At 49.4% G+C, this 140,907-nt stretch overlaps 4 protein-coding genes and 1 long non-coding RNA gene across 12 annotated transcripts in view; 2 read left to right on the top strand and 3 right to left on the bottom strand.

Moving 5' to 3' along the window:
• Window positions 1-4,916, bottom strand: part of C18H7orf49 (chromosome 18 C7orf49 homolog) — a 5,763-nt gene extending 847 nt beyond the window's left edge. The window contains exons 1-4 of one of the 3 annotated variants that reach the window (XM_013985607.2): window positions 3,994-4,916; window positions 1,967-2,202; window positions 960-1,035; window positions 1-163 (exon numbers count right to left, since the gene is read on the bottom strand). The exon at window positions 1-163 is cut by the window's left edge and continues 847 nt beyond it. In XM_013985607.2, the coding sequence (XP_013841061.2) occupies window positions 1-163; window positions 960-1,035; window positions 1,967-2,088 (361 nt within the window). In that variant the 5' untranslated portion in view covers window positions 2,089-2,202; window positions 3,994-4,916. The remainder of the gene's footprint in view (window positions 164-959; window positions 1,036-1,966; window positions 2,203-3,993) is intronic. The other 2 variants (XM_005673142.3, XM_003134651.4) reach the window with 2 other exon arrangements.
• On the bottom strand, window positions 8,513-40,375 carry WDR91 (WD repeat domain 91). 2 transcript variants are annotated; one of them, XM_003134652.6, is made up of 15 exons: window positions 40,173-40,375; window positions 38,672-38,851; window positions 37,417-37,624; window positions 35,075-35,157; window positions 33,987-34,117; window positions 32,757-32,922; window positions 23,057-23,212; window positions 21,163-21,356; window positions 20,434-20,584; window positions 18,816-18,910; window positions 18,503-18,671; window positions 14,726-14,834; window positions 13,850-13,962; window positions 11,881-12,078; window positions 8,513-9,050 (listed from the first exon to the last, which is right to left on the bottom strand). In XM_003134652.6, the coding sequence occupies exons 1-15, from the start codon at window positions 40,293-40,295 to the stop codon at window positions 8,886-8,888; spliced, it is 2,241 nt and encodes a 746-aa protein (XP_003134700.4). In that variant the 5' UTR covers window positions 40,296-40,375; the 3' UTR covers window positions 8,513-8,885. The 2 variants fall into 2 exon arrangements, with proteins under 2 accessions (XP_003134700.4, XP_013841059.2); XM_013985605.2 differs by lacking the exon at window positions 40,173-40,375 and adding an exon at window positions 39,889-40,036.
• STRA8 (stimulated by retinoic acid 8) lies at window positions 52,241-77,382 on the top strand. 2 transcript variants are annotated; one of them, NM_001285970.1, is given in 11 exon segments: window positions 52,241-52,353; window positions 59,096-59,320; window positions 61,959-62,034; window positions 63,070-63,154; window positions 65,845-66,045; window positions 66,785-67,035; window positions 67,038-67,060; window positions 67,063-67,068; window positions 71,363-71,436; window positions 73,314-73,425; window positions 77,133-77,382. In NM_001285970.1, coding segments are annotated over 10 exon segments (1,095 nt in total). In that variant the 5' UTR covers window positions 52,241-52,353; window positions 59,096-59,128; the 3' UTR covers window positions 77,208-77,382.
• On the bottom strand, window positions 75,273-130,146 carry LOC100525318 (solute carrier family 23 member 1-like). 4 transcript variants are annotated; one of them, XM_021078775.1, is made up of 13 exons: window positions 129,599-130,140; window positions 125,804-125,934; window positions 117,793-117,939; window positions 114,987-115,144; window positions 106,861-107,020; window positions 95,964-96,145; window positions 94,669-94,789; window positions 93,191-93,347; window positions 92,163-92,416; window positions 83,018-83,182; window positions 82,235-82,343; window positions 80,498-80,593; window positions 75,273-79,186 (listed from the first exon to the last, which is right to left on the bottom strand). In XM_021078775.1, exons 2-13 carry the CDS (start codon window positions 125,843-125,845, stop codon window positions 78,927-78,929), a joined length of 1,851 nt encoding a protein of 616 aa, XP_020934434.1. In that variant the 5' UTR covers window positions 125,846-125,934; window positions 129,599-130,140; the 3' UTR covers window positions 75,273-78,926. The 4 variants fall into 4 exon arrangements, with proteins under 4 accessions (XP_020934434.1, XP_020934433.1, XP_013841063.2 ...); XM_021078774.1 differs by lacking the exon at window positions 129,599-130,140 and adding an exon at window positions 126,053-126,181; XM_021078776.1 differs by lacking the exon at window positions 114,987-115,144 and adding an exon at window positions 118,490-118,624 and having other exon boundaries at window positions 77,844-79,186; window positions 129,599-130,146.
• On the top strand, window positions 131,713-134,142 carry LOC100622227. The gene is made up of 2 exons (XR_135462.4): window positions 131,713-132,199; window positions 133,913-134,142. It is a non-coding gene; the product is annotated as an uncharacterized LOC100622227 (long non-coding RNA).

The raw sequence follows: 140,907 nt of genomic DNA, 5'->3' as shown, positions 1-140,907 counted from the left end.
GTCCCGGGGGGACGCGGTGCCGGCGGCGCCGAGCTGGCCGGGGAGCGCGCTGGCTTATCAGCGCCGGCCAGGGGCGGCTGCTCCCACGGCTCTTCCTGTTTTCGGCCCTGCTGAGTAGGAGAAACGGCAGGCAAAGCAGATGGGCTTGCGCTTCCTTAACGCGCTGGTTTGGGTCAGCGACGCAGACCGTATCCAGAAGCAACAGTGAAGCCAGCGTGTGTGCGTGTGCACGTGTGTGTGGGGGGGGGGGGAGACAGGTCAGGCCCGGCGCCGCATCACAGGCGGCCCCGCCCCTGTTCACACGAGCCCCCCCCCCATCCTGCCGGACGCCTGGCCGCCTGAGCAGCGAGGGAGAGCAGCAGGCGGGGCGGGGGCCAGCAGCACGGAAAGAGAAGGCCTAGGCGTCCTTGGAGAGGCAGGGGCCCCGAATGGAAGGAGCCCGGGCTAGGACACGAGCCCTGAGGCGGCAAGTCACTCACTATGATTAAGGAAAAGGCCCTGAGTCTCAGTTTCTTCATCCGTGGACGAGGGATAATAATACCTGCAGTCGCTCTATCAGCAGGTTATTGCAAGGATTAAAGGAGATAGGAATATGTAAACGTCTCTGGGCAATTATCAAGTACTACACAACCCTACGGCGGGACGATTCTCATTCGCTTCTGCAAGCCAGGGGACTCAGCGGCGCTGCGCAGGACGTCACCTCGCCCGACGGAGCGCCTCCAGAGAACACCAGCAGTTACGACTTCTGTCCCCTCCACATGCCACCAGCACAGAGTCACCCAAAGAGAAAGGGCCACGCTCCCTCTCCCAGCCGCACCCTCCCAGGTCTCCAGCCCCAAGGGCCCGCAGCCCCGGGCCCAGAAGGAAGGGAGCCTCTTTTATTAGCATGGACCAGGGCCTGGTCTAGTTTCTGCCTGTCAAGAGTTTCTGACCCTAAGAAAAGACACAGCTGACTGTACCTCAATCAGGATCCCCAGAGCGACGTCTACCATCTCAGCTTCATTCATGCAGTACACCGTCCTCGTGGCAGGAAGTCTGCAAGAAAGGCACAAAGCTGCAGAGGCACAGAATCGCCAGGAGGAGGCGACGAGAGCAAGAGACCTGCCCCCCAGGGGCGAGAGAAGCAGCTTCCCAGGGCCCAGGCCAGGGACTGGCACCGGGGGTTCACGGGCAGCGTCGGGTCTGGAAATAGGGCGCGCTGGCCGTCTCCTGAGAGTCACACTAACACACACACACAGTGGGTGGGAGCAGATCCAACAGGCCGAGACGTCCCTGAACCCCCGCAGTCCTCTGCAATGTCCCCCACAACCAAGCATGAACACAGCAAAGAAGGGACGCTAAGATCAGAGAGGGAGGCTGGTCAATGAAGAAAACAGAAAAGGAGGAACAGAGAGAGTCAGTGAGCGTCTGGGGCCTTGGCCAGGAGGGGGCAGGCGCATCCCCTCCCTGGCAGCCTGGGGACCCCCACCATGACCACCCTTCAACCAACACGCCCCACAGATTCTGATCTGCCGGCCCAGCAACCTGCGGCTTGTGTCTGCCCCTGAAGATCTGCCAGCAGAGAGACTGGACCGCCTGGTCCACTTCCTGCCCAATGGATGCTCACAATTTTTGTGGCAAATGAAGACCGGGCCATTTGGACAACGGGTGTCTGAGAGCTTGGCTGATGTGCGTAACCCAAGAGGGGGAGGATTAATCCAGTCTGAGAGGAGTGGCCAAAGGGCCTGATGTGCCCATAGAGGCTGAGGCCACACCCGCCTGGGAGGGGTGAGAGGGGACAGCTCACTCTGCCACCGCAGCCTGTGCACCTCCTGAGAGCTGAGACAGGTCTGCAGACTGAAATGCCCCTCACCTCACTGTTCTGCCAACACCAGAAGACCCAGCCCCCCGCAACCGTGATGCCCCAAATCCCTCCCTCTCACCCCCACTGATTCCCCAGGAGGACCCTGACCAGAAGCTGCCCTACCTTGCTGCCGCCGTGGGCACCAGGTCCGCTCTCCTCCTCTTGGTGGTCTTCTTTTCAGCCCCCTGGGCTGTCATCCATGTGGGAAGGACTCTCTTTTTATTTTCAGATTTTAAGGCTTCCATCTCCTTAGTCTGTCACAAGAGGAGCCAGGGCCCAAGCTCTGTGACTTCAGGACAGCACATCACACCAGGAATGACAGGTCTGTTTGCACTGAATGGGAGTCTCAGCTTTAATTCCTACAAAGAAGAATAAAACCCCATGAATTCCAATAAGCTGGAATTCTTCCAGGCACTGGCAAGATGACTGGTCAGGGCAGGACAGAGGTGAGTGGGGCCCAGGAGACTCAAATGAGCACAAAGGGGAGGTGTGGCGATGGGCTCAGGGAGAAGCAGCCTTCTGACCTGCCTCGGGGCCAGGGCCCCACATGGGCAGCCAGCCCTGAGCGGAAATGCCCCCAGCAGCCTCTGCACTGAGCCATTTGACATGTTGCTCATTGTCCCCGGCCTGCCCAGACTATCCTACTTTTCAGCATCTCTCCCATTGGCTCCCCCAACTCAGGCCTCTCATTCCCTCTATCTTCTGTGGTTGTAAGAGACCTCAAGGCCATTTCGATTTACAATGAGGGTTTCACTGGCCAACATCCCCTCCCTTAATCCAAAATTATTTCTGGGAGTTCCCATTGTGACTCAGTGGTAATGATCCTGACTAGTATCCATGAGGATGCAGGTTCAATCCCTGGTCTCGCTCAGTGGTAAGAGATCCAGCGTTACCGTGAGCTGTGGTGTAGGATGCATATTCAGCTCAAATCCTGAATTGAGTTCCTGTGGCTGTGGTGTAGGTCAGCAGCTCTAGCTCCGATTCGACTCCTACCTAGCCTGGGAACTTCCATATGCCTCAAGTGCAGCCCTAAAAAGACAAAACAACAACAACAAACAAACAAAAAAAACCCCCAAACTTCTGATGTCATATTTTAGCTGGGCGTTGGGGTCAGGGACAACTGTGCCTGGCTCCTCCCATGTGTGAAATGGATCGGGGGAGGGTGGGCCAGTCTCCCATGTAATGCGGCTTCTTCCCACCAGGCCCACTCCCAGGGGATTCCACCTCAGCCCCTCCTCCTTAAGGCTCAGCCCCACCCCAGGACTCAAGGGATGCAGGTTTCCACCCTCGCTTAGTTAACCCCAAATGCAGCTCAGGGTCCCTGTGTACAAAGGTTCTTAGTGGAGCAGAGGTGTGACTAGAAAAAGGCCAACTAAGAATAAGAGGTTCCTCTTTGAATCTTAACTCGATCTTTTATTGCTCCTCTAGAATGGCTGCTTACAACTTAAAAGAAAAAAATTGGGAGTTCCCCTTGTGGCTCAGTGGGTTAAGGACCTGATGCTCTGTGAGCGGGTTGGATCCCCGGCCCAGCTCAGTGAGTTAAGGATCCAGCGTTGCCACTAAACTGCAGCTTAGGTTGCAGATGTGGCTCAGATCCAGCGTTACGTAGCTACAGCATAGGCCGGCAGCTGCAGCTCTGATTGGGCCCCTGGCCCAGGAACTTCCATATGCCACAGGTGAGGCCGTAAAAAGGGGGAAAAAAAAAAAAAGAATTACCAGGACATCATCCAAACCTTTCTGGCCACAGAGAGCAGACTCACTTCTGTCAAAATTCAAGAGGTGGTAACAGTCATTTCCACATCTGAAGAGCAGCTGCTAACCGCCTGGCACAGGCACTGCACAGAGGTCAATGCATATATTGGTTTGACCCTTAGGCAGATACTATGAGACCCATTTTACAGATGAGTATCTGAGACCTGGCAAATTGCACGAAATCACAAAAAAAGTTCGAAACGGCCGGGTCAGGACTGGCACCCTGCTCCTCCAGACTCCGGGCCCTGTGCTCCCTGGCCCGGTGGCTGGGGGTGGTGAGGGCCTGGGACTCCCCGGCGCCGCCCCGCGGGCGCCGGCCCTGCCCAGCGCTCCCATTCTCAGCCGCCGCTTCCCTCCGGGACCCCGTCCCGCCCTGGAGCGATGAGACCGATGCCAACCTGCAGGAGGAGGGGAGACGCCGAACATCCACGCGGGGCCTCGCAGGCTACCGGACCCCCGCGTTCCCGGCGCTCCTCCGGCCCGGGCTTCCTGCCTCCGGGCCCCCACCCCCTTCTTGGCTGCCGGGGAGCGTCCGGGAGATGGATTCTGGGCGGTTTAGGGAGCTCAGATCCCCGCGGGCCGGAAGCCTGCCCCGCGCGCACGGTAACCCGCCCCCCGGCTCCGCCGCGTCCCTGCGCTTCCGGCTCCCGACCACCGGCCTGCGCAGAGGCGCGGGCGCGCCCCCTGCCGGCAGCTCGCGTGATCTGCGCCCCGGGCCAAGGAGCCAGGACACCCCAGCTGATCAGAGGCCGGCCCCGCTGTCCCGGGTCCTGACAAACCCACTCCTTGACCAAACTCAGGTCAGGCTCCTCTGAACTCTCAACTAGGCCCTGTCGCTTGGACTCCACATTGTCCGTTTTTAGCAAGAATACTGCCAAGTTGGTTTAGCCAGCGTCCACCCACCCTCCATATCTGATTTTCAGCTGCCACCAGCTCCCAGGTGATGCCTGATTCCCCCACCCCCGCCGCCTGCCCTCCGCAAGAATCCTGTTAGGTCAGTTTGGCCAGAATCCCCCTTACCCCTGATGTTTCCTCTTAATCATGCATCCACTGACGCCAGCCCTGCCACTTTTCCTTGCAGTGGTTGAGCCCAATCTTTTCCCCTGCTGCAAAATCCTATTGAATAAAATTTGCCTTATTGTTCTTTAAGAAGCATCATGAATGATTTTAACAGTATCTTGTACCCAAATGTATCTCTATTTGAGGCTTGCTGATTGGATTTTGTTAAAGTGTCAATTCCCAGGCCCCCTGAACCAGAAATTAGGGGCAGAGGAGCAGGTGGATCTGCATTTTTGAAACTCTGCCGGAGGGAGCAGGAGAGAATTCCCAAAGCCTGAGTTCCGCACTCTTTGGAGGCATACATCCCCCTGGGAGCAGGGGTGGTGCAAGGTGAACCCCTCAGAGGCAGGAAGGGAAATTAAAGACTGTTAACATTTGTTATCTTGAAAGTAGGTCTTACTAATAATATTCAAATTGGCCTTCGAGGTGTTCCCTGCACTAGCGGGGTGCTCTGGCAGGCTGCCCAGGTGTCCTCGCTGCTTTCCTTGCAGCCTGATGCTGAGCACTGCAGTTCACACGTGGGGTTAGCATCTAGTTTTATTTAAAATCACACCACTCATAGTAACCTAAAAGAGGCAGGCGAAGAAACCCCAGGTGTCAGACACAAGTAAAAAGGCTAGCACAAGCCGTTACAGGTGTAACTCCTACCATATTTTGAGGCAAAAGGATGATCAGAACCGACAGTCCGATCCCCAAACACAAAACTATCGAGACGGCCATTTGAAGTGTGATTTATAACCAATAGCTAGTAATAGAAAATTACTCTCCATGTGCTGGAAGTGCAGGGTGGTGGAGAGTGATCCAGAGTTTGAGAACCCTGAATCCAGAGCCAGGCGTTCTCGCTTCCAGCTGTGTGGCATCTCAGCTTCTCCAAAGCACTTTAACCCCATACTAATCTTCAACCCAAGCGAAGGAGGCTGAGCCAGGGAAGTTTAAATCCTTTAGCTGTGGGATGAGCCAGGGCTCTGCCTGCAGCCTCTTCAGGAGGCCAACACAGATGGGCAGGACCTGCTTCTACTCTGGTTCTCTAACTGAACCCAGGTTCGGCTGCTCATCGCCTCTATGCCAGTAATTTGAGAGGCAAGTGTCACTAGAAGGGAAATATGCCTTCATCAGGAAAGTTGGCAATCCCCCAAGATTCTGCTCAACCATGACAGTTTTTACAGGGAAAATTGGCGGGGGGCAGGGGGGTAGAATCTCAGTGACTCATGGAGGCAGGAGGTTGGGTTCTGCATCCTTCTCCATTGAGTGCTGACCCCTTTAGATGTTATCTCGCCTGGGTCATCTGCCTGCAGGATTGCTCACGGGGACTGTTGAGGGTAGAAAGCTACTCACTGTTTATGTTAAGGCCACACCCACAGCATATGGAAGTTCCCAGGCCGGGGACTGACTCTGAGTCCCAGCTGCGACCTACACCACAGCTGCAGCAATGCCAGATCCTTTCACCCACTGTGCAGGCCTGGGGATCAAACCCGTACCTCGCAGTGACTGGAGCCACAGCAATCAGATGCTCCATTTTTAATTGTTAAAATTTTTATTCTTTAGATTTTCTTACTAACTTAATTCATCATCCTTTTTGTCTAGGAAAAGACCAGGTTAGACAAGACATGGTGTGCATTCAGGAGGGCCTAAGTCAGGAGTCCGTTTCAATTGCGCAGTAATGTCATTCCTATAACCAGGTTCTTTTAAGGTTAGAGGGGAACAGAAGTGGGCACACAGGAAAGGGCAAAGGCTGCATTTGGTTCCAGGGCAGGCTCACTGACCTCTAGGGTCCTCCGCTCCCACAACTGTGAGCCAGGACAAACCCAAGTCTATTGGTGGAGATGCATCATTTTGTTTTGTGAATGAAGGAACAGAGAGCACTTGCTATTATTAGAACTACTCCCTCCACCTTTTTCTCCTTAAAAACCTCTTCCCATAACCTGCTGAAAAACGGGGCCTGAGGAGCAGGAAACCAGCCTCTGCATAAAAAGTTTCCCGTGTGAAAGTCCGAGTGAGGATGAGAAACCCAAGCTGTAGCATTCGAATGGGTCAGAGTCAGCTCCCGCAGCGCTGTGATGGCTGAGCTGCGGGGGTCTGTCTTGGAGCAGAAGCAGGGGAGCAGGGCCAGGCCCTGAAGAGAGCCAGAGAAATGTGCCTCATTCTCCCGCAGAGCCCAGCCCAGAGCCGGGGCCCACATCTGCGCCCGAGGCATGAGCTCGGGGGCCTGAGGCTGGATTGGGTGGTTTTCTTCCAGCTGCCCTTGCCCAAGCTAGTGGAGGGGACTTGCTGGGGTTCTCAGCTAGATGCCAAGCAGGTATGGAGGAGAGGTAAACTGAAGTTCTGACAGCCTTTACTGGAGGGTGGGAGCTCATCTTGGGGGTGGGGGGCGGGAGGAACCCAGGAGGAGTGCCTGCTGACAGGCCCTGGGAGGGGCTGGAGGCCGGAGACAAAGCCAGGTGGGGGCAGGGGGGCCCGCAGCATATGCTGCACGTGGTAATTTCAAAAGGTCAGAGGTTAATGGTATTGTGGTTTCGTTTCTAGGCGGCCTCAACGTGATGTGGAACCTTCTTCCACCTCTACCCATGCTGATGGAGCCTCGGTCACATCAGCTACGGGCCAAGCTCACAAGAGGGAGGGAGGGAGGGATCCAGCCCAGATCCCAAAGGAAATGACAGAAGAGACAGTGTTGTTCTTCTCCAAACCTTAAAAGACATTTTTAGCAAGCTGCGGGGACGTATTGAGAGAATGGGCCCAAGACAAACTTCAAGATGAAGAAAGTTAAAACCGTGAATTCTCTCTCAACTGAAACACATGAACACTTTTTAAACACCCTACAGAATCACTGCAGGAGCTAAATAATGCTGCTGTTTCAATGCAGAAGATGGCAAAAATTATAAATGGGAAAGTCTTGGGTTTGCTCATCTGAAGGAGGATTACCAGGTGGGAATGGGTGAAAATATGGAAGCGCCCATGACCAGGTCTCTGGGGTCTCGGCATAACTGAGCCACACACATACCCTACGTCCCTTCCGACGCCCAGCAAACTGGAGCCGAAGCTTCAGTACCAATCTCATGATGTTCCAAAAGTAGGTAACTGGGAGCACCCCAACACCAGACCTGCACCCCGGATCTGGACTGAGCCCAAAGAGCCTCTGTACCAACGTGCTAAGCAGTCTGTCAAGTGTCCAGTATCCTAGCCTGAGGTCCAGGCCTGAAATCCCACCATGAGGTTTGCGGGCAGAGGATGTGCCTCCCCGCCCCGGATGGAAAGGCAGGCCAGAGAAGGGGGTTGTCCTTCATCCCCAACCCCCACCCTGTGAGGGCATCTGCCTCCAGGTCCCACCACAGCCAGGGAGCAGAGGGCCAGGGGGTGGACACATGGATATGGCCTGAACCCCAGGTTCAGGCCCAGCCCTCGGCCCGCTTGCTCCTGCCCTCTGGCCACTCACCAGCAGAGGCGCTGGCGGTGACTCTGTCAAACTCAAGGAGCTGAAATTGAAAGGAGAGGCGCCACCATAACAGGTCCTGGGAAACCGGAGCTACCAGGATGCAGAGGAGCAGCAGGCTCAGACCATGCCTTTGTTCCCAGGAGCTTCTGTAACAAAAGTTGCCAACTCTCAGGGGAAAAAGAGACACAATGGCCGCCCTGACTTAAGCCCAGAGAAATAGGAACGGCAGAAACCTTGGTTAGCCAATGGAACAGTAGAGAGGTGTCCTACTTCTACGGCAAAGCAACAGGCCAGTCTCAGAGAAGGTCAGCACCACGCCAGTGAGGTAAAGGCTGCGGCGTGGGGCCCAGGCTCAAACTGACCATCGCCAGGGCAAAGGGGAAAAGGAGACGCTTTGCCGCACACACATTCCAGAAAGAGACACCAGGTGGCCGCAAGAGCATCCTTTTTTTAAAAAAGAAAAGTGAGCGAATATATACAAAATACTTTCAATCTCTTCTGGGCCAACAGAGCAGCCGTGACAGTGCTTCTCCTGCTTCCTGAGTGTTCCTCCCGCGTCTGGAGCCTGCTCCTGGCAGAGCCAAGCGTCCTGGTATCTGGGGAACACGGGCAACCACTCCATGTGGCTCACATTCTGGCCCCGGCAGCTGGACATGGCCGAGCCCCCTGGACGGTCTCTCCCTGAAGACTCCCCGCCCTGGCAGGGGGCTGGGAGTGGAGCGTCCTGTCTTTCCATGTTGTCTGCCGGCCCCCTGCCCAGGGTAATATTGCTTCTGTGGGTGTCCCTCAGGACCGGTCCCCTCAGACTTTATGGGCCAGGAGGGTGGTCAGCTTGATCTTGCCGTCCATGGAGGCTGTGAGGCAGGTCCCGCAGTCCATGGCCGTGCTCCAGTCCACGGTGACCACAGGGGCTCGGTGGCCACCCAGGCTCAAACAGCTCTCCAGAACCTTCTCATCCCCGCTCAGCTGCGAGAGGACAGGGGAGAGAAGAGGCATCATCAGGCACGGCTCACAGCACATCCACCTGACCTACCTTCAGGTGGCCAAACTGCCTCGAGCCCAGGGGCTGCCACCCCAAGGTGCGGGCATGGCCAGGCACACAGGCCACCTGTCCAGAAAGTCTCAGGGCCACTGCGTGGCCTGGGAAATACTGCATCTTCCCAAATGAAGTGGAAAACAAGTCCCTAATCTGACTGAAAGACAATTTTCTCTGCTGCCTCTAACTTGCTGTGGGCCATGCCTCCTGCTCTCTCGAGGGTGCTCCTTCCAGTACATCCACCGCTCCCGGCTTCCCCCAGGGAACGCCAGCGGCGGCGGGAGGCCGGCACACACCCAGGGCGGTGCCGGCAGGCCCTCGATCAGGGCACAAACAGGGCCCTCCTCTGTGCCACCAGCACCCGTCGTCCAGGACTCCAGGTATGAGGGGTTGGCAGGTAATAAGGAAGGAGAACCAGGAGCAAACTATCAAGTCAGGGACGTGCGATGTCTCTGAGCAAGAGATAGGAAGTGCTCAGCCTTCACAGAAAAAATGCCATTCAAATCATAAGTTGTTTACAGATTTTTAAAGTGGAATCTGAAAGTTATTATATCCCTTAAGTATGGAGTTCCCGTCGTGACTCAGAGGAAATACATCTGACTAGCATCCATGAGGATGCAGGTTTGATCCCTGGCCTCTCCCAGTGGGTTAAGAATCCAGTGCTGCCGTGAGCTGTGGTGTAGATTGCAGACGTGGCTCGGATCCCACGTTGCTGTGACTGTGGTGTAGGCCAGCAGCTACAGCTCCGATTTGACCTCTAGCCTGGGAACTTCCATATGCTGCAGGTGCTGCCCTAAAAAGACTAAGATAAAAAAATAAATAAAATAAATCCCTTAAGTAATTAGATCCCTTTACTGACATTTTAAAAAGGATACAGGAGTTCCCGTCGTGGCGCAGTGGTTAACGAATCCGACTAGGAACCATGACATTGCGGGTTCGGTCCCTGCCCTTGCTCAGTGGGTTAACGATCCGGCGTTGCCGTGAGCTGTGGTGTAGGTTGCAGACGCGGCTCGGATCCTGCGTTGCTGTGGCTCTGGCGTAGGCCGGTGGCTACAGCTCCAATTCAACCCCTAGCCTGGGAACCTCCATATGTTGCGGGAGCGGCCCAAGAAATAGCAAAAAGACAAAAATAAATAAATAAATAAAATAAAATAAAATAGATACAGAAGAAAATCTTGCAACCCATTAATTGGTTATAGAGCAAGTCCGAATGCAAACTATGTGAACTGATTGGGACAAATGACAAAGACGCCATGATTTAAAATAAAATAATAACATATGCACACAACACACATAATCATACAGACAGCAAAGTTCAGCCCACCTGAAACTCAACTAAATCTGTACATAATAAAATTAGGCTTGTAAACAGAAAGTTTTGTACAGTATCGCCCAGTAGCAATTGCCAGAAATCACGGAGCTTTATATGAAACCATCACATTGCACTCCTTAAATATGTACAATTTTTGTCAACTGTACCTCAACAAAGCTTATGAAAGATTTTAAAAGGTATGTTTCAATAAATAAAAATAAATTTTGCAACTAATTTTTAAGGCAAGAGCAAGAGCCACCCAAATCGTCATCATGTGTAGAAAAGAGGGGCCTCAGTGACAGCAAACCAGGCTTCCTGGGGCCACGCTCAAAGTCAAGTGAGTCCAGGAGGCCCCTCACCTCCCACCTCAGCAACTCCTCCTCCTCACCCACCGGGGGCCCTGCCGGCCCCCTTGTCCTCCCACTCCTCCTCGTCCTTCAAAGGCCTCGAATCCAGAGGCAGCCCCCGCTCCCCAGCTGTCCCAGAGGCCCTGGTCCCCCCTCCCAGCTTCCTTGCTCAGGACCCTCAGCTCTGCAGCGTCTTCACTGTTGGAGCTCGTGTCTCACTCTAGTCTGAGTGCGAGCCCCAGGAGAGAGGTGGGTCACACGTCCTGTCTCCTGTGTACACTGCTCTGTGCTGAGGCCACACCCGTCCCCAGCTGCTGTCCAGAGCGCGGGCTGCCTGCTGACTGGTGAGCCAGGTGAGCGGCGCACGGAGAGCCTCCCCCCTGAAAAAACATCTCACTCCATGCCTCTCTCCACCTGCAGAACAAACGCTGCCACCAGGCCGGGAATTAACAGTGAGGCTAAGAGCTGTACTCCCGTGGAACCACAGCTATGTGCTTGGGCCATGATACAAATCCTCCTCACTCGACTGTTTGATGACACCGGTAAAACGGGAGAGGTAGATCATTTCACTCATTTAAAAAAAAAAAAAAAAAAAGGTACGTGAACCAGAGAGGCTGTGATTTGAGAATTAAAATAAGCAGATACATGGAGGGACAAGGCAGAGTGGCCCATTGACATCCCAGGAGACTAATCACGCCCCCAGATTTCTGCCCCAGCCGTGGACTGAAACGTCCCCCGCCCACAGGACTTCCCATGAAGCAGTAAGTCTATACCAGGTTAGGGTAACGGGGACACTCACCTGTCTGGCGGCGTCCCCCTCAACCCAACCCACAGCCCTTCCCCCAGCGGATGTGTTTTATAATTGGTATCGTTCCTGAGGAAGGGAGGCAGCAACGGGGCAGAGTCTGGTTGAAGGACAGCGATGGAGGAGCAGAGAGCCCCAGCAGGTCGCACTCGTCCCCACTCCCACCTGCCGCCAGGAGGCCGCAGCACTGTCGCCCTCGGGTCAGAGGCTTCTCCATGGCCACTGGGCTGGGACAGGAGGCCCGAGCTCAGCCCTCCAGGGAGGACCCTCCCTGCCGCCCCCACACCCCCAGGCACCTTGTAGATGATGCCTCCCGTGGCAGAACACGTCAGCATGTAATTTCCCTCCGAGTCAAAAGCGAAGAGTCGCCCCCGGGGGACCTGAACCTGCTTGTAGCCGCTGTACCCGGACAGCACAAAGGGGCCCGTGGCGTCGGCGGGGAGGCTGTACTCGGACACCTTCAGGCCGCTCTTGTGGATGTTCCACTGGATGAACTGCAAGCACAAAGCACAGGCGCGTGGCGCTCTCAACGGGGCCGCCAGGGCCCAAGTCCAGGCTGGGCGGTGCGGGGAGCCAGGGTGGCCCCGGGGAAGAGGGGTGGCCCACAGGCCTCAGAGGAGGGAGTGGGATGAGCGCTCCAGTCCCAACTCTTCCCAGCACAGTTTAAACATTCAAGGGACGAAAACCTAGACACAGAGCCCCGTCACATCAAAACCTGACCTTGCTCTCTGGCCCGACTCCAGGAGAGGAAAGTGGGGGCCGCAGCCTTTGCTGGGATTCCCATCTCGCCTGCAGGGGCCATGCTCCAGTGATTGTTATTATTACTGCTGTTTTTGTTATTGTTGATATGATCATTAGGGTTGGAAACCCGTTAGATTTTTCTTAAAAACAGAACAAATTCCAAACATACTTCCGGTTTCTCAGCAGTGCCATCAATTGAACACGAGCAATAGAGTGCGAGCTGAGCTTCATGTACAGCAGTGTATGTAGCCATTCCTCAGATAAATAGCAAGTTAAAGCTTTGATTTAAAAATCTGTCCTCAGGAGTTCCCATCGTGGCACAGTAGAAACGAATCTGACTAGAAACCATGAGGTTGCAGGTTCGATCCCTGGCCTTGTTCAGTGGGCTAAAGATCCGGCGTTGCTGTGAGCTGTGGTGTAGGTCACAGACGCGTTGTCGTAGCTCTGGCGTAGGCCAGCAGCTACAGCTCCGATTCGACCTCTAGCCTGAGAACCTCCCTATGCCCCAGGTATGGCCCTAAAAACACAAAAAGACAAAAAAATTAAAATCCCTCCTCGTAGTTTTCAAATGATGAATTCATTTTGTCATGACTGTCTTGAGTGGATAATACGGGTGGAGAGCCTCAATCCCAAAGCAAAGGAGGCTGTCCAGGAAGAGCAAGTCTGCCTCTGCCTCTGCCTGCCCTAACCCCCTTTCCAAGGAGCCTAATGAATCCTTCCAGAGAGAAGCTAAAAGGAGCACTCATTTTTACTTTTCCCCCAGCTTCCCTCTTACCTGCCTGTCTGTCTTTCCTTCCTCCCTCCTTCCTTCTTTCTCCCTCTCTCTTTCTTTCCTTTTTAGGGCTGTACTGGCAGCATACAAAGGTTCCCAGGCTAGGGGTTGAATCAGAACTATAGCCACTGGCCTACACCACAGCCACAGCAACACCACATCCAAGCCACGTCTGCGACCTACTCCATAGCTCACGGCAACGCTGGATCCTTAACCCACTGAGCAAGGCCAGGAAATGAACCTGTGTCCTCAGGAGTGCTAGTCAGATTCCTATCTGCTGAGCAATAATGGGAACTCCCCCCTTTTACATTTCTTGGCTGCTCAGGCCTATGTGCCCTGCCTCTGCAAGGCTGTCCCCTGCCCCCCGACCCCAGCCAACTCTACACATCTAAGCTGTAACCACCCAATGACCAAGCTCACTGAAGTCCAACTTGGCCCCATCAAGGGTCCCACTGAGTGGGTGGGTCAGTGAGATGAGTGATTTTGGCTCCAACCAGGAGGAAGGATGTGGGTCCTCCCCTTCCATAAGAACAGCCAACTCCCACTGGCTTATTTAAACCTCAGGAGAGCCTATGAGCCCAGTTACTATTCTCATCCCTGAGGTACAGGTGACAAAGCTGAGGTCACAGGGCTACAGTAAAAGGTGCCGTGGGCATCGGGTCCCAGCCCACCGTGCGAGTCCAGTGCTCCCTAGGATCCGAGGTCCCTGAGCCAGGGGAAGGAGCTTCCAGCCCTAAATCGCTCCCGCCTACCTTCCCGTCCTCGCCGATGCTGTAGACGGTGTTCTCGTCGTAGCTGAACTCCACGGAGTACACCTCCCCGCAGTGGGCCTTCCAGCTCATAGCGCACTCGTGCTGCTGCATATCTGCGGGGACGAGACGCCGCTGGGATTCCCGCCCGGGCCCGGGGGAGGCATCTGCCCACGGCCGGAGGCGCCTCTCACCCTCTACCTGGTAGGTAGGAGCGGCTCTGGAGGCCTCCTGGACCCGAGCGGAGTCGCAGAGCTGACCCCTGCTGCAGAGCGGTCGCTGCGCGTCCCCTCCTCTGCGCCTAGTATTCCATGAACCTGCCCTAAATGGCAGCTTCTTTCTCTGGGTCAGAAGGGGGGGTTGGGAATCCCCAGGCGGAGCCGGAGCTCATCTGGGGACCCTAGGAGGACACATGCATCCTTCCTGGGGGGCGGGGGGCTCCGTAACAGGGTGCCCTGGACAGATGTTCAGGATACAGTCCCCAGTGCCTTCCGGGCTCCAGGGCCAGGCCTGGTGCCGGGACAGCTCGCACGCACGCTGTGCCTACGCTCTCACAGGGACAGTGAAGCAGCCGCACCGAGAGGACAGGGGCGGCGTTACACTCACACGTCCTCCTGGATCTCACTCGGGCCATGAGGACTGAGCTCAGGCAGCTCAAGACGGAAGGGCTGCTCAGCTCCACCCCTCCCGCGTCCACTGACCCCGACCACAGGCCAGGCGACTATGGGGGTCCAGGACAGAAGGCTCCGACCAAAGTTACTTCCACCAAGCATCCTGAACTAGGGTCTTGCCACAGTCTCTACTGCAGGTGGCAAAAGCCCACCCCTCCTCCCGGGACCCCTGAGCAGGGGACCGGGACCGGCGAGCCCACTTGCTCACCGAACAGCCGGATGACGCCGTCGGCCGCCCCCGTGACCAGCAGGTTTCCATTGTGATTGAAGGCTGTGCAGTTGATGGCAATGGGCTCCGGATCCAGGGAGAACTGGAGCTAGAGAAAGACCGACGAAACGTAAAAATGTAAGCCAACGATAAACCAAGTTTCAAGGCAGGTTCTGCCTGGAAGGCGGAAGGAGACCAAGCCCGGGGAGCGCACAGCAGCGCAGAAGTAGCAGCAGTAATTTCCCACTGTTCAACTGTGAAGGCATGTAGGGGCTCATTTTCTGGCTCTTCTCATTATACCACACCTTCTTTTCTAGGTACTCGATATTTAATTAAAAACTGGAAAATCATAAGTAAACCTAAAATTACAAATCATGCTGAGTCCCTTAAGCAGAAAATAACCAGATTAAAAAGGACCCAACCAGACCGGCTTGTGGAGCTGCTGGAGGACGGATGTCTGCCGGATGGAGTGGGCTAAGAACCCTCTCGAGCGGGGTAGAGCGTGCAGGAAGGGAGTGTGGCTGCCGGATGAGGCGGCAGGGGGCACCAGGAGACTGGAGCAGAGAGGGGCAGACCGGGCAGGGCTTGGGCATGTGGATGGGAATCGGGGAGGAGCACGACGCGCTATGGTGTCTGCGCATCACCCCTGACACCCGCCCCGCATCAGTGGGGGGGAGGGGTGGGTGGCGCCACGGTGGGACGTCCAGCAGCTGCACACCCGAGGGCTGCTAGAGGGTGTGTCCCCGGAAATGCAGAGAAGTGGTCAGACTGGAAACAGGTTTTGGAGGAACACGGACAACGTCTGCTCAGGGCTGACTGTGCAGGGTGAGAAGGGCAGCTCCAGAAAGCCTCCAGGTTTCCAAGTGGGATGCAACTGCCAAGATGAGGAAGCTAGAGAGGAAGCACCACCTGGCAGGGTGGCCAGGATCCACGGTGGTCCCGACCAGCTGGAGGGACCTGCGAGCCAGTGATTGGGAACAGACACCCTTTCTACAGGCAGGCGTGGAAGGGTACAAGGGGACACCCGGGACAGAGCCACCTACAACCTAGAGACTCTTCAAGTGCCCGGTACCAGCAGGAAACAAGCTGCTCCACGTGAGGGCCACACCGCTTCTGAACATCCGCTGAGTTTACCAGGAACACCATTGCCTTTTAAGCAGCTGAGTGTAAAGGGCATTTAAGTGCTCAGGATCCAGGGCCAGAGCTGTGAGCATCAGTTACTGCTCTGGGTGGGAACTCAGCCTCCGCTCCTGGGGAAAGGTGAGCCACTGGCCCGTGAGCAAGCATTCCCATGGCAGTTACTTCTTATGAATATGCCTGAGGGAGTTCCCACTGCAACATCTCTAGAGCACCAAGGACGCAGGTTTGATCCCCAGCACAGTGGGTTAAAGGATCTGGCATTCAGGGTTCCCATCGTAGCACAGCAGAAAGGAATCTGACTAGGAGGACGAAGGTTCGATCCCTGGCCTTGCTCAGTGGGTTAAGGATCTGGCATTGCCATGAGCTATGGTTGCAAAACGCGACTGAGATCCTGCATTGCTGTGGCTGTGGTGTAGGCCAGCAGCTATAGCTCTGATTCAGTTCCTAGGCTGGGAACCTCCATAGGCCATGGGTGTGGCCCTGAAAAAGACAGACAGACAGACAGAAGAAAGAAAAGACAAGGATCTGGCGCTGCCACAGCTATGGCGGAGTTCGCACCTGCAGCTCAAGGTCTGATCCCTAGCCTGGGAACTATGCCTATGCCATGGGGCAGTCGTAAAAGAAAAAAAGAACACGTGTGTATCCTCAACTGCTTCTAGCTGCTGCATAATGTTTTGTTTTTGTTTTTTATAGTAGGTCTTGGTTATTATATATATATTAGTGTGTATCTGTTAATCCTTTTTTTTTAATTGCTATTTCTCCAATTTTTTTTTTCTACTGTATAGCATGGTGACCCAGTTACACATACATGTATACATTCTTTTTTCTTCCATTATTATGCTCCATAATAAGTGACTAGACATAGTTTTCAGTGCTACACAGAAGGATCTCATTGCTAATCCATCCTGAAAGCAAGAGTTTGCCTTAACCCCAAGCTCCCAGTCCATCCCACTCCCTCCCGCTGCTGCTGTAATTTGTATGCAGTTCTAAGCTAAGAGGGAGTCAGGAGACTCTAGCCATTTCCTGAGAAATAGCCTCCCTGAATGCTTAATACTAAGTGAAAGAAGCCAATCCAAAAGGCTGTCTGATTCCAACCACATGAAATTCTGGAAAAAGCAAAATTATGGAGATAGCATAGAGACTCACAGTTGTCAAGAAAATAAACTTGAAATGGCTTAAGACTTAAACATAAGACAAGACATCATCAAACTCCTAGGAGAGAACACAGGCAAAACATTCTCTGACATCAATCATACAAATGTTTTCTTAGGTCAGTCTCCCAAGGCAACAGAAATAAAAACAAAAATAAACCAATGGGACCTAATCAAACTGACAAGCTTTTGTACAGCAAAGGAAACTGTAAAAAAAATTAAAATAAAATAAAAAGGCAACCTATGGAATGAGAGAAATTAGTTTTCTCTCAGAATGGCTGTTAACAATAAGTCAACAAATCACAAATGCTGGAGAGGGTGTGGAGAAAAGTGTACCCTCCTTCACTGTTGGTGGGAATGTAAATTGATACAACCACTATGAAGATACCTCAGAAAACTAAATATAGAGCTACCATATGACCCGGCAATCCCACTTCTGGGCATATATCCAGACAAAACTTTCACTGAAAAAGATACATGCACCCCTATGTTCACTGCAGTGCTATTCACAATAGCCAAGACATGGAAACAAGCTAAATGTCCATCGACAGATGAATGGATTAAGAAGACGTGGTATATACATGCAATGGAATACTACTCACCCAGAAAAAAAGAACAAAATAGGAGTTCCCGTCGTGGCACAGTGGTTAACGAATCTGACTAGGAACCACGAGGTTGCGGGTTCGGTCCCTGCCCCTGCTCAGTGGGTTAACAATCCGGCGTTGCCGTGAGCTGTGGTGTAGGTTGCAGACGCGGCTCGGATCCCGCGTAGCTGTGGCTCTGGCGTAGGCTGGTGGCTACAGCTCCGATTCGACCCCTAGCCTGGGAACCTCCATATGCCGCGGGAGCGGCCCAAAGAAATAGCAAAAAGACAAAAAAAAAAGAACAAAATAATGCCACTTGCAGCAACATGGATGGAACTATAATGGTGGGTACATGTCATTACACATTTGTCTGAACCCAGAGAATGTAGAATACTAAGACTGGACCCTAAGTAAGCTATGGACTTGGGTGATTACGACGTGTCACTGCAGGTACATCAGTCATAACCAATGTCCCACTCTGAGTGGATACAGATGGTGGGGGAGGCTGTGCGTGTGTGGGAATATGGGGAAATCTCTGTACCTTCTTCTCAATTTTACTGTGAGCCTAAAGCTCCTGAAAAAATTATCTAAATATTAAAAAACAAATTAAAATTTTAAAATATTTAAATAGGCCAAAAGGCCAGGCCCACTAGGAGGTTCCGTGAATTTTAAGTTTGTGGCATGATTCTGAACAACTTTAATCACTGAGCAATCTGCCCAAATGGAGTATTACTACTTTCTAACACACTTAAGCTTTGAAATTTCCTCACACATCAAGCTGGAAGGAGCCCAAAGCAAAGAGCTCTCAGAAACAGAGGGCAGTGTGAGCTGCATGCCCCCTACCCCCCCACACCACCCCAAGAGTGTGACCAGCCCCAGGAGACCACGGGGCAGGCTCGTACCTGCTGCTTCATGGTTTTCGTGTCCCACAGCAGCAGCTTCCCAGGAACCTGGTTAGTGCCCTTGCTGCCGATGTCTGGGGCTGACAAGTCCATCTGGGCGGCGAGGCTCGGAGCTGCAGCTGAACAGACGAAAGAGGCCCCGCTGGGGCTACATGCGAGAGACAGGATCCTGCAACGCATGTGGCGCTGGGTCAGCACTCCGGCCACCCACAGCGGAGGGAGAAGCTGGGCTCCGAGGCTCTGCCAAGGCCAAGGCCGAGACGGACCCTGCCCCCACCCCAGCACAGCGGTCGGGGAGCGGCCTCCAGCTCACCGGGGCATGTCGTCATTGATGTTGATCACACAGAGGTTCTTCTTGGCTTCCGTGTCATAGAGGCGCACCGTGCCCATCCCGCTGCCCAGCAGGAGCTGGAATGACAAGGGGCAGGAGCAAAGGACAGCATGGGGTCAGGCCTGCTCAGGGAGGCCCAACCGGGGGCGAGGCCCACCCCTGTGAGGTCCAGGCAGGCTGCAAGGGTGAGGCCTGCCTCCACTTTTCCAGCTAGTTCAGGGGAAATCCAGCTAAAATAGACCTCGATTAAAAATTAAAAGACATCAAAGCTGACCTTGAACAGAAGCAAAACCACAAGAGGAATCTGTGGCATAGGGGAGGTATCGCCTCAGGCAGAGCTGGAAATAAGACCCCATGCCCTCCCCTCCCCAGCCGCCAGTTTAAAGCCCAGCTGTACAGTCCCGCCCTCTGGCTCCTGATCTGCCACTACCACCTCTCTGGACCCTGGCCCTGCCTTGTCACCAGGCTGGGTGACAGCTCCATTTGCCTGTTCTGGGGGCAGCTCTGACTCTCAGACATTAAAGGACTCCAGATAAAAATAGAGGAGGCAGAGTTCCCACTGTGGCACAGCAGAAGCAATCCAACTAGGAACCATGAGGTCAAGGGTTCAATCCCTGGCCTCGCTCAGTGGGCTGGTGAGCCAGTGTTGCTATGAGCTGTGGTGTAGGTCACAGATGTGGCTCGGTTGATGTGGCTGTGGTATAGGACAGCAGCTATAGCTCCCATTCGACTCCTAGCCTGGGAACCTCCTATGCTGCTAGTGCAGCCCTAAAAAAAAAAAAAAAAAAAAAAGCCAAAAAAATAATAATAAAAAAAAATAGAGGAGGCTATCCCACCTTCAGGAACTTGTGAGTCATTTGGTGAAAACTTCAAAGACAGTAACAAGATCCACCAGAAAAAAGCACCAGAAACAGGCCTGAGGGTGTCCCCCAGGAACCTTACCTAGAATTCGGTCTCAACATTCACTCGGCAAATTGACACTGATAAGCCTCGAGATCCTAGTACATGAGGATAATTCCTGCGGTTGCCAACAATTTAAAAAAAAAGGTTTGCTCCTTGGGCTGCCAGGGTGACCCCCTCCAAAATGGAAAGAAGTTGGGGGGGGGGATAAATCAACTTTATGTCCGTAATTCCAAATTCTATCTCCAATACTGAAGTCCAAAGGAAAAAGCACACAGTGCTAAGCCCACTGTGTGAGGCCTGTGGGAACCACAGAATAGGACACACTGCCTCCAGCCTGGTGAGGAGGGGTCTGAGCAGGAGGAGGGAGCAGCTGAAAACTGGGAGGAAGCCAGCCTCGCCCTGGGAGACCAAAGGGAGCCAGACGGGCACACGCAGGAGGAAGGCCTCCACCACCTGACAGGATGCAACCTAGTTGCACTGCGATCTAATTCCAGTGCTTGTTACTGTGGCAACCTCCAGACAGGAGCAGGCACGGACAGTCCTGGACACGTGTGCTCCCTGAATTCCCAGTAAGAGCGAGAAGGGAGGGTCTGGCTTGGTCACCTCGTCCAAGCCCGTGGTGTTGGTGCCACCGGGGAGAGCCCCGGGGAGTTCTTCACGGAGACAGCAGGGCCAGCCATGAGGCAAGGGCACTCACCAGCCTGTCCCGCTTGGTGGCCCACTCTAAAGAAAGCAGCGGCGACTTGGAAATGGAAGATGCCTTGGTCTGCATGATGGGGTTGAAAGACCACACTTTAATGACCCCGTCGACATCCAAGCTGGCGACCCTCCTCCCGGAGCAGTCCACTCTAAGATGAGGAGAAGAGGGACGCTGTTAGCATCCTTGCTTCAGTCCACCATCCTCTTCAGCTGATGCCACAAGACTGCTTTTCTGACTTGCCTACTGTTTTATAAAATAATCCCCAAATACCTATACTACAAGGATGGGCATCGGCTATTTCTACAAATATTCATTCATTCATCTGCCTGAGAACTAGAAGCACCGGTTGTTGGGTGCAGAGCCCTTGTGGGCAAGATGCACATGGCCCCGCCCTGGGCATGCGCAGTCTCTGGAGACTGAGCGCCTCCTCCATCACGGCTCCGGAGCCCATCATGGCCATCAGAGCAAGGGGTCACCTCGCCTCGGGCTTTACACTCCGTGAGGATCGAAGGAGCGGAGAGGGTGACTGGGCGAACCACGGCTCTCAGCAGGACCCCCGATGGCAGCTGCCCGGCCCTTCTCTGACAGTTCAGGGGCAACTCAGTCTCACCCCACCGGACCTTCCCACCCCCCGCATCCGTTCTCCCCCACTGTCCAGCCTGCCACACCTCCCTGGGGGGCCAGCCCCCATCAGCATCTCCCTGAGGGCCCTGGTCCTGAGCCCACCTGCAGTGCATGATGGAGGAGTGGTGCTCCCCGTACTCCTCCTGCCCCAGCACGATGAAGGGCTGCTCGGGGCGGACACCCCCACCCTCGGGGCCTGCCGCGGGGACCCGAGTCAGCGACTCCAGCGCCTCCATGTGGGGCTCCGGGCAGGGCTCTACTTCTGGGCCACCAGCTTCAGGCTTCTTCTCCGCACACTGTGCCAAGCAAAGCGGGGACCAGTCAGCTGGGAGGGGTCTGCGGGATGTGGAGGACGCCACGGCCCTGGGGGAGGATCTCGGCAGTCACGGGGTCTCACAGAAGAGCTCTGAACTGCGAAAGCAGCACCCCGCTGGCCCTGGCAGAGGCAGTGCCTGCTCCTGCAAGGCCCATCAATGCCCCTTCCTACAGACCCTGCTCCTCTGGCAGGCCCAGCTGAGGGCGGGTGGGTGCAGGCTCCTGGTCACAGCTGATGGAAAGCAGGACACCCACCACCTTGACAGACCAGGCCAATGATGACAAGAATCTGTTAGTGGTGCCCACGGCCTGCCAGGCACTGTGTGAGCACAACGGACTGTCTCATTTAATCTCCCCTAAATCTCCTGTGACCCTATTATTAACTCTGTTTTACAGCTGTGCAAGCTAAGACTGAAAGTTGAAGTTAAATAACTTGCCTAAGGTCCAGGGCTGGCCCCAGGGTAGGACGTGGACTCAGGGGCAGGTCAGTCGGAGGTAAGCTGGCCCTTCACCAGTACGCTGCCATGCTACCCCCACCCCCGGGGAAGGGGTACCGAGAGATGGGGCCACTGGCCAGGCACAAAGATAGACGCATGGACGGCGGCAGAGCCAGAGCACCACGGGCACCAGATGCAGCCCACACCCTGCTGCCCAAAAGGTGGGCTGCAGCTGCCGTCTCAGCCACCAAGGTCACAACCTACTCACCCAGACATAACCCAGGCCTGGGGGCATCAGTCAGGGTGCCCTCTACCACCCCCTGGCTCCTGAGACTCCTCTAAATGCTCATCCCAGAAAGAGTAGCTCTACAGCAAAAAATAAATAAATAAATAAATAAAAATAATAATAAAAAAAAAAAAAACAGGAACAGAGACTTCTGAGCTCAGAAAGGTGCTTAATGGGAGTGGCTGAGCTCAGGTGTTCCTTTCATCCTACAGCAAAGAATAGAAAAGATTTGAGATTGAAACTTTAATACTCTGAATCATTTTTGGCTGCTAACACCAAAAATGCCTTTAGGCAAATAGTCCCAACTGAGATAAATGGTCACTATGGTGACTTGTGCAGTAAATCCCTTGGGCTTTTGCCTTCAATCCTGAATATTTGACTAGAAGTAGAAGCAGCTCACACTGCCAGCAAGAGCAGACCCCAGCCCATATTCACTAGTGAGGGGAGTCCCTGAACTCGGCGTGTGGGCACCTGGCCCTCGGGACAGCGACTCCAGCAGGAAGAAGGCAGGAGAAAGGGATGTTGTGATTGAGCAAGTTGGTGATGCTGGGTTAAACCAAGGCAAACAGGTCTCTCTCCCCCCGACTGTGAGGGCCTGTGACATGCTGACATGCCCCATACACCCCATACGCCAAGGACAGAGCATGCAAGAGGTCCCTAGCCAGTCATTCAGAGCCCACCTCTGGGAACATTTTCAGAGGCCAGCATCTTATGGCCCTTGTTTAGGTGAACACTACATCAGGAAGAGGGGCCGCTGGAGAGCCAGGTTGTTTTGGAACAAAACAACCAAAGTGCAAGTAATTAAACCTAGTTAGGCAAAACTACACTCTACACAGCGGAAGAAATCAAGAGAGCTAAGAGCCGGCCCCGCACCCACCCCCCTTTTTTCATGGCCCCCCACCATGTAGTTCGTGCTTGTCCCCATGGGTGTTCCTGAGAGGCCGAGGCCAAGCCGTACCTGCAACGTCATGGAGAGGAGCTCCTTCCGCTCCTTGCCGTGGTCCTGCAGGCGCCGCTGCCGGTGCTGAGACCAGCCGGACTCCCCAGCGGCCAGCCCGCTGAAGGGGCTCTTCCCATCCTTGGGTGCGCTCGCTGGCTCCCTGCCCTTGGTGGCCTGGAGGGTGAGACATCAGGCTGTGAAAAGCCTCTTCCCACCTGTGCCCAGGCTGGGATGCCGGAGCCAGGAAGTGGCCTCTACCCTTACTCAAGGGAAGGTCCCTCCCTGGCCATGCTGAGCGGGTAGTTAAAATGTTCCCATCTCAGCCCATGAGCAAAGTCAAGGGTGAAATATAAGCAGCTGGACCTCCTCCTTCCTGATCCTGGAGGCTAAGTCCCCAGCTCTCCTCCACCTGCCACATCGCCACCTGCAGGCGGATATACACAGACCTTCCTTGATCTCATCAGAACAACCAACTTGCATTTATTCAGTTTAGTTAGCACTTATTAGGCGATGATTATGAGGCAGATCAGGCCTTACGCTGGGTGTTACAAACATTTACAAGCAACTACATGTTTGGGTGATACAGAAAAAAATTTATACAAAATACAGTCCCCCCTTCGGAGAGAAAAAGGAAGACAATACCCTCTCCTGTTCTGGGCCAAGTGCACGACTAAGCCAGCCAATATTAACAAGTATGGAGGTATTTGGAAATGATTACTAGGCAACCAGGGAGGATTAACAGAAACTGTTGGGAACTCAAGGACTTCTGAGCAAGATAAACTGGACAGGAGAGAAACTGGCATCTCTGGCTCCTTTTCATAGGCAGAGAGAGTCAGCCAAGGTTACAGGAATTGAGTAAGCCCCACCCCACCCTGAGGCTGAAGGTTCCTAATCAAGAGTTTTTTAAAAAGGAGCAGCCACGGACTTCCTGATATGGTGCAACAAGATTGGAGGCATCTTGGGAGCACTAGGACACAGGTTGCATTCCCAGCCTGCGACAGTGAGTTAGGGATCCAGCATTGGTGTGGCTTAGGTTCCAACTGTGGCTCGGACCTGATCCCTGGCCTGAGAACTACATATGTGGCGGGGTGGCCAAAAAAGGGGGGGGAGCTGCCACCTCACTGCCTTTCCAGATGATCTGGCTGGGATCTCTTTTTCTGACCTTATTCCCACAAATTGTATTCCCACAATTATACCCCCACCTTCTTTCCCGCCCCGCCCCCAACTCTGAGCAAAGAGATACAGATGCAGACAACCACTCAGGTTTGAGACCAGTCTCACAAGTCATCTGTTCAAAGACCTAAGTAGAGAGAATAAACTCACCTAAAGTCTATGTGTGGCTTTCTAGTTCTTCAACCTGTTATTTTTTTTTTATGTTAACACGAAGCAACTTAAAATGATTACCAGAGATTCCGTGGGACCCCGGAGTCATGTGACCAGTTAAGAAAAGGAAGTTTTAAAGGCTATTAGTTTACCTGGCACCTCACTGTGGCTGACTTACACAGTATTGGTCATTTTTGTTCCTCTGACTGAGGCGACCTCCAAGGGTATCTACTTGTGCTTGTGAGAGACGTTTCTTTTGGAGAGAGTATTTGATTCTCTGAATTCTGACTTATTTGGGGGAAAAGTCAAGATAAAAAAAGATAACCTAAGACGGAAAACCAATAACAATAACAATATCAATTACTCCTTGAGTGTTTACCATACACAAACCGCAAGGCACTATGCTAAGAACCTTGCAAACATTCCCTTAAAGAAGAGGCATTATTTTAACATGGGGAGTAGAGGCATAGTGAGGTTAAGTTACTCGCTCTACACAGGGAGAACTCGACAGATTTAGAATTCACACCCAGATCTGACAGTGGTTTAACTTTCTGAGACGCCTGAGAAAGCAAAACCATGATGGGAGCACATGGAAGAAAGTGACACTGAATAGAAAATATAAGAAAAAAATGTCACAATGCTGGAGCTAAATAACAACCAATGTAAGGCCCTTCTCTCCATGCTTCTGGCCATTCTTTCTTTTTTTTTTTTTTTTTTTTTAGTGCCCCACCCGCAGCATATGGAAGTTCCCAGGCTAGGGGTCAAATCAGAGCTACAGCCACAGCCACGCCAGATCCAAGCCACATCTGTGACCTACACCACGGCTCATGGCAATACGAGATCCTTAACCTACTGAACAAAGCCAGGGATCAAACCTGAGTCCTCATGGATGCTAGTCAGATTCGTTTCCACCGAGCCACAACGGGAACTCCCTGGCCATTCTTGAGAAGTATCCCATGGTCCATGGAATAATGGACAGGTTCCACAGTTTTAAAAGTGCAAGATGACTTCTCTTACTTTCCCAAAGGTCAGAGGTGGTCTTGAAGTAACCATGGTCCCTCACATAGACCCAAGAAGCAGGGGAGGAAGGTGGTTCACTCCCTAGGATGTGATCCAATTGTGCCAACCTTCATTATACACACTAACTCCTCCCCGTATCTACTGATCCAGAGGGCAAACTGCTCAGACTGAAGAATTTCACAGAGGAGGCTATTCTTATATCAGACGAAAGAGACTTTAAGTCAAGACTCTAATAAGAGACAAGGCACTATATAATGATAACGGGGTCACTCCAACAAGAGGATAGAACATTTGTAAATATTTGTGCACCTGACATCAGACCACTTCATTATATAAAACAAATATTAACCAACCTGAAGGGAGAAATAGGCAGCAATGCCAATAATAGTAAAGGACTTCAATAACCGAATTTCACCAATGGATAGATCACCCAGACACAAAATCACTAGGCAAACATTGAGCTTAAAATGCACATTAGGCCACACGGGCTTTTAGAGAACATTCCATCCAAAAGCAGTAGCATACCTTTCTTCTCAAGCACACATGGAACATTCTCCAGGATAGATCATATGTTACGCCACAAAACAAGTCAATACATTGAAGGAGACTGAAATCATATCAAGCATCACAATGGATAAAACAATTACAAGAAGAAAATTTAAAAATTCATAAATATGTGGCGATTAAACATCATGCTCCTGAACAACCAATGGGTCAAAGAAAAGAGAAATAAAAATCTTGAGACAAATAAAAGTTGAAACACAATATACTAAAACTGGGAGTTCCCATCATGGCTCAGCGGCTAACAAACCCGACTAGGATCCATGAGGATGCGGGTTCTATCCCTGGCCTTGATCAGTGGGTTAAGGATCCAGTGTTGCTGTGGCTGTGGTGTAGGCCGGCAGCTATAGCTCCAATTTGACCCCTATCCTGGGAACCTCCATATGCTGCCAGTGTGGCCCTAAAAAGCAAAAACGGACAAACGAAAACAAAAAAAAAAACCAATATACTAAAACTTACGGGATTGCAGCAAAAGCAATTCTAAGAGGGAAGTCTATAATAATAAACACCTATATTAAGAAGAAAGAAAGGTGTAAACCAAACTTTACACCTCAAGGAACTAAAAAAATAAGAAATGAAGCCCAATGTTAGTAGAAGGAAGGAAATAATAATGATCACAGTGGGAAATAATGAAATAGACACTAAAAAGACAGTATAAATGATCAATGAAACTACTGATCAATGAAGCCAGTTTTTTGAAAGTTAAACAAAATAGGCCTTCAGCTAGATTTACCAAGAGAAAAAGAAAGAGGATTCAAATAAATAAAACTAGAAACAAAGACTTCTAAAACATATCTCCAAAAGCTCTAACATTTTGATATAAAAGACAAAAGAACTGGCAGCACAGACCATGTTTTCTGGACCTCAAAGGTGACTCTGGGAACTCCACAGCTAGCTATGAAAATAGTGCTGAGAGTAAGAGGAAGATCAGTTTCCTGGGTTGATGGCTGTTTTCCAAAATAATGGGATCCTGGAGTTCCCCTATGGCACAGCAGGTTAAGGATCCAGTGTTGTCACTGCTGTGGTGGGGGTTGAATCCCCGGTCTAAGAACTTCCACATGCCAAAAAAAAAAAAAAAAAAAAAAAAAAAAAAAGATAAACCTGAAAACATTCTTAAAAAAAAAAAAAAGTAGGGAGTTCCTATGTGGCTCAGAAGTAACAAACCAGACTAGTACTCATAAGGACTCAGGTTCGATCCCTGGCCCCACTCAGTGGGTTAAGGATCCAGCATTGCTGTGAACTGTGGTGTACGACACAGACGTGGCTTGGATTTGGCGTTGCTGTGGCGTAGGCTGGCGGCTACGGCTCCAATTCCACCCCTAGCCTGGGAGCCTCCATATGCCGTGGGTGTGGCCCTAAAAAGACCAAAAAAAAAAAAAAAAAAAAAGTGGGATCCTGGCACGTAAGGAAGTCTCAAACTGCCTGGCACAACTGTGATTCAGGTTTGACAGTTTTATCAGCCTGACCAACAGATCTTTAAACTGTCTATCTGAGAAGGAAAGGGGAAAGAGCCTATTAAATACTTCATTCCCAGGGAGAGTAAACAGAACACAGGGGTATGCCACTTTAGGGCCAAAGGTGGGGAAGGCTGCAGAGTGGGGACAGGCACTTGGTGGCACTCCTGTCTTTCCTTACTCACCTGCCACACTTGGTGAGTGGCATCTTTTCTTTTTCCAACACACGGTGCTATGAATGCTCAATTTAACTGGTCCATACCGATGGAATACAGAGGCTTAGGATAGACTGCAAATTCCTGACACAAAAGCCACTGTAACACTTCCCCAGCAAGTACATTACAAAGAGGTACAAAAGCAGTGCTTCCCTCTCAAGTCAAGATGGCAAGGAAGTTGGCCAGTGTGTCATCAGGTTGGAGGCTGGACAGCAGTCCAAAATGAAAATTCAAATAGGCGTTTACATAAGGCACCGCAATAGCAACTATCTTTATAATAACAGGGTAGTTTACGCCAAGAGAGGAATGGACCTAAACATGACCAGTCAGATCCTATTTAGAGCTTTTCCTTAAACTGCATCTAAGTTATTTACTAAAGAAGGGTAAACAACAAAAAATAGTGTGCTAAAAGCTGATGAATTCAGCTCTTCACCAAACACCTAATTAAGCAGGTAAAGGTTAACCTGTGTCTAGCTACCAATGTTTATAACTTAAGCAAATGTCCACTGTGACACAACCAGTAATTGAAAGTTTTATTTTAAGAGCAAACCTCATAAAAATCTTTTAACTATTGGGGAGTTCCCATTGTGGCTCAGAGGTAATAAACCCAATTAGCATCCATGAGGAGGCAGGTTTGATCCCTGGGCTCGCTCAGTGGGTTAAGGATCCCGAGTTGCCATGAGCTGTGGTCTAGGTCACAGACGTGGCTTGGATCCTGCATTGCTGTGGCTGTGGTGCAGGCCGGCAGCTACAGCTCTGATTCGACCTCTAGCCTGGAAACTTCCATATGCTGCACGAGAGGCCCTAAAAAGCAAAAAAAAAAAAACCCACAAAACTTAACCATTGGATTTATATAACATTCCAAAGGCCCTGATTATACTGTCATATTCTATCTTAATCTACCTGTCTCCTACAGTTCGGACGAGACATCTTAGCCTGTGCTTTATCATTTGACCTTCTTGCTTCTCACTCCGGATAAGGATCTGAATTCATTTTCAAAGAAATGAATAGAGCTTGCCAGGCAGTCTTCCAAATGGGACAGAGAACAAGTTCCAGTAATTTGGCCTCACCTGAAGCAAAATAAAGTCATCCAGGGAGTTCCCATTGCGCTCAGTGGTAACGAACCTGACTAGTATCCATGAGGATGCAGGTTTGATTCCTGGCCTCACTCAGTGGGTTAAGGATCCAGCTTTGCCATGACCTGTGGTGTAGGTCACAGATGTGGTTCGGATCCAGCATTGCTGCAGCTGAGGTATAGGCTGGCAGCTGAAGCTCCAATTCAACCCCTAACCTGGGAACCTCCATATGCCACCGGTGTGGTCCTAAAAAGACAAAAAAATAAAGTCACACAGAAGACAGGCCCTGGTCACAGAAATTACAGGGGGGAGAAATGAGGAGAAGGAGCTCCCTTTTCCCCATCCTGCTGAGATCCATGGAAACAGCCCCCAGGGCAGCATTCTTCCGCTGCTGTCTCCGGAGCTATGAGGTAATTGGATACTAATAAGAGTTACAAATACAGATGTCGGTAGATGCCTTGCTTTCTTTACATTACTGCCAATTAGAGGTTATCTCTGTAATAACCATAATTCCCACTCGAAGTCCAAAGCTGACCGTGTGGGTGTGGAAGGAGGTGTGTTTTAACTGGAGGGGAGGCTACAGTCAAAATGCAGTGGACAGAACCCGCTGAGAAGGTGCCCCCAGGGGCCTATCAGAATGGAGAGCCCCAAAGGGCTTGGGAATTGTGGCTTTCCGGTTACTTCCACACGTTTTTAAAATTTCGCCTTCAGATTTGTATTGAAAGCAGGGACAGCGTGCATAGTAACCTGTGCACTTTTCCGGGATAATGAGAACAGTTACAGCAATTGACCACACGCGGGCAAAATGCTGATGCGATTGAAACTGACAATGCTTTATATAAATAACATTTTGAATAGGAAAGACTAATCACCTTATGTACTGCTTATTTAATAATGCAGCTTATGCTGTTTTGTTTGCTTATTAGGAGTGAAAAAGAAAGAGGGCACTCTGGAATGGGAGCAGTGAGGAAAACACTACCAGCTTAGTATATATTAACAAAGCCACGTGGCTTATTAAAAAAACGATGTCATTTTCTTTTGAGTTAAAAGCAATATATCATTAAAACAATAGGAAGTGATCACACAACTAACTGGATTTGTCCTGGCAAGAGAAGATCTTGAACTGTACATTCAAATGTGGCCATCAATTACAAGAGGAAGTGAAAAATTGGCATGTCCCCCCAGAGGAAGAGAACCAGGATGGTGAGGGGTCTAGAAATCATTCCCCGTGGGTTAACAGTTGAGAAGAGAGGGGGGGAATGAGCAGAGAGTGCTTAGCATGGAAAGGATAGGAAGGGCTGTCCAAACCAGAAGCCTTATTCTACACAGCTCCGAGGCAAAACTATAATCGATGAGTAAAAGTCACAGAAGTTTCAACTAAGTTTCAAAACAGGCAAACACCCACATACGCAAGAGAATGTGTCCTCTACTCAATAGGGGTGGGGGGGGGTGGATGACCCTTAAGCTTCCTCCAACTCTAAAATTCTGTGATTTTCTTGAACCACAAATATACTAGTTATTTTTAGACCTGAAACATCATTGCTGAATCCAATAAATAAATCAAAAAAAAAAAAAAGTGAGCTAACCACTGGATTTTTCAGATTGTAGACATCTATTGTCTTCATTCAGGAAATGGAAACAGGGCTCCCATGGCTCTGTTAACACACTAGCTGGTGATGCAAGCCTTGTTTGGATATATTTTAGAGGCAAGGCAAAGAATGTGTATTGCAAATTACACATTCCTAACCTTATCTCTTGAACATGAAGTGCACAAAAGTTTCCAATCCCATTTCACCCTCACCATAAGACACAGAGTGCCTGAGCACATAAAGATAAGGCCAGGTGCTCCCATTGTGGCTCAGCCGGTTAAGAACCTGACATACTCTCTGTGAGGATGCAGGCTCAATCCCTGGCCTCGCTCAGTGGGTTAAGGATCCAGCACTGTTACTAGCTGAGGCATAGATCACAGATGCAGCTCAGATCTGGTGTTGCTGTGGCTGTGGTATAAGCTGGCAGCTGCAACTCCGATTTGACTCCTAGCCCAGGAACTGCAACTTCGGCCATAAAAAGGAAAAAAAAAAGAAAAAGAAAAAGCTGTAGGCTTAAGCCCAAAGACCTTGTTCTCCATGTTTTAAATTAATGCAACTGAATTCCAACATTTCATGCACATTTCAAGGGGCCTAGCACTCCAATCATCTACTATACTTAGAAAGTCTTGCACAGTGAAAGATTTGCAATGTAAACAGTAAAACTTAGCCATATTCTATAAAACTGGAATTCCAATTTTCAGGTTTGAACTTCAAAAAAGAAAAAAAGAAAAACAGTTGTAGAATAACGGATTGTTTTTGACTGCCTCAAACCCCCTGGATGCTAAAACTGTAGTCATCTGCACTGCTGCCACTTGAGGTCTCAAAACAGACTCGGGAACCCAGTAGGGCCGGTTCCTTCCCAACTACGACAACTGCTACTAAAATGGATTGTCTGCTTACGATCCGCCAGGCACTGCCTACACCAAGGGCTCTCCTATCAGTTCAAATAATTCTCCCATTAGGGAGTGAATGCTATTATCATCATCCCAAGCAAAGGAGGATGAGCTTAAGCATTCTGAGCAAGGATGATAAGCAAGGGACTGTTGCCTGACCCCAAAGTCCATGCTCTTTCTCCCCTCAGTGTCCTTGCTCAGCACCTACACTTGAACAACAGTACAACACCCAAGTCCTGTGCTAAAAGCTCTGATACCCAGAGGCAGCCCTGGGCAGGCCCCCGTCCCCTCGAGCAGCCCCATGCTTGTAACTGTTCTCAAGCCAAGGGTGGCGAGAGGAAGGCAGAGATGACGACAACTTACTGTATCTGCAACTAATAAAAAATATATCAAAAGGGAAACAGCCCCTACCCACATTAACGTGTAACTATGGGTCTGTTAAACTTTCACTCTGGAAAGTTTCATTTCTTTCTTTTTCTTTTTTCTTCTTTTTTTTTTTTGTGCTTTTTAGGGCCGCACCCGCAGCATACAGAGGTTCCCAGGCTAGGGGTCTCATCAGAGGTATGGCTGCCAGCCTTCACCACAGCCACAGCAACACAGGATCCAGGCCCTGTCTGCGACCTACACCACAACTCATGGCAATGCCAGATCCTTAACCCACTGAGCAAGGCAAGGGATCAAACCCACATCCTCATGGTTCCTAGTCGGATTCATTTCCACTGCACCATAACAGGAACTCCTGGAAAGTTTCATTTCTGAAAGCAATGAATTCTGATTATCTCTGCTCAGAAAACAACTCAGTTTGGGACATACACTGGTATAAAAGCGTATGCCTTTTGCAAGCTTCCTCTTGCAAGCTTCTATAAAAGTGAAAAACAGCAAAAATCCTCTGCAGAATCAGGAAATAACAACTTATAAAAGAAATACTACAACAACAACAAAAAAAGAAATACTACCCTGACTTAGATATAACTCTTATTCACTCTTTATCTACATGCCACTTCTTAGCACCCAAAATTTTAAAGTCCAGAATGGCCTGAATTCACGCTTGAGTCACCAAATCATAGTCATGAGCACTCATGAGTTCAGAGGACATTTATAAGAAAAGGGAAGGGACCCTTCAAAGCATACTTCCTCTTGCCACCAGCCACTCCCCCCTCCACCTGCAGCTGTCACAGGCTTTTGAGAGGGAGCCGGCACCAGAGTGCAGCAGGCGGCCAAGGTGGCAAGGCACAGGGTGAAGGAAGGCCCTTTGTGTGAGGCGCAGGTCTGAGAGCTGGCACTATCCTGATCAGCACGCCCGCATCTGCCTCCCGTCTCACTGTGCCCGCAACACCTGAAATTCCTGCTAAGGATGGGGGGAGGCGGGCAGAGAGCATGTGGAGTGGATTTTCCTCCACTCTACCCCTCTCTGTGGTCTCATCCTGCAGAGCCATCACTCGTCTGTGTGGCAGGAGGCAGGCAAGGAGGCAGAAAGGGGATGCAACGTGAATTCAGGATATCCACCAAAGACACCGGCCCTAAGGGAGCACAGCCGGATGTCAAAGGCCTTCTGGCGAGAGTTAGAAAGGCAGGACGTGTGCTTACCTGGCCACCAAAGGGCTCTTTCTTGGCCAAGCTTTGAGCTTGAGGGGGGCCCTGGGCAGGTGACAACCTTGACGGGCTCTTCTTACTCTGAGGCAGCAGGGAGGACAGGAAGCCCACACGTGGTGACTGAGAGAGGGATGCGTTCCTCTGGCTGCATACCATGGCTCTGGGCAAGCAGACACAGCACGAGGTCACAGCACTGGAGGGGATCTGGGAGAACCCGGGGCACAGACCTCCCGGGCTATGGATGCCACCTTGGGCCAGGGCCTTGGCCAAGTTCGCAGGCCTGGGCTTTAAGGTGACCTGATGCTTGGTCCTATTCTTGCACAAAGGGAGTTTGCAGCCTAACTGGCTCAACCAGGAAAGTGGCGGCTCTTCTTCGAAGCGTGTGACAAAGCTCAGGGCAGCGCTGAGAGCCGCTGGCCACACATGGCGCTCAGCCCCTGAAACATGGTTAGTCCAAATGGACATGTGCTGGAGGCATAAAATCCACACTGGGATGCAAGACTGAGCAAGAAAAAGAGTGTTAAATATCTCAGGAACACTTTGTTTATATTCATTACATGTTGAAATGTTGGGCTAGAAAAAATGTATTGTTAAAATTAACTTTTCTTAAACACAGCTACTTAAAAATTTCAAGTTCAGTTTTCAGCTGGCATTTTATTTCCATCAGAGAGTGCTAGCTCGGAATCCAGAGCACTTTCATCTGCTATGGCACCTGCCTCCCTGCAGGTCTGGAATCTGCCTGCCTGGGTTTGCATCCCAACTCACCAACCACCAGCTATGGGACCCGTGGTGGCCGATATCCCTTCAACTGCAGTTATCGTCATCACTCGGGTCTTCAGCTTTTAGCGGCTGCTTTTCAAGGTTACTCAAATACCTCTCTCCCCGTCCGCCTACCTCTCCCAACCCTGAGACTGGAGCGTGCCTTTCTGGGGGTATGCGTCCAACCCGTGGTTGACAACCTTGTCCCTGGTGAGGCAACCCTTTCAATGCACAGAAACTTCCTAGGGCCGTATGACAGTGGCTGTGTTTATTAGCCCAGGCTGCACACATCTGGATATGCAGGCCCCTGGCAGAGCTGCGTGTTTCCCTGAGGTGGGGACCAACCAGAGGCCCGGGGGACCTGACTCAGAGCACTCAGACAGAAGCAGTGGGTTCCCTGGAGGCTCCGGGCAATTTGGCGGAGGCACCAGGAGGGGAGCGCAAGGGGGCGGGGCGCACACTCACAGTTCCGAGTCCCCCAGGCGGTCCATGTTGGAGACGTAAGGAGGCAATTTGTGTTGGACCAGGGCCTCCTCCTCTTCTGGCTGTGGCTCCTCTTTCTTCAGTCGGTGGATTTCGGCTTGCAGTGCGAACAGCTATGTAGAGGTGGGGGGCGAGTAAGACGGTGACCGCACCGACGAGCCCTCCCTCCCCCGGGGAAGATTAGACGTCGCATCCGAAACCCAGCCGCACTGGCTCAAAAGGCCGCTCGGCCTCGGCCTCGCAGTGCCTGACTCTCCCTCCAAAGACTAGAAGTATGAGTGAGGCTGCTGTTACTCGACGACGGGGAGGTGAGAAAACTAAAAATCGTTAGGTATACAAAACCTACTATTTTTTTTTTTTTTATCATTTGACTTGCTTCTTCCTGAATTCACTGAAGAAAAAAAAAAAAAAACTCTACCAATCCTGCTTTGCTCTTTCAAATCAACAGACTCTTGAACTCAGATGGAAAAAAATGTAATGAAGGTCAGCGTCTTTGACCTTTTGCCCCAAATCCAAAAATCTTAAACCTCCAAACCTAGGCAGCTTATAATCTTCCTTTTTCTGAAAAATCCTCCCTTTTCTGAAGATGTGTTCATTTCAAGGTGAGAGAAATGCTTGTACATTTCCATTTACGTAATGTGGGCAAATGTAATGGCAAATGTGAGCCCCGCGGAGCTATCATTTCTACCTGGAGAAACTTAAATGAGCTGAGAACAAGGGTACCCGGGCAATAAACAATACAGTGGGCACAGGTGGAAAAGGAGTCGGGTAGGAAGCAGACATACGGAAGCAGGTTAGCTGTAAGGTGACATCAATGCATAGAGTCCTTTTTCTCTTAAAAGTTCACTTTTCTTACTGTGTGGTTCGTGCTACAGGACTGAAAACATGAATCTCGCCTCTGGTTTTCCAGGACTTGTCACAGCTCCCAAATCCCCAATACTGATTTTCTGGCTACTTTCATTCAAGATCAGTGCTTTCCTATACTGAATCAGCCCTCCACGGCCACGACCTGATTTCACATACACAAAGCGCAAGTATTTCCCAAGGAGCAAGCATCGTTCAGAGCAAACCTTCTGGCGCAGAACTTCATTTTCTTCTTGAACCTGGTTGGTCCTTTGGCACTCCGCATCAAAGTTCAGGATCACGGGAACTGGTGCACCAAGTTAAAGAATAAGCCTGCCTTTGACTTGACTGTGGTGATTACGTCACAACATGTAAATACAACGCATCATCAAGTTTTATACCTTAAGCATATACAATTTTTAATTGTCAATTATACTCCAATGAAACTGAGAAAAATAGTCAATTAAAATACATATACTACCACAAACTGCAATAAAAGAACTCAGTAAATCTATTAAAAAAAGAAAAAGAAAAAAGAAGTTCCCATCATGGAGCAGCAGAAACAAATCAACTAGGAACCATGAGGTTGTGTGTTCAATCCCTGGCCTCCCTCAGTGGGTTAAGGATCCAGCATTGCCGTGAGCTGTGGTGTAGGTCACAGACATGGCTTGGATCCGGTGTTGCTGTGGCTGTGGTGTAGGCTGGCAGCTGTAGCTCCGATTTGACCCCAGCCTAGGAACCTCCATTTGCCGTGGGTGCCACCCTAAAAGAGAAAAAAAAAAGAACAGGCCTGCCTGTGAAACAATTAAAAGCCGTTCTCAAACTCTTGACACCACAGCAACACCCTTGAACATGACACAAAATAAAAGCTTCGTGCTGTGGAAGCTTCACAGCTTTATGAATACTCTCTCCCTTGAGGCCAGGCCTGACCTGACTTTGTTCAGACAGACCCAGAGACACGCGATGACCTGCCTAGCCAGGACATAAGTCCAAACCTGATATTTTCCCCCAAATACCAGCAGTTAAAGAGCTAGTATCCTGTGGGCTTCACAGTCAGTCAATCTAAGCTTTAGTGACATTCAGCTAAAAGCCTGCCCAGTTGCCAGTGGCTCTGCGGGCACACTGCCAGCTGCTCTACCAGGTGGGCGGAAGGACTGGCCATTCGGCTTTCCCCTCCCCAGACTGAGCCTCCTCTGGCAAAGGTCCCGCCTCAGAAGCAAGCGTTCTGCAGACTACACCGTAGGAGCGTCCACATTCTAGGTCACCAGGTCAATCTTTCCTAACTACCGTAGACAGCTTCAGCCTGGAGGAGCACAAAGCAGGCAGGGCTCAGTACTGGGGAAGCAAACCTCCCTGGAAGGCCCGCAGGGTCAGGCCATAACCATCTCTGGGCGGGGCCCCCTGCTCGTTTTGTTTGAAGGCCGTCAGGATGAAGAGCAGCAACAGCAGGGAGAAAAGGCCAGCCTGGCCGGGGTGTAATTCACACTCAACACAGCACAAAAGGAAGCGGCTCCCTTCCGACCTTCACCAGAAGATGTTCCTCCCGGAGACCAAAAAGGCCATGGTGGGTGGGCCTCCAGAACACCCCGTTTATCAGGAACTCACCAGGCAGCCCCATGCAAACCCAGCTCCCTTCACCTCCCATGGAATTCCTGCATAAGCAGCCAGGAGGATGTCCCAGGCTTGCCAGGACAAAACAGTAAACAATGTAGGCTGTAAATTATTTACATCCTTGCTCTCTCTCAAATATCCACACATATATTCTTTTTTTTGGGGGGGAGGCGGTCTTTTTGTCTTTTCAGGGCCTCACAGGTGGCACATGGAGGTTCCCAAGCTAGGAGTCCAATCAGAGCTACAACTGCCGGCCTACACCACAGCCACAGCAACACCAGATCTGAACCATGTCTGTGACCTACACCACAGCTCACAGCAACGCCGGATCCCTAACCTACTGAGCGAGGCCAGGGATCGAATGCGCAACCTCATGGTTCCTAGTCCAGTTCGTTTCCACTGTGTCATGATAGGAACTCCCCACATATACATCTTAAAGTTGCTCTATTCTCTGACAGGTTGAGGGACACTGAGGTCACCGTAAAGAGAGGGACCCAGACACTAACACGGAGAGGAATTTCCAGCCCAAGAAGTGTTCTCACCTGCTACCTAATCCCAACAAAGGCCAGAGAAATCCTGGGGAGGCACAGAGCATGCGCGGAGACGGTACTCTCCAGGTTGGCCAGTTTCGCTGCAGAGCAGCTCTGTACCGCCCCCGGGTCTGCTGAGCGAGGCCCTCAGTCCTATTTGAAAGCTCCTCTGGAGGCACTAGCCCCCTGCTGGTCCAGTCCCTGCCCACCCAAGGTCAACTATTCAGCAGCAGAGCAGCAGAACTAGAATTACGATTCCTGCCTTACTGATGAAAATAACCACAATCTGTCTGGCCCCCTCACATGACACATGACAATGATCCTTGGGCATTTTGCAAAAGAACTGATTGCATTACGAGCAACAGCCACTGAATGCATGTTGGGATGCCTCAGACTGGGCCCACAGCCCTGGGCAGTTGGGAGGATATGCATGCACTGGAACAGGACGCTCAGGAAGTTGTGCAGGGAGAGGATGAAGGTGTCGGCCCACTGGCGAGAAAAGTAGGTAGCGAAGGTGGGGTTGGTGTCTGGGGATGGCAGGAAGGGCAGGGCAAACCAATCCTTCCACTCGGCCTGGTTCTGGAGCTCCGGGGCCTGCTTTGCAAAGAATTCCTGAGCCTTGTCATTTCTGTTTGTCTGCCAAGACACAGAGGAGGTTGCAAGGAAGGGGAAGAGACAGAAGTCCAGAGGTAAGATTCTTCTCCACTGCCCAGCAAAGAGCCTTTGAACCTCGGCCTGCTGGGTAAGTGGCCAAATGTGATCTATAAGCTCTATAAAATAAAGGAAATTGGAGTTCCCCTCATGGCTCAGTGGTTAACGAATCCGACTAGGAACCATGAGGTTGAGGGTTCGATCCCTGCCCTTGCTCAGTGGGTTAAGGATCCGGCGTTGCTGTGAGCTGTGGTGTAGGTCACAGATGTGGCTCGGATGCCACGTTGCTGTGGCTCTGGCATAGGCTGGCGGCTACAGCTCCAATTAGACCCCTAGCCTAGGACCCTCCATATGCCACGGGAAGCAGCCCTAGAAAAGGAAAAAAAAAAAAAAATTAAAGGAAATCATCATTCTTTTCTCAAGTCCTTCATAAACTTCGAAGAAGCTGGTTTAGGAGTTTCTGCTGTGACATAGCAGGTTAAGAATCCAACTGCTGCAGAGGCACCGGTTCAATCCCAGGCCCAGCACAGTGGGTTAAAAAGATCTGGTGCTGGTGCAGCTGCAGTGTAGGTCATAGCTGTGGCTTAGATCCAATCCCTGGCCAGAAAACTTCCATATGCCACACGTTTGGTCATAAAATTAAAAAAAAAAAAAAAAAAAGCTGGTTTAAACTAAAGTCCTGATGATAAATGGCATCCTCAAAATTAATTCCAAGCTGATTTTTCCATTATCCAAGTGATTTACTCCCCAGGTCAGCCATAATCTTTATACCTCAAACTTTAAGCCAGCTCCTTATATCCCTTAAAATACCACTCAGGCTTACGTGCTTAAAACAAGAGGGGAAATAGGAATGAGGAAGACAAGTCAGATGATCTACAGATCAGAAGGAAAAAAAAAGTCAAAAATAATTTGCACTGTGGCTGTTCCACCCCTTCCCAGAGTAACGGAGAGAGCCGTCCCTAGGCATTAAAAGAAAATCTACTTCTGGATCAAAGAACTCTCTCCACCAAGAAATTCCAGAACCAAAAGCACCTGGATTGTGTAGACGAGATAAAAGCGGAAAAGACTGGTTTTCAACTTGTTGATGGTGGGTCTATACATATCTTCCAAGCGGCTGAAGAGCCTACGCTCCAGGTAGTTCCAATAATCTCGAAGGGCAGCCAGGTCATACACCTGCATTAACTGCTGCAGCTGGTCCACAATCTTGTCCACCTGGTAAGAGAAAAACCCGATGGAGAAGGTGGTGTAAAACAGAAGGGATTTCTCCCTCATTTCAGAGTTAATACAGTTTTTCCTTTTGCTGTGGCTTCTGGATATTAAAAAAAAATTTTTTTTAGGTTAGCAATCTACAAAACTTTCAAAACACAATAATGTAATAGCTTTGAAGTTATTTCCTGATGTTAGATATGTGTTTTGACCCTGAAAGCAGGCATGGAAATTTCAAGTGTAAAAGCACTCTGGCCCGGAAACCAGAAGATCTGGGTCCAGGGCCTGGATCTGCCTCTGACTTACTCAACCATTCTAGCTACATCACTGCAACTCCCCGGTGACCTGAGATTTCAAAAAGCAAAAAAGAGTGAGACAACCTCCATGCTCCTCCTCCCAATGCCTCCATTCCAGGATTCCGTGTCCTCAAAGCACACCAAAACGCTGCCAGCTGCTCAGTGTTAGCCAAAGGAGTCTCCTCCTTGTGAGAAGTGATCACACCAGAGTACATGAGACGGAAAAGCTTTTGGATATTGAAACCATTCCAACACCCCTACTTTACAGATCAGGACACTGAGGCCTGGAGAGCTGAAATGATTTGCCTTTGCCACCAAGCAGCCACTAACTTCGGCAAGACAAGAACCCAGGTCTCAGAACTCCCCTCCAGTGTTCTTGCTGCTGGCTCACTGCCTCCCTCATTTCACCCGCCTACACCACCTGAAGTCAGCAAACATATACACAAATCACACACATGTAAATTCCAAGAATTTCTCAACAGAAAAATCACGTCGGAGCTAAGGAAGTATGTTTTCAAATGTACAGGTCTTCCTCAACGGTGAAGCAAAGCTGCCAATGAGTTACTGAAGAAGCCATTTCAAACACACAGACACCTGAACCCAGCCAAAGCATTGGGCCGCAGATCACTTTGCTCTCGATGCCAGTGGAAGCCAACTTTTAGATATTTCTGTTGCCAAAGCCCAAGCATCTACCCAACCTTAGCTCCTAAAACCTCATCACCATCCCGGCCAATGATTGGCCAGCACCTGCTGGGAGACGGGTGGAGAACGGAGCCCTGGACCGGGAGTCAGGGCACCAGGGCTGCAGCCTCAGTGATGCTCTGATTCGCTGGGCAACTTCAGGCAAGTCCCGTCCCCTCTCAGGGCCACAGTTCCTCATCTGTCAAGCGAGTGCCGGACGCGCTGATGTCGACGGTCCCCCTGGCGCGGTGACAGCGCCACTCCCGCCCGGGAGGGCAGTGCTGGGGTACAGCCAGCTCTAGGCTCCCTTGGGGCCGCCCCTGTCCGCGCCGCGCCTGCCGGCCTCTCACCCGAAACCCCTTCTCCTTGTCCGCCTTGATCTCGGCGTCCAGCTGCCGCAGTGTGTGCGTGAAGCCGCGAAAGAGCAAGTACTCGCGGACGAGCTCGTCAGTGCGCTCCACCGCCTCCGCCATCTCTGCGCCAGCGCCTTGAGGGGCAGAGGAGCGCGAGCGACGGAGGGGCGGGGCCTGAGCGGCGAGGGGCGGGGCCGGGCGCGGGCGCCGAGCGCGTCACCCAGCGGCTGGCCTACCAGCCCGCACGCACCGCGCGCCGCGCGCCTGTGGCCCCGCCCCGGCCTCGCCCCCGCCCCGCCCAGCTGCTCCCGTCACCATCACACCCCACACCACCCCCCCTCCAGGAGCAAATGAAAGAAGCGCGGCTCGTCAGAGTTTACTGGCTGCGGTTTTGTCATCTGAGTTATTGAAAGTGGCGGCTGCCGTCCAAGTCAAGGAGGGCCGGAGCTTGGTGATCATCCCAGATGGTCACGAGGCAGGCAGGGGGCTGAGGTGCCCTGCTTGTTGGTATTACATCGCGGAATCCTCTGTGCCCTGCACTCGTTTTACAAAGGGGGAAAACTGTAGTCCTGAGAGGCAGAGTGACTTGTGTGAAGCCACACAACCAAGTGTGTTATCAGAGAGCTCTGACTCCCCCAAAAGCCTGCTGTCATTAATAAGATATATTAACACCACAGGTACCCTGTTAAGTGAAAAAAGGCAAGTTTCAGAACAGTATTATAATATGGTTCCGGTTTCTTGAGCGGGGGAGGGAAAGGTATTCGTGTATGTGTTTGTGTGTACATTTTTAAAATTCAGGAATATTACATGCTAAGAGCTTGTAGTTATTTCCTCTAAGAGGTGAGACTATATAGGGGACTTTCACTTCCTATTTTTTAGTTTTTTGCTTGAAATTTTTATAAAGTGCCCATATATTTGTTAGCAGGGAACCTGTATCTTTGAGCCACACTTTCCTTGTCTTAAAATACTGACAACACCTACCTTGCAGAGTAATAATAAAAGTGTAATAAAATAATGTATGTAAAATGCTTAGCCCAATGAATAAGCCCATGGCTGAACTGCAAATTCTGTCCCCTTCTTCCCTCTAATGGTATGGCTGTCTATATTTGTCAAAGTACTACTCAGAATCACTACTGCCACTCAACTCAGATCCTCCAGTCCTACCACACGGAAATTTAGCCCCAAAGCTGTTCCGATCTGCCCCAGAGAACCCTGAAAAGATAACAAAGAGCAAAACCCATGGCAAGACAAGGCAGAGTCAGTCTTGTTCCACCCTCTGTGCCTGCTTTACCTGTCTCCATAGGTGTAAGTTTCCCCCAGGCAAACAGCCTTGCTGCACAGGCCAGGAAAGAAGAGTCACCTGTGTGATTACTAGGAGGCCCAGAGCAAATCCTTCTTTGACTGCAACCTTAGATCTTCAAAGGGGGGTGAACTTGGGAAATCCACACAAGTAGCCAACACCAAAACAAAACCTTCCCCTCCAGGGACACTGTGAATTAGGTTTCCCTAAAGACACCTTGAAGCTGCAGCCACAGCTTCTACCTCCCCCACCTCCAACTGCCCTGGCAACTTCAGACCAAGGCCTATAAAACCAACTAACATTGGTTTTCTAATCAACAAAAAGCAGCCCTCCTGGGTCTTAACAGGAACGCTTTCCTCTACCAGGAATGCCTTCTCCCAGATTCTCATATGAATAGCTCATTGGAGCAAACACACCAAGGGGGCTGCACATGTTTGCACTAATGTCACCTTCTCAGAAAGGTCTGACCATCCTGCAGAAAAGAGCAGTGCTCTCACCTCCAGAATTCCTGTCCTTCTTGACCCGTTAGATCCTTCTCCATAGCACTTATCACCATGTCACGGACTAGATATTTTACTTGTTTTATTTGTCCCCCACCCCCACCCCAAGTTATATGCTGCATAAAAAGAGATTTTTTTTTTTTCTGGATTGTTTGTTACTATATCCCCGTTGCCTAAAACAGTGGCTGGCTTATAGCAGATGCTCAATAAATATTTATGAGTGAGGACCATTTCTGAGGACCCAGCCACCCTCCAGCAGGACAGCCCTGTTAGAGGGAATAGAAACTCCTGGGTCACTCCAGTGTGTAGGCTTCTGACTGGTTCCTTGTCCAAAGTATCCCTCTTCCCCCGTTCCCCCTTTATACCATTTCACTCTTTAAAGATTTTAGAGGCATTTAACTGAGTTGTCTTTATGTAACTAGAGACGCCTAGATTTTCTAGCTCACTGATTAGCTCCAGCTGATCTGATTAAGCCTTTACTGCTTCTGCTCTGGCATCTGCTATCAAAGGAACAGGTAACCTGAGGTTCCTTTAAGCAAGTGCTATTGGGGGTCCACAGCAGTTCCTTATACAAAGAAAAGTATGTGGGTGCCCACGAGATGAACCACAAGTTATTTTGTCTTCCAATCTAATAATCTCTCTTTGCCTTTAAGCCTTAGATTTGGGCGAGGAGGAAGGACAAAAAGCCTGGGGACAGATGGGGGTAAACATTTAATGAACACCTACTAGATGGCAGGCACCGTACTAGATGCTGGGGACACAACACTAAGCAACCAGAGTCTCTTCCCTCAGTCTTAGCTCTGGCTGGTTGGAGGAGCCCGTGACTGAAGCACACACACCCTGGCTGTAGAGCGGAGGCTGGACTGGATGCAAGCAGGCCTGGGAGGAAGATGGAGGTCAGTTGGAGGCTGTAGCACACCAAGCAAGAGATGAGACTAGAGAGGGGGCAGCGGGGATGAAGATTAGGGGGAGGGCTTGAGAATTTCAGAGGAGTGGAATCAACTCGGCTTGATAATTAGCTCAGATAGATGAGGAGTAGAGACAGTGATTGGCAGGTTGCTGGCTTGGGCATCCAGGTGGGATGATAGGACCTCTCGAGGCAGGGGCAGCTCCAGAAGAGGAGACCATGGGACATCCAGACATACTCTTTGGTAGAAGCTAAAGTGAACAGGGACCCATAAGCAGTAAACAATAGCAGAAGCGGAAGCCTGGCCAGCCTACCTCACCCTCCTGGAGGCTTCAGCTAGTACCTCCTCGTTGATGACTCCCAAACCTTACCTCCAGTCCAGACCTTTCTTCCGAGCTCCTGCCCAGACACCTGGGGACACTTTCACTTGGATGTCCTACAGACATGTCCAACTTAATTGTACCTGTTCAGTTCAGGAGCATTTTTGGAAACTCTGAGTTCAAAATGGTGGATGAGGCTTTAGTCCTGCCACACTCAACTGTAGAATTCACCTCCTGTTTCTCCAGAATGTATTATGTTACCCTCTGTGTAGAATTACTTCCAGGACTTGTTAAATTACAAATGCTTGGTACAAACCCATACCTATTCAATCAGAATCACTTGGGGAGTTCCCGTCGTGGCGCAGTGGTTAACGAATCCGACTAGGAACCCTGAGGTTGCGGGTTCGATCCCTGCCCTTGCTCAGTGGGTTAACGATCCGGCGTTGCCGTGAGCTGTGGTGTAGATTGCAGACGCGGCTCGGATCCCGCGTTGCTGTGGCTCTGGTGCTCAAATAGTACTGGAGCTCAAACTAACCACATGGAATATGGCCGGTGGCTATAGCTCCGATTGGACCCCTAGCCTGGGAATCTCCATATGCCTCGGGAGCGGCCCAAGACCAAGAAATAGCAAAAAGACCCAAAAAAAAAAAAAAAAAAAAAGAAGAAGAATCACTTGGGATGGTGCCAGAGAATCTGCATTTGGGCCAAGTTCTAGGGTATTCTTAGGAACACATATGTCTGAGAGTCACTTATTTCATGGAAATGGAGGTAGAAGGGTTAAGCTGCCAATCATCAGAGCTTCCACACAAAGTGGCTATTTTAAGCTTAATAAGAATAGCAATAACCATAATGTTTGCAGCTGCAAAACCCTTATTTCATTTGAACCTCATTCAGCCCTATGAAGAAGCCTCTTCCCCCTCATCTTAAAAATAAAACCAAGGAGTTCCCATCACGGCTCAGTAGGACTAGTATCCGTGAGGACACAGGTTCAATCCCTGGCTTTGCTCAGAGGTTAGGGATCTGGCATTGCTGTAAGCTGTGGTGTAGGTAGCAGACATGACTCGGATCTGGTGTCGCTGTGATATAGGCCAGCAGCTACAGTCCGGATTTGACCACTAGCCTGGGAACTTCCATATGCCGTGGGTGAGGCCCTAAAAAGACACACACACACCCAAAAATTTAAAAAATAAAACCAAAAAAAACTGAGGTTTACAGTGACTAAATGAGCTATTCAATGTCTCAAATGGACATTTCTGAATCCACCAGTGCTCACAGCAATATCACTGAATCAGTCAACTTGTGAGACAAACCACGTGGCTGAACGAGGACAAATTACGCCCTCCCCGAATAGTACTGGAGCTCAAACTAACCACATGGAATAAATATTATGTCCATCAGAAGAGGTTTCGCACACAGACAGGCAGAAATCAAGAGAGTGACCAAGGGCAGAGTCCACTGAAGCCCTTATGTGTATCTCAACTCATAGATGTCTCTTTAATGGCTGGAGCATCCTGCTGGGGCAGGAATCAATCAAGTTACCCCTGGGTACCACAGATGACCAGTCAGAGGGATAAGAGAAGCTGGAGCTCTCTAAGCTTCTGGGGTTACCTTAGAATTTCACCTCTTGCCCTTTCTTCTAATACTGATGCTCTGAACTGCCCTTGGTTGGATCTACAATTTCTGAGATTGCTTTTCACCCACTCCTTTGCCTGACTGCCTGTGGTTGTTCCCTTGAACTGCGACTATCCTTTAAGACTCAGCCTAGTCATCCCTGGCCCTCACCCCCTCTGGCAGCCCTTGGGGTTTCCCTCCCTTCCCGTGGCTTAGCACCCTGTGTGTGCCTATCACATTGCTCTGTAACCGTCTGTCTCTCTTGATTGTAAACTCCTAAGAGCAGAGAGTGTGTCTGGCTGACCCTACTGTCTCCAACGCCTAGCCTAGCACAGTCCCTTGAAAGGAGGTGCTCAACAGCTGTTTGTTGAATGAATGAGTGGATTAAGTCCATGTGAATATAATGCCTGGGACTCCAAGTTACATGCTCGGCATGAAGCCTGCATCACCGTTGCCTTCAGCAGAGAAATGTTTTCTTACTGTGGTCAGTGCCATAGAAAGTTCTGAGCACTCCTGACCACCATGACCCATCTAGCAATTCACAGGTTCCCTGCTAATCACCTTCAGCCTTGCCTTGGGAGGCAGCCTGTTTGCACGTTAGTGTTCAGCCCACTGAAAATCAATGCCATTATGTTGACCGTCTTGTAGTAATCTATGATGGAAAAGAATCTAAAGAAGAATAACTCCAATTCTTTTTAATTGCACAATTACTTCAATATTGCTGAACTTGTATTATATTAATACAAGGCATAGAAACAATAACAAATTGGTAGGCATAAAAATCTCTAGCACAATTTTAATGTGGGCATATCCTTCTGTGGTTCACTGTATAATATGATCACCATTTCTCAAGAAAATGAATAAAAGCCTACCCCTGGGTCTTCAGAATAGAGTCTGTCTTCTCAAGGCCACTGCCAATTCATTTTTGATGATATACATTTGAGAAAAAGAAGACTGATACTTGTGCTCCAGGATATACCCCTGAAGAAGTTGGAAGGAGCACTGAAGTGAAGTAATGGGAAGAAAGGAGACACAAAAGCAATTAAAGTTTTTCTAAGACTAAAAAAAAATAAATAAATAAAAAAAGAAGAATAACTAAATATACATATAACTTTGAATATGAATCACTTTGCTGTATACGTGAAATATAACATTGTAAATCAACTATATTTCAATTAAAAATTTTTTTTAAAGAAAAAGACCTAAAAAGTAAAATAGATGCCTTTGTCACCTACCAAATTTGCATTAAAAAACATCAATTGCCCAGTGTTGATAAACCTAAACTGGAGGGGGCATTCCCACAAGGCTCCAGAATGAGCTGCTTTTCTAGGGATGACATTAGAAATGGCCACCCACCAAAAAAAAAAAAAAAAAAAGTTCTTCATATTCTTGAACCCAATGACTGCTTCTAAAATTTCCTTTAAAGAAATAATAAAAAAACAAGACTCATGTAGAATGGGTTCTTGATAAGAATACAAGTTCCTTGAAGAATGAACGTTATCTACAATTGTGAAAGTTGTAACTACTTAGAGGCGATAGTGAGGTAGCCTCTGAGAACTTGGGAGGAAGCTGCATTTCTCCCTGAGGGTTGGGTTGAGCTGCAGAACCAACCCAAGATGGATAAAAAACCAAAGAAACAAAGTCAGTGGAAAGAGAGAGAAAAGCTACTGGCTCATAGGACTTGATTGAGGGCGCCAATTCACAAAATAAATATCGTGTCCATCAGAAGAGGTTTCACACACAGACAGGCAGAAATCAAGCGAGTGACCAAGGGCAGAGTCCAATGAAACTCTCATGTGTACCTCAACTCGTAGATGTCCTGTTCTGTCCTATGACAAGACTATTCCCAAGATGAGAAGGAGGCACTAGACCACGAAAATTGGGCCATTAAGGCAGCCCACCCTTGGAGTTCCCATCATGGCTCAGTGGTTAATGAACCCGACTAGCATCCATGAAAACTCGGGTTCAATCCCTGGCCTTGCTCAGTGGGTTGGGGATCCAGCGTTGCCATGAGCTGTGGTGTAATAGCAGACGAGGCTCAGATCCTGCGTTGCTGTGGCTGTGGTGTAGGCCAGCGGCTACAGCTCTGATTGGACCCCTACCTAGCCTGGGAACCTCCATATGCCACAGGTGTGGTCCAAAAAAAAAAGGTAGCCCATCCTTTACCTGGTTCCAAGCTCACCTGGGGGCCATCTGAATAGCCTGGCATTGATCACAGGAAGAACTGTCTTTCTCTTTTTTAGGAGTTTCCAATCATGATAGCCTTCCAATGGAGGCTGAAGGGGATGTCCTTCATTCCGGCTGCCTCTGTGAGCACATCCTGTGTGTACAATACTTGTATTTCTTACTATACACTGAAAAGCATGGCATTCAGAAGTTCCCATCATGGCGCAGTAGAAATGAATCCGACTAGGAACCACGAGGTTGCGGGTTCTATCCCTGGCCTCGCTCAGTGGCTGAAGGATCCAGTGTTGCCATGAGCTATGGTGTAGGTTGCAGATGCACCTCGGATCTGGAGTTGTGGCTGTGGTGTAGGCCATTGGCTTTAGCTCTGATCAGACCCCTAGCCTGGGAACTTCCATGTGTCACACATGTGGCCCTAAAAAGCAAAAAGGAAGGAAGAAAAAAAAAAAAGATGTGGCATTCAGCAGATGTCTCCTCCAGGGCCCTGTGCAGTGCAGTGAACACGATCTATCTTTCAGAACCTGCTCATCCCTGGGCACTGCAAGAACCAGTCCCAGCTGGCCTGTTCTTCACACCAACTGCACATGCAGGTGTCTACTCATGATTTCTACAGGGAAAAAAAGAAATCTGAAACAGCCAAAATATTCAATATTGGGGAAAAGTTTAAATAAATTATGCTATATCCATCCCATGCAATATTATGTCATCATTTAAAATCTCTTTTTCAATGCCCATTTAATTATTTACAGAAATATTCATACTACATGTTAAAAATATACAATTCACACTCCAAAAAAAAAATTTCAAGCATTTTCTTATAAATTGAACACACGACTACTACATGATCCAGTAATAATGCTCTTGGTCATTTGTCCCAGAAAAATGAAAACATATCTTCACATAAAAACTTGCATGTGATGCTCATAGCAACTTTATTTAATTGCGCAAAACTGGAAACAACCCATATGTCCTTCAACTCTTTTTGTTAGAAATTAAACAGGGCCAACAGGCAACATGCCTTACCCCCTCTAGTTAAACAAACTGGCACATCCATATCCTGGAAGAGTATTCAGCAATAAAGAGGAGTTAGTGATACAACTGGATAGATCTCAAGGAAACTATGCCGAGTGGAAAAAAACAATCCTGAAAGTTATATATAGGAGTTGCCTGGTGGCTCAGCAGGTAGAGAAGCTGGCATTGTCACTGCTGTGGCTCAGGTTGTTGCTGTGGCGCAGGCTCAATCCCTGGCCCAGGAACTTCTGCATGCCACGGGTGCAGTCAAAAAATAAAAGGGTATTTATATACCAAAGTGTAGGTGCAGCCAAAAAAAAAAAAAAAAGGTTATACATATACATCCAAAAATGTTTTAAATATATACACCAAAATTAGTCCATTTATATAAAAGTTTTGAAAAGATGAAATTTAGACATGGAGAACCGATTAGTGGTCGCCAGGGTTCAGGAATGAGCGAGAGGGTATGAGAGGAAGAGAATGGGATTATAAAAGGGCAAAATGAGAGCCCCTTGTAGTAATGGAATTCTTCCGGTCTTCACTGTGGTTGTGGATGCATGAACCTATACATGTGATAAAACTGTAGAGAGGGAGTTCCCATCATGGCACAGCAGAAACAAATCCGACTAGGAGCCATGAGGTTTCGGGTTCGATCCCTGGCCTCGCTCAGTGGGTTAAGGATCTGGTGTTGCTGTGAGCTGTGGTGTAGGCCGGCAGCTGTAGCTCTGATTCAGCCCCTAGCCTGGGAACCTCCATGAGACACAAGTGTGGCCCTAAAAAGCAAAAAAAAAAGAAGGCGGCGATATATAATTGTACATGCAATATGATTGCTTTATATAATATTTTTGATATATGTACACACAAAATATTTCCAATTATTGGCTTTAGGTAGTAGAGATGTTGCTTTTATGAGTGATTTCTGACTTTGTCTTTATGCTCTTTAATATTTTTCAATTCCTTCCATGTGCATATATTAATTTTATTTCATAAATATCATAAATATCTTAAATACAGCATGCTTATTTTTTTATAATCATATCGTAGAGCTGACTTACACAAAGCCTTTTTTTTTTTTTTTGTCTTTTTGCCTTTTTCTAGGGCCGCTCCCATGGCATATGGAGGTTCCCAGGCTAGAGGTCTAATGAGAGCTGTAGCCGCTGGTCTACACCACAGCCATAGCAACTCGGGATCTGAGCCACGTCTGCTACCTACACCACAGCTCACGGCAACGCCAGATCCTTAACCCACTGAGTGAGGCCTGGGATCAAACCTGTGTCCTCATGGATACTAGTCAGATTTGTTTCCGCTGAGCCACGATGGGAACTCCTCACACAAAGCTTTTATCAACTATCTCCCCAGAACTTTTAAGTACAAATTGATGCTAAACTAGGAATTCCCAGTCCTATGCTTCTACAATTCAGTTTTCAGAACCAAATACTGGACCTCATACTTGAACCCTGATTATCAAGTTGTCTAATTTCTCTTGTTCCCAGCTTCCTCATCTGCAGCATAAAGACCTTAGGTCAGAAGAACACTGAGGTCGTTTCAGCCTTTACAGGCCACAGCCTCCCGATGATGTAAGGCACCTGCTGGGAACCTTGGTCTGGCTGTTCAGAGACAGACCTTCTCCCAGACCACTGTGATCATATCCCTCAAGAAGTAGCTCACTTTTTTTTTTTTTTTTTTTGGACTGAACCTGCAGCATATGATATGAATCCAGGCCAGGGATTAAATTCAAGCCGCAGCTGGGACCTATGCTACAGCTGCATCAATACTGGATCCCAACCCACTGCACCAGGCTGAGGATCAAACCCACACTGCCACAGAGACAACGCTGGATCCTTAACCTGCTGTGCCACAGCGGGAACTCCTGAGGAGTAGTTCAAATTAGAGTGAGAACCTGCCTGCCTCCAGCCCTCTGCATTCCACCTCCTAAGGCAGCAAAGTCTCCACTTGCACAGGGCAGCAAACCACCAATAATGGCATTAGACTGCCAGCAGCAGGAATCCATGAGTTTATGGGTCTATAAAATCATTCACTTTCACTCTGGAACAATCTGACTGTCCTAGGTTAATAAGTAATATGCCTTTGCACACATCAAGTGGATGACAGCGTGGGGGAATCCTGTCTCTGCTGCCATATTAAAAAAAAAAAAATCAGCTCCTTGCTCTCTGCAATCCTGTTTCTACCTTCTGCAATAATTGGGGCAGCTTCTGCTGCTGCCCCCACCGCCTCCCCTCACTCTCTCTCATTCTCTCCCTCTCATTCTTTCTTTCTCTGAAGAATTCTGACTAATACACCTTGCAAAAATTTTCTGCACTTTCAAATGAATTCACTACTCTTTTATAGTTGTCTAACACATGGGATATTACACAACCTTAAAAACAGGTGAGGTAGATCTCTATGTACAAATATAAGCATATCTCCAACTCATATTATTGAATGAAATGGTCAGATACAGTCCCATTTGTCTATTATTGCTTTTGTTGCCTGTGCCTTCAGTGTCATAATCATGAAATCACTGCCACAACCAATGCTATGAAGATCTTCCCATATGCCTTCTTCCAGGAGAGTTACAAGCCTCGACTTTATCAGTATTTGTATAATTCTTTCTACATGTCAAAGCACTTTCACATCCATTAAACCCTTAAAGCAGAAACCTCAGAAGGAGGTCCTTGGTGCTGAGTCATTGATGGGAGGTCCCAAGCCTTCAGGAGTTTTACTGGAGGTCAGGGGACAATGGGCACTGTCACCTGGGGACATGTCTTGGGAGTCACATATCTGTCCTTCTACAGTAGAAAGGCTCAGCCATGCTGACCCAGAAATACTGTTCCCATAAAGGAGCTTACTGTATTACCAGGCCCTCCTGGAGGCCAGAATCTGGCCCTGTGCAAAGGTGATGGCAGGCAAACACCTGCCTGAGATTGCATCCAAGGCTCCTCTTGACCACAGTGCTGGGAGCTCCTAACTGGAGTCAGAAATGTACCCCTCCATGGACCTCTGCCTTCCTCACCCCTCCCTCCAAGCCACTGTCCACACACCTCAGTTCAAAGCTGAGGGTCTTTTGTTCTGAAACTTACAAAATCATGCAAATTTCTCTCTAGCCCAAGACAGTCAACATTCCTTTTGCTAAATGCCACCCAAGGGCGTGTGATGAGCAAAAAACCAGAGAGAACCTCAGATGTTTAGATATTAGGCAGGTCACTGCCCTTCTCTGGCTTCCCCATCTATAAAAGGGGGAGAAAGTTCTTCACAAGGTCATCCACGAGGATTAGGAACACAGTGGAGGCGCAATACACAACCCATCACTCTCGTTATGTTTAGAGGATAAAAAGATGATCGCATATGAGACCCCTGCCCATTATCACATAAAATGGATGGGACCCGATGTTGATGCAAATAATCAGGAAACAATCTAAAATAAGGGAGAAAAGAGTTGCATTTGAGCCAAAGTGAGGACTATAACCCAGGGGATACAGATGCAAGAAGTACTTGCATTGTGTTTCATTGGACCACAAAATGGAAGAAGCTTATATAGGCAAACCCCACAAAATTGCATAAGTTTTTTGTCAAGAATTAGGCTCGGAGCTGGCAACAAGTAAGGGTGCTTTGCTAGGGCCTGGAATGGTTGTACAGTTACAAGGGAAGACCTTGAGCCCATTAGGCTGCAGCTGGCAGCTGCTACCAGATACTCTTGAAATCAGCTAGTGATGCCCTTGAGGTTGACATAGGTCAGAAAATTTGGGACTCAATGCAGGAATGTGTCTGAAACCACATCCACAATAGCCACCTGGCTCCGTTTTAGATGCCTGAACTGCAGTTCCTCCATTTTGATTTTTAAATGATCTTGAATATGTCATCCCCAACACTTGAGAAAAAGTGAAAAAGGCTGTTTGTCCAACCAGAAAGTTAGGGTCAAGGACACATAACATGGGTGGCCATCCTGGGTTGACATTAATGCAGGAATCTTAGAAGGCTTCCTGGTGGGACAGGTGTGGAGCTGGATCTGGGGGGAGGGGATGCCCTCAGACTGGTGGATTTCAGGGCAGGATCTATGCTTCTTGTCGTGGGGGGGGGGCTGTATTGGGGGCAGGATCTATGTTACTACGAGGGGAGTTTCTCTGGGCAGGATCTCTGGTACTAGGAAGGAGGGGTCAGGGTCAGAAGGTGATGGGGGCGGGGGGACTGTTGCCAGGGAGAACTTTGATTGTATCCAAAGCTGGTGAGAAGCCACCAGGCGGTCCCAGGGTTCATGAGCAGAGCCTTCTGCCTCACAGCTGTGGGGAAGGCTGACTGAAGTGGACCAGAGATCCTCATTTTCTTCAAGGAAATCAGGCTGAGGCAGGTAAGGAAGCCTTGTAACATCCCACCCCCCAGGACTGCATTTTTTCTGGGTGCAGATCTGCTTCCCAGTGGGCCGCATCCGGGGAGGCAGATGTGTTTGGTGGTGGTTGATGCGGGTGAAGGGTGATGAGATGAAAGGCCGGGCAGGTAAGTGTCTGGACCTCTGGGTGTCCTCCCTGTGCAAAGGTAAGGCCTCCAAGACAGAGGTGCACAGACACCTGAATGCCCTCTGCTCCCACAGGGTCTCAGCACTGCTGAGCTAGTGATGGGAGGCAAGGATCAGGGCCAGTGAAGAGAAACCAGGGAGAGAGGAAGAGGGGAAAAAAGCAGCTTCTCAGGGACTCTCTGTGACCCTGAGAAAAAGCTGCCTGACAGCCAGAAGGGACAGAGCCTCAACCCAGGCAGAATTTTGTCTTAAAAGGAGTAAGTCACATTTACCTTGAAAAGAAGGAGAATTTGCTCCTACTGGGTGCTTTCCATGTAGCAGTTTCTTTCTACATAGCACACTGTTTAATTTAATGTTCTACCAAAGTCAGAAGTTGAACCTATTTGTCTGCTTTGGGTAGAACTCACAGTCACTGTGAAGCACATCCTGGATCAGAATCCAATCCCAGTGCCACCAGGCACAGGCTGCCGCGTCCAGGTGGTGTGACCTCTGGTTCACCCCTGCCCCAGAGTGCAGTAGCTTTTGCCCCAGGTCAGGGAACAACAAGGGACATCTGGCAAGGCTGCTGCTTCCTAGCCAAACTGAAGGTGTGGGATCGCGACTGTCATGTAACATTCAGGGGTGCAGGAATTCAAGCAAAAAATACCTAAGGACATGAGTCTATATTTGGGGGAAAATGAATTTTTTCCCTAAGGTGGAAGAATACTTGCTCTTGTCTCAAAGTGAGACTGTTTCCCTTTTCTTCTTGCTATTTTGATCCCACCTTTTATTTATTTATATTTTTGGCCCGTGCCATGGGGAAATTCCCCCGCCAGGGATCCAACCTGAGCCACGGCAGTGACAACACCAGATCCTTAACCCACTGAGCCACCAGAAAACTCCTGATTCCACCTTTTAAAGGCCTCTTCCGCGCAACCCTTCTTAGCCCCCCCCCCCCCCGCATTTCTTCTTCCCCAGTTTAAAACATCATTCCCCGGCCCCTCCTTTTATGCGCTTCTCTATTTCCTCACATCTTTCCCCCTGAGACAGGGAGCCTGTGCCCTGGACCCTTTATTGAACGTGTCTTCTCTGAGCCTCAGGATAACCCTGTAAGGCAGGTGTCAGAGCCCCGTGTGAGGGGTGAGGACCCTGGGGCTCCACATCGGATCACTGGACCCAGTCGGAGGCCGTCCATTTAGTGTTCGTGGGCACATACAGGCTGTGCGGGGCATCTGAGGTGACAGAGTCCCTGCCCCACTCAGCCTCCACTTGGAAAGGAGCCCCTGGGCAAGGTGAGAAGGTCAGCGCTGCCCCTCCTCCCCTCCTTTCTGTGTTGCCTTCAGACAACAAGTTACACTGTTTCTTCCACTGCCCAGTCCTCATTGGTCCGTCACCGCGCGCTCCCATTGGCTGTGGGCCCCGGGGACATGCCGCGATTGGTCCCCAGGGCCCACTGGGAAGCTGCTGGGTCTGTCTGGCCCCGGCAGAGCCCCGGTCCCCCCTCTGCTGGCGTGAGAGAGGCCGGTGACTGCTGTCAGGACGTCTGGTGTCCCTCACGTCCAGGGAGTGGGACGTCGAGTGGCCAGTGCCCGTCTCCCTCAGAGGGTGAGAGCCGACTGGACGCTGAGGAGACTGTGCCCGCTCACTTCGAGAAAGCTGTCCTTGGCCTTGTGGGTGTTTATGTACAGGCGAATTGAGTCAGGCCTGTGGATCCAAACAGGTGGCCATTTAGGTCTGGGTCTAAACTTGAACATGAGCGTGTGTACATGTCATTGTGATGCCCTACATATTTTCAAGAATAAATTTCGGAATTTTTTTTTAAATCATGATCTGATAAGCATAGGGAAGGAACTAAAAGGAAGCAGCTGGTGGACTGCAAGACATTATCCAGTGTCTTATATGCGTTTGCTTAGGGTCTGCTAATGAGACTGGATCACACTCTAATGTTTTATGGACTGATGCTTGAAAATGATTGCAGGTTACTCTGAACCTCAGAGATGGTGAGGTCATATTTTTTAAAGTCTAGCCTATGAAGTTTTTTTGTTTTTGTTTTTGCTTTTTAAAAAAACTTCACCTCTAAGCGAGCATTAAGTTGTGTTTTAATAGGAAGTCTTTGGTAATGAAAATATGTTTTGCTTTATATATGAGAAGTTATTTTAAAAATATGGCATGACAGGAGTTCCCATCATGGTGCAGTGGTTAACGAATCCGACTAGGAACCATGAGGTTGCGGGTTCGGTCCCTGCCCTTGCTCAGTGGGTTAACGATGCGGCATTGCCGTGAGCTGTGGTGTAGGTTGCAGATGCAGCTTGGATCTTGCGTTGCTGTGGCTCTGGTATAGGCCGGCGGCTACAACTCCAATTAGACCCCTAGCCTGGGAACCTCCATATGCCGCTGGAGCAGCCCAAGAAATGGCAAAAAGACCAAAAAAAAAAAAAAATATATATATATATATATATATATATATGGCATGACAGCACGAACCTTCACAAAATGTCTTTGCAGAAGAATGCATCAATGAAGCTGTCTTCTAAGTTTGTGAGATCGAAGGTTAAATAATGAACAGTATTGAACACAGTAAAAAGTTTTGTAAAAAGAAATCAGAGCTATGGACATTCTGAAATGTCTAATATTATTTTTGGCCTCAGTTTCCTGCAGAATGAATAGGCTCTAAGCAAAGAGCCCAGTAAACATTTGTTTATTGAGCGGCAGTCCCCACACTGTTGTGTGCACCTCCCTCTATTTCTGTTGGAAAGCGAGCAGCTTATGCCACTTGCCCATGTTCCAGATAGTCCCAGAATCATGACAATAACCTCACAGAGGTGGCAAGTTTAAACTATAAAGACATTTCCACCTCTTTATACAGATGAAGAAATTAAGATTTCAGGCTTCTTGGCTCATAAAAACTCACATCACTGGTTAACACAGAGCTAGAGTTACAACCCAGATCTTGAGCCCATCTGTAATCCATTCTGCCTTTCCCCCACACCAGTTCATCTCATTGGCCGGGTATCATCTCTGCCTACATTTCAGCATCATCCCACCCACTGTGGATTCACAGGACTAGATTCTTTCCAGCATACTGAGCACCCCCGCCCCCCAGTTCTCACACATTTCAGATGCCCAGACATTCACACTCACCCTCCAAACATGCATGGTTTCCTGAGCCAGAATAGGATACCTGGGTTCTTGCCCCTGTAAAACCCCTCCCAACCAGTCTTACATAGCAATTGGCCAGCAACACCTTCAAAGGTGCTTTTTTTTTCCCCTGCCCCCACAGCCTGAGGAAGTTCCCAGGCCAGGGATTGAACCTGAGCCACAGCAGCAACCCAAGCCACTGCAGTGACAATGCTGGATCCTTAACCTGCTGCACCACAGGGGAACTCCTCAAAGGCTTTTAAAGCTTCTCAGATATGTGCTTCTCACGGTGAATCTTGTAAATAACTAAATTCATGAGATTGTAAATGCTTATGATCCAGAGAGGTCTTTTGGGTCAGGGTTGAACTTGCTATTATTCCCTGCCTGCAAGGTGTTCTCTGAATGCTATTCCATCTTACGCCTTACTGATGCACCCAGAAAGAAGGGACATTCTGGTGCTGGATGCATGGATCCTGATGAAGGATCTTACTGATCTGTTGACAAAACAAGTTTGAAATGAGAAATCAGTGTGGACTGGGGCTAAGAAACTTCTCAGAGAAACTGGGACTTAAACTGGCACTTGAAGGAAGAGCTGAATCTAGGTGGGTAGAAACTGAGGGCAGGGGGATATTGTAAGTGGGAGGAAAGAAAAATGGGCCATAGAATAGAAGTTGGCAGGCAGGCTAGAAAAGGTTCTCTTGTTGGTAGTCAGAAAAGGGAGAAATGGGAGATTTTGAGTGGTCAATCCTATTAAAATGCAGATTTCCAGGCCTTGGGGATGGAGTCTCAGACCATACTCTCTATACTGCTCTAATACCTTAATACTGCTGGGAACACTTTCCTTCACACACTTTGTATCTGTGTAGCACCTTTACGAGAAAAAGTTTGTTTTTGTTCTGTTTTTAAATCAAAGATCATGTTTTGATCCTATTTTTACAGTTAGTTGCCCCATTGCTAGCAAAAGAGCCAAGCTTGTAATAAGGTGGAGGAGGGGCCTGCCTTCCCCTCCCCAACCCGAAAACAAGCCTTCTGTGGTCCTGGTCCCGGGCGAGCCACCCCTTCATACAGATCACAGGTGTAGATGGGACAAATCCAACCATATTATTAGAACAAATGGCTCTGTCTGAAAAATACCCACCTAAGCTCCTGCTGGGTCCACAGCGCAAGTCAATAAAGATAAATTGGAAAGAATGGTGTTTGGGGATCAGAGCAAACCATCCCTAGTGGAGAGCAGGAGGCAGCATTTAGGACTGAGATATTTAAAATTGTGTACAGTCTAATCAAGGCCTAATCTTCATCAGAAACTTGGCTGGATTCTCCCCTTTGAGCAGAGTGGAAGGATCATCCCCTATCTCTCCCCCTTCAGTTCCTGACCTGGGGCGCCTGCGGCAGGTGGGGTCAGATGGAGGCCACCGCTCCCCAGGACAGCTGGGCAGATGCTCTGGCACCATCCCCACCCCTAGAGGCAGGCAGAGAAGGCTGCTCCCCGAGGCAGCAAGTGCTGGGAGGGTCTGCCCTCTACAGGAGAGGCCGAGGGCTGCCCTCTTAGCCAATGCCTACAGCACACCCATCCAGGTATTTCCAGAGGAGTGTGTTTGGACAGAGGCTCAGGAGGAAACCCAAATTATTCAGCATTGGCACTGGGAGAGCTCCAGACTCTCCACAAGTCCAAAGGCCTTCAGTGTTAGCATTCCTAGACCACTAGAGAATTCGAGATCCTGCGAGGATCCTGGTATCTCTACCTCCATTTGTCGACCTAAATTCCCTGGTGTCCAGGCACATGCATTTCTCTTTAATTTTCACAGATAAAGAAGACCTTGTTCTTAGGTTCAAAAAGTTCCCATTTCCCCCTAGGCAGTTCAAAACCGCCACTGTTTCACTTTGCTTCCTATTAAAGATGTGCTGGTGTCTGGAAACTGGAGACTATCAAAGTGTGGCCTCCAGTGTAACCTAGCTCTCAGGCTGGAGGGGCCTCTGTCCTGCCCATGGGGATGGCCTAAACTCAGGAATGAATATTCAGGAGCTCAGAGGGACCAGCCAGGCGACTGCAATGGCCCCAACTCCCCATCATCCCGCCACTGCTCTGAGAGGGAAACCCAGGGAAAGCCGACGCCCTGGGGAGACCACACTGGTGACAGGAGATTTGCCGTCTGACCTAAAAGATGTTTTAAAATCCCATGTTGCCTGACCGGGTTCACAGTCTCCGGGGCCAGTGCCCCCTGGAACTTAGTGGGAAAGCTTTCTTCCATCCGCACCCCCGACAGCCCCTCACAGAGGAGACTCTTCTCCCAGCTGAGTGCTTTGAGAGGGCGGCTGAGTGCCCCAGCGGTGGCTCAACCAGAAAGCATCAGAATCACCTGGGAAGCGTGTCACACACGCAGGCACCTGGGCCACCCCCAGGAGATGTAGAGCCCGTGTTTTCAAGGCGGGGCCTGGGCATGTGTATTTTCATCAGCACCCCCCTCCCCGCCCCGGGTGGGGAAGGGCAGGGGCTGACACTCATCAAAACCGGCCCAGGTCATGCCTTGTCACTGTGCAGCAGGACTGAGCTCAGGCGAGAGTAGACCCTGCAGAGAGCTCCCACCCTATTTCACTCAAACCCAGCGCTGAGCAGAGGGGACACAGAGGTGATGAGAGTGCAGCTCCTGCCCCATTCAAAGAGCTGGCAGAGCCATCCATGGCTCAGCTTCTTATTAAAGCCATTATGTCATCAGCCCTAGAACCGTCTCTCCTAGAGAAGGGCTCCTGGTTTGTAAAATCAAAGGTGATCCGAGAACGACACGACCATCTTCAGAACCCCCTGGAAGTCAGAGCAGGCAAACCAGCTTCTACTGCTCTGCCGTCACGGGACTTTTTTGCTTTCACACAGAGAAAAGTGCTTTCTCTTCTTTTTGAAACATAATATATATGCAGAAAACTGTAATTGCAATGTATACATGTAAGGATAACCTGACCCCCTTGCTGTACAGTGGGAAAATAAAAAAAAAAAAAAAAAGAAAAGTTCACCAGTCTGAAGAATACATCTTGATGGATTTTTTCATATGTTATATACACCTGCGTAACCACTGCCCAGCTCAAAGAGGGGGGTGTTCTCAGGCTAGGACAGACCGCAAAGGGTGGGACACACAGCTGTTTAGCCTCTAACAGACTATGAACAATGAGATACCAGGGTATGGCTTGCTCTGCTTGGCCGCCACTGTCAATTAACAAGTACCTGGTGAGTACCCGCAAGCTTCTGGAAACTTCCTGGTGTAAAGCCAAAGTGCTCTTCAATAATAAGTCAACACCTTGTGTTTTTAGAAGTCAAGCTTCAATGAAAGGTTTTGTATCATCTGTTATTTGTTGTGTATTTACTATTGATTATACTCATTGGTTTGAGACCCTTTACCTGGGAGCCACGCCTCCTTTCTTTCTGCTTCAATCTGCCTTCCTTTCTCTCTAATGTGTCTTTATTACCTAGGGCCAAACAAAGCCCCGTGCATTGCAGCTGATCATGGCAACCTCTGGAGAAGGCGGCAACCCCAGCGGCAGAGCGATGCCCCGGCCCCTGGCACAGCTGAAGGTGCTTGAGCCTCGGGTGGCCCGCAGACGCCTGTCCCAGGCCCGCCACCGAGCCACCCTGGCAGGGCTCTTCAGCAACCTCAGGAAAGCCGTTTACTTTCACTCTGACCTCACAGCCTCAAAGGTATGGGGACCTGAGGGCAGGGAGGAAAAGCTCCCACACACGGAGGGACTGAGGAGCCAAGGTGGGGACACCTCAGGCACTCTGTGGGTACAGCGAGAGAGCTGGGCCATACCTGCCTGCTGCAGACAAGCCTGGCGTCAGAAGGGAAATGACGGGCCCCAGAGGCCTGGTCAGCCAGCAACCCCGATGCCCATCCCTCTCAGGGCAGTGGTGAGTCTCCAGCAACTGCCCAAACACTGCAACCCCACCCCAAGCACACACACACACACGTGCACACATACAATGCCTGTATGCAACCGTCAGGTTTCATGCACCACCCAGGTCCCTCTCTAAGCAACAGGGCTCTCGAGGTAAGCCCTCCTCTGCCGGGGAAGCATCTAGGAGGCACCCAACAGGGGGAGGGCCCTGATAGCCTCCAATCCCTTTACCCTCTTTTAACAGAGGAGGAACCAGAGTGGAGACAGAACCCGTCAGCCCTTGGTGGCAGGACCAGGAGAGGCCCTGTTCTGGGCTCCACACCTGGCTCTCTTTCCACTGTCCACCTCTCTGGACAAGCTCATCGCCCTTTGACTGTTTCCAGACAACGGGTTTCCCTCTGGACTGGTGCTTGCAGCAGAGCTGCACTAACACAGAGGGACTAAGTGACCGGCTGGAGCATCCTGCTTCCTGCTTCCGGAGCTGGCACAGACCCTGGCGGAGGGCAGGCACACAGAAGAGCCCCTCAGTGGGCACGGGGCCTCTGTGGAAATTAGAGGAAGGCACCCCGAGCACCCTTGTGCACCCTGGTGGAGCACAGGAAGGCTTCAGGTGGGACTGAAAGAATCTCAGCAGAGGTCTTACTGGCTCCTCGAAAAGCATATGGGGGTCAGAGGCGGGGGGGGGGGCGGCTCCTCGTCTCTGTGGAGCCAGGCTTGGGGGCCCGGGACGCGGGGTGGGGGTGGGAAGGGACAGCCCACATCTGGGCCACCTGGCAAAGCGCTGCTCTGTGTCCCCTGGGTGACAAGCTTGCAGGGGTGCATGAAAACCCCAAAGCCTCTGTCATTGGCCAGTGAAGAAGGGCGCACAGGCTGGCAGCATGCCTACTCAGGGCTGTCAGGAATGGAAGTAAATCTAGAAGAATACCCCTTGTACCCCCTAAAACTGGCACCTCATGACGGGGTGGTTGAGAGCCCGGCTGTTCACGGGCCCGGATCCACGTGGGACAGGGTAGCTGTTAAGTTTCCGTTAACACATCTGTTAAACAGCGACCACAGCCACGGCTTCCTCAGAGGCCGGCTGTGGCGTCCCACGAGAGAACAGCATGAAAAAGGTAGCGTGGTCTTGTGTGGTTGAGAATGTGGTATCATTTTCCTACATGTCGCCTCGCTGACGCCTCACAGTTCTATTCCCACCTTCCTCAATTGACAGAGGAGGCAACCGAGGCCCCACGAAGTGAGGCCATTTGCCTGGGATGGCACATTTGCCTGGGATGCCTGTGTCTGCAGAGCGCTGTGCTTTTAGTTCCCTTAAGCCTCGTTCTTATGCACCAGCCAGGGCGGTGCGAGTCTAGAACAGCAGCACCTGGGCTGGGGGCCCCTAGCCATTCTGGTGTCCTCTCCCACCGCCACCCCTTCGCCTTTCCACAGCTCCTGAGCGAGGCCCACGTCCTCCAGCCTTTTATATCTCAGCTCAGGAGGTCGGCTCTGCCTTCAATGTCTGTGCACACCCCTGGGCTCAGCGTGACTCATGCTACTCTGCTTGGCGCCCTACTCCATCAAGCCCCTCCCCCGCCTGCGTTCCCACAGCCCTTTGTGGCGCTTCCTGAACCCTAGCCTGGGCTAGGAGTAGTCTTTCCATGCTCATCCTCCCTCTAGAGTGTCAGCGGCCTGAAAGCAGGGCTGTCTTGTTTACTCTGTGTCCCCAGGGCTAAGCACATGCTTTGCCCTTATACATCCATGCCTGATGAAGGGGTGTGACTCCTGGCAGGCATGGGGGTGGGGGCTGCAAAATAAGCAATATTTAATGTTTCTCATTTTTGAATAATCTTACAACTCCCCTTTTGACCTTAGTAATACTGCACACAGTAGGGAAGGAAAAAAGAAAGGAAGGGAGGGAGGGAGGGAGAAAGGGTGGAAATGCTTGAGATTCTAGTCTTGCAGAACAGGAAATTCAGAGTTCAAGTTGACAGAGCATTTGATAGGTTTTTAGATCAACTAGAGTGTATGCATTTGGCAAAGAAAAAATATTAGAATTGAACATTTAATATTAACCAGCCAGTTGCACATTATAACAACTGAGAATTTAACTTGAAGCCTTTGTGCCTGGCCGGAGCTCCTATTCATCAGCCTGCCTCTGCCATCACGGTCTGTCCCAACCTCAAGGAGTGTGAATTGTAGTCTGTAGCCCTAGCTGTTTGCTGAGCACAACTTGTTTCCAAATACTTCGGTGTTTCTGTGAGAGCCATTTCCAGAATACGAGGAAACTTCATAGCGTCTGTGCCTCAGGACAAACTGCCTACCTTTCCTATCGACAATGTCAAGGACTGTGACTTTGCACCTGAGGGAGGGTGGCCTCGGACCCAGAAAGGGGCTCCTATGTCCACAAAACCACCTCTGCAGTGGGAGGCCAGCCTTTCAGCCTTGTCTGTTTCTGTCCTCAGTGGCAGGTCTTGAATAGGGCGAAGGCTCACATTCAGGAACTAGAACAAACCCTGGATAATCTGCTGAAGCTGAAAGGTAAGGGGGAGGGCTGGTTGGTTGGTTTTTCTACTGAAAACAGAGAGATCGGGTTAAGCCAACTGAAAATATATGTATTAAGAGCCTACTGTGTACCTGCGCCTGGGCCAGGGGAACAGTGAGATCCATGCCTCTGTCCTCAGGGAGCTTAGGGTCTGGCAGGACAGACAGACATCTGTCTGGGTGCTTTTGAAGGGTACCTGACCTCCTCTTGAGAAGCCAGCGAAGTGGACTGAGGCTTGTCTAATCGAAGCAAAGGGCAGGGGTTTTCTTGTGGCCCAGAGGGTTAAGGATCTGGCAGGGCCACTTCAGTGGCTTGGGTCACTGCTGCAGCCCGGGTTTGACCTTTGGTCTGAGAACTTCCACATGCCATAGGCGTGGCAAAAAAAAAAAAAAAAAAAAAACGGCAAAAGGCAGAAGCTGTCTCCCTTCTTTGACACTCAGTCTGGGAGCCATAGCTTGCTTGCAATTTGGGGGGGCGGGGAGGGGGGTGCTGTCTTTTTAGGGCTGCACCTGTGGCATATGGAGGCTCCCAGGCTAGGGGTCAAATTGGAGCTGTAGCTGCTGGCCTGCGCCACAGCCACAGCAATGCCGGCCTATGCCAGAGCCACAGCAACACCAGATCCGAGCCGCATCTGCAACCTACATCACAGCTCACGGCAACGCTGGATCCTTAACCCACTGAGCGAGGCCAGGGATAAAACCTGCATCCTCATAGACACTAGTTAGATTCATTTCTGCTGAGCCATGACAGGAACTCCGGAATTTGGGTTTAGTAAGCTAGTGGAAGCTGAATTCTGAAAGGGGTACTTTCCATGTCTTGACAGAAAAGGGCCAGTTCAAGAAGCTCATCCCCTGCTCTAGTGCTTTCTCCCCACATCTAAAAGGAGAGGTGAAATTCGGCTCTTGACTCTCTAACATGGAACCTGGGCAGTCTCAGCGACCACCCATGGTCCACTCAGGCCACGAAAGGCAGCAGACTTGACAAAGTCCTGACTTTATCTTATGTGACCTGTACCTTCAACTCCCCAATAGAATCCTTCAACCTGGAGGATGGGAATGCAAACAGCTTAGAGGAGGCCAAGAGAGAATATGCCAGCATGTACTCCAGAAACCCCAGGTGAGACACCCAAGTTCCAGGAGACCCAGCCTGCTGCTCTCCTACTGTTCTGCCCTAGCTCAGCAGCCCCTTTCCTCTCCAGGAGGCAGGACACAGGAAGAGGGGCTGCTTAGCTATTGAGAAGTCTTGCGCTGGTGAGGTTTCTCTTTTATTCTAATAACATGTACTGTATTTTTCCCAATTATAAAAATAATCCTGCTTATTAATAGACAATGTCAAAAAGACAAAAAGCCCAAGAAAGAAAATAAAAGTACACATTATCTCACCAAAGAAAATCAATAATTTTAAAGACTATCCTAGGTTTTAAAATTTGTGTATTATTTTATAGAAAAATGAGATAATAGTTTTCATATTGTAGTAAGCTTTTCTTTTTTTCTTTTTCTTCTTATTTTTTTTTCCTTTGGTCTTTTTAGGGCTGCACCAATGGCATATGGAGTTTCCCAGGCTAGGAGTCAAATCAGAGCTGCAGCTGCTGGCCTACACCACAGCCACAGCCACACCAGATCTGAGCCACATCTTCGACCTACACCACAGCTCACGGCAACGCCAGAGCCTCAACCCACTGAGCGAGGCCAGGGATCAAACCCGCACATTCATGGATATTAATCGGGTTCATTAACCACTGAGCCATGGCAGGAACTCCCTGTAGTATAGCTTTTGAAAAAACTCAACTAATGGCATTTTTGAAGGATATATATGAAAACAAGGAAAATTCAGATAGCCATCTTCTGTCCTAGCTTCATAGGAACCTAAGAAAAGCCAAATCGGGCTTGAGAGAGGACAGGGAAAAACAGGCCACTGGGTGTCACAGGTGCTGAAGGGGCACTTTGTTTAGAATGTCACACTCAGACTTTGAAAGAGAGACTGATGTGAGTGATGTCCTTCTCCTCCTCTGGGGATCCTCACGTGGGACACTTCACTCTCACACTTGCTGGTGTGTACTCTGTAACTGCAGTATTTGCCATGTCCTCAAAGGATGGCCCAGGCCCTGCGCCTTCTCATCTTGCACAACTGCTTCGAGAGCGGCTTGGGCTTTGGGGACAACGGCTGGGCCCTCCTCACCTCTGGTGGCCCCAGGGCACGTCCAGCACAGTGGATGCGCAGGCTGACCTTCTGAGGAGGCAAGGGAGTACATGTATGAACAGTTTCACTCCTTCTGAAAAGGGGACTGGAAACCGCTTGCTCTTAGAACTTCCCAAGAGCCCACCAAGGTGAACTGAGGTTGTTTCCTATCGTTTTGGGTGGAGTTACTGATGACTTTTCTTCTAGAGAGGATTTTTTTCACTAGAATTATTATAAACCTACAATAATTAAAACTGTGGTACCAGCAGAGGAAAAGATGAATTACATTTTATAATTAATATATTCTAATTAATTTAATTATGAGTGAGCTCAAATGCCTTTGTTCAGGATCATCTGTATTTCCCTTCCCAGGAGTTGTTTTTTTTTTTTTTTTAACCTATTCTTTGCTCATTTTCCTGTTGGGTTGGTGGTTTTTCCTTTTTAGAGGTAGGAACGCTTTATGTATCATGAGAAATTAGCTCTCCTTTTAGTATCTGGATCCCAAAAGATTGTTCCTTGGTTGGTTGTTTTGCTATTTTGTTTTCGATGTTTCTATTTTTCGTTTCAACCATGCAAACAGGAAAGACTTCCTCCATTCAGATTAGAAGAATGAGAGAGAGAGAAGGAGAGAGAGCGAGACAGAGAGCGAGACAGAGAGCGAGAGAGGCTGAGAGTCCTCCTGTTTTCTTTTGTGCACTTGCTTTTTAACCTCAGTGTGATAGCTTTTGGATTTCTCCTATCCGTATGAAGAGATTCTGGGTACGAGTCTTGGTTTTCAAATTGTTTCATGTTGTATTATTCTCTTAACACTGTCTTCTAAAGAGCAGAATTTAAACTTTTGATTAAGTCCAACGTACTCACTTTTTTATATATACTGAGTTTTTCATTTAAACCTTAGTATTTAACCTAAGTTTTTCATGGTTTTTGGTGCTACTGTAAATGATACTTTTTAAAATTTCAATTTTCAATTGCTCATTGCTAGCATATGAAAATACTATTGTTTCTGCATATTGACCTTGTATTCTGCAACCTTGCTCCCTCCTTTGTTCTTTGGGATTTTTGACATAATCACCTTGTCTTCAAGTAAAGACAGTTTTATTTCTTCCTTTCCAATCTGTATACCTTTTATTTCTTTTATTCACCTTACTAGACTGGCTAGAATCTCCAGCATGATTTTGAATAGAAGTGGTAAGACAGCCTTGTCTAGCTCCTGATCTTAGCAGAGAAACAGCCTTTTACTGTTAAGTATGAGGTTAGTGGTGGGGTTTTTTAAGATGCCCTTTATCAGACTGAGGAAATTCCCTTCTATTCCTAGTTCGCTGAGAGTTTTTATCATGAATGGATGTTGAATTTTGCCAAGTGCTTTTCTGCACATATGCAGATGATCATATTTTTTTTTCTTTAATCTGCTGATATGGTGAGTTACACTGATTGATTTTCAAAGTTTGAACCGGCCATCTTACATTCCCAGGCTAAGCCCCACTTGGTCATAGTGTGTGTGTGTGTGTGTGCGTGTATTATATATATATACATATATATACATACATACATAGAGTGTTAAGACTTTCAATGCTGATGTTCATGAGGCACATGAGTCTATACTTTTCTTGTTTCTATTTCCTCCCCAGTCTGGTATCAAATAAAATTTATAGGAAAGGCTCTGACACCTGGTGCCCAATTGAGGCAGTTGGGAAGGACCCTGACGAGGAAGAAGAGGACGAGGAAGAAGAAGAGGAGGACGAGGAGGAGGAAGAGGAGGAAGAGGAGAAAAAAGTGGAGCTCCTACACTCCCCGGTCACCTTGTTGCCAGACCTCATGGAATTTGAACGGTGGGAAGAGCAGGGCTCCTGTGGAGGGAGGCGCTCGGCTGGGGCCTGCTGCCCATCTGTGCACCCTCGGACCAGGCCCCAGTTATGGAAGCTCTAGGATTTCCGCATAGAAGGGGCCTGGGGATGGGGTTGGCAGAGGGGCCAGGAAACAGTCTTGAAGCCACGTTTGCATAGCGTGTACACTGTGTTCACTAAGACTTGATTTGGGGAGACTCTGGGGGGCTGATGGTGGGGATTATACAACTAAAGTTCATTCCCCCGCCCCCTCCACACACACACACACACACAGGACAGATCAGCTTTCAGCAGCATCACTGATCTTGGAGTAAGAAAGGCTGTGGATGGCTGGCTCAGGAGCCCCCTGCCACTCACTCACCCGCTTTCATAGACCTGAGACCCTCGGCATCTATGTGGGCTCCTCGTCGTGTCCGCCTGAGAGGAGGAGGCTCTCTTAACAGCTTCCAAGTTAAAGCGAGGTCACGTCACGTCTGCACATCCATGGGCTCTGAGTTTGAAGCAGTTTTCCCCCAGGGAGAGAGCTGAGCCTGCCCCATCTCATCCTCTCTTCTGTGGGGCAGAGAGCTTCCCAGGGCGCGCTGGGAGGACTCAGGCAGGGATCCCGAAGCACAAAGCTCCTTCGTCCACGGCCTCTGCTCCCCAAGGGGCAGGGAGGGCGGACACTAGGGAGGACCTCGGGCGGCAGGCTTCAGGTCTGGGCGTCGTGCCCTTTCTGTTGCAGGTACCTCAACTTCTACAAGCAGACGATGGACCTTCTGATCGGGAACGGGATCGTCTCCTCGCAGGAGGTGACGCTCCCCATCGTGTCTGCAGCCATCTCCCACCTGTGGCAGACCCTCTCTGAGGAGAGGAAGGCCAGCCTCTTGCAGGCTTGGGTGCAGAAGCACAGTGGCCTCCCAGGCCTCGCGGAGGCCTGTCCGGAGCCGGCCGGTGCCGAGGGCAGCGTCAAGGACAGCGGAGTCGACAGCCAGGGGCCAGCTGCTCACTGGTATCCACCCCGAGGAGGTGAGCGCACCAGGGTCGGGTGGAGGGTGGGCAGGAAAGACGCCCTCACCTTTGCCCGGAGACGCCAGGGTGCTCCTGGGGTCACTTAGCAACTTGGAGGTGCTGCTGGGACTCTGAAGCACGCGGTAAGTTATATCCACGACGTCACATCCGCAACCACAGAACAATGCTTATCTTTCTCCTGTCGGTTTCCTGGCCTTTCCATGGGGATTATACATGAGATGGCTTAAAAGGCCGAATCCACTAAGGTTCTTTGGGCTTCAGGTTACTCGCCCATTAAGCCAAGAAGAAAGGGCCGGCGCACACCCCGGGCGGGCCCGCGGCGGGGGCGCCTCGGCTCAGTCTCTGCAGAAGTCACGGAGGACCCGGTTCCTCCCTTCTTCCAGCTTTACCCGTCTTCAGGTAGACGTCTCGCCTTTTCTTCTCTCTCCTCTTCCTCCTTCCCCTGTAGCAATCGAGCTGGTACTCCTCATCCTCTACATCCCGTAGAAGAAGGACTCCCGGAGGCTCGTTCCTAAGGGGCAGGGAAGAACTTTCCCAGAAATGGCCTCTGTATTTTTCTGCCCCCAATTGGCCAGAATTGGCCAGATTGCCAAATGACTGAGCCAATGAGGCATCGAGATAGAATACCGTTTGGACCAATCAGAACCAAGTTCTGAGAGCAGGGCGGTTCCCACACCAAAGACTGTCGCGGAACTTCTTGCGCGCGCACGTGCAAACCCTCCACTATGAATGTGCTTCTCAGCATTCCAGTGGTAAAAGCGGCCGTGCGCGGCCAAGCAGAGCATTGTGGGCTATTAGCGGTACTTCAGTCCTCGGATCAAAGTGGGCTTCTCGACTGCTGTTCCATAATTAGGACAGCCTCAAAAACTAATGCTGCTACCTGGGGCTAAATCTGCTCTCCCATTTCTAGCAGGAGTGGGCAGTTCTTCGCTCTCCACACCTGTGCGGTGCTTTGAAGGACATTTCATGGCTTCCATCCCCTGCTTTGCTCTGACTTTCCAAACACCCCTCAGCAGGCGGTTCCTTTGAGGAGTCCAAGGTCTCTGTGGTGAATCTCAGACCCAGAGAACCTCCAAGTGCCTCTGATGGTGGGGGGAAAGCCCTGGATGCCCCATTCTCTGTGAGGTTTCCCAGCCACAAGGACACAGGTCTGGAGAACTGCAGTCACCTCGCCCAGTCCCTCTGGTGAGTGGGGGGGACTTGTTTAGGACATCTAGTTCCTGCTTCAAGGATTGCATCCTTCATCACAGATTTTTTTTCGAATCTCTGTCCTTTGGTCACCTGTTTATGGTCAGCCCTCTATGATCTCCCCTGATGCTTCTCAAGTGGAGTTTGGTTCAAAGGGAGGTGCCTGACTAGGACCCCAGTCCCACTGAAACCAGTCCCCAAGGGGGTGGCTCAGAGTCTGCACTTTTAATAAGCACCCCAGATGAATGATGCATGTGTATGTTACTGGTGGGAACTACTAGGGCAGAAATGCCACAGTTAACCTGCCCCGCCTATGTCCCCTCCCCAACCCCGCTCGTCACTCCACTGGATTCTGGCTTCTGATCTGATTGTCCACTGACGCTGGGTAACCTTGAGAGGACATGAGCTCTCCTCCATAATGGCCAAAGCAGGGCCAGAAGACCGGTAGCAAAAGCCCTCAACTCAGGGCAAGCATCAGCCAGTCTAGATGTCTCTGTAGCCCCAAAGTGCCTGGCCCTGGGGTCCCACAACAAAAAAGGCAAAAGAAAAACATATGTTAAATGCATGAGAATTCTGTCAAACTGTAAAGTGCGTGCATGCATGTGTGTGCATGTGAGTGTGTTTGCACGCGTTTACAGCACAAACCATTCCTCGAGAGCTGAACCAAAGAGAAAACCCTAGAATCTAATGTCCCCTAGTCATGGAAGCAGCAGGCCTGGCCTTTTTCTGGAAGGGCTAAGGGCTTATGTTCATGTTCTCCTGACGCTGAGGGAAGCTAGCAGCAGAGACCCTCAGTCGTGCCCAGAGCAGGGCTTTGCTGGCAGCATTGTCTCCAGGCTTGGGCCAACCTAGGGCTGGGTGACAAGGTGAGCAGGACAGAGGAACATTTTGCCAGGGTAAGGACACAGCCACAGTCACTCCTGCTGTGGCTTCTAAATTAGTTGTAGGGAAACCTCTGTGGCTCCTGGTCCCCCTGAGAGTTTCCCTGTGGAGCAGCTGTGTTTGAGGCCAACCCCTGGTCAGGTAGCCGGTCCCTTTCACTTCTGAGAGGCACAGCCCCATAAGCATGCTGGGCGCCGCAGAAGGACCACAGAGCCTGGCCATGCTCCTCCCAGGGGCTGGCTTATGAGAGGGTTGCACAGATGAGGACAGCGGTGGGCTGCGATTCTGCGATTCTGGTGGGTTGCGTGAGGGTTCCTGCCTCAGGCCTGCCAGGGAGGAACTCAGAGCAAAAGGGCTTCTGGGCCGATGGACATGAGTGCCCAGGCCTTTCAGCGGCCCCTTTCCAGATCCTGTTTGAGGAGACCAAAGGAATATGAAAAAGAAGGACACCAGACAGTGTCCAGAAAACCAAGAGAGGGGCTCTCCACATGCCCAGAGTCCCGGGGGAAGGAAATTGGAAAAAGACATAAAGCACAGACACAAGACCCCTGGGCAAAGGGCAGTGTATTCCAGGTAAGCGGAGAGGAGACCTTGGGGAACCTGCCAGAGCCTGCCAACCAGGATCAGAGAACTCCCTGCTCTCCCCTCATAAATGGGGCACCAGGACTTCCTGTCATGACTCAGTGGTAATGAAACCAACTAGCATCCATGAGGACACAGGTTCAATCCTTGGTTCCGTGGGTTAAGGATCTGGCTTTGCCATGAACTGCAGTATAGGTTGCAGATGTGGCATGGATCCTGTGTTGCTGTGGCTGTAGCTCCGATTCAACTCCTAGCCTGGGAACGTTAGGATGTAGCCCTAAAAAGAAAAAAAACGGGGCACCAGACAAAGTAAGGCACACCTAGTTGAAATTTTAACCGAAGACTGTCCTGTGCATTGCTTGGGACATTTGTATGCGAAAAAAGTTATTCATTCTTTATCTAAAATTCAAATTTAAGCATCCTGTATTTTTACTTACTAAATCCTACAATCCTGACTGTATATCATGTTCCTGTGGAATATTTAACATTCTTCAACAATTTTTTAAAAAGTAGGACTGAAAATCAAATAGAAAGTTTCCACAATTGGAAATATATGCTATATCTATATCTATATCTATAAACTATATATCTATCTATGCTCAGGGAGGTGACCAGAGAAAACAGATCAATATATCCACAAAGGACATCTCTGGGTGGGATTATTTCTCAATGATCTTCATTTTATCTGTTTCTGGAGTTCTCTTATGGCGCAGTGGGTTAAGGATCCAGCATTGTCACTGCAGTGGCTTCGGTCACTGCTGTGGCGTGGATTTGATTCCCTGGCCCAGGACCTTCCATATGCTGCCAGCGTGGCCAAAACCAGAATGAATGACGGAGGATAATGTGAGAAAAAGAATGTATATATGTATGTGTGATGGGGTCACCTTGCTGTACAGTAGAAAATTAACAGAACACTGTAAGCCAGCTATAATGGAAAAAATAAAAATCATTTAAAATAAAAAATAAAATTAAAAATTAAAAAAACCAACCCCCCAAATTTATCTATTTTCCAAAATGAATGTGTGTTTTTTACAAAGTATTTTAAAGATAACACTTTATCATAGATAAACAGCTAGCATGTTTGAGCTATTATTATATACCAGGGTCATCCAAAATATTTAATTTTTGTGACATCCCTACGGATAGGTACTGTTGTGATTCCCTTTGTAGGAGGATTCCGGAAGTTAAGTCACAGCTCGGGGAGTGGAGGGGCTGGAAGTCGGCGCTCCTGTAGCCTCACCCCAGACCTCCCTTTAACCTATGCATTCAGCTGCCCTGGCATGAAACGGCTAGACTGTGGATGCTGGGCTCAGACAGCCTCTGCCCGTCCGGAGGTGTGGAAGAGCCCTTTCCAGTGGAAACTGAGGCTCCACTCTGGCTGTTGCCTCTCACCCCTAAGCTCCCGCTTTCTCTAGAAAGAGGAGTCCACGGGCCCCCTTGCTCAGCTGTCTCTGGGGTTGGCAGTCTTTTCACATTTACCCCTGGGAAGGTCACCAAACAGAGACCCTGGTTTGGGTCTCAGCTTTAACAGGGATCCCCTTGGGGAATGAAGGAAGGAGAGTCTGTTTCTCCCCCTGCAGCCCAGAGCAGGTGTCACACTAGTTATTTCTGACACATGAAGTTCTGTGCTTCCTTTCAGATCCTTTTTGAAGATGCCTTTGATGTGGCAAGTTTCCTGGACAAAAGTGAGGCTCCAAGTACATCTAGCCCCAGGTGAGGAAGCGGGTGTGAGTGTGTGTGTGTGTGTGTGTGTGTGCTGATGTGTTTAGGAGCCTCTGCCATGCAGCCCCCCAGAGAGGTGTATAATTTGGTGGAAGTTCTTGGAGATTGACTTTGTTCTGCAGTTCAAAGTGGAGTGGTCCTGGGATTGTGCCATTGCCCTGGGGAGGATATTGTGTGGGGTTTCTTCAGAGCAGAAAATTCTTCCATCACGGCCCAGCGCTGAGACACACCAGGTGATCCAGGTTGTTTGTGCTGCACTGCTGCCCGGGGTGGGTGGCTGTCGGCAGGTTACAGCGGTTGATCTTGTCCAAGAGGTGGGTGAGGGCTCGGGGGCCAGAGAGCCTGAGCCTGGGGCAGTCACTGCACAAGGGGAAGCCACTTTTCAGGGTGCCAATGGGAAGGATGTGAAAGGAAGGGAGGGAGGGGCTGGCTGACACCCCCCCCCACCCCCGCAGTGAGAAGAGCATCCGGGGAGGTTTGAAAACAAGGAGCAGCTTGACTAAACCTGTACCACAGATGTTTACTCGGAAACAGCTAGTTTAGGACTGAAATTCCCTTGCGACTTTTGAAAAGCTGTGGTCTTATGGCCTAAAGGCACAGGCCCTTCAGATACCTGTGCTCACGTCATGGCTAAAACAAGCCTGGGGAGTTTCATTTGTAACAAACCCCACTGGGATCCATAAGGACTCAGGCTGAATCCCCAGCCTCGCTCAGTAGGTTAAGGATCTGGCGTTGCCCTGAGCTGTGGTGTAGGTCACAGACGCGGCTTGGATCCCAGTCGCTGTGGCTGTGGTGTAGGCCAGCAGCTGCAGCTCCAATTAGATCCCTAGCCTGGGAACCTCCATATGCCGCGGGTGTGGCCCTAAAAAAAAAAAGAAGTCAGGGACATTTAGTTTTTCTGGCTTGGGATTGAGGGTGACATTCCTGTCCTCACGATCCCAAAGATCCCCTCCACTCTGGCCCAGGCCTTCGGCTACATATCAGACGTCAGCATTTGCTCCTCCGCCCACCTGCTCCCCATCCCCCCACTGTCCAGACAGACTTGTCCGAAATCTCCAAGCCATTTTCCGTGGTGACTCAAGCTCCTCCTGCACTGTGTGGAGTCTGATTTTGCTGAGACGGGCTGGAGACAGACATTCCTATTTCCCAGCTGGGCTCAGGCTGTGAAGGCCACTTGGCTGAAAAGTGGCTCAAGTGTACTCTCTAAACAATTTCAGAACTCCTCACTCACTCTGCTGATGGAACAAAAAAATAACCTCTTGAAAATGTGGAGGGGGGGGTTGTTTGTTTTTCCTACTTTCCTTAGAAAAGGCTGGCGTTGCTGCCAAGGGTTCCCACGATGTGCCTGCTCCCATTCCAGCAGGAAGCGAGGTCAGAGCACCAGCTGTCTGGGCCCGACTCATGGCCCCACTGGTGGGTCTCTCCCCTTGTCCGGGGACGTGAGAAAGGAATCCGCAGAGCAGCCTTCCCTGTGGGCCAGAGCCTGAGCGGTGGCACCTCAGGGGATTGAACTTGACAGTGCCCTGTGCTCCCTGAGCTGCCTGTGCAGCCGCCAGAGGGAGCAGAACCACAGCGTTGCTGTACAAGGCTGTACACTCATTGTTGCGTGGGCCACGGCTCAGAGCATGTGATCTAGGGCACAGGAGCCAACCTCCCTATAGTCTTGCTTTCCCAGAATGTTCCAGACATGATGCTGGAACCGGGGCCATGCAAACCTTCCTCGACGGACTCTGGGCCATGGGAGGGTTCAGCTGCTTGTTTCAAGGTGCTCGGCTCACACTAGAATCCAGACAGTTTAGAGGGTGTGAGCAGAGGGAAAAGGTTAGGATTCTAAATGTTTGCTCTTTCTTCCTCCTTTCTGCTGTCAGTTCCGTGCTGGCCATCTGCAACCCAGAAAAGCCCGAGGAGAAGTTTCAGCTCTACATGCAGATCATCGATTTTTTTAAAGGCCTTTGCTGTGTTAACACGCAGTTCAAACAGGTAGGACAGAGCAGAGTGTCATGAGGCCTCCGCTCACCTCCCCTCGGGTGGCAGGAAGGGCTCACACCACGGGGACATTCTTCCGCGGGTGGTTGACTTCAGCCTCATGCCTCCTGTGGAAAGGAAGATTTCCGGGGAAGCAGAGGGAAGGGCCAGAGGGATGCTCTGCAGGGCAGACCTGGGCCTCGATGCAGGGACCAGACCTCAGGGGCCCGGCCCTTCACAGGCCTTCCTAAATGTTGTTGGGTGCCTCCCTGATGCCCAAGAGGCCGAACTGTTATCTCCTCCTGAGCCCCCAGGATCATACCTGCTGTCAGCTTCTGAAGGATGTTAATTTCTGCTTCCAAAAAGCCGTCTGTGCAGCACATAATGACATGTATTGTGGGGGCTCTGGGTTAGAAGGTCCATTCCTGGAAGCTTCCATGTAGGGAGGAGGTTATGCCTGAGCCACCGAGGGGTCAGGATCTTTCAGATTCATAGCCATGGATTTTCCAATTTTTTTTTGGGGGGGTGCCCACACTTGCGGCATATGGAGGTTCCCAGGCTAGGGGTCCAATCGGAGCTGTAGCCGCTGGCCTACTCCACAGCCACAGCAACACCAGATCCAAGTCGCAACTGCAACCTAAAACACAGCTCATGGCAACACCGGATCCTTAACCCACTGAGCGGGGCCAAGGATCAAACCTGTAACCGCACAGTTCCTAATCAGATTCATTTCCGCTGAGCCATGACGAGAACTCCCGATTTTTCACTAATTTAGCAAAAGTACAGCTATTTATTTAGAAAGGCAAGTGATAGAAATGAAAACGTCTAAAAATAATTAGGATAGCTTTTCTATTTTCTTTTCTTTTTGGGGGGGGCCATGCCCAAGGCATATGGAAGTTCCTAGACCAGGGATCCCACCTGTGCCAAAGAAGCGATCCCACCCACAGCAATGACAATGCCGGATCCTTAACCCACTGCACCACCAGGGAACTCCTAGGACAGCTTTTCAATGTGGTGCTCTTCCTGCTAACCCTCCCTTCGCCTCTGCCGAGAGCACTTTGACTCTCCACTTGGGGCCAAGGGCTCTTCCCTGTGGTTCACTCTCCGCCTCCCACCAACCCTCGGCTGCCAGCCCTGATCACTGTGCCCCTTCCTCCTGACACAGTGAGGTCAGTTCACTTTACCAAGCCTCTGAGAATAGACCGATGAGACAATCTTTGCTTCTCCCTGCTTCCTTGCTCTACACATGGCAGGAAAGGAAATCCAGGCAGGACTAGAGCACCCACATAAAGCAGAGGTGCTCAAGCTTGAATCGCCTTGGGAGCTCATAGGAAATGCAGATTCCTGATGCCCCACACTCAAGATTCCCTGAAATGTTGTGAGATGTGGCCCTGGGAGTCTGGGGTTTGTTCGGTTTTGTTTTTGTTTTTTTGCTTTTTAGGACCACATGTGCGGCACATGGAAGTTCCCAGGCTAGGGATCAAATCGGAGCTGTAGCTGCCAGCCTACACCACAGCCACAGCAATGCAGGATCTGAGCGGCATCTGTGACCTACACCACAGCTCACTGCAACACCAGATCCTTAACCCACTGATCGAGGCCAGGGATCGAACCCGTGTCCTCATGGATACTAGTCGGGCTGTGCCACAGTGGGAATTCCCGGGAATCTATTTTGAACAAGCCATCCAAGGGTATCCTGGTGCAGGAGGCCTCAGGCTTTGGTAGGTGGTGGTGTAAAAGGCATCTGTATTCCCATCCCAGTTCGAGTCCCGTCACCTTCCTGGGAGGTGGTTCGAGGAAACTTAATTAGTACCTGTCCGGGTTTCTGAGGACCGCTGTAACAAATTACCGCAAGCCTGGTGTCTTCAAACAACCAAAATTTATTCTCTCGTCGTTCTGAAGGCCTCGAGGCAGATTAAGGTATTGGCAGGGCTGTGTTCTCCGTGAAAGCTCGAGGGAAGAATTCTTCCTTGCCTTTTCTTAGCATCTGGTGGCCCCAGCCACCCTGGGCACCCCCTGGCTTGTAGCTGTATCACTGCAGTCGCTGCCTCTGTCTTTGTGTGGCCCTCTTCTGTGTGTTTCTCTGTCCCTCTCATAAGGACACCAGGTCTTTGGATTGAGGGCGCACCCTAAATCCAGGATGATTTCAGCTTGACATCCTTAACTCATCCCCTCTGCAAAGACTGTTTCCAGGTGGACATGAATGGGGGGTGCTACTCAACACACTGCAGCCCCCAATTCCAGCACACACCTCTCACAGCCTAGCGCTCGCACACATCTGCAGCTTAAAAATGCCTCATCACCGTTTTCGGGGCTTAAGGAAGTAAAATCCTGTGAGTGATATTCCGGCGATCTGTGTGACAGAGATTGTGGGGCTCCCTCCCAGGTCGCCCGGCCCCCAGGCACCCCCTGTGCCCCGACTTCCCCTTTCCTCAGTCTTTGCTGTCGTCCTCACCCTGGGCTAGGGGCTGGGGTGATTTTCCTCGGACCAGCTCTCCCTGCTTTTGGGCTCCCTGCGCCCTGCCCCACCTGCAGAGCACGGCCGGCGAGGCCTGTTCTCCAGAGCTGGCGACGCTTCGTTCTGGCCATCACCCTGGGGACCGGCTCCCACACTCGTGAGGTGGCTGGCTGGGGTGAGGGTGCTTCCCAGGGCCCGAGGAGATCAACCCCTAACCAGCAGGACTCACGATGGGGGGGTGGGGCGAGGCAGGAAGAGCACTAACCCGGGAATGTGCTTTGAGGGGAGGAGGTCATGGGGGGTCAGAGGAGGCAGCTGGGGTCATGGTTAAGGGAACCAGAGACCCTTGCTAAATAAAACAGCGCTGTTTCTTGGAGACATTGTCTCCTAACAGCTAATAGCTAACCCCTGAACACGGCCTTAAAGTTCGAATGTTACCGAAAGGTCTCTCTGCTGCTGGTGTCCCTGGGTTCCCAGCGCACTCCCTTCCCCTATGGCAACTGCCATGACCCGTTTCTCGTACAGCCGTCGGAGATACTCTCTGGGTCTTCCTATGACTTTTCAAACACAAATGGGAGCCTGTCAGACACACTGCTCTGCCCCTTGCCCCTTTCAGTGTATCCCGCAAATACAGTGCCAACTTGTTCCCTTTCTTTGGAACAGCTGCATGGTATCCCTGCAGCGGGTGCATCATGGTGCAATGTACCGTTCTCTGTGGCCGGGCACTTGGATAAAGCTTTACGATTTCCTGGTTCTCTCTTATGGGATCCCAGAAATCCCCAGGGGCCGGAAGAAGCCAGCTCTGCTGTATCCAGAGGAAGCCTTTCCGGAAATCACAAAGCAGGGAGTGGAGCGAAATGCAAATGGACACCCCACACACACACACACTGCCTGTAACTTCCTGGCTGGAGAAGTTACAGCTGAAGAGATATCGGGGAGCAGTCGGGGGTGGGGGGGGTCCACACCTGAGATGTCGGGGCCTTCTCATCTGCCTGAGGAGCCCTTCATTAAAAATCAAATCCTGGAGTTCCCATTGTGGTGCAGTAGAAACGAATCCAACTAGGAACCATGAGGTTGCAGGTTCGATCTCTGACCTCGCTCAGTGGGTTAAGGATCCTGCGTTGCCATGAGCTGTGGTGCAGGTCAGCAGCTGTAGCTCCGATTCGACCCCTAGCCTGGGAAACGCCATATGCCGCGGGTGTGGCCCTTAAAGGACAAAAACAAAACAAAAAAACCCAAATCCTCTTCTACCTGTGTTTTGCAGGAACCGGACCTTCCCGTTGATGATGAGATGATAATGTTGAGGTGCATGGAGACATTTGACGACGAAGATCTGTAGTGCAGAAGGGCTGGGAGCCCGAGGGGGAGGAGGAGGGCAGGCAGTCTCCAGGTTTGAATGCTGCCAGCCAAGGCTGCCCCTGCCCAGCCTTGTAGGATGTTTTGGAGTGGGCTGTTCCAAAAGCATTTTGATGGTCGTAGCTTCTGATTATTATAAAGTGTTTAAGAGGAGTGTGGCCCATGTCTGTTGGTCTTTCAGAGTCGTTAGGTGTAAGGTTGCTGGCCTGCTGCAGGGCACCTGTGCTACGGGGTACCAGATGCACCTGAGGCCCTGGCCACAGCCTTTCAAGAGGACAGGCAGGTTCTGCCCCTGGAGGTGCCATGACACCGGGTACTTTCAGCACACCTGGATTCAGGGCACTGTTTGGATGGGTTCTAGAGAGTGCTGGAGCCCAGGGACAGTGCTAATCTCAACCCTGTGCTACAGGACATCAAAGTAGAGTCAGCTACATCTGCTTCTTCTGGTCATAAAGACTCCTGAATGGAGGCCCAGCCAAGCCCTACAGTGTTCTGAGCACTTTCTGGTGAGGCTCCTGGGTAGGGTGCATAAATGCCCCTCAGCCTGTACGCTGGGCGTGATGGTTAATTTTATGTGTCAACTCGCCTAGGCCATAGTACTCAGATATTTGGTCAAACATTATTCTAACTGTTTCAGTGAAGGTATTTTTTTTTAGAGGAGATGAACATTTAAATCAGAAGATTTTGAGAAAAGCAGATTACCGTCCATAATATGGGTGGGCCTCATCCAATCAGTTGAAGGACTTCATAGACCAAAAGTTTGACGGGTCCCAGGAAGAGGGAATTTTACCAGCGACTGCCTTTAGACTCCAGCCGCAACTCTTCTCAGCCTGCTGGCCTATCCTGCAGACTTTGGACTTGCCAACGTCTAGAATCACATGAGCCCATTCCTTAAATCAATCTCTTCCCCAGTCTCCGCACATATGTGTGTGTGTGCATGTGTGTGTGTAAGTGTATGTATATATGTGTTTATATATGTATGTGTACACACACACACACATATATATCCTATTGGCTCTGTTTCTCTGGAGAATTCTGCATAATCCACTGAGCATGCAGAGAAAAGAGATTCCCCTGGCTCTTCACAGTTTACAAATAATAACAACAGTGGTTCCCCTCTACTTAAGGCCTCTCAAATGCTTTGTTTCATGTCCTCTCAAGAATTTGACATGCAGGTTAAGTCCTAGGATCCAAACCCAGTCCTGTCTGACTCCTCTGCCCCAGCTCTAGCTGATCTCAAGGACTGCCACTGGGGTTATGCAGGGACGGTGGCTTTGCTGGCTCTTCAGGGTTTGAAGATGGTTGGCTTGGGGGGAGGGGTGGGGGGCTGGAGAGGAGGGGCCAGCAGGGCCTCCTGACTCTTTGAGGGAGAACTGTGTCCTTCACTTTTCAGCAAGCAGCTCCATCTCTGTCCCCTGCCCCACCCAAAGCCTCTTCCTCGCAGTGCATCAAAATACTGCCAGGAGCATATGGACGAAAGGCTTCTGGAGACAGGAGGGCGGCACGGTGGAAGGATGTGGCCTGGGGCCGGACGTCGGTGGCTAAGTGACCAGGTCAAAGCACACTCGCCTGGCGTGGTCTTCGTCTAACACTTATCCGGCCGCCCCCATGTGCGAGGGCGGGTGCCACCCAGACCTGAGCGGGAGATCAGCACGTCCACGCTGGGATGGAGAGGCCAGCGGGCCGTGCGGAAGGAGCGTCCTCACATCGCGGTTTCTGCGGCGCCCTTCGGCCGCTCGGCTGAGGAGTCCCGGGAGCAGAGCGTGAGCTGGCTCACTCCCACCTCGCCTTGCCCCCCGCATTCCGGCCTGGGCCAGAAGGGGAGGCCCCGGGTGCAGGCGGACGTGCAGAACCTGGTGCCAATCCCACAGGGGAGGCCGTAGATCTCCGAGGCCCTCGCAGTCTCCTCGGATTCCTCCTGGATGTGATTCCATGCCAGGAGGCCTCTCTCCTCCAGGCTTCCTAATAGGAGACAGCCAGCGAGCAGCGGTCAAGCCCAGGCCCGGAGAGAGCCTCTGGCGCCCCCTTCAGGCACTCACGAGGTCTCGTCTCAGTGCTCTGCACCTGCCCGCAGCTGCCCCTTTTCCTCCGGCTTCTCTTCCTACTCCTGCCCCTCACCCACCCCAAGAACCAGCTCAGCACGACTCGGCTCATCATCAGGCATCCCCTAAGCTCCAGGGTACAGCCCTCTATGAACCACGATCCTTTCCACATCTTCAGGGCAGGCTTTTTTTGTGTTGCAGTGCAGTATCTCCGAAATGCAGGTGCACTGGACATTTGGTGGAGACAAGAAATGTGGAAAGTGGAACACCATGAAGCAGGTGTTGTCACAGAGGTCCTTTCAAGGGGCTTTGGTGGGGAGGATCAAGGAGCGAGCTCCAAAAGCCATCAGTGAAGAAGGCAGCTCTGTGCCCTTCACCAGCCACATCGTCTGAGCTCACGGACTTGGTTGGCTCATCATCACACTTAATGTCCTGTATTGCAATGGTCTGTTTTCATGCCTTTTGTCCCAGTTAGTCTGCGAGTTTCTAGAAGGCAGGGGGCCTGTCTTGCTGCTCTTTGTATCCTGGGTACAGAGCCCCTGGAACCCAGCACACTCGCTATGGTTTTTATTGCACCATGAATGAAAGAATGCCGTGTTCTCTCCCCCACCAACTAGACTGCAGGCTCAGTGAGAGCTATGGATGTGTCTTCTGCTTTTTTCTTTCTGGTGTATTCCTCACCTTAGGGTCCTTTTAGGGGCTGAATTGTTTCCTCCCACAAAAATCTTAGGTTGAACGCATAACCCCCTAGACCTCAGAATGTGACTGTATCTGGAGACAGTCTTTCAAGAGGCAATTAAAGATGAGGCCTTTAGGATGGGCTCGAACTTAATACGACTGGTGTCATTATTAGAGGAGGAGATTAGGACACTCAGAGAGACACCAGAGATGAACACACAGGAAGGAAAGGCCACCTGTCTTCAAGCCAAGGAAGGAGACCCCAGGAGAAGCTACCCTGCCAATACCTTGATCTTGGCCTTCCAGCCTCCAGAACTGTGAGAAAATACATTTCAGTTGTTTAAGCTCCCCAGTCTGCAGTATTTTGTGATGGTGGCCCTAGAAAGCTAGTACACACCTGTACATCCCACCCAGACCCAGGGTCTGCTCAGATTTTTAAAATCCACGAGCCCAGATTTTTACATGGAAATCTGGGCCAGAGAAACAACGCATGTGGCCCAAATCCTGACCATCTACCCAAACTCCTAGCTTTCAGAGCAAAAGTGAGCCCTACCAGGGATGGTGTTGTCCAGTAGAAAACCCAGAAATCCACCAACAAACATGCCTGTGGTCAGCAGCACCTGGATGACCTGGTCCAGTTGGAGAATCCCTGGAGTGGAGACAAAGTGACAGGGAGTAAAAATGGGCAGGAGGGACTTCCCATTGTGACTCAGGGGTAATGAACCCAACTAGTATCCATGAGGACACAGGTTTGATCCCTGGCCTCGCTCAGTGGGATAGGGATCCGGCGTTGCCGTGAGCTGTGGTGTAGGTTGCAGACGCGGCTCGGATCCCGCGTAGCTGTGGCTCTGGCGTAGGCCGGTGGCTACAGCTCCGATTCAACCCCTAGCCTGGGAACCTCCATATGCCGCGGGAGCGGCCCAAGAAATAGCAACAACAACAGCAACAACAACAAAAAATAAATAAATAAAAATAAAAACAGGCAGAGGATCAGAATAGAGGTTTTTCCAAAGAAGACATCCAGATGGCCAACAGGTACATGAAAAGTGTTCAACATCACTAATCGTCAGGGAAATGCAAATCAAAACCACAATGAGATAGCATCTCACGCCTGTTGGAATGGCTTTTACCAAAGACAAGAACTAAGAAGAGTCGGCGAGGCTGTGGAGAAAAGGGAACCCTTATGCACTGTTACTGGGAATGTAAATTAGTGCAGCTCGTATGGAAAACAGCATGGAAGTTCCTCAAAAAATTAAAAACAGAATTTCCATATGACCGAATAATTCCACTTTTAGGTACTATTCAAAGAAAGTGAAAACGCAAAAAATATATGCATCCCCCAAGTTCAGCATTATTTACAAGAGCCAAGATATGGAAACAACCTCAGTGTCCCTCAGTGGCTGAATGACTAAAGAAAATGTGCTATAGATTCCCAGTGGATATTACTAAGCCATTTAAAAAAAGAATGAGGGGCTCCTGCTGTGGCACAACAGAATCAGCAGCATCTTAGGAGCACTGGGATGCAGGTTCGATCCCCTGCCTGGCACAGTGGGTTAAGGATCTGGCGTTGCCACAGCTGTGGCTTAGTTCAAGGCTGCTGGATGGGATCTGATCCCCGGCCCAGGAGCTCTGCCTCGGGGCAGCCAAAAACAAACAAACAAAAGAATGAAATTTGCCTATGTATGACAACATGGATAGACCTTGAGGGCGTTATGCTAAATGACAAAAGTCAGATAAAGACAAATAGTGTATGAGCTCATTTATATGTGCAATCATAAAAAAAAAAAAACTCATAGAAAAAGAGATCAGATTAGTGGTTACCAGAGGCAGGGCGTGAGGGCAGGAGGAATTGGAGTAGCTGGTCAAAGGGTAACCACTTCCAGTTATAAGATGAACAAGTATGAGGGCTGTAATGTACAAGACGACTAGAGCTGACATTGCTTTACAGAAAAGTTGTAAATCCTAAAAGTTCTCATCGTAAGGAGAAAAATTTTTCTCTTTTTTTGCATTTTTCTTCATTGTATCTATACGAGATGACGGGTATAGACTAGAATTATTATGGTAATAGTTTCACAATATATGTACATCAAACTTTTATGCTGTATACCTGGAACTCACACAGTGATGTATGTCAACTATATCGTAATAAAACTGGAAATAAGTCATGACGATGTAATATAGAGCATGGTGATGCTAATGAATTTTTTTTCGAGTGACAGGAATTTCCAGGGACCAAAGGCCTCACCAGCTCTGCCCTGGAGTGGTCAAAGCCTAGAGGATGGGGAATCACCTGTGTGGAGCCTCTCGGGGTTCTTGTTCACCCAGTTGGGAACAGCAAGCCCACAGTAGATGGAGAAGCCAAAGACAAAGAGGTTTCTGGATGAGTTCATGTCCACGTACTGCAGGAGAAAGGCCCCCAGGGCAGCCCGGACCCATCAGCGCCTGTAGTGCAATCAATCAAACAGACCCCTCCAAAGCCCCCTCCCCTCCCTCCACCACCGGAAGTTGGAGCAGGAAGCTGGACTCAGAGGGCACAAGCTCTCAGCCAAGTCCTGACTCCCACCTAATCCTGGGAGCTGAGTGCTTTGGATTTTTTTTTTTCCTTTTTTTCCTTTTTAGGGCCGCTCCTGTGGCATATGGAAGTTCCCAGGCTAGGGTGGATTCTGAGCTGTAGCTGCTGGCCTACACCACAGCCACAGCAACTTGGGATATCAGCTGCTATCTGCAACCTACACCACAGCTCATGGTAACTTGGAATCCTTCACCCACTGAGCAAGGCCAGGGATTGAACCCACGTCCTCATGGATACCAGTCCAGTCGGGTTCATTGACCACTGAGCCACAGTGTGAACGCTAAGGTTTGGATGATCTAATTCGAATTGATACAACTTTGTTTTCCAGAAGTCTGGGTGCTTCTGGCTACTTCTTTCTTCCATTTGGGGCCAGAGCGCTTTCTGGGACAGAGGAGTCCCTTCCCCTGCTCCCTTGCCCCACCCCGTTCCACTGTCTCCATCCCTCCGGGCTCCTGGCAGGAGATGCAGTGCTGCTGCTTTTCTAAGGATGCCCGGCCTCACCTGCAGGTTGGAAATCCCCACGGCCGTGATGACCCCGAACATCACCAGGAACATGCCTCCGATCACGGGGGTCGGGATGGTGGCAAAGGCAGCCCCGATCTTCCCGAATACGCCCATCAGGAGCAGCACACAGCCCGCGGCGACAATCACCATCCTGCTCCCCACCTGCAGCGCTCAGGGAGACGGGGGCTGGAGGAGGAGCTCAGCACTGGCCAGGCTGCGCGCCCCAGAGGCCTCTGCCTGCTCCTAGGGCACCACGAATCACGCACCAGGGGACCCACAGGAACAGCCCCCCCCCCCGACCCAGAAATGCCCCCATCTGCTCCCATACGGGTTGGAGAAAGGATGAGGATGCGACCTTGAGTCTCCACTTCTGCCCTCACCTCTTCTCTCTGCTGCTCTCACACTTATCATCAAGTCCTGGTTCAAATGCCCCTTCTCTAAGGAGCCTTTACAGTGAGGCAGGAGGCCTCTCTTGGGAGGGAGCAGCCCAATGGTGGTCTGAGAGCCAATCCCAGCTCTGCCTCTAACTAGCTCCGTGGCTGGGGTATGTTACCTAACCTTTCCAAATGTCAGCCTCCAAATTTACCAAGTGAGATTAATAATGCTGACTTCACGAGCTCATTTTATGAGGGTAGCATTAACCTGACACTACAGGAAAAGGAAGTCCAGTTGACCCTTGAACAAGGAGTTTGAACTGTGTGGGTTCACTTACACACTGATTTTTTTCAATAGTAAACACTACAGAACTAAACAAGCCATGACGAGTTGAGTACATGGATGTAGAACCGCAGATATGAAGGAAACATGGATATGGAGGGACCACGTATACAGAGGGCCAACGATAAGTTATAAATGAGAGCTCCCACTGTGGCTTGGTGGGTTAAGTACCCAATTTAGTGTCTGCGAGGATGCGGGTTCAATCCCTGGCTTCAGTCAGTGGATTAAGGATCCAGCATTGCTGAAAGTTGTGGCATAGGTGGCAGAAGCAGCTTGAATCTGGCATTGCTGTGGCTGTGGTGGAGGCCAACAGCTGCAGCTCCAATTCAACCCTGAGCCTGGGAACTTCCATATGCCTCAGGCGCAGCCATAAAAAGGGGAAAGAAAGAGTTACATATGGATTTTTGACTGCGTGGAGGATTAGTGCCCCTAACCCCACCTCATACACCATACTGTTCAAGGGTCAAATGTACAGATCAATATTCCTGATGAATACAGATGCAAAAATTATCAAGAAAATATTAGCAAACTAATTTAATAGCACATTAAAAGGATCATACACTATGATCAAGTGGGACTTATCCCTGGGATGCAGTCTTAACATATGCCAATCAACAAATGTGATACACCACATTAATAGAATGAAAAGAAAAACATTACCATCTCAATAGATGCAGAAAATCATTGGAAAAAAAAAACAACACCCTTTCATGATTGAAAAAAAACAAAAAAACAAAAAAACAACTTTCATGAGTTCCCTTCATGGCTCAGCAGTTAATGAACCCGACTAAGATCCATGAGGATGCAGGTTCAATCCCTGGCCTTGCTCAGTAGGTTAAGGACCCAGCATTGCTGTGAGCTGTGGTGTAGACCAGCAGCTGTAGCTTCAATTTGACCTCTAGCCTGGGAACTTCATATGTCACAGGTGTGCCCCTAAAAAGAAAAAAATTTTTTTTTCAACAAATTGAATATAGAAAGAATGTACCTCAACACAATAAAGCCCATATATAAAATACTTGCAGCTAACATCACACTCAATAGTCAAACGTTTGAAGCTTTTCTTCTAAGGTCAGAAACAAGACAAGGATGCCAAGTCTCATTACTCCTACTCAACATATTACTGGAAGTCATAGCCATAGCAATCAGGTAAGATAAAGAAATAAAAAGCATCCAAATCAGAAAGGGGGAAGTAAAACTATCTTTATTTGCCGATATTATGCTCTTATATGTAGAAAACCCTAAAGACTCCACCAAGAAATTGTCATAGTTAATCAATGAATTCAGCAAAGTCAAAGGATATAAAATTCAGAAATCAGTTGTACTTTTTTATACTAACAATAATTAAACATCTGGGGGAAAAATCCCATGCACGACAGCATCAAAAACAATAAAATACTTAAGAATGAATTTAACTAAGGAGATGAAAGCTTTAAGACTTTGATGAAAGAAATTGAAGACACATAAATGGAAAGATATCCAATGTTTCTGATTGGAAGAAATGATATTATTAAAATGTCCATACTGTTCAAAGCCATCTATAGATTCAATGAAATTTCAAATTTCTTTCTTTCTTTTTTTTTTTTTTTTTTGGTCTTTTTAGGGCTACACCCGCAGCATATGAAGGCTCCCAGGCTAGGGGTCTAATTGGAGCTGTAGCCACCGGCCTACACCACAGCCACAGCAATGCCAGATCTGAGCCACTTCTTTTTTTTTTTTTTTTTTTTTATTTTCCCACTGTACAGCAAGGGGGTCAGGTTATCCTTAGATGTATACATTGCAGTTACAGTTTTTTCCCCCCTGAGCCACTTCTGCAGTCTATACCACAGCCCACAGCAATGCCGAATCCTTGACCCACTGAGTGAGGCCAGGGTTCCAACTGCAACCTCATGGTTCCTAGTCAGATTCATTTCCTCTGCACCACAATGGGAACTCTGATTTCTATCAAATTTCCAAAGGCATTTTTCACAGAAACAGAAAAAACAATCCTAAAATTAATATGTAACCACTAAAAACCCTGAATAGCCAAAGCAATCCTGAAAAAGAAAAATAAAACTAGAGGCATCATACTCCTGATTTCAAACTATACTACAAAGCCGTAGTAATCAAACCCATAGACCAATAGACCAGAAATAAGAGCCCAAAAATAAAACCATGCATATATGACCAACTAATATGTGGCAAGGGAGCCACAAAACTTGGAAAGGATAGTCTCCTCGATAAATAGCATTGGGAAAACTGGATAACTACATGCAGAAAAATGAAACTGAACCACTATCTTCATACCACTCACACGGTTTAACTCAAAATGGATTCGATACTTAAATGTAAGACCTGAAACTGTAAAACTCCTAGAAGAAAACACAGGGTAGCTTCTTGACATTAGTGTTGGCAATGATTTTTTTTTTTGGATATGACACCAAAAGTACAAGCAACAAAACTGAACATCCACAAGTGGGACTACACAAAAATAAAAGGCTTCTGCACAGCAAATCAATCAACAAAATGAAAAATCACCCTATGATGTGGGAGAAAACATTTGCAAACCATCAGATGAGGGTTTAATATCCAAAATATATAAAGAACTCATACAATTCAATAACAACAACAAGTTTTGAATGGGCAGGAAGCTGAATAGATATTTTTTTCTAAAGAAGACATATACATGGCCAACAGGTACATGAAAAGATGCTCAACATCACTAATCATCAGGAAACTGCAAATCAAAACCACAATGAGATATAACCTCACATCTGTTAGAATGGTCATCATCACAAAGACAAGAGGTAAGAAGTGCTGGTGACCATGGGGAGCAAAAGGAATTCTGTGCACTGGTGGCGGGAACGTAAATTGGTGCAGTCATTATGGAAAGCAGCATGGAGGTTCCTCATGAAGTTAAAAATAGAACTGCCATGTGATCCAGCAATTCCACTTCTGGATATTATGCAAAGAAAATAAAAACGCGAACTCAAAAACCATTCATCCTCTGTGCTCACTGCACCATTATTTACAATAGCTAAGATATGGAAACAATCTAAGTGTCAATCAATGGATGAATGGATAGAGAAGCTAGGGCATATAGAGGGAAATATTATTAAGCCATAAGAAAGAATGAAATCTTGCCATTTGTGACAACATAAATGGACCTTGAAGGCATTGCGTTAAGTGAAAGAAGTCAGACAGAGAAAAATAAATACTGAACGATTACGTTTACATGTGGAATCTAAAAAAGCTAAACTTGTAGAAGCTGCAGGTAGAACTGGTTACTAGGGGCTGCTGCTGGCGGAAATGGGGAGAAGTTCATCAAGTAACACAGCCTTCCAGTTAGAAGATGAATCAGTTCTGGGGGGCTAATGCACGGCATGGTGATTAGACTTAACAAAAACTGTGCTGTACACTTCAAAGTTGCTAAGATAGTAGATCTTAAATGATCTCACCACAAAAAAAAAACAAAAACAAAAACAAAACAATTATGGAACGTGATAAGAGGTATTAGTTAATGGTGGTTTGTTTGTTTGTTTGTTTGTTTTGTTCTTTTTGCCTTTTCTAGGGCCGCTTCCTGAGGCATATGGAGGTTCCCAGGCTAGGGGTCCAATCAGAGCTGTAGCCACCGGCCTACACCAGAGCCACAGCAATGCCAGATCCAAGCCACTTCTGCAACCTACACCACAGCTCGAGGCAACGCCGGATCCTTAACCCATGGAGCAAGGCCAGGGATCGAACTCGCAGCCTCATGGTTCCTAGTTGGATTCGTTCACCACTGCGCCAGGAGGGGAACTCCCTAATGGTGGTTTTATATGTACATATATATCTCAATAAACACACTAAACACCTTAAACTTATACAATATTATAGTCACGGGTACCTCAGTAAAGCTGCGGAAGGGAGCTGAGGCGCCGGGGGCACAGGGATGCAGGGGAGAGGTGGGGATGGAGCGGAGAGCGAGAAGAGGGCTCCAGCGTGACGCGCTTGAAGGGCCGTAGAAAGGAGTTAAATTCCAAAGACAAGGCATAAAGACAACGTGATGAATCTAACATGCAGTGTATAGCGGTCAGCCTTGGAAAGGAAGGAAATTCTGCCAGCTGCACCATATGTATGAACCCAGGGGACATGAAGTGAAATTAGCCCCTCACCAAAAGACAAACACTGTCCGATTTCCACTTGGACCTGGAGCGGTTAAATTCCTAGACAGAAAGCAGGTGGTAGTGGCCCCAGGGCTGGGAGAGGAGGGGGAAAGGGGGGGTTGCTCAGCTGGCACAGATTTCAGTTTTGCAGGAGAGAAGAGTTCTGAAGTTTGGCTGCACAACAATGTGGGTGTGGTGAACTCCACTGAACTGTACATTTAGAAATGGTTAAGATGCTAAATTTATGTTCTGCGTACTCCGCCACAACGAAAAATCTGGAATCCAGGTGTTTTCATTATGGCTCAGTGGTAACAAACCTGACTAGTATCCATGAAGACATGGATTCGATTCCTGACCTCCTTCGGTGGGTTAAGGATCCTGAGTTGCTGGGAGCTGTGGTGTGGGTCACAGATGCGGCTCAGATCTGGTGTTGCTGTGGGCCGGCAACTATGGCTCTGATTCGACCCCTAGCCTGGGAATTTCCATATGCTGAGGGTATGGCCCTAAAAAGACAAAAACAAAAACAAAAATAAATCCAAAGACAAAGGAGACTCTCAGCAGAACTGGGTTAGGCAGGGTAGAGAATGATGTGATTTCTATTTCCAAAAGTTCCCTCTATAAACGTCACTTTGTTATTATTAATCAATGCATTTTCTCAATTAGGACAAATTAGATTTTCTCGGCAAGCAATTATTATGGAATAGGTGTAAACTATGATTCCCCCTCACCTATGGGGAGGTTCATTAAGATACAAAACTGAGATGAGGCTCATTTTCACGCTGTCATACTGCACTAATTGGTCCAAAATCAAGAATCTTAAAGGTGAGTTTTCCTCTAGTTCATTTCTTTTCTTTCTTTTTTTTTTTTTTGTCTTTTTAGGGCCACACGCGTGGCATATGGAGGTTCCCAGGCTAGGCATCCAATCCAAGGTGTAGCTGCTGGCCTACGCCACAGCCACAGCAACACAGGATCCGAGCTGCATCTGTGACCCACACCACAGCTCAGGGCAACGCCAGATCCTTAACCCACTGAGCGAGGCCAGGGATTGAACCCACATCCTCACAGATGTTAGTCAGGTTTGCTAACCACTGAGCCATGCCGGAACTCTTCTAGGTCATTTCTACAGAGGATCGGTTGTGCTAGAATCACTACTAATCGCTATTACCTGGTTTGCATAGTGTTCTTCAAGTAGCTAGGAGTTTGTTTTACCCCCTTAGAGCGGCTATTAGATCGGGAAATAAAATTGTTTCTAAGGTTTTTAAAAATACTCTGCTGTGAAGATCATGGGCTGTGGGTCACACGTCATCCCATCACAGAGCCCATCCCAGTGCCAGCACACACAGCTGTCACAATGGGCATTCCTGATCATTGTGCTAGTCAAGGGTTATGTCTGGGGTTTGAGTGACAGCTATCAGTGAGACAAAAAATGACCTCTGACCCGGAAGCACTCAGTATGACCCTCAAAAGTTAAAGTTGTACTGCTCTGAGGAGCCCCTCATGAGTCTATTATCAGTGAAAGTCTGCGGGTAGTTCTTGAACCTTTCCCTCCATTTGTGTCTATTCCCAGTCCTTCAAAGATACTCTAGTGTTGTTTCAGTTTTGGAAGTGAAAAAGTTCTGGAGATTTATTGCACAACAATGTGAATACACTCAATATTAGTGAAGTCTACATTTGAAAATAAAATGGGGAGTTCCCTAGTGGCCTAATGGTTAAGGATCCTCCATTGTCATTGCTGTGATACAGGTTCAATCCCTGGTCTGGGAACTTCTGCATGCCACAGGCCTGGCCAAATAATTTAAAAAATAATAATTATGTTATGTACATTTTACCACAATTTTATTTTATTTTATTGCTTTTTAGGACCGAACATGCGCCACATGGAAATTCCCAGGCTAGGGGTCAAATCAGAGCTTCAGCTGCCAGCCTACACCAGAGCTCACGGCAATGCTGGATCCTGAACCCACTGAGTGAGACCAGGGATTGAACCCGCAACCTCATGGATGCTAGTCAGTTTCATTACTGCTAAGCCGCAACAAGAACTTCCTAAAAAAAAATTTTAAGATACTATAATGTCAATAACTTGAAGTCCATTAATGCAGCAGTAAAGCAGCAGATTCTGCCTTTGCTTATTTTCTTAATTGTCCTCATTAGAAGACGGGGTATAAGAATTTACCACTTAAGAAGAATGTTTTGTTTTATCTACAATGGTAACAATGAACTGTGGGAACAAAGGCATGAATCTAAGCACAGCAGATCCACCTGTCAGGTTCAACCATATTCCTTGGATATGCAGATGGTCTCATAAAGTCAGCAATAGGTCATCCCCAATCCTAGAACCACGGAACTGATATGTGCAGCCCTATACCTCCTCTAGTCTGGGCAGGGACTCCTAGAGAAGTGAAGAGAAAGCTCTGGCCTTCAGCCTGATTTCTCTGGGGCCAACAGGGAGAACCAGTGCAGATGCAACACACGGCCACAAGGGGGAGGTCTAAGTCCGAATCCGGGTTAATCCGTCTCCTGGATTTGTAGCCTGCGTGCTCTATGTATTTTTCTTTCCTGTTCTTTCCTCTCCTGTAAAGGGTCTTAATTTAGATATGACACACCAAAAAAAAGTTGTTTGTTAAATACAATTTTCTGTTCTGCATGAGATTTTTTTCCCTTTAGCAGGAAAAATACCTGCTACTTTATACTTACGAAGCCCCTTCCTATATCTTTGTGTGAGCTAGTGGCCTCACGTGCAAAAACATTTCTCTCACTTGCACTAAAGGTTTTGAAGCTTTCAGAAAATATCAAAGAATTTAGTGTCAAAACACACAGAACTTGCCATAGGGGTGGGTGCTGGCTCTGCTGTTTGCTTCAGGGTTTTAGCTCACTCTGTGACAGAGGCCGTGCAGGATACACAGGTGGATAGGTCCAAAGGAGCTATCAGAAAACACAGGATGGGGAGTTCCCCTTGTAGCTCAGCAGGTTAAGAACCCAAAATAGTACCCATGAGGAGGAAGGTTCAGTCCCCTGCCTCGCTCAGTGGGTTAAGGATCCAGCAAGCTGTGACGTAGACCTCAGATGTGTCTCAGATGCAACAGTGTAGGCCGGCACCGGCAGCTATAATTTGACCCCTAGCCTGGGAACTTCCATATGGCGCAGGTGAGGCCATTAAAAAGATTTTTTTAATAAAAAAAGAAAGAAAACTCAGGGTGGGGATGTGTGTGGGGGCATCGTGTTTGCCGAAGCTCACAGAAAACACAGAAGAGCAACACAGCAATGCTATTCTTTTCTAAGTCGCCTTAGAAAGCACCATCCCAAAGAGTATCTTGCTGACACTATAGGGCCTTCCTGTGGAAAATGGGGGGCCATGAAGATATTTTAAGCAGGGACTAATGTACCTGGGTTCTAGAAAGATCCTTGGGCAGCCATGTGGTAGCTAAATAACAGAGGGGCAAGATGCTGAGAAGAGACAGTTAGGGACACTGCCATGTCCAGATGGGAGACGATAAAGTCGAGGTACTGGGAACGGAGACAAGAGGACGGGAATTACGGGCATGTTGAGAAAACTGGACCCAGTGTGAGGGGCGCAGCTCAGAGAGCAGTCACGGATGACTTGGGTGAACGCACTAAGCCAAGGCTCACAGAAGAAGGATGGGGCCATGGACTGAGCATCAGAGGCCATTCTGAGTGTGAGGTGTCCTTGGCATATGCAGGTGGAGGTGGCCAGGGGGCCACAACCAAGAAGGTCAAGTCCAGCAGGCAGAATAACGGCTCCTCAGGGATGTCCCTGCCCTGATCCCCAAACCTGTGAATGTGTTAACGTACACGGCAAACGGGACCTTGCAGTATGATCAGGCGAAGGATTTTGAGCTGGAGAGAGGAGCCTGAGCTACCCAGGTGGGCCAGTCTAATTACCTGCATCCTCATAAGCAGAGATTCTTGCTGCGCTGCGGCCAAGGGGAGACATGACTATGGAAGAAGGGTCAGAGACAGGCCACATTGCTGGCTTTGAAGGTGGAGGAAAGGAGCCAGAGCTTGGAATGTGGGCAGCCTCGATGATGGAAAAACCAAAAAAAAAAAAAAGGATTTTTCCCCTGAAGCCTCCAGAAAGGACCACGGTCCTGCCAATACCTTTACTGTAGCCGCACGGGACCCGCGTTGGCCTTCTCTGACCTCCAGATCATAAAAACACTCAATCACTTGGGGTTGTTGAAAGTCATCAGGCTTGTGATCATTTGTTGCAGCAACAGTAAGAGACTAAGACACTGATGAGAGATTGCGCTGCCGCCCGCCCCAGGGCCCACTGTCAGCAGACTTACCCTCGTGATGCTCAGTGCACCCACGTTCTCGCTGTAGGAGGTGGTGCCATTCCCGGTCCCCCAGGCCCCTGCCAGCAGGCAGCCCAGGCCCTCAATGCCGATGCCTCTGTTGATGGCGTGCCTCGGAGGGGGTGGCGCCCCCACCAGGCGGGCACAGGCGTAGTAATCGCCTACGGACTCCACCATGGAGGAGATAACCCCGGCGATGATCCCAAAGACGCCAGCCAGGCTGATGGTGGGGAGGCCCCACTGTCCTGAAAAGGCAATGCAGGGGGAATATGAATCTGGAAGATCACAGGCTGCTCAACCCCAAACAATTTCATCGCCCGAGGATTCTCTGGAAGGCTTTAAAGACCAAGCAACGCGTCTTCCAACCCCACAACTGTCCTGCGGCTTTGTCTCCCACCCCTGCCCTGCCATGCCCCAAACTTGAGGTCGCTGTGCACAGACAGAGGCAGCAACAGGGTCTGTTCCAGGGAAGGCCTTGAAGCATTTCAAAGCCAAGATTCTGATTCGGGGTGGCCCTAGCTCCCCAGTCCAGGAGGAGTGGAACCTGGTTATTGATACACCCTGGACCAAGAACTGCACGGAAAGGAGAAGTGGCCTCAGCAATAGCCTTGACCACCAGCCCAGAAATGTTCTATTTCCGTCCCAAGCCACCCTTGGAGCCACCACCTGCAGAAGGAGACCCAAAGTCTGGCTAGGGGGTGGGGACCTCTTTATCCTCTCCCCACCCCCAGGCTCTGGGGTCTGAGCAAGGCGGAGGAGGGGATGAAGTGTGGGCCAGCTGGGAGGCAGGCCTGGGAGCGGGAGCCTTTGGGCAGCCACTCCCAGGGCATCCTTAAGACAGCCTAAGGGTCTTCTTCTCTTGGGGGTTCACATGGACTCCCGGGGCTGACCCTCCTTGTCAGATGCCGTGGAGAAGACCCCTCTCTGGCTCTGTTCAACTCCCCCTCCAGTGCCCTGGCCCCATGGGTAGTCCTGGGAAACATGTGTCCCAGGCAAAAAGATCCCCGTCTTCTCTTTACCTGGGTAAGGGACGCGAAACCAAGGAGCCTGGCTCAGGACGTTGCCTTTGGTGTCGGTACGAGCCAAGTACCCGTAGGCTGTGGGTGCCGAGGGTAGAGCGTTTGTGATGGTGAGCACAAAGCAGAGCAGCCACGAGAGGCAGAGCGCTAGCAGCACCTGCGGGAAGGAGGGGCCCTTCACACTCGGCCCCGCCCCCGGCCCGCCCTGGTCCCGCCCACGTCTCCCCTCCCGGAGGGGCTGGACAGAGGAGGGAGATTAGGAGAGCTCTTCGAAGCAAGCAAGAGTTGGGTGAGGAGCCGTTCCAAAGACAACAGGAATCAGCTGTGTCAGGGGCTAGTTAGCACACTAAAGAAAGATTGAAAACAAACCACGGGGAGCCCTCGTGTCAAACAGAGGCAGGAAGGTCTAGGAAAGTGGACACAGCTTGGGGCAGAAGGTTTGCAATCTGGCTCTCTTTCTACTGTTTGCTGATCACGTGACCTTGGATCAACCTTCCTGAGCCTCAGTGGCCTCATCTTTGCAATGGAATCATAACCATTGCTCTGCAGCGCTTGAAGAAGGATTTCTTAAAGGTCCTTAAATACAGATTTTTAATCTCTGGTCGTAGATCCCCCGAAATCTGTATTTTCAGCTATACCCCCATGTGATTTTTAAAGCTTTTTATTTTTTCTATGATTGTTGATTTACAATGTTCTGTCAATTTCTACTATAGAGCAAAGTGACCCAGTAATATATATATATGTGTGTGTGTATATATATATATATATATATACACACACACATTCTTTTCCTCACATTATCCTCCATCATGTTCCTTCACAAGTGGCTAGATATAGTTCCCTGTGCTAGACAGCAGGATCTCATTGCTTAACCCATGTGATTTTTATGCACACTGAATTTTTGGACCCCTGGCCTACAGGGTTGTTGAAGGATCACTGAAATCACGTGGAAGTGTCTTTCTACAATGGAGAATGTCAAGAGATAAATTAAACCCTGACAATATTTGTGTGTGGCTGGCCGCTGCACCTGCTTGACAGGGTAGAGCAAATTCAGCAGGGAAGGCTCTGAAAAAGGAGGCACCAACATCATCAGGGCACATCTGGATTAGCCAGGAACCCCGGAGAAAGAACCTGATCTAAGCAACTTGGCCCTTAGTTCCGCTTCTTTAGCGGTGAGCCTGGCTGTCTCCCCCAGCGCCACGGTCCAGGGACGCGGGAAGGCTGTCCCGCACCTGCACCCAGGGCAGCGACCTGCTCTCTGCTCCTGGGAGAGAAGCCTTGAGGAAAGAGCTGGACCGCATCACACCCACAGACAGGGGGCGCTCCCACCATCCGAGGGGCGATGAAGGGAGGCTGAGGAGCAGAGGCCATGGCAGGTGGAGAACATTGACTAAGGGGTCCGCTGGGAGCGCAGGAGGCTGCCCCTCACTCTCCAGGTGGGTCAACTAGGAATGGCAAGGGGTCGGGGGGCTTCTTACAGGGAAGACCTGAAACAGGTAGAACTTAGAGGTGTGAAACTTCTTCTCTCGTCCGTAAACAGGCACCGGCACCGCGATGTTTTTCAGGTACTGGGAAAACAGCACGATGAAGAAGATGGTCCTGAAACAGAAACAAACCACACCCAACCTGGCAAGCTGGGGCGCCTCCTGAGCGAGGGTCCAGGAAGCTGGGCCACCACGTTTCTCTGGGACTGGGTGGGAGGCAGGGGTTGTGCTGGGAGGGTGCCCATTCAGGCAGCGTCCTGCCAGCGCTGAAAGGTGGGGATGGGGGGTGTCCCTCTCAGAAGTTGCTAGTGGCTAGTGGAAAGGGGACCACTGTTCCTTGGGGCCTGAGAAATGGGCATGGCCGCTGCATAGATTCAGCAGTTGGAGCCAGTGAGGCAGGGTCAGAGGCCATTTGTCTCCCAGGTGGTTCCGCAGGTCCTTGTGGTCAGACCACGGTGGACAGAGTGAATGAGCACACCCAGGGTCATCCCTGAGTCCCTCTGAAGCTCCCTTTAAATGCTGAAGGCCTCTTTTTTTCTGGGAAGTCTTCCTCTCCTACAGCTGGCTGTCACCATCCCCTCCCCTAACAAGCCTGGCGCTCTGTGACTCATCACTGTCTCCTGGTGTCACAGGTCCTTGGATCCAAGTCGCATCCCTCTCCTACACTACAAAATGCTTGGGAGCTGGGGCCATGGACTTTACACCCTTCCCAGGTGTCAGAGGTTTACAAACATTCGCTCAGGGAGAACCTAGGAGGAGGCGGGACGGCCAGCATCAGTTGTCTGTGAACCTGCACTAAAGTGTGCTTGTACACTGCTTGTGATGAACTCATTTTCTGTGAGGGCTAATTACATCATAAATACTAAGAACCTATTCTAGGAGTTCCCGTTGTGGCTCAGAGGTAACGAATCTGACTAGTATCCATGAGGACACAGGTTCGATCCCCAGCCTCGCTCAGTGGGTTAAGGATCCAGCCTTGCCATGAGCTGTGGTGTAGGTCACAGGCACGGCTTGCATCTGGTGTTGCTGAGGCTGTGATGTAGGCCAGCCCCTAGCCTGGGAACCTCCCTAGGCCACGGGTGTGACCCTTAAAAAAAAAAAAAAAAAAAGGAAAAGAAAAAAGTAGTAATATATTCTAAGTAGCCATTTCACCACTTTTTAAGATATTGTAATATTCATGGAAGTATATGTAAACCACCAGGGTTTGCCAGCATCCAGGACTCATTCTTCTTCCCGGGTCATGTCCCCCAAAGAACTGAGAGGGCACTCCCTCCCGGGCGGGTACTTACGTGGCCGCGATCCCCCAGTGGATCCCGGCGTCATTGCCGGCGGAATCGAAGAGGGGCAGAGCCATGAGGGCGATGGTCGGAGCGATGGTCAAGGGGCCGATGAAGCGCATGAGGAAGCCTATGAGACCCGAGAAGCCCACCAGCATCTGGACACAGGAAGCGACCAGGATGGCTCCCTGCAGCTGAAAGGGAAGCGTGCGGCTCAGCACCCGGGAGCCTGTGCTGGGACCAGGGGGCCTCAGCCTGGCGCAGGCCACCGGCAACGACGGTCGCTTCAGAGGCAGCGCAGGGGCAAGGTTGGACCCCACAGGAACTGGGGGCAGGCGAGCTCTGACCTCGCTCCTCTATCCAGTCCTCTATTTCCAACTGCCTGTTGGACATTGTCACTTAATGTGAAGTCTTCCAGGAAGTAGACTTCAAGACTATCGTTATTTTTGGTCGCAACTGGGGCACGTTCGTTCCGGGGCCAGAGAGGGAACCTGCGCGGCAGGTGCGGCCGGTGCCGTATCCTTAACCCGCTGCGCTTCACCGAAACTTCCACGAGACTCGTTATGGATCCTGGCGCTAATGCGGATAACTTGTAATACTGGCATCACGCCGTAGTGTACCGAACATCTTGCTGCTTTCTTTTTCTCTGATTTCCTGCTTTCTATTGCAGATGTTGGCAGAGGTTTTCTGCAAGGGACCAGGGAGTCACTGTTTGAGGCTCAGCTGAAACGTTTCCAGACACGATGTGAACAGATGGACCTGGCTGTGTTCCAATAAAACTCCTCTGATGGGCATTGAAATCTGAATCTTGTATAATTTTGACATGTCATAAAGTATTATTCTTCCTTTGAATTTTTTTTGACTGTTTAAAATATAAAACCATTTGTAGCTTGTGGGCTATACCGAAAAGCAAACAAAAAACAGGCAACTGGCCAGATGCGGCTCATAGGTCATATAGTTCGCCAACCCCTGATACATTGACTGATGGAGTTTACTTCCCTTCTCCTTTTTTACTTTACGAATTTGGATGTTATACATTCTATTTCATCCCTGAAAACTTTCCTTGCTTTGAAGTCTACTTTTTCTGAAAAGAAAGAAGTCTGACTCCTGCTTTCTTCTGATTAGTATTAACATGGTGTTTTTGTCTCTATCCATTTACCTTTCATCTATATGTCTTTAGATTTAAGGTAGGTTTTTTCTGAACAACATATGGTTGGGTCTTGTTTTTTGACCTACTCTGACAATCTCTGTCTTTTATTTTATTTTTGCTTTTTAGGGCCGCACCCACAGCACATGAAAGTTCCCAGGCTAGGGATCGAACTGGAGCTACAGCTGCTGGTCTACACCACAACTACAGCAGCGCAGGATCTGTGACCTACACCACAGCTCACACTGGATCCTTAAGCCACTGAGTGAGGCCAGGGATCTAACCCGCATCCTCATGGGTGCTAGCTGTATTCATTACTACTGAGCCAGGATGGGAACTCCAATCTGTATTTTAATCAGCGCTTTAGACCAATGGCATTCAAAGTTCTTATTGATATAGTTGGATTAATAGCTACCAAATCCGTTATTGTTTTCTATTTGTTACCCTTGTTCTTTGTTTCTACTTTTGTCTTCCACTCTTTTTCTCCCTTTCATGGGTTTGTTTTGTTTTGTTTTGTTTTGGCTGCACCCAAGACATGTGCAAATTCCCAAGGCCAGGGATTGAACCCATGTCACAACAGCTTTTGAGCTGCTGCAGTAACAACCCCAGTTCCTTAACCCACTGCACCACAAGGGAACTCCCCTTTTGTGGTTTTAACTGAGCTTTTTATAAGATGTCATTTTCTGTCCATTCTTAGCATTCGTTATCCTTTGTTTTCCCTTTATGGTTGCCATAGAGTTTGCAATATACATTTACAACTAATGCAAGTGCACTTTCAAATAACACTCTACCACTTTATGAGTGGTGTGAGCACCTTACAGTAACAGAGGCATCCTAAGTTCTCCCACCTGGCCTTTTAATCATTGCTGTCATTCAAGTCACTTGTACATAACATACATAAGCATATAAATTTTTAGTTTTGGAGTTTTTCTTTTCTTTTCTTTTTTTTTTTTTTTTGATTTTTAAAGGGCTGCACCCACGGCATATGGAAGTTCCCAGGCTAGGGGTCAAATTGGAGGTGAGCTGCAGGCCTAGGCCACAGCCACAGCAAGGCAGGATCTGAACCGCATCTGTCACCTACAGCACAGCCCCTGAGCAGGGCCAGGGATTGAACCCACACCCTCATGGATACTAGCTGGATTCAATACCGCTGAGCCACAACAGGAACTCCTTATATAAATTTTTAAAAACCATATTACCAGAAGGTGAAGTTTAAATTGGTCTAATGTATTGAAAACTGGGCTTGCCTGCATCTCTTCCTAGTTTTCTATTTTTTCTGCTATTATTTTCTTTAAATATAGTCCTTGTTTACTTATCCTCTCCGTTACCTTTTTTTTTTTTTTTTTTTTTTTTTGGTCTTTTTGTCTTTTCTAGGGCCGCACCTGCAGCATATGTTGGTTCCCAGGCTAGGGGTCTAATCGGAACTGTAGCTGCCGGCCAACACCACAGCCACAGCAACACAGAATCCAAGCCACATCTGCAACCTACACCACAGCTCCCGGCAACACCAGATCCTTAACCCACTGAGCAAGGCCAGGGATCGAACCAGCAACCTCATGGTTCCTAGTTGGATTTGTTTCCACTGTGCCAGGATGGGAAGACCTCTCCGTTACTTCTTATATCCCAGGAAGTAATGACATTCTATTGGTCCTGTACTTGCCTCATTTTCATTGGTGGCCAGTACTGTGATGTACAGTTGGACCACTAACCATCAGTGGTTTCAAGCCTTGAGATGTGTGTAAACAAATACACCTCAGTGAAACATGGAAAATCTACCTTAAATTCCAATAGGTTAGGAGTTCCTGTTGTGGTGCAGTGGAAATGAATCCAACTAGGAATCATGAGGTTGCGGGTTTGATCCCTGGCCTTGCTCACTGGGTTAAGGATCTAGCATTGCCACGAGCTGTGGAGTAGGTTGCAGACGCGGCTCAGATCCTGTGCTGCTGTGGCTTTGGTGTAGGCTGGCAGGTGTAGCTCTGATACAGCTCCTAGCCCTGGAACCTCCCTATGCTGCGAGTGCGGCCCTAAAAAGCAAAAAAAAAAAAAAAAAAAAAAAAATTCCAATAGCCTGGCTCAGGGAATTAAACCAATCCATCAATTAATAAAGGGAGGTTGAAACTTGCAAGAACTTTCCCTTGTTTACAGCACTGGTGAAAAATATCGGACCAGCAGATGGAGCTAAAATACCACCCGCACCTTCATGGCTACTGGTCTGTTCGGCGCTGAGTGGCAAAGGGCACTCCCTTTACTTTTTTTCATAACAACTTTTTAAAATGTAAAAACCTGAGTTCCCACTGTGGCTCAACAGGTTAGGAATCTGACTAGTATCCGTGAAAGATGTGAACCAATCCCTGGCCCCGCTCAGTGGGTTAAGGATCCAGTGTTGCCATGAGCTGTGGAGTAACCAGCAGCTGCAGCTCCCATTTGAACCCTAGCCTGGGAACTTCTATATGGGGCAAGTGCAGCCCTAAAAAGAAAAAAATAAAATAAAATGTAAAAAACCATTCTTAATTGCTGGGCAGTAAAGACACAGATTACAGGCTGGATTTGGTCCAAGAGCCATAATTGGCTGAGTCCTGGTTCCGAGGACTCCACGTATCACAAACAATAAATGTATTAAATAAACAGTAAATGTATTAAAACATGGTCGTGTCTGTCACTTGGGACAGGAAGGATTCGAGTGGCACAAGGACTTAGGTAGGAGGAGAGACAAATGAATTTGAAACAGCTTTCTTCTCCCATAGTGTTAGGCCAGAGATTCTTGCCTAAGAAATTATAGTTCCTGGTAGGTGTAAGTGAAAGGGAAATCCTGCCTCTGGCATCTAGCAGAGCAGGGTAAAGAAGCTGTTGAGATAAAATTTATATTCCGAGGAAGGACAAGAAAGAAATTAAACATAAAATTCTCTCTGTGTCTTTGGGCCTCCTCGCTCCTCCCTAATGTGCAGTTAGCACATGCCTTAACCGGCGCTCCCCAGAGATGGGACAGCTCACTCCGCTGTAAAGATCAATTTTTTTTTTCTTTCTTCCAATGCTGGTGATACAACTTTTTTTTTTTTTTTGGCAGTGCCCACTGTATGCGGAAGTTCCAGGAATGGAACCTGTGCCACAGCAGTGACCTGAGCTCCAGCAGCGACAGTGCTGGATCCTTAACCCACTAGGCACCAGGGAACCCTGTGACGTAACTGCTTAAAACATTCTTTTTTTTTTTTTTGGTTTTTTAGAGGCCGCGCATGCGGCATATGGAAGTTCCCTTCCCAGGCTAGGGTCAAACCAGAGCTGGAGCTGCCAGCCATAGCCACAGCCACTGTAACATGGGATCTGAGCCACATCTTCGACCTATACTGCAGTTTGTGGCAACACGGGATCCCTAACCCACTGAGCACGGCCAGGGATTGAATCCTGCATCCTCATGGATACTAGTCAGGTTCATTACCACTGAGCCACAACGGGAACTCCAAGACTAGTATTCTTTCCCAGCTCTGCAGGCTGCTCGCTTTGTACTGCTTACCTCGAGGTACAAAGTTCATCCTTGATATTCCTGTAAAATATCAGTACGTCATCGATAAGCAAAGCTGTCTCAAAAACATCTACGACTATGTTTTCTACTTCTAGCAGGGGGAAGAGTTATCAGAGCTTTCTTCTGAAAATCTGCTTCCTGGGTTATAATCTTCAGTTTGGCATGAATAAAATTCTCATTTTTTCCTTTTTAACTTGATGGTTAATTGTATTTTCATCAACACATCCCACTGCTTATTCTTTTTTTTTTTCCTTTTGTCCTTTTAGGGACGCACCTGCAGCATACAGAAGTTCCCAGGCTAGGGGTCGAATCAGAGCTGTAGCCGCCGACCTACACCACAGCCACAGCCACGCCAGATCTGAGCTGTGTCTGCGACCTACACCACAGCTCACGGCAACGCTGGATCCTTAACCCACTGAGCGAAGCCAGGGATTGAACCTGCAACCTCATGATTCCTCGTTGGATTTGTTTCCATTGCGCCACGATGGTAACTCCCCACTGCTTATTCTTTGCTTAGTTTTAATTTGGATTTACTGAAACCTGATATTGGCTCCCCGGGGGACAGCAGAAAAAAAAACAAACTAACTAAAAACACTCAAACCACAGTGATCCGTGATTCATGCTATTGATGCTATAATAAAACTAGGCCACACCGAAGAGATACATCCTGCTTTGGAAAAGGTGGTACAACACACGGCATCTGGAGACTGACCCATCAACCTGGCAAAAATCCAGGGCCCACCAGTTTAACAAGTGAAATTCTTCAGTATGTCTTAATCAGGAACTACATGGAAAAGTTCTTGAAAGATTGAAAACCCCTGTTAACTCTGGATCTACCCTGAGTAAAAAAACGGAAGCACAAGGACTTGATAGATCAACGACATACACCCAAATCTGGGTGCACTGCTGGACTGTATCTCAGAGCCCAGAAACATGCAAAAAGGCTATTTTTGAAAGAGAAGAAAAGCAGAAGGTTCTGGCTGCAATTCACAAGGGATAGCTCAGACTGGTCCAGACTGGCATCCTTACCAGCACCTCGCTCCTGAGATATTAGAAGGGTGGGTGGCGGAGTGCACACTCCGTAAGGACTGACCCTGGCAGGTACATGCAGCTCTGCGTGGGATATTGGGTGCAGATGTGGCCCAGAGCAGCTATGCAGCCACTCTCCATTTGAAAGATCATTTCTCGCTAGTCCACTCCTGGGCACTGTTCAGAATGAGACCACTCCTGAATGGTACCAAGTAACTCCAAGATCAGAGATCCTAATCGTATTTTGGGTGACAGCTGAAAGACATTCCAATAAGGAAAGGGCTTGTCAACAGGGTTTGTCGACTAAAGGGAAGTAGTTATATTCGGGAAGAGAAGAGGCAGTTGCACAAGGAGGGGTTCACAGGATCCATGAGCAAGTGCTTTCCTGCCCTGGGTGGGCACCAGCTCCAAAGATAACCTAACTCTAGCAGCAGAGCCTTGGATCCCACCATGTGGGTCTTTGAACTCAAAAAGCACTGGCTGGAGTTTTGCTAAAGGTGCTGCTCACCCACCTGAGAAGGGTTAGGACTGGAAATGCAACATTTCAACAGAAGGACCTTGGTAGAGGAAGGCAAGCAAATCTAAGTCCAGCCAAGGGACCCAGCTACGTGAGGTACGACGGAGTGCACGCATAAATACCCAGAGTCATCCGCTTGGAACTAAATGGATTCCTGGGCTGCAACCCGTGGACTAGCAGTTTGATCTGGCAAGTGGATCATAGAAGGCGCTACTGAAATTCCACCTTTTGTGGAATAGGACGTTATAGTCAAGTCTTAAATGCTGGTGGTTCATGTCAACAGCCCATGTCTTAAAAAGAGAAGGGAAGTATGATTTTTCATGTAGTCACTAGGGCCCATGAGATGACATCTAGGGCCACAAGCCATGCACACAGTGGACTCATAGCGTGTACAATCCCACCTCTATCTGAAGCTGCTTGTGTCGCCCAGGGATGATCCCAACAGCAATGGGCACACGTGCCTTTGGTGGGAGAATGCAAGGATATATGGCCCTTCACAGAGCTGGCAGGCTGCCTGTACTGAACATTCCACAGAGAACAGGAGGGTTTTGTGTTTTTTATGGTTTTTTTTGTTTTGTTTTGTTTTGTTTTTTTTGGTGTGTGTGTGTGTGTGTGTGTCTTTTTGCCTTTTCTAGGGCCATTCCCGTGGCATAGGGAGATTCCACGCTAGGGGTCTAATCAGAGCTACAGCTGCCAGCCTACGCCACAGCCACAGCAATGCAGGATCCGAGCCACATCTGTGACCTACACCACAGCTCATGGCACCACCAGATCCTTAACCCACTAAGCAAGGCCAAGGATCGAACCCACAAGCTCATGGTTCCTAGTCGGATTCGTTAACCACTGAGCCACGATGGGAACTTCTAGAACAAGAGGTTTTAACACTTTTTGAAACTGGTATGGGAGTTCCTGTTGTGGTTCAGCAGGTTAACAACCCGACATAGTGTCCATGAGGATGTGGGTTGAATCCCTGGCCTCCCTCAGTGGGTTAAGGAGCCAGCATGGTTGTAAGCTGTGGCGGGCAACTGCAGCTCCAACTCGACCTCTAGCCTGAGAATTTCCATATGCCACAGGTGTGGCCATTGAAAAAAAATTTTAACTGGTATGGACAGTGTTTTCCGTTTGAGCTTTGCCTATGCTGCAACCAAAGCCCTGGCCTAGGCTACTATAAAGACTAGCAACCCAGATGGTCCACCTATATGAATATCAACACACATATCAAACAGCTCAAGGATCACTTTTCACAGCATGAATAGGACAGGAATGGACCAGGAAATAAGAGTATCAAGTCACTTTTTCATATTTTCTCTCACTTCCCAAAAGCAGTGAAGTTATTGCAAAATTAGAGTGTGTACCTGAAGCAAAAAAATGTGGGTGACAAGAGCACAAAGGGCTGGCTTTGCAGGGCAGGGTAGTATAAGATCAGGCCAAACATGATGCACAAAACAGAGTCACCAGTGGAACAGTTTGTAAAGGACTGGTTGGGAAATGAGAGGGTAAAGAAATCCTATTTTCCCAGCACTAGGGAGTTGGTTGAGTTCACTAAGATAGGAATAATAAGAATCAACTAAACTTGACTTGTTGGAATTCTGATGGTACTTATGGACCAGATTGGAAAGTCTGGTGTTTTCGGGATGCATCCTACCCAGTAGACAGCTTATAGTGACAATATGGTTGTTAAATCATTTGAACATCTCTTAGGAAAGGACACACAAGGAGAGTTAACAGTATTACTTTTGCTGCCCACTATTTAAAGGCTAGCAGAGAAGGAGCCAACACCTCCTCCTCCAATAGGACCAAGGAAATGGGTTAAGAAGGGCTCCCAGTGGGCAAAAAGAAAGATGGCGGCAGAAAGAACTGGCGTCATCAAAGTATAATCGAATAATCCTACTTTTGCCCTTTGCATTTAAAATGTTGGAAATAAGAAAATGATTTATCAGTCATATTTCTAGATGCATCTTCAATTTGGGATAAGGAGTGCTGGCATCAGAGCTGATTCTACCAAACTCAAGCATATCTAATAAAACTAGACCCAGAGTAGACCGAGCCATACATGAGGGCCATTGAGGAATGGCCATTGCGAAAGTAGCCAGTTCCTACAGTGATGACTGGCATACTTAGGACATGACCTGTTGCTTGAACTTTTGTGTAAGATTAAAATGAATCATGGACTACTTATGAGTTCATAGGTCATTTACATGATAATGCAATGAAAGTCATGGAAACAATGATAAATAGAAAGTTTACATTGTGATACTGTCTATATTGGGATACTGAACTCTAGTCACCAGCTAATGGGGTCAGCATAGGAGCAAAAATGCTTCCAGGTGGTCAGATGGAGCGAGATGAGGACAGTTACAGTTGACCCTAAATCATTCAATAGCATCAGAAGAGAATGATACAAGTTAACCATCATGCACTCAGCAGAGTGAGTAAAATGAAAAAGACACATGGAAAATGTTGGTGAGAATGTGGAGTACTGGGAGCTCACTCACATGTGTTGTTAGTGGGAGTGTAGACTGGAGCATGTAAAAAAATGCATTGGCTGGCATTTACTAAAGTTGAACATACCCACTGGGATGGTGAATCCTATGTGTCTGACTGAGCTGAGGGATATCCAGATGGCTGATAAAACATTTCCAGTGTGTCCGTGAGGGCGCTTCAGAAGAGATTAGCCTTCGAATTGGTGAACTAAGTAGAGCAGATGGCCCTACCCAAGGTGGTGAGTGCCATCCGATCCTTTGAGGGACCCAGGAGAACCAAACACCAGTCAGAGGAAGGGTGAATTCGCTCTCGGCTTGAGCTGAGACATCCAGCTTCTCCTGCCTTCAGACATCAACTCCTGGTTCTCAGGTATGTGGAGTCAGACCAGGACTCACACCATCACCCCTCCGCTCCCCAGCCCCCCTTCTTTGGAATGTTTTGTCAGCTCTCTTCCTTCTCATTGGTCAAGTGTGGCTAAGGAGAGGCTCTTGTTACTGTGTCTGCAGTCTTCCCTCTCCCTTTATCTTTCACATACTGAGGATGTGACCCTTACAGCAGCCATGAGGCTATGAGGATGCTGAACGTGGATTGGGCGGGTTGCAGGATGGACCCTGACTGGTCTAAGGCTTGTTAGCCTGACTCTCAGAAATATCTAGGGAAAGACGCTGCTCTAGGTCCATAGCCCTGAGTTCAGGAATGACATTGGTCCAGTTCTAGTGAGCTTGGGGGTGGCAGTGCTGATGACAAAAAGTAAGGGCTGTATTCATGCCTGAGCAAATGACCCAGGACTGGAACCCCATCATTAGAGGGGGCTTGTGTAACTCTGCCCCTGTTCCAGAGGAGGTGGTCCTGAGCCTGGCTCCAGGCCCACATATTTATGGTCAAGCTGGGAGGGCGATAGCTGGGCTTCCCGTAGAGCTCAGGTGACCTTCACTCCCTCGTACAGTATCACACCCACGGGCCATCCTTGACCCCTTTAGCCCTATGCCAGCTGAGGATGTCGGAGTCTGAGAGCTGAGTCTCCTGTCCCTGAGGGTGTGGCTGAGCTCTCTGCTGGGAATCCTGTGTGCTGGCTTCCTTCCCTATTATTTAGATAAGCCAACCTGGAGTGTGGCCAAACTTCAGAGCCTGCTTCAAGGCCAACGGTTCCTTTCCCTGGATAATACAATGGAATCAAGCAGGCTCCAGATTCCACACCCAATAAGCAGAAAGGCACAACCCTCCAAAGTGGGCGGACTAAGCAGACAGTACCCACTAACAAAATGGAAGAGGCAGGCCTGGCCTACACATCGGTTTTCCCATTCATCTGAGCCTACTTTGGGTATCTGGCAATATGGGGCTTGTGCATTGACAGCACAGGAATGTAGAAGAATGTCTGGAAAATTCTAAGTGCTCAGGAACTATGATCTGCTGCCACCACCACCGCCGTCGTCACTATGATGTGTCTCTCTTCTGGTTACAGTCCTAGCACTTAGCACAACACTTGGCAGCTATCACGATGTTCGCTGGCTTAATATAAAACAGGAGTACGGCCCCTACCCTCTCTGCCTCCCAGGACTGGCTGGGGAAGTGCCTGAGCTCCTCCTCCTTGAAATACGTGACTGTTTCCAAGCAAACCTGTTTTCACTCTCCATCCCTTCCAGCCAGCAGCCACAATCCCTATCTTGCGCATCACCCTGTTCTGTTCTCTTCATTGCACTTACAACTTCCCAAAAGTTTCCTTTTCTATTTATTTACTAGAGTGTTTCTCCCTCCCACCCTCCCCCACCACATACACACACTGGAATGCTAGTTCCATGGAGGGCAGAGTCCTGGTCTGTCTTATCAGAGCCATATCTTTTTTTGCCTTTTGTCTTTTTAGGGCTGCACTCATGGCATATGGAGGTTCCCAGGACAGGGATCAAATTGGAGTTACAGTTGCCAGCCTACACCACAGCCACAACACCACCAGATCCAAGCCGCATCTGCAACCTACACCACAGCTCACAGCAATGCTGGATCCTTAACCCACTGAGCGAGGCCAGGGATCGAACCTACAACCTCATGGTTTCTAGTCAGATTCGTTTCCATTGAGCCACGAGGGGAACTCCTCAGAGCTTATCTTAAAGCCTGGAATGCTGCCTAGTGGAAAGTCGAACAATGAATGTTGAAAAAATTCGGGAGCCCCTGTTAAGGACCCCTCCATCTCTCTCGCCCCACCCCCTTGCCCGGTTACCTCTCGGATCCTCTTCTGCCATTCCTCGGTGAATTCAGGAGAGCTGGTGTTCACCAGGCTGGCATTGAGCGTCCACTCGGGGCACTTCCAGGTAGGAAGGGAGAGCATGGCCAGAGAGGGCGCCACGAAAGCGAACGTCCCTCCCTGGAGAATGGGCAGCCTGGAGGAGGCGAAAAGAGACAGTGACCCATAAGCTCCTTTAGCGCTGGTCTGCCACTGGCCCCCGTGGGGGCTGTTTAATCCCAGGTCCTGCCTTGGACTCAGAGGCAACACATGACCCCCGCTGTTCTCAGCTTATAGGAAACGCCCGCCAAGCTCCAAGTCAGACTTGTGAACCCTGCCAGACTTCGGACAGCAGGAGAGGCGGGAAGGAAAGCCAAGCTGACCTAACCCCAGGCCCGGACGTGACAGCCCAGGAGCAGAGAGTCAGTGGCTGGGGACTGACTGGGGGACAACACAGAGCTCAGGGACACATTTAGTGGGTGCCATTGTCTACCCCAGTCGCAGAGAATCTTCCCCGGACCCCAGGATCAAAGCACAGCTCACGCAGGTAGACCACCTTCCACCCCCACCCCACACAAGAGATGCTCAGCCAAAATCTGGATTGCCAGGTTCCTCTGTGTTTTCAAAAAGGAACAGCAGGGAGTTCCCATTACGGCTCAGCGATAATGAACCTGACGGGTACCCATGAGGATGCAGGCTTGATCCCTGGCTTCGCTCAGTGAGTTAAGGATCCAGCATTGCCGTGAGCTGTAGTGTAGGTCACAGATGCTGCTTGGGTCCCATGTTGCCGTGGCTGTGGCTGTGTCGCAGGCTGGCAGCTGGGGCTCCAATTCAACCCATAGTCTGGAAACTTCCATACGCTGTGGGTGCGGCCCAGGGGGAAAAAAAAAAAGAACAACAGTCCCAGACCTCAGGCTCCTTTCATTACATGGACTGAACAGATTTGAGGTCAACTATCAGGGCATGTCCCCCATCCAGGCCCTTCTCCCTCCTGGTCAGCATCTCGCTCTGGCCTCTGTGAGAAACTCTGGCCCTCGAGACTTGTCTCCCTTCGAGGTGAACATAGCTTGGTAAGTCAGCAGCCAACAACCCTCCAGTCCCAGAAGGTCAGAAGCTTGTCTCCTATCCCTGCAGAGCAGAACTGGAGGGTGGGACACGGGGAGAGAGAGACCTCAGCCTCTTGCCTTTGGCACTAGAGCACACCCACTTCAGGCACATTTTCTTCGCAATACTAGAAGGATTTTTTTTCTTGGTCTTCATTTTAGGGCCACACCTGTGGCATATGGAGGTTCCCAGGCTAGGGGTCGAATGGGAGCTACAGCTGCCCGCCTACACCACAGCCACAGCAACACCAAATCCAAGCCACATCTGCAACCCACACCACAGCTCACGGCAACGCTGGATCCTTAACCCACTGAGCGAGGCCAGGGATGGAACCTGCGTCCTCATGGATGCTAGTCGGATTCATGTCTGCTGAGCCACAATGGCAACTCCCAAGTTTTTTTTTTGTTTTTTTATCTTTTTGTCTTTTCTAGGGCCGCTTCCCGCAGCATATGGAGGTTCCCAGGCTCAGGGTTTAATCAGAGCTGTAGCCACCGGCCTACACCACAGCCACAGCAATGCAGGATCTGAGCTGCGTCTGTGACCTACACCACAGCTCGTGGCAACGCCGGATCCTTAACCCACTGAGCAAGGCCAGGGATCGAACCCACAAGCGCATGGTTCCTAGTCGGATTCGTTAACCACTGCGCCACGATGGGAACTCCCCAATTTTATTTATTTTATTTATTTTATTCCCGTCGTGGCGCAGTGGTTAACGAATCCGACTAGGAACCATGAGGTTTCGGGTTTGATTCCTGCCCTTGCTCAGTGGGTTAACGATCTGGCGTTGCCGTGAGCTGTGGTGTAGGTCGCAGACGCGGCTTGGATCCCGTGTTGCTGTGGCTCTGGCGTAGGCCGGTGGCTACAGCTCCGATTCAACCCCTAGCCTGGGAACCTCCATATGCCGCGGGAGCGGCCCAAGAAATAGCAACAACAACAACAACAACAACAACAAAATTAGAAAATTCTGAACCTAAGTATCTCAACAGAGAAGGGAAACATGCTCGACTTATTTCATTGCAAAAGTCCCTTTTGAGCTTTTAAAACGGACAGAGCAGTCTTTGCATATCATGTGTAGAGAAAGTACATACTACAGGGACTTGGGTGTTAATTTTTGGCCATAATTCCACATGCATATTTCATTCACTCAACAAATATTTGTTGAGGACCTGCTATGCAGGAGGCACGGGTTGCCAGGTACTGGGGAAACCAGGCTGGGTGAGTTACACATTTCTTGGTCAGCCCTTCTACAAACGAACTTATCACTTACAGTCTGTTACTCTCCGGGGGTCTCTAAACACCCTACGGTCATGCTCACAGCCCTCTACCGTGGCTGTGCCTCGACAGCCCCAGCCATTGCAGCCTTACTGGGCTCCATTAGGGCAGGTGTGATTATTTTTCTTTTCCATCCCTCCAGCTCTGAGCCTAGTGCCACAAAAACCTATCAACATTGGGTTTTCCCATTTTATTTAATTTTTGAAAATTTAATAGCCATATAACAAAACCCTAACGAATGGGGTTTTGGTTGTTTGTTTTTCATTTGTGGCCACCCAGCAGCATATAGAGGGCGCTTCGAGGGATCACATCCAAGCCGCAGCGGCAGCAACGCCAGATCCTGAACCCACTCTGCGGGGCCGGGGATCAAACCTGCGTCCCAGCACTCCCAAGACACCAGCAATCCCGTTGCACCACAATGGGAACTCCACAACCCTAACAAATGTTAATTTGCATTTCATGATGTCCTTAAAGGGGTGCACTCATTTGTGTGATTTTATGTCCGTTTTTCCTTGTCCATAACTGTCAGCTATTACATAGAATTTAGATACTGTCAAAATATATTTCTAACAGTTCTTACAATGGTGAGCTTGGTTTTCATTTAAAAAATGTTTTCTGTTATTGTATGCAGGCGTTCATCCTCAACTTAGAAATTATTGAAGGGAGTACTTCAAAATTTTCAAGTAGTTCAGCACTCGTCTAACTCTGTTGGTATTGTTTTCTGTCAGTATTATTACCTGTAGTTGGGATACTGTGATATGGACGTTGTACCTTTTTGCAGTTGCCAAGAACAAGATGAATTCTCTCCGTTTATTTACTAGAGTGTATTCTTAGGTCCCACCTTGAGATTCACACAATGTATCAGTAAATTCTTCCCTTGGAGTTTCCACTGTGGCTCAGTGTACCAACCCGACTAGTTATCCATGAGGACGCAGGTTCGATCCCTGGCCTCTCTCAGTGGGTTGAGGATCTGGCATTGTTAGGAGCTGTGGTGTAGGTCACAGATGAGGTTCAGATCCCGTGTGGCTGTGACTGCAGCGCAGGGCAGCAGCTGCAGCTCCAATTTGACCCCGAGCCTGGGAACTTTCATATGCTGCGGGTGCAGCCCTAAAAGCAAAGACAAAAACAAACAAACAAACAAACAAAAAACAGAAAAAAACTTCTTCCCGCATTATTCTATATTCAGACCTTCCAATCCCATTCTCCATCCGTTCCTCTCCCTACCTCGTTTTGTTAGCATTCACCTTTCCTTCTCATACCTTCTTACTGGGACTCTTTTGAGAGACAGAAATCTATGTATATTTCTTATATTATCTGCTAGTTTATCTTTTATGCACTTTCCTGGTATGTATTTAGAGGCATGCATTCAGTGTCACTCCTAGGCTTTCATTGTTCTATGTCTCTTTTACCTTTCATGGTGCCCTTACTGTGCAGCTCAGTGCTGGTTTTTGTTGTTTTGTGGGGTTTTGTTGTTGTTGTTTGGGTTTTTTGTGTGTGTGTTTGGTTGGTTTTTTTGGCCATGTCTGTGGCATGCAGAAGTGCCTGGGCCAGGGATCGAACCTGCACCACAGCAGCAGCGACTTGAGCCACAGCAGTGACACCACCAGATCCTTAACCTGCTGCACCACCCAGGGAACTCCTCTCAGTGCCCTTCTTAATTTCCCAATTAATCTCACCTGCTAGCATGATGGCAATTCCTGTTTTTAAAATTTTCTCGTGAATATGATTCACTTGTTATCATACATGTGCCTTTTGACTTAATGTCTCGCCTGTAAAAAATAGACTGTTGATTTTAAAAGCTCATCATTTTCGAAATAGGAGAGCCATGTGAAGCATATGCAACCTGGCCTTGTCATTTTATAGACAGGGCATCTGCAACCCAGGGTCGCAGTGTTAACCAGGATGAGTGCTTGGGTTTCCTCACTTAGCACCACTGCCCTGTGACGCAGGTTAAGAGCAGGGGTAGACCAAAGGTGGGTTTGAATCCAGCTCTATCTTATCAGTTGTTGACCTAGACCTGTTACCCAGCTTCTGCAAGCCTCAGCGTCTCCTTTGATAAAATAAAGATAAAATGCTCTCCCAAGGAGTAGATGCAAAGATAAAATATACATAAGTGATTAGCACAATGCTGGGGCAGAGAAGAACTCGGCAAATAGAGTAGCTTTCATTATCACTCCCTCTGAAATGTGTGGGTACTTCTGGGAAAGGAAGTGGACATTGAAACCTTTTCTTTCTCTCCCTTTTTTTTTTTTCTCTCTTTTTAGAGCTGCACCCATGGCATATGGAAGTTCCCAGGTTAGGGATCGAATCAGAGCTGTAGCCGCTGGCCTGAACCACAGCCACAGCAACACAGGATCTGAGACTCGCCTGTGGCCTACACCACAGGTCATGGCAACACCAGATCCTTAACCCAATGAGCGAGGCCAGGGATCCAACCTGCGTCCTCATGGATGCCAGTCAGATTCATTTCCGCTGAGCCATGACGGGAACTCCCCAAAACATTTTTAATGCTTCCTTAAATAACAGATGTTCTAGGATGGGTTGGTTTTTTTTCCTAAGCTGTGGTCTAGAAGTCCCATTTCTTGCAGGTTGGTTCTGTAAGATTTGTGTCCCTTCACCCTGTACCATCTCAGCCGTATATTCTAGTCTGAAGAAAAAAACTCCCCAAGATATTGTTATCTTTCACAATAATGACTTGCATGTAAAATGTCACAATCTGCAGTCTCAGGAATGTCTCGACAGGATTGGTATTTTAGGTTGGCAAAGCCACAGAAACGTGGGGGGGTCATATCAGCATCTAAGCTTATAATGTTTTGAAACGACACAGCATTTTCACATCATTATTTCAAGGGCACTTCAGGGTGAGGAGGACAATACTGCATCGTCTGTGTATGAGGCAGCTTTAACTACATTTTATTACCACACATATCATATATACCTTTTGTATGTAATGTGTACCAGGCAGAAAAAATCTTTAACATTTCAAGTCCTTTTTCTGCTGTTAACTAGGTAAATGATTATCAGTATACATAAAATGTCTCTCTCTCATAATTATGAATTAGATTGGTCACTATTACAATAGTGAAAATTCAAAACAACTTCAATGTCCTCTAACAGGAAATGGTTAAATAAACTAGAATATGTCATATATATTCTGGAGTATGGAATACTGTATGATTTTTTAAAAAAATTTGGCCATGGCATGCAGCAGCTTGATGTGGGATCTCAGTTCCTAAACCAGGGTTTCAACCCGCAGCAGTGAAAGCACCGAGTCCTGACTGCTAGAACACCAGGGAACTCCCACTAAGTGATCTTTTTCTAAAAGTACTATAGCAGCAGTATGGTTATTGAAATGGAAAGATATTTACAGTGCATTGTGTCTGTGTGTGTGTGTGTGTGTGCGTGTGTGTGTTGTGGCAGTGACTGGGTCATGTGGAAATTCCTGAGCCAGGGATCAAGCCTGCGCCACATCAGTGCCAATGCTGAGTCCTTAACTGCTAGGCCACCAGGGAACTCTGTATTGCGTATGTTTAAAAAGGAAAGGGAGGAGTTCCCATTGTAGCTCAGCGGTAATGAATCCAACTAGGATCCATGAGGATGTGGGCTCGATCTCTGGCCTGCTCAGTGGGTTAAAGGATCCGGCATTGCTGTAAGCTGTGGTGTAGGAAAACTGGAGATGATGAAGCCAGTTTAATTTTTTTTTTCTTTTTAGGGCCACACTTGTGGCATATGGAAGCTCCCAGGCTAGGGGTCAAATCAGAGCTGCAGCTGCTGGCCTACGCCACTGCCACAGCCATGCCAGATCTGAGCCGCCTCTGCCACCTATGTCACAGCTTATGGCAACACCGGATCCTTAGCCCACTGAGCAGGGCCAGGGATCAAAGCTGCATCTTCATGGATATTAGTCAAATTCTTAACCCACTGAGCCACAGTGGGAACTCCCTCTTTGCGTGTTTATTTAGGCTCTAGACCCCTTGAACCCTAACTCCTGATTACTTGCCTCTCACAGGGTTTACCAGAAGGCCAGGCCCATAGGCACCCTCACCACTGGGATTTCAATTGGAATATGGAATTCGGCATCTTCTCTGTCACCATCATAGGTGCCCACACCATTAGGGATGAAAGGGACTTACAGATATGACACACTTCGACTCCTTCATTTTATGGATGAGAACATTGAGGCTTGGAGAGGGTGAATGACTCATCCAGGTTCCCACAGCGCAGAAGCCAGGACTAGAATTCAGGCCCCAGTCTCCAAGATCAGCCTTTTCCCATAGTTGCAGTGAAAACACGTCTCCGGTTTAAGGGGAGGGGCTTCCCCATCCATAAGAGCCTTGTGTTGGTACCTCTCCTTGGGGGGTGGGACAGGGGTGGGGCTCCTGGGTATCCAGGCAGGTGGCTGCAAGGCCTCTCTGATGCAGCATCTAACAGTCCAGGGACCCATGCTGGAAGGCGGAGAGGGGGCCTGGATTTCAGGGGCCTGAGAAACAGACCAGACCAAACCCTGTACCTCTTTGAGTCCCTGGTGGGGGATTTGGAAGAAATCTTAGTCACAGACATGCTGACAGAAGAAGGAAGAGAGAGAAGGGAAATAACCTGACAAAGACATAAGGACTCGTCCCCATCCTGGATGGAAAATGGAAGCACTTCAGCGCTGACGTATCTTCTGGAAATGACTTGCAAAGGAAGCACTTTGGGAAGTGACTTGGATTTGATTTAGGCCAGAAGACTACGCTAGGACTGAATGCTTTCTGGACGCTGCCTATGGGCGGACAGTGTGTCCTAGAAATAACTGGCCACCTCGTATCAGTCTTCACCAGTGTGGTTTGAATCGGATAATTGATAGGGAATGAATACACGATAAAGAGTAAATCCTAAGGGTTCTCATCATCAGGAAAAGAAATTTTTTTCTCTTTCTTTACTTTTTCTTTTTCTTTTTAGGGCTGCACCGGTGGCATATGAAAGTTCCCAGGTTAGGGGCCAAATCAGAGGTACGCCACAGCCACAGCAATGCCAGATCCTTAACCCACTGAGCAAGGTCAAGGATTGAACCTGCATCCTCATGGATACAAGTCGGGTTCATTACCACTGAGCCATAGTGGGAACTCCTCCATCTGTTTCTTTTCTTTGATATCTGTGAGAGATCGAAGGATCTTACTAGATTTCCGAGATGGATGCTTACGAAATTTATTATGCTAACAGCTTCCTGATGTATGTACGCCAAATCATTATGCTGCACACCTTCAGCTTGTAGAGTGCTATCAATTGCACCTCAATAAATGGGAAGAAAAAAAGAATAAATGAATATGAATTTTTCCTGCCAAGTCATTTTCTCTTAAGACAGGTCGGGCAGAAGCACATGATAGGACATGTTTTTCATTTCCCTCTGCGACTCCAGGGCTGAGCACCTATTTGGCAGAGGGCACAGGTTAGGTCAAAAACAGATCTACAGAGAACGGCCCCTTGCTTACACAGTTCCGTCTAGAGGCCAGGGAGGCGTCCCAGCAATGTGTTCACCTGCCACATGCTCGTGAAATTTGCAAAGGTAGAAGGTTTCAGGCACAACTGACTGCAGCTGCTTGTGTTATTTCAATCAAGGATCCTGACGATTGTAGACCGTAAATGTTGGGGCTAGGCCTTGAACCCCAGCCTGGCTTCCAGTCCTATGCTCCCTTAGCAAGCCAAGCAAACCTTGCGGAGACACTGGCAGGTAAAGGGCAGAACCTCTGGGGACGAGTTTTACCTACCTGACTCCTAAAAACACTTGCAGAAGAGTGCAGATGCCAGAGACGAAGAAAATGGTGCCGAGGAGGTAGCTCTGGGTCAGGGGGTCATGCTGCAAACACAGATCCTTGGCCAGGATGAAAGGCACTGCCACAAGCGCCCCCAGGGCCGTAAGGAAGTGCTGTGGGCAGAGCAGAGAGAGTAGGCGGGCATGGAGATGCTGAGGTTGCTGCTCCCCTGCCATTCCTATTCCCCTCACCAGAGGCAAGGGCTCCGCCTCTGGTCTCGGATGAGCCTGGCCATGAGCAGCAATGAGCGACAGGCAGAGAGATCCAGGAGAGCAGCAGAAGCTAGGAAACAAGAAACAGGGACCCAGCCTGAAGGTCTGAGTTTCAGGGGCAGCATCCTAGTGCTGGGAACTGATGTTCTAGGTAAGAAACTGAGGCAGGGACGCAGCACAGGAGGATGAAACAGAAACTGAGGAGGCTGCCTTAAGAATAAGAGCAAGCCAAGAGGCTCATTGCCCCCCACCCTGCCCGGCCGTGCCCACAGTGTTTGGAAGTTCCTTGGGCCAAGGATCGAACTTGCGCCACAGAAGTAAAAACACCAGCTTCTTAACCACTAGGCCACCAGGGAACTCCTAGAGGCTCATCAGTACAATCGAGCACAAAGTGAGGGCAAGACCATTGAGCAGGAAGGCCTGAGCACATTCTCCAAGATAGGTCATATGTGAAGTCACAAAAGAGCCCTGGCAAATTTGAGAAAATTGATATCAAACCAAGGATCTTTTTTGTCTGCAATGGTATGAAATTAGAAATCAATAGCAGGGGGAAAACTGGGCACAAACTTGTGGAAATTAAGCAACACACTGCTGAACAACCAATGGGTCAGAGAAGAAATCAAAAGGAAAAATTTAAAAATATCTTGAGACAAACGAAAATGGAAATGACATACCAAAGCTAATGGGATATGGCAAAAGTGGTTCCAAGAGGGAAGTATGTAGCAATAAATGCCTACCTTAAGAAAGAAGACAGATCTTGAATAAACAACTTAAATTTATTCCCCAAGAAACTAGAAAAGGAAGAACAAAGCTCAAAGTTAGCAGAAGAAAGGAATTAACAAAGATTGGAGCAGAGATAAATGCAATAGAAATCAGAAAGACAATAGAAAAAAAGTTCTGAGCTGTTTTTTAAGATAAACAAACCCTTAGAAGCAGAAGGGAGAGAAGATTCAAATAAAATCAAAAGAGATCCACATAAATACAAAGTACCATAAGACACTGGTACAAACAATTTCACACCAACAAATCAGATCATCTAGAAGAGATGAATAAATTCCCAGAAACCCAGCTAGTATACTAAGACAGAATCATGAAGAAATAGAAAATCTGAACAGGTCACTAACCAGTGAGGAGGTTGAAACAGGAATCAAAAATCTTACAAAAGTAGGAGTTCCCATCATGGTGCAGTGGAAATGAATCCAACTATGAACCATGAGTTTGCAGGTTCGATCCCTGGTCTTGCTCAGTGGGTTAAGGATTCGGCGTTGCTGTGAGCTGTGGCATAGGTCGCAGATGCAGCCTGGATCCCGCGTTGCTGTGGCTGTGGCATAGGCTGGCAGCTGTAGCTCCAATTTGATCCTTAGCCTGGGAACCTCCATCCATATGCAGCAAGTGTGGCCCTACAAAGCAACAACAACAACAAAATCTTACAACAAAGAAAAACTCAGGATCAGATGGTTTCATTGGTGAATTCTATCAAATATCTAAAGAAGAGTTAACACCAAGCCTTTCTAAACGTTTCCAAAAAACTGAAGAGGAGGGAACACTCTAAAATTCATTTACAAGGCTAGCATAACCCTGATAGCAAAGCCAGATAGGGACACTACACAGAAAAAAAAAAAAATTAGTGGCCAATATCCCTGATGGATATAGATGTAAAACTTCTCAACAAATTACTAGCAAACTGAATTCAATAGTCCATTAAAAGTGGGATTTATCCCTGAGATGCAAGAATGATTCAATATATACAAATCAATAAATATAACACCACATTAATAAAATGAAAGATAAAAATCATATGATCAACCCAATAGACGCAGAAAAAGCACTGACAAAAATCAGCATCCTTTACTAATAAAATATCTACATTATTGATTTATTGGCTCAAACGATATTTTTTAAAGTGGTATGAGTATTTGCTATTATTTCGTAGCAAAGGACAAAGAAGCAAACAAAAAAGTGCATCGCATCCTTGAAGTCCCACAATGAATGGTTTGTAAAATTAAAAGAAACACATTTATGAGATTAGAAAATTGATGCTACAGGAGTTCCCCTAATGGCGCAGCGGAAACAAATCCAACTAATAACCATGAGGTTGTGGGTTTGATCCCTGGCCTCGCTCAGTGGGTTAAGGATCCGGTGTTGCCGTGAGCTGTGGCGTAAGTCACAGATGCAGCTCAGATCCTATGTTGCTGTGGCTGTGCTGTAGGCCAGCATCTATGGCTCCGATTTGGCCCCTAGGCTGGGAACTTTCATATGCTGCAGGTGTGGGCCTAAAAAAGAAGGGAATAAAAGGGCCCAGTTGGTGTCCTCGAAGTGATCTATCAGCTTAGCATGAGGGACAACCCTCCCCTAGTTCCCCCCACACACCCCACGCTTCTGGAGACAAGGAGAAACTGAGGAAGCCTTGAGTCCCCCTGCAAGTCAACATGGAAGCCAAGAATATCAGCAACTGAGGCTGTGGATCTTGACTCATTTGACTTGGGTGTGTGTTGACGTGGCTTTTGCCGCACAGCCTCTTTGGACCCGGTGCTTGTGGGCGGCATTACCTGGATCCCCAAGAAGATGCAGAGATACCATGGAGGGATATCCAGGATGCTATAAGCCAGGTGGCTGCTGCTGGGACTCCTGGGCTGGTCATCCTTCTTCTTGTCTTGGCTGCCTTCCTGGGAGCTGAGTACACCGTCACCCCTCCACTGGGAACAAGAGATGAACATAGTTGAGCATTTCAAGAGGAATCAAGCGGGAGTTCCCATCATGGCTCAGTGGTAATGATCCTGACTAGTATCCATGAGGATGTGGGTTCGATACCTGGCCTCACTCAGTGGATTAAGGATCTGGTGTTGCTGTGGCTGTGGTCTAGGCCAGCAGCTACAGCTCTGATTCGACCCGTAGCCTGGGAACTTACATATGCCGCAGGTGATGCCCTAAAAAGAAAAAAAGAAAAAAAAAAAGAATCAAATGGACTTTCCGATTTTAAACAGACAAATGGACATCTTTCCAGAGGCAAGAGCAATGGGATAGAGGTCACTGCTGACCAGCTTGGGATTCCTAGGTACAGACTCAAAAGACAAGCGATTTTCTGTATAACGCATCTGCAGCAACGCCTCCATGTGAAGTGGAGTGGATGCCCCGCCAGAAGCCCTAGCAGAGAAGCAGCTTCGTGGAGAGGGAATGGGGGCCAACTCCAAGGTCAGATATTAGGCAAGTAAATGTGGATTCTGGCCTCACAATGGTATGGCTGACCTTGTCTGTGCTTGCAGAGGCTGGCCCTGTGCCAAAGCCCCCATCACAGCATGTTTATCATAATGCGTCTCTTCTGCTGGACGGTGAGGTCCTAGAATGCACGCTTCTTTGTTGTCCCAGCTTCTAGAGCAGTCCCTGTGCTCAGTATAGACAGAGTGGATGGATCAATGAATGGATATAACAAATCAACGTAAATAAGTGCAGACATACAGAATGCTCTAGGGTCAAAAGCCAAGTTAACATTCCTATGCGTTTATCCCAAATTAACTTTGGATGATAAACTTTCTCTTCCAACTTAATGGCTGTATAGCTTAGCAAACTTGGGCCATTACTAATATTTCCAAGCCTCAATTTTCTGTAGAACAGAAATGTCAAGAACACCTACTTCATAGTTGAGAAAATTAAATTGGAACATGAAGAAAAGGGGAGATGCTGGTCACAGGATACAAACAAATAGTATAAGATGAGTAAGTCTGGGGTCTCATGTATAGCAAAGTGATTATAGTTAATACTATCGTATTTTACAGTTGAAGGTTGCTAAGAGAGTAAAGCCTAAATGTTCTCACCACGAAAAAACAATGTGGTAATTATATGACATGATGGAGGTAGTAGCTACAGGCCATGGCGGTAACTGTTTTGCAATGTGTAAGTACATCAAGTCGATCTGTTGTACACCTTAAACTTACACAATGTTATATGTCAATTTCATCTAAAAAATCCAGGGAAAAATGGATCACGAAGCACATCGTTCAGTGCCTGGCATGGTGCAACTGCCCAATGACTATTCGCTGTTATAATGATGATGAGCTGCCAGTCCCAGAAGAGGGCAGAAGGGGGAAAGGTGACAAGGGGACCAGCAGGAAGGTCAGGCACCTCTAGGTGATGGGCCCCGGCAGGGTCCTGAGCTCTGGTCAGACCACAAGGGCGGGCAAGGTCTGCACAGGGACACAGCCAGGGCTGCCCTGAGGGCAGTGGGGGCTTCTCCCAGAGAAAGTTCTGCAAAAGGTGTGAAAGTCACCCATCTCTAAGCCGGAGCGCCCTTTACACAGCCTCAAAGAACAACTTCTGCATCAAGGCTGCCCTGTGACTTCCACGAGTGCTAATCTCTCTACGGGCTCCTTCCATAAAAGAAATTTAATATGACTACACTGATATAAAGATGAATGTATTATTATATATTAAGGCATTTTCTATAGTCTAAAAATTCTTTTTTTTCTTCTGATTTTAAAAGAAATGAAAACAGGAGTTCCCATCATGGCTCAGCAGTTAGCAAACCCTACTAGCATCCATGAGGATGTGGGTTTGACCCCTGGCCTTGCTCAGTGGGTTAAGGATCCTACTTTGCTGGTGAGCTGTGGTGTGATGCAGGCCGCAGATGTGGCTCTGATCTAGCCTTGCTGTGGTGTAGGCCGGCAGCTTCAGCTGCAATTGGACCTCTAGTCTGGGAACCTCCATATGCCGTGGGCGGGGCTCTAAAAAGACCAAAGACAAAAAAAAAAAAAAAAGAAAGAAAGAAAGAAGGAAAGAAAGAAATGAAAACATTTTTGTGGGTCTCCAAAAGAATTGTAGGCTGAGTATCCCGGTTGCTCTTCCTAAGGATGGGGGTCCCGCTAAGGAGAAGCGGAAGGAAATGCAGGTGGGGGGAGGGGAAGCGAGGGCTCCTCGTCTGCTTTGAAGTGAAGAGAGGCAAGAAAGCATCAGATCAGGAGCTAGTGGCTGTCCCTGTGCCACTTCCAGGACAGCATTGGTCCCTGGGGAACGAGATATTCTAAGACAGGGTTTCTCAGCCTCAGCACTATTCCCATTTTGGACGGGATCATTTTTGCTGCGTTGCTTGTGTGGCGGGGGAGCGGGGCCGTCCCATGCACTGCAGGATGTTTAGCAGCATCCTCGGCTTCTCCCCAGTAGATGCCAGTAGCACAGACACCCCTACCTCCCCCCCACTCCTCACCCTCAGTTGCGAAAAGTAAAAACGTCTGCAGACGTTGCTAAATGCCTCCGGCACGGATAAATCCACCCTCGCTAAGAACCACCGTTTCCAGAACACCGATCAGTTCCCGCCATGGAAGCGGTAACAGGGATGGTGTGGCTGACACGGAGCCACGCGGTGGACGTGGAACCTCCGCGTGGAGACAGAAGGCGCCCGGCCTCCCGCTCCACTGGGGGACGGGGGTGCGGGGACACTGGCGAACCTGCTCCAGATTCCTTCCCCGTGCACGGGGCCCGCACACGGGAGATAGAGAAAATGGCCCAGCACTGAGCTTCCGGGCAGCCGCAGGAGCCCGGGCTGTGGTCAGGCTTATTGATAGTGGGTGGACCCATCCAACCGCAGCACAGCTCTGCAGTCACAATGTTCCTGCGGCTCAGAACAGCATTTGCTCAGCAACCTTCTAACATTTAGCTCCCAAAACTTAAATGGAAGAGTTTTGCTTCTAAGCATCTCTTTAGCAATGCCTGGGAGCAGGCATCCCTAAACTGCACCTGGAAGCCTTCCCTGACTTACCCCACCCCTGTCTCAGACTAGAGGAGGCATTGCTCCTTAGAGGCATGTCCACCGCAGCCCCAAACTCGCCTTCCTGCCATCAGATGCTTTCTCCTCCAAAAGGCTGGAAAGCCCCATAACTTCTCTACTCCATCTAACTCTACTAGCAGTTAGTGTTCAGAGCTCTATCAGCTGAGCGAGAAAATAAATGAACGGATGCATAAATGAATGACCATAAAGAATATGCTCATTGATTAAAAAAAAAATCCTAAACTGGTTAGAACTCCTTTGAAACATCACACCGATCCTATTTAGACTTCTGAAAAGAAGGATGGACGGCTGCAGCTTGGTATTTGGGTTGCGCATGAAAGAAGGTTGGTTTTTGGGCACATAAAAAGAAATATTTAATCATATCTACCTGAATAATCCGGCAGCACATGTAAGGAAATGATATTTACCTCTGGGCCATGGATCAGTTAATTATGAATTTTTGAAGAGCACTTTTCGCATCTATAATCTACTGCAAACTGCATTTTATTATGTCAATATACTCATTCTATAAATACTTTTCCAATAAATACTGAAAGAAAGAAGGTTGGTTTTGTCTAAGGAGGTCAAGGCCAAGCCAGAGACAGACCGGAGGCTGTTGCAGGGAACACTGGAGAACTTTTCACGAAGTTCTAGTGAATTCGTGGAACAATCAGTGAGGGGGACAGAGGAGCGACAGCTGAGGAAAGAGGAGGGGAGCAGGGAAGAGCAGTTGGCTGACTGGCTGGTTGACGGAGTGATGCCGGGTAGGCCAAGCAGCACAGCAGAGCGTGCAGTTTGAACTTGGGCAGACGTGCTCCGTCAGTGCCCTGCCTGGCAGCCAGAGGCACACCACCTCCCCTCTCCCAGCCTCAGTCTCCCCTTCCAACTCTGCGATGGTGGAAAACATACTCAAAATGTGTGTGGCACCCTGTTGTGTGTGCCCATGAATGAGGTCACAAGGCTGGGGCTGGCAGGGCTCTGTGTATTCTGCCAGCAAACTCACCTCATACCTTCTCCAAAAGGTGACAGGGAGTGAAATGCTGACTGGGGGAAATGTTGGTTTGGGGCCTTTTTCTCCCCTCCTATTCAGATTCAATGACTTGGGAGTTCCCTGGTGGCTCACTGGGTTAAGGATCTGGCATTGTCCCTGCTGTGGCTCCAGTTACTGCTGCGGGTGAAGCCAAAAAGAAAAAAGAAAAAGGGAGGTCTGGCTTCGCTCAGTGGGTTAAAGGATCTGGTGTTGCTGTGGCTCTGGTGTAGGCTGGCAGCTGCAGCTCTGATTCGACCCCTAGCCTGGGAATTTCCGTATGTTGTGGGTGTGGCCAGAAAGAAAGAAAGAGATTCAATGACTCAAAGACTGTTCTCAGTCTGATGACCGCTAAATATTCTAATTTCTGTCTGGATATCAACTTGGATCATCTCAAGGTTAGGGAAACCACTTTTGCAAACTCTTTAAAACAGTTTTCTGGGAAACTGACCTTGCACGAGGCCCCACATGGGAAAAAAAATAAAGCAGGACTTGGTGGGGGGACTTGTCTTTCTTGAGGACAGCTGGTTCTTTCCTTCTGATAAGAGGGTATGACTTCAGTGAAACCTGTCAGTGGCTGTTAGAAGGCACAGAGCCTGATCAAATTATATCCATTGTTATTAAGCCCCTCATGTCACCTATGCAAAGTGCTGGGGCAAAAAATAAAATAAGCAGGTGGAAGATTCCTGTGTGTGAGAGATGAGTCACTAGCTTATTAAAGACATACATAGAAACAAGCAACATCCCAGAGATATCTGAGATCAGGAATTCAAGGATGGTGGTGGAAGAGGCCCCACCTCAGGGCATATCTGAACATGGGGAGTGCCTTTACCCCCTGCAGAATCCCCGTCAGGAAGATCTCTGACTCCCACAGTGGCGGATCAAAGCCTCCAAGCCCCTTTTTGAAGGAAGAGCGAAGTTTTATTTATTCATTTTTTTGGTTCATTTGTTTTTTTAGGGTCACACCTTTGGCATATGGAAGTTCCCAGGCTAGGGGTCCAATCGGAGCTGCAACTGCCGGCCTACAACACAGCCACAGCAACATGGGATCTGAGCTACGTCTTCGACCTACACCACAGCTCACTGCAACACAGGATCCTTAATCCACTAAGCAAGGCCAGTGATCGAACCTGCATCCTCATGGATGTTAGTCGGGTTCATTACCACTGACCCACAACGAGAACTTGGGCAGAGCGAATTCTTAATGAAGTGCTCCCCGCCAGTGAACACTGGTGTGAGGGGGCAAAGCTCTCCTCCTGGTTGGAGATGTCCATCAACTCAACATATGGGCTATAATTTTACCAAAAGACTTGCTCAGAAGAGGTGTTCTGATGTCACTTGGCATTTTGTGGTGATTTACAATTTGCAAAGAGCTGCCAATGCATCCTCTCATTTGACTCTCACAACCCATTTTACAGATGAAGAGACTGAAGCTCAGTGAGGTAACATGGCTTGTCCAAAGTACCCTTGTAAAGGGGAAAATGGAAGCCTCCTCTTTTGGTATCGAGGGCAGTTTCCGGCAGGTGCATCCCTGTGCATAGAGGGACATCCTCCAGCTCCCTGGGGCTGACAAGCAGAGCGAGAGGAGAGTTGGTGCAGAGGAAGCAGTGGTAGGAAGGAGGATTCCTGGGGGGAAGATGAACCCCTTGGCCTTCTAACTCCATCCATTGCCCATGCAGCCACCCATGCCCCAACTCGTCCCTCTAGGTTCCTTTCCTAACACTCCACTCTAGCCAACAGGATTGTCTGGTTTCTCAAAACCTGGCTTCAATTATCCTGCCTCAGTGTCTTTGCTCAGGCTGTGGTCCCCACTTGATCCCCAGGACCCTGCTTCCCTAAACCCGTCTTCAAAGAGCTCAATGCCTCCTCCTCCTTCAGCTTTCCCCACCCCCATATAATTGTCCTCCTTTTACTCCCAACACATCTTGTCTCTGTTGTGTAATTTACCATTTCCACCCTCGTACCAGAAATATATACCCTGCTTTCCCTTAGCTAAGTCATTAGCTCTTGGGGTGGGGAAGAGATGCCTTCCCCATGTTTATATCCCTAGAAGCTTCTAGCAAAGCAACATGCACATGAAAACCAAAAACATCTCAGAAAAGTGGTCTCCTAATCTGGGTGCTGAAACAAAGCTTTTGAGGAAAATGCAAAGACAGGCAATGAAAGGAGATGGATATGCGCCCGGACCCCTGCACATCCAACCTGGCCTCAAGTGAGCCAAAGACATAGAAAATGTCACAGCCTTCAGAAAATGGAGTCTTCAACTTATTTCCCAGGATTTTTTTTTTTTTTTTTTTGGCTTCCATGAGGTAGAGGCAGAGTGTTAAAAAAAAAAAAAAGGTCCAAAATGGAGTCACTTGTGCTAAGCCCCATGTCAGCAAACCAAGTCTTAATATATAATCTAAGTGCAGTTTCAGTCTCTACCAGGAATGTAACCTTTAACCAGTCAGTCTGGAATTACCTGATCAGCACTGGTGAGGTGACCTGCCTGATAGACCCCTGCTTTCAGGAAAGTGGCCTCGCCTGAAACAACACACTCTTTGATAGAATAACTTCCTTGTCCTCCCTCCTCCTCCCTGTAAAACTCTTCTATTTTGTACAGCTCCTCAAAGCTCCTTTCTATCTGCTAAGATGGGGTACAGTTCAATTCATGAATCACTGAGTAAAGCCAACTACAGCTTTAAATTTAATCAGTTGAATTTTTTTTTTTTTTTTTTTTTTTTTAACACAAGGAATTCTGAGGAGAAGAAAGGACAGCTTCTCTCAGGTGCCTTCCATGCTCTTCCAGAAGAGACAGCCAGGGTCTCTTCACCAGAAGGCCAACCAGCAGTGGGCAGAGTCTGGCAGCCTGGTTCCCCAGGCACAGTCATGGGTGACCCAGACTAGGTTCAAGGGTGGCCCCATCCACAGACACTGTGGCTGGGCCAAGTGGGTAGCGGCTCTTTCTGGTCACAGTGGGGCAGAGGGTTCCCACTCTGTTTTGTTTTTTGTTTTGTTTTGTTTGTCTTTTTAGGGCTGCACCTGAGGCATATGGAGGTTCCCAGGCTAGGGGTCAGATCAGATCTGCAGCCACTGGCCTACACCACAGCTATAGCAACACCAGATCCTTAACCCACTGAGCGAGGTCAGGGATCAAACCTGCATCCTCATGGACACTAGTCAGATTCATTTCCGCTGCACCACGACGGGAACTCCTCCCTCTGTTTTTCTTCAGGGGCCAAAATAGGTTGGAGAGAATGATAGGACCAGGGCTCAAGGACAAGCTAGACAGGCCACTGGATGGGCTAGTTTTCTGGGCCTCAGACTCCTCATCTCTAAAATGGGAACAGAGGTGCATGCTTCATTGGCTTGAAGGAAGAAAGTACATAAAGTGCCTGCGACAAATGGGTTAGTCAATAAATGTTAATTCTCTCTCTTCTTGTTTCTGCTTTGCTCAGAAAGGGCTACTGATCAAAGAAATCATAATGCTGAGAAACCCGGAGAACAAACATTTAGATGCAACAAAGCAAAGAGGACCCTCCAGCTCTTCCTTCTTCCTTTGCAATTCATTCACAGAGTTCAGCACTCACAGAGGACTCTGCCATCGTGAGGGTGAGGTCTCCAGGACAGCTCTAAGAATCCGAAGTCTTACCTAGAAGGTGAGCCACCGCCCTTCGCACTGAAAATGAAGTGGCATCAGGACACCATGCTGGGGTCCCCTCCAGGCTTCTTTCCTCCTTTCTGCCTCCACCCCTCCCCCACCCCCCATCGGCCCCCCTCTCCCACCAGCACTCACCGAGGGGTCTGGGTGCTCAGGGCTGGTGATGGCAGAGTTCATGGCCGCTTGAGGTCTCTTCCTTTTGGCTTCCTCTCAGGAAAAAAAAGAAGTGAAGCTGCTCCAGTGGAGGACGATTAACTTCTCAGCGTCTGCCAAAATAATAAGAGAGAGAAAGAGGAGGATGGGGCCGGCTCCGGGGAGGGGTGGGGCCTTCCAAGCCCCACCTGCTGATCTGCAGCTGACTCCCCTCCAGCCCTCTCCGCTCACCGCGGCTGACCAAGGTGCATTCAGGGCAGCGAAAGTTTCATAATTTGATAAGAACAGGTTATGGCAGAGACGTCAGTGATCCCTCGTGGCACCAAGGAAACAATTCAGGGTGCAGCCCGTGGGGATGTGGCAGGCGGCAGAGCCCTTTCCAGAAGCCAGGTTCCAAGGGGCAGGAGATAAGGGGGGTGAGAGAGAGGCTCTGGGCTGAACATAGAGGCTTCTCAGCTTGCTAAAGCTGATTTCTAGTGGCTGGTGGAGCTGGAATGCAAGCATTGAAAAAGTAGCCCAAGCAGCCTGGCCCCTGAGATGCACTAATGAAGTCATTAGGGAAGGAAAGGGTGTTCCTGCTGACCCAGGAGAGGCCGCAAAGGCTCATGGGTGGAGCAAAAGCCTCAGGTGGGAGGCTGAGAAAAAAATGCTGCTAATCCTTGGGTGCTTGTCTCCCTAACACCCAGAAACAGGTAACACTCCTCCCTTCAGAGAAACAAGTCCCGGAAGGTGTCCTCTTACTCTTATTCTGCCCAGGGCACTAAAAGCCTCCTCCAAAATTCTCCATAAACCCCGCCCTCTGAAGTCCAAAGCAAGCAAGTACTTGCTATTTATAATGATAGAATGTTCTGGAATGGGTGGCACTGGGTCCCAGATTTTGGGAAACACGTGGTTGGACACATATAGAGGTTGATGGGAGCTGGTCCAAGAAGAAGCCCTGAAACACACAACGAAAAGTTTGACAAGGGAGGGGACAGAGCTGACTTAAGCCTTATAGGAAGACCAAGGTTGGAAGAGAGTCAAAGGTCACTGAGGAGTTGACCTTTACTGACTACTTAACTCTGTGCACTGCACTACACCTTTTTTTTTTTTTTGTATTATCTAACTTCATGTTCATGTTCACAAAAAATGAGCATCACATCCTGATTTTGCGAATCTTAAAAAATCTGTTAATCTTAAAAAAATCAGATTTTTTTTTAAGATTAACAAATTCAGGTGTTGATGGGTTAAACTGTTTGCCCAAAATGCATAGCAAATGCAGGAGCTGAGATTCAAATCCAGACAGTCGTGTTCCACAGGCTGTGGGGGTCAAGGAGATGCCAGACAGAACCCGCCGCTGCCCCGGGTCTGGGTCTGAGGATGCCAAGGGCGAGGCTCAGGGCAGAGGGTCCAGGGAGTGTGGCCACAGAGGGGCTTCCCCATGCTACCCTGAGAGGAAACGTGGATCCTCTACAAAAGGTGCTGGGGGCCCCCCGTGCACCTGAGAAGCGAAGGTGAGGAAGCTCCGCCGCGGAGGGGGAGGGGGGCTTGGGCCCCCTGAGCGCACCTAGTGCGCAGTGCCCAGGGCGGGGCAGGAGGAGAGGAGGCAGGGGGCAGCGACCACCACCAGCGTCCTTGCTCCGGGAAGGCCTGGCTGGAGCAGGTCCGGGAGGGGGCTGCGGGCACTGCCCCCACACCCTCGGGCTCAGGCAGCGGCGGGATCATGTTGGTCCTCTCTTTTGCCTGCCGCCTCCGGGGCAGCATGGAAGGGGGACTTCTTGGACTCTTCCCTCCCTGCCCTGAAGTCCTTCCTGCTCCCTGCCGAGTGCTCGGGGTGCAGTTCCTCTCCACCGCAGCGTGAGCTACAATGGTGCAGGTCAGCTGCCTGCGGAGGCAAAGCAGAAGGATGCTCTCCCGTGATGCCTTCATTTGGTTGCCTGGACTGCGTGTTCAGAGCCTTCCTCCCTCTTTCGCCCTCATCCTTCTGGCGTGACACTCTGTGTCTCACATGGATCTTTGGCTTGGGTCACTGCCGCTGTCCCCACCTCTCTCAGAAGCTCGCAGGAGGAGACAAGCCAGTATTCTGCTTTTCCTCCGCCTTCTGCACCTGAGAAGTCACTTCCACAGACTGGTACCTCCAACTCATCACCGGCCGGGCCTGGCTTCACCCCAAAGCCCCGAGGGTACCCATAACTCTTCCACAGCCCCAGCTGGTGGCCCTGCCCTCCCTCCCCAGCTGGAATCATGGTGCTACCCCATACACACACCAGCCTGAGCTTCGCCACACACACTCAGCACATTCACGTGTGATTATTTATGACCCTGTGTTTCGAGTTACAGAAATCTAGTTCTAGTGATTAGCTCAAGCCATGATAGAGATTGTTTTAAGTATATGGAGTCTCTCTGGGAACCCACCATCTTTTCCTCAACCACATGAGGGAATTAAAACTCTCCCATTACCTGTGTGTGTGTGTGTGTCTTTTTAGAGCTGCACCTGTGGCATATGGAGGGTCCCAGGCTAGAGGTGGCATTGGAGCTGGGGCTCCACAGCCACAGCAACATGGGATCCAGCCCAAGTCTGAAACCTACACCACAGTTCATGGCAACACCGGATCCTTAGCCCACTGAGCGAGGCCAGGGATCGAACCTACATCCTCATGGATCCTAGGCGGGTTTGTTACAGCTAAGCCACCACAGGAACTCCTTCCATTACCTCTTCACACATCAACTTCTATTCCCAAATTTGAGGCTGTTCCTCAGCATCAGGCGCTTTGGGAGGAGAAGGTCCTGGTCCTCTCCCCATAGAACGCGTTAAACTCCCACCGGACACACCACCTTTGTGTGTGGAGCAGGCTACGCAGGAAGGCTTGGCCTGGACGTTTTCACTGTTGAGGTCGGATAAATTGGCAGTTGACTGTTGAAGGAGGGAAGTTGCCAAAAGATACCCCTGGGGCAAGTCACCCTTGAGCACAAGCATGAAGGAGGCCGGCAGAAGGGCAAGCTATACTGAGGACGCACAACTTGGTTTTGTCATTGAGAATCCATTTAGCTTCCCTCATCGTCCTCCGGAGAACCATCCTGGCCCACAGCAACCAGCCCACAGACTTCAGACAGTTTACCCTGTCCTGTGGCTGCTCTGCAAGAGGATGAGGGACCAGTTGGAGCACTGCCAACTCCTGGCCACGGCCTTGGACTAGTGACAGTCCTGGGAACCAACCAGAGCCAAGAGATGCAGTGGAACTTTTGCTGGGACTCTGGGGAGAGAAACATTCATTCTTTCTCACTCATCCCGAATGCAAAGGATGCTGCTCTGTAGCTCCGGCAGCCCTCTCAGGATATAGAGTCTGAGAAAGGGGTCTGTGTGGACAACAGAGCTGAGATGGAGAACAGAGGTCAGGTTCCAGTGATACCTGAATCCATATATCAAGCTGTGTATGGTAGTAAGTTCTCTTTTTGGCTAAAACTAATTTGATTTGAGTTTTCTGTCATTGGCAACCAACCAACCAAACAAACAAAAAAACCAATCCATAGGCATTCCTGTTGTGGCTCAGTGGATTAAGAACCCGACATAGCATCAGTGAGGATGCGGGTTTGATCCCTGGCCTCGCTCAGTGGGTTAAGGATCCGGCGTTGCCACAAGTTGTGGCATAGATGGGTTAAAGATGTGGCTTGGATCCGGTATGTTGACCTGGCTGTGTCCCAGGTTAGGTATCCCATTCAATCCTTTCCCCAGGAACTTCCATATGCTGCAGGTGCAACAGTAAAAAAAAAAAAAAAAAAAAAAATCTGCAAACTTACCCTTTGACTCCAATACTCAACTGATTCTTTCTCTAGAATAACTTCCACGACATTTGCCAAGCTTTCACCCTTCGTTAACAACGACTGTTAAGTTTCAAGGGCATTAAAAATAATTTAAACATCGATGCCAGTGCTGACGACCTCAATATATTCCTACGCAGCCAAATCAATTGTCTCAATGTGACAACAACAACCCGAGAGTGTACTGGGAAAACAATTTCTAAGATGCTTCTCTGAAATGAAGACCTAATTCGTTAATTATACACTCTTGACCTGAAAGGCCAAGAAACCAACATTAGTCATGGAAGTTGGGGTTCTCTAAATTTTTAACAAGCCCTAACTTGTTTCAACAGGAACTGGAGGTGCAGAATTTTAGGTTTCAATGTGCAAACTTCATAACTTCTAATTTCAATACATGCAGCTTCGGAAAGCTGCCTCAGGGTCTAAATAGTTCCCATACGCATGCTTAATTAAATCTGTTTATATTAACAGGGATTGGCAAACTCTGATTCACAGGCCAGACCTGGCCCATTGCCCATTTGTGTAAATAGTTTTCTTGGAACTCATTCACCCCCATGGGTTGCCCCTCCCCTCCCTTCCCCAAGAGACAGCAGGTCACTGCACGGGCAGGCACTCACCTTGCACTATTAACGCATGTTTTCTGTGTGGATATTTTCCTCTCCCAACCCTCCACCTAGTCTATTTTTGTTTGTTTGTTTGTTTGCTTTTTAGGGCCACTCCCTCGGCATATGGAGATTCCCAGGCTAGGGGTCTAACCGGAGCTGTAGCTGCCGGCCTACACCACAGCCACAGCAACTCGGGATTCAAGCCACGTCTGTGACCTACACCACAGCTCATGGCAACACCAGATCCTTAACCCACTGAGCAAGGTCAGGGATCAAACCAGCATCCTCATGGATACTAGTTGGGTTCGTTACTGCTGAGCCACAATGGGAACTCCCCTCCACTATTCTAGAAGACAGAGATCTAAGGCCACAGGCTGGAGCCTGGACTGTTTTTAGAACAATGTGGTTAATTCCTTGCACCTTGATTTTTCAGACTGAGAATCCTACCCTACCCTTTTGGCCGAGGCCCCTCAGGCAGTGGAGACTGATCACAGAGCCGAAGAAGAGCTGTGCCCTTCGCGGCTGGCCATGCGGAACCTGGTAGAGTCACACACAGCGATGGGGAGGCTCTTGAGGCCAGGGTTCAGGGTGGCTGCCCAAGCAGCAGAGGGCAGCCCATGGAACATTCGGTGCAGACTTTTAGAGGCTGGACTAGACTCATTCCTGATTCATGGGAAAACACTAGAAAAAGAGCCATGGAGGGTGAATTTTAAGCCCCCTGCGCCAGACTGGGAATTTCTAAAAGAACAGACCTTCTTCCCAGAGAGGGAAGGGGCAGGTCCCCAAAGCCCCTACTGGGCCTCTGCCTCTAGGGTGGGGGGAGGGGGAGTGTTTACTAGAACTGGCAGGCAGCTCTCGCTGGTACTTGGCAGGTGTCATGGGCCAGTGGGTGGGAGCACATTTCCTGGAGGGCAAAGGACCATCTTTAACACCTGTAAGCTGGGGCACATGCACCAAGGGGTCCCCGGAACCCACCTAACAGTCAGGGAGCTGGGTTCAGTGCAAAGCTGAGCTCAGGACTGTGAACCCACAGCAGAGCTAGAACGAACAAGGCGCGATTCCAAGACAGCTCTTCAGAATCTAGGGCCTGTGAGCGCCCTTTCTGGCTGTGCTTCCAGGGCTGTCTGACATTTCAAGGGCGACTGGACCCACTGACTCATGAACTCAGCTAAAAGTGTGGATGCGAAGGGTGCTTGGGAAGGTCTCGGGAGACCAGGGGCACAGAGGCAGAAGCTATGAGGTCCCCCGCAATTCCAGCCCCGGCTGCCCCACACTCCTGCAGGGGCAGACACCAGAGACCCAGGGATAATGGCTACAAAAAAGCAGATGGGGCTGGATTGGGCCCAGGGAATAGAGCGCCCCCTTCAGTCAAGACACTCAGAGGCTTATGCAGATTCAAGACACACTCTGCTGGGCCCAGGGTGGGAGGGAGAGGAGGAGGGACTGGCAGGGAGCCAGGAGGCGGGGAGAGACCTTTGCCCAGCATCTGGTCTCCACCAGCTGTCCCCAAGAGACCCTGGGGCATCGCTCACCAACAGAGCGAGGCACAGCTCAGGTGGGGCAAAGCCAGTGTCCCCCTTCTTTGTGGGGACATAAGACTTATTAGGAAGCCACTGGGAAGGAACAATGTTTTGGAAATAATAATAGTGCAAGGGGGATGGAAAAAGTAAGAGCCTTGGTAGGGGGTGGGTCTCCAAGAAGTGGCTGTGCTCCTGTTTCTGAGGGAGAGTCCAGCAAGAGGACAGCAAGACCCCAGAAGGGACCATCTGCAGGACAGGGACCCAAAAGGCGCCCTCCCCGGACACGGAAGCAGCGAACGATTCCTGGGTCCTCGAGCCAGAGAATCAGAGAACAGAGCTTGTCAAGGCGGCTGGTGGGCCTGAAATGATAAGGGCCTTCTCGTGGGGGCACACGTGAACTGAAGAACATGGACCAAAGCGACAACAGATGCCTCTGGGGACAACTGTGAGCACAGGTAACGTGGGGCCAAAGGGAGCCTTCCCTAAACTCTTGGCACTACTGAAGTGTTTCTGAATTTAGATCTCAGTAGAATGAAGGTCAAAATAAGTTAACCTTTTGTTACTTTTTGCCCAGCTGCTTTTCTTTCTTTCTTTCTTTTTTTTTTTTTTTTTTTTTTTTGCTTTTTAGGGCCTCATTTGTAACATATGGAAGTTCCCAGGAGGGGGTCTACTCGGAGGTGCAGCTATCAGCCTACACCACAGTCAGAGTAATGCAGGATCCAAGCCACATCTGTGACCTACACCACATTGCATGGCAGTGCCAGATCCTTTTACCGAATGAAGCCGGGGATCGAACCCATATCCTCATGGATCCTAGACGGGCTCTTAACCTGCTGAGCCACAACAGAACTCCCCACCTGCATTTTTTGACTGAAATTCATAGCTGTTACAGATACCCTAAGGAGAAGGGAAGGCTGAACCTCGGCATCACTAGAAATGTCGCCAGGGGTAGCGACTGTGTTGTGTGGGCCATGGACAAAGCAGAGTTGGTGTTTGTCACTTCCCCGCCCCACGCCACTTCTGTGCTCAGATCTGGACTAGTTATCTTGGAGGGAGCCCTTGGTTGGCCCTGCATTGTGCCAGCCCCAGTGCCCCACTGAGGACAGTATGTCTGGGCACCAGGCTCCATCGCAGCTCCCCTGTTACCAGGGGTTGACGGCAGTGGAGGGGCGGGGAGCCCAGGTCCGAGGACCCTCCCAGCTCCTGCACGTCTGTCCCCCTCCATTGCGAGCACTGGCTCCTCTTGGCGAATTAGCCGCAGCTGGGAGCCGGGGCCAGAGACCTTCTCAGATCCGTGCTATACACGCAGTGGGATCCTATGTTGATCCTAACGTGATGGTATGTGGAAGTGGGGCCTTTGGGAGGTGATGAGGGCATCAGCGTGGAACCCTCATAGTGGAATTAATGCCCCTATGAAAGAGAAACCAGGATGGAGTTCCTGCTGTGGTGCAGTGGGTTAGGAACCTGACTACAGCAGCTCAGGTCGATGTGGAGGCACAGGTTGGATCCCTGGCCTGGTGCAGTGGGTTAAGGGATCCAGGGTTGCTGCAGCTGCAGCGTGGGTCACCGCTGCAGCTCAGATTCAGCGCCTGGCCTAGGAACTTCCATATGGGGAGGGTGAGGCCATTACAAAGAGAGAGAGAGGGAGACAGATGTCAGGAGTCCCCTCACCCCTTCCCCAGTACGAACAGGGAAGCAGGTCCTCACCAGACGCTGAATCTGCCAGTGCCTTGATCTTGCACTTCCCAGGCTCCAGACCCGCTGGAGTTCTATTATCACAGCCCAAGCAGACTAAGACCGTCCGGCATGTGTGGAATGCCCTGTGATCGGCTTTACAAGAAGTGGTCTTGGCCTCTGGCCTTTTCTTGGCTCAATTTCTCTCAATAGGCGTTTGACCTAAATGCTCTGCACTCGTTATCCATCTTCTCCAGGATCATTTCTAAGGGGGGCGCGGTAGCCGTGGAGCTTGGGCTACACACTAAATGCTTTTTCGGAGCAGCACCCAAGGTGGCCGTCGGGGGGGGTCTCTGCCCAGCTCTGACCAAGACCCACGGGAACTCAGTCCTTCTCGGAATGGCAGCCTGGCGAGAGGTTCAAAGGCTGACTTTTGCTTCCACGCGTGGAAACGTGGCTTCTCCCTTTTTGCCTCCATCTTCTTTTCTTTCTAGATCAGCATAACTGGAAGGAACTACAGAAGAAACTAACAGCCAGAGAAGGTGGGAAACTGCTTGGTCCATGTGCCTCATCTCAGTGAATGAGACCAACACCTACCAACACTCATTTGGAGTTTAGTCCACCATATGCAATTCTTCCCAAGTTCCGCCAAATTCACCTAAATATACCTCATGTGTGTCCAATTTACCAATGGTAGCAAATACATTACCCTCCTCGAAGCTGACTTCATTGCATCAACTCTTTTTTTTTTTTCTCTCTTTTTAGGGACACACTTGCAGCATATAGAGGTTCCTAGGCTAGGGGTCAAGTTGGAGCTACAGCTGCCAGCCTATACCACAGCCACAGCAATGCAGGATCCGAACTGTATCTGTGACCTACACCACAGCTCATGGCAATGCTGGATCCTTAACCCCCTGAGCGAGGCCAGGGTTCAAACCCTGTCCTCATGGATGCTAGTTGGGGTTGTTAACCACTGAGCCACAGTAGGACCTCCATTGCAGCAACACTTAAAACATAAATCTAGTCATGTTATTCCCCTCTTAGAAGTCTCTCTGACTCAGGTGTGCCTCAGGATACAGAAAAACTAATCCTTAGCATGGCCCGTCATGCCCTTCCCAATGTGGCTTCTCTGAGCCCCGCTGCCGACCATTCCCCATCACGGTTCTGCCACACACGACAGGTCCTCCATCAAGAGCAAGTGCATTAGATCACATCATCAGGCTTCTCCATTGTGTCTTAGTCATTAACGCGCGACTCTGGACTCTGCCCACAGAGAGAGGTGGACTTCGACACCTCCTCTTCCACAGTCGAGGGGCGGCTGCAGGGGATGCCTCCAAAGCACGGGTTCTGGTTCCCTCTACCTGACCCAGGACTGACACCATAAGGTGGACCTCCAGCGGGGCAGACCCTCAGGGCAGGCTGTGCAGCTGTCATGGCCACAGGGGGAGGAACGGGGCTGGCTTTTCTCTGGATCTTTAGAAACCTCATCTCCGTTTCAGATGATGACACAGCCCCTTGGAGAGGGGCACAGCTTAACCAAGGTCTCTGGCCTCCGTGCTGGTGTTCAGATGGGCCTGGGAATTTGCTCTCGCTCGCGTTTGGGGAAGCCAGCAGACCAGGAGATGACTGCCATGGAAAAGGTAGTTTGTTACTCCCCATGCCCAAGAGGAGGGAGGCACGGCCCTTCTCTGAAAAGAAGCAGAGTCAGTCGGGAGGCAGAGGGAGGGAGAGGAAAGCATGCGGGAAGAAATGAGTGAGGCAGGAGAAGCAGCTGCAAAGGCCTTTCTAGCTCGCGATACCCTGTTCCGTAAGGGAACCGCACTCACAGAAGAAAATGTCCCAAGAAAATGTCCCTGAAAGAAGACAGGCCACCTGCCATTGAGTAGGAGCAACTGGGGTCAGTGTGACTCTCAGGACCACCCACCTTTAACACCTGCAGGGCCCGGGGCACATGCACAAAGGGAAACTGACAGGCCAGGTGTCTATGTAGCGCAAAGTTACACATCGAGCTGCCAGACTGTGAATAAACAAGTTCATCACGCCTCCCTGACACGTGCTCCTTCATAACAACCAGGGAGCTGGTTTGCAGGTGGAATTCTCTGGCTCCTTGGAGTCTGTGCTCCCGCGCAGGGGCCCAGGGAGAGCAGAGCAGCCCCATCCCCGCTTTCCTCACCCTCGGCCCCATCCCACACCACGGTGGCCTCGGGTGTCGGAGGTGGACTCCGGTCTCTCATCCACACTCTGCCCACCCTTCCCCGAGGACACCCGCCCTCAGCCGCTCCTCGGCCGGCTTGGGCTGCACCCCTAGGGAGGGGGCCTGCACAGCCTCTGCTGGCAGCAAAGCCCGCATCTGGGAATGAGAGTGAGGTCGGGAAGGGGGGCTGTGGCCCCAGGTTGGCTTGTGGCTTTGGCCCCACAGACTCCCGTTCCTGTGGGCAGGGGAAGGGCGCCCAGGGCTGAGCAGGCCCCTGTAGCCAGGCCTATGGGTGGTGCTGGCAAGGGCACCCCTTCCCTCCCTTCCTGACGAGCGATCAGCAGCATGTGCAACTGTGAGCCTCAGATACAGCGCCCTCTGTTCCCCGTCAAGTCCTCCTTGTCACCCCCGTTCACCAACACTCCATCAGCCAGATTCCCACCAGGAAAGAGAGGGGACAGTCACCCCGGATCATTGGCACAGGCATCGAGGGAACGTAAGGCAACCACGGCGGGGGTGTAGCAGCCGGGACCAGCCATGGCGGAGGACCACGTCCACCGCTGGGCTCAAGGACGAGCGGGAGGAAGAGGTCCTGGGACCTAGAGGATCGAGTTCTGTCGAAAAGGATGACTGGAGGAGGGCGGGGACCTTAGGTTGGGAGAGAGGAGCCGCCGAGGTGCGCCACGGGGAGGAGCCGGAGACGCGGACCCGGCCTCGCTCGCCTCCTCTCTCTCCTGATGGTGCTCCCCGTGGGGTGGGGGCAAAGCCCACCAAAGCCACAGGGCACAGGTCGGCCTCCCTGGGCTGGGCATAGCGTGCGGAAGGGTGAACAGTGGGTCTGGAAGGGCCACTGGGAAACAGCCGCACAGATACTAGAGAACGACTCGGCTAGAAAGGATCAGTAACGGGAGGCAAGAGGTGGGCCTCTGTGAATAGTTTGCTCACATGATCAATTACAACTGGCCTTCTTCTTTCGTTTTTTTTTTTTTGTTTGTTTGTTTTGTTTTTTTAAGGCCGAAACCGTGGCATCTGGAAGGTCCCAGGCTAAGGGTCAAATCAGAGCTACAGCTGCCAGCCTACACCAGAGCCACAGCAACATGGGATCTGAGTCACGTCTGCAGCCTACACCACAGCTCACGGCAATGCCAGATCCTTAACTCACTGAGCCAGGCCAGGGATCGAACCTGTGTCTTTATGGATACTAGTCAGGTTCATTACTGCTGAGCCACCTCGGGAACTCCCACAACTGAAGTCTTGATACCAGTGTGCCAGTTCCATGCTGTGCTACGTGGTGACCAGGAAGAAGTGGCACGCAGCTTCCACAGACAATGCACAGGGAAGTTGTGAGTCTGCCCAGCCGAGCACAAGACTGAGACTAGAATCCAGTCCCCTGGAACCAGCCTCTCCCACATCCCTCTCTAGACCTGACAAACAGGGTAGGGATGGAGAACAGACTGGAGAGGGGGTGGGAATGGAACCAGGTTTCACATAGGCTGGCGCGAAGGGACAGTGGACGTCCGGCCTGCAGCTGGACATGCAGGACCAGAGCCCGCAAGAGACTCATGGGCTCCTTGACCTTGAGTGCCAGACCCAGAGGGGACAGGTCCCACCCCTCCTCTCAGCAGCGCTGGCAGGGACCAGCTGTCCACAGGAGGTCCAGGAAAGGACAGTCCAGCCTTCCTTGTCTTCCCTATCCACCTGCTCAACTCCCTGGCAACAGCCGGCACACCCTCGGCCCCTATCCTGCCATCAGTGCACTGAGAAGGCAATGGCCGTTTCCTTAGTTCTCCTAAAACCCAGCAACAAGCAGTATTCAGCTACAGGGACCAGATTCAAGACAAAACATCATAAAACCCAGACAGGCTAAATTAAAAGAAAATTAACAGGAGTGATGCAAACCAGCCACAATGCTGGATACTACAGTGGAAATCCTACACGGTTTTCCACTGACGTGTCATCTGACCTGAGAGCAGAGACCCCCGTGAGAAGCGGGTTTTCCTGATGGCCTGATGTGAAGGCCCCTCCAGGGAGCTGTGCTCTCAGCCCCACCCACAGACACCTGCGCTTAACTGGAACAGTGTTGATTGGAAGGGGAAGTGTGCCAGCTTCCTTGTCACTACTGGCGGATTTCTTAATTAATGTGCTGCTACTGTCACTGTTTTGGAGTGAAGCCCTACTGCAGATATTTTCAGGGGCTTGTACTAGGAGCCCACTTGCCCCTGGAGCCTGACTTGAATGTGGGCACCACAGATCACTGCCTGTGGGAGGCATCTGGAGACCCTCACCTCACTTCCTTAGGGCAGTTTGGCCCGGTCTCCTCTTCCCACCTCCCCTGCCCAGAGTTTCCACATCAGCTCCATCAAACCACACCGTGGCCTTGAGACGCCAGCCCAGGAGAGGGGCTTGGGAGGTTGGACTGAGAAGGCCACGAGGTCTCCGGGCCCCGCAGGGAAGAGGACGAGGTGATACCCAGTTGACAGGGAGCTGTCACACCCAAACCCCAGTGTGGATCAGTAGTTTTGCTAGATCCCCCATCACACACAGCATCCCTGATGCTGGCCAGTCACAAAGGTAACCGAGCGGGAATGTATTAGAACAGCGACGAATCTTCACGATCCCTCAGCCCAAACCCCTCATTGGATAGATGAGAAAAGCAAGATGACGTGGGACGTATTCAGTATCACACAGGTGGTGAGGGGCACAACAGAACTAGGATCCAGGTTTTTTAATACCCGGTTTATCACGTGTCAGCAACGTGTATCACAACTACAGGATACAGGGTCTAAGTCTTAACTGAGAGTCAGGAAAATCTTACCCTGGACCTTGAAAGTATTACGCAAGGGGAAAGAAGCCAGAGAAAGACAAATGCCATGTGATTTTACTCATACGTGGAATATAAAAAACAAACAAAAACAAAATAAACAGACAAATGAAAAGCAAACAAGGAGACACAGAGGAGCGATTACCAAAGGTTACCAGAGGCGAAGGGGCTGGAAAAGGGGTTCACTGCATGAGGATGAGGGGAAAGGAAATTTGTGGCAGTGAGCATGCTGGAGGGCATATAGAAGTAGAAGCAGAAAGTTGTGCACATGAAACTTATATAAAATCATAAGCCAGAAATTCCCGTCCGGCAAACTGGCCATGATGTTGGATACTACTTTCTTTTTTTTTTGTTTTTTCTAGGGCCACAACCCTCGGCATATGGAGGTTCCCAGGCTAGGGGTCCAGTCGGAGCTGCAGCTGCCGGCCTACACCACAGCCACAGTCACAGCCACGCTAGATCCGAGCCGTGTCTGCAACCTACACTGAAGCTCACTGCAACACCGGATCCTTAACCCACTGAGGGAGGCCAGGGATCGAACCCACAACCTCATGGATGCTAGTCAGATTTGTTAACCACTGAGCCATGATGGGAACTCCATTCTTGGATACTAAAATGGAAATCCTACACGGTTTTCCAATGAAATGTCATCTGACCAGAGAGCAGAATCTGACTAGCATCCATGAGGACACAAGTTCGATCCCTGGCCTCACTCAGTGGGTTAAGGATCTGGTGTTGCCGTGATCTGTGGTGTAGGTCACAGATGAGGCTTGGATCCTGCATGGCTGTGGCTCTGGTGTAAGCCAGCGGCTACAGCTCCAATTCGACCCCTAACCTGGGAACCTCCATATGCTGTGGGTGTGGCCCTAAAAAAACCCCACAAGCCAATGTTACTTCAATAAAAAATAAATTAAAAATAGTTTTAAACAGAAAATCATCCTCATTTACAAGGAGAGGATCATTACATTATTGAAGGGATTCTCTAAAGACAGAAAGTTATTGATAGACCATGATGGAAAAGAATATAAAAATGATTGTGTCTATTTTATATATATATATATATGTATATATATACGTATGTATGTATACATATATATGTGTGTGTGTATATATATGTGTATATATATATATATATGACTGAGTCACTCTGCTGTACAGCAGAAATTGGCACAACATTGTAAATCAACTACAATTTAATTTGAAAAAAAGAAACTTATCTTCTGCTGAACTAGGAGCCATCTTCGCAATGCCATTTATCATTACAAAAGATGATTTAAAAAAAAAAAAAGGAGCGTCAGCTTGGTTTTTTCTCTCTTCTTCAGTTTAAGAACCTCACATTTAATTGGAGAGGGGCTGAGATGTGAGGTCTACTGAAGACAGGGACAACCAATAGTAAGTGAGACTGAGCTCGAGCTGAAATTATAAGTGTGAACACATAAAGAGATTAAGAATGAGGACTAATACCAAAAGTTCTATTGTTATTTGCAAAGAAGATGAAGCAGCTCACACATATTTTTTTAAAAAATTAGTCTCTGCAGACTACTTCCACTTCCTCACACCCCCATTCACTTCTTTATTTTTAATTTTTACTTTTTTTAGGTCCACACCTGCAGTATATGGAGTTTCCCAGGCTAGGGGTGGAATCAGAGCGCTGGCCTACACCACAGCCATAGCAACGCCAGATCTGAGCCATGTCTGTGACCTACACCACAGCTCACGGCAACACTGGATCCTTAACCCACTAAGCGAGGCCAGGGATCGAACTGGTGTCCTCATGGATGCTAGTCGGATTCGTTTCCGTTGAGCCACGAGGGGAACTCCTCCCATTCACTTCTTACCTCATTGTAACCTCATAGCTGCTCTCTTCACTTCCATAAAACCTCCTTTTTTTTTTTTTTTTCTCCTGGTTTCCTGGTTCTTTTCTATTTCCTCTCAGTCCCACAGGTTGGTGTTCTCCAAGATTCTGCTGATGGCTCTTTTTTGCCCCCTCACTTTTCCCTGAATGATTTCGGTTCCATATTACCCCTTACTGACACCTACTGAACTGTTACCTCTAAGTCTGTTGTCTCCCTTGAGCTCTAGGGGTGTGTGTGTGTGCACGCGTGCATGTGTGAGAGTGAACACACATTTTTATCCACTTTAGATCACACCCCACAGAATCAAACTCATCCTTCTCTTCCTCTTCAGCCAATATGGACACAGATGTGTACAAAGCAAAGACTAGAATCAGCGCTGCCCTCTTCTTGACCTTTGACCCAGGCACAAATCCCACCAATTATCTCTCAGATATGTCTCTTAAATAACTCTCACTGGGGGGGAAATTGCTAATTATTCTTTTCCTCTTTAAGCACATTACCTCAACTCAGACTCATGTGCACTTGCTTACTGGGACAAACACAATAGCTTGGTTTTTTTTACTACAGCAAAATATACAAAAAATTTACCATTTTAACCCTTTTTGAGGGTACAATTCA

The sequence above is a fragment of the Sus scrofa genome, chromosome 18, assembly GCF_000003025.6.
Source record: "Sus scrofa isolate TJ Tabasco breed Duroc chromosome 18, Sscrofa11.1, whole genome shotgun sequence".
Taxonomy (NCBI): domain Eukaryota; kingdom Metazoa; phylum Chordata; class Mammalia; order Artiodactyla; family Suidae; genus Sus; species Sus scrofa.
The sequence above is the reverse complement of the archived record's forward strand: the minus strand, read 5'-3'. Positions and strand labels throughout refer to the sequence as shown.

Coding starts and splice junctions, on each gene's coding strand:
- WDR91 (XM_003134652.6), bottom strand. CDS start 40,295: ATGGCGGAGGCGGTGGAGCGCACTGACGAGCTCGTCCGCGAGTACTTG. Junction 20,585..21,162: donor TCCTCCATCATGCACTGCAG/GTGGGCTCAGGA, acceptor TCCTCATCTTAG/AGTGGACTGCTCCGGGAGGA. Junction 9,051..11,880: donor CGGGAGGCATCATCTACAAG/GTGCCTGGGGGT, acceptor GTCCTCTCGCAG/CTGAGCGGGGATGAGAAGGT.
- STRA8 (XM_021078488.1), top strand. CDS start 59,129: ATGGCAACCTCTGGAGAAGGCGGCAACCCCAGCGGCAGAGCGATGCCC. Junction 59,321..61,958: donor CTGACCTCACAGCCTCAAAG/GTATGGGGACCT, acceptor TTCTGTCCTCAG/TGGCAGGTCTTGAATAGGGC. Junction 73,426..77,132: donor TTAACACGCAGTTCAAACAG/GTAGGACAGAGC, acceptor TGTGTTTTGCAG/GAACCGGACCTTCCCGTTGA.
- LOC100525318 (XM_021078775.1), bottom strand. CDS start 125,845: ATGAACTCTGCCATCACCAGCCCTGAGCACCCAGACCCCTCG. Junction 115,145..117,792: donor GCATCTTCTTGGGGATCCAG/GTAATGCCGCCC, acceptor CTCTGCCCACAG/CACTTCCTTACGGCCCTGGG. Junction 92,417..93,190: donor GTTTCGCGTCCCTTACCCAG/GTAAAGAGAAGA, acceptor TTGCCTTTTCAG/GACAGTGGGGCCTCCCCACC.